Raw genomic sequence first — 144179 nt, forward strand, 5'->3', positions numbered from 1 at the left:
TTGTCATACCCTTTCCTTCTTCTACACCTCTGTCTTCATGGCTTTTGTCCACAAGCTTCTGAACAATGAGATTTTTAAATCCTCCCCTGGGTCACGCCCAAAATTCATCCCATATCATGATGGCCTCGTCCCACTTGGACCTGAACTGCCAGCTGAAGGTTAGTTAGCAGAAATGGCCTGTAACATAATCAGACTCAACCTCCATCCGGTATCCTCCACCATCCCTTTGTCTTCAAGTTTTGCCCATTACCTTTGACCCGCTGAACATCACTGTGTGCCTTGTCAACCTTGAACTTCCCACCATCTTCTTGACCCTGTGACAGTGATAGCTGACATGGGGGTGTTTAAGAGATCCGTGGATAGGTTTATGAATGGAAAGGGTTTGGTTTAGGTTAGAGGGTCATTGCTTTTTAACTGGTCGGCACAACATCGTGGGCCGAAGGGCCTGTTCTGCGCTGTAATGTTCTATGTTCTATGTTCTATGTTCTATGCCTTCTCTTTCCCTTGCCCTTATCCCCTTCACCATTGATATTTCTCACCTGCTTTTGCACCTTTCCCTGTCATCCTTAAAATCTCTTAATTTCAGTTTCTGAGACATTGGATCATCTCTACCTCTGACTGGATCTGCTCAGTCTTAAAGCCCTGTTGCTCATGCAGATATCCCTAACCCAAGCTAATCCCTCACCCCTGAACCTCCCTTCCCCCTCCTGTCCCTCCAAATTGAGCTGCTATTCTCCATCTCCTCTATTCTGTGTTACAGAGTCCAACAAAAACAACTCCAGGTCCAAATGGTTAAACTAAAATGGCTGCAGCACCATTAACAGTGATGAATCTGTGGATTTCATTGCCACAGAGGGCTGTGGAGGCCAAATCATTACCTGTAAATTACAAGTGATTACCTTTAAGACTCGCATTCCAACCATTATCTTGTAAATTGAGTTTGTCTTTAAGACAGAGATAGATAGGTTCTAGATCAATAAGGGGATTAAGGGTTACAGGAAGATGGCAGGAGAATGGGGATGAGAAACATATCAGCCATGATTAAATGGTGGAACAGACTTGATGGGCCAAATGGCGTAATTCTGCCTCTATACCTTATGGTCAAAGAACAAAAAAAATTACAGCACAGAAATAAGCCCTTCAGCCCTCCAAGCCTGCACTGACCATGCTGCCTGACTTAACTAAATCCCCCTTCCTTTCCGGGGACCATATCCCTCCATTCCCATCCTATTCACGTATTTGTCAAGACGCCCCTTAAATGCCCCTTAAAAGTCACTATCATATACGCTTCCACTACCTCCCTCAGCAGAGGTCCAGGCACCCACCACCCTCTGTGTAAAAAACCTGCCTTGTACATCTCTTTTAAACTTTGTCCCTTGCACTTTAAACCTATGCCCCGTAGTAATTGACTTTTCCACCCTGGGAAAAGCTTCTGACTATCCACTCTGTCCATGCCTCTCATAATCTTGTAGACTTCTATCAGGTCGCCCCAAAAGCTCCATTGTTCCAGTGAGAGAGAACAAACCAAGTTTCTCCAACCTTTTCTCATAGCTAATACCCTCCATACCAGGCAACATCCTGGTAAATCTTTTCTGTACCCTCTACAAAGCCTTCAAATCCTTCTGGTAGTGTGGCGACCAGAATTGAACACTATATTCCAAGTGCAGCCTAATTAAGGTTCTATAAAACTGCAACATGACTTGTCAATTTTTAAACTCAATGCCCTGGCCAATGAAGGCAAGCATGCTGTATGCCTTCTTATCTACCTTCTTTACCTACATTGCCACTTTTGGTGACCTATGTACCTGTACACCCAGATCCCTTTTCTTATCAATACTCTTAATGGTTCTGCCATTTACAGTATACTTCCTATTTATATTAGACCTTCCAAAATGTATTACTTTACATTTGTCCGGATTAAACTCCATCTGCCATCTCTCTGCCCCAGTCTGCAACTGATCTATATCCTGCTGTATTGTCTGATTGTCCTCATCACTATCCGCAAATGCACCAACCTTTGTGTCATCTGCAAACTTACTAATCAAACCAGTTACATTTTCTTCCAAATCATTTATATAACAAACAGCAAATGTCCTAGTATTGATCCCTGAGGAACACGATTTGTCACAGCCCTCCATTCAGAAATGCACCCTTCCACTGCTACCCTCTGTCTTCTTTAATCAGCTAGTTCTGTATCCACCTTGCCAGCTCACCTCTGATCCCATGCAACTTCACCTTCTCCACCAGTCTGCCATGAGGCACCTTGTCAAAGGCCTTACTGAAATCCATGTAGACAACATCCACTCCCCTACCCTCATCAATCATCTTCGTCACTTCTTTGAAAAACTCGATCAAGTTAGTGAGACACGACCTCCCCTTCAAAAAAACCATGTTGCCTTTCACTTATTTCCAAGTGGGAATAAATCTTGTCTCAAAAAATCCTGTCCAATAACTTCCCTACCACTGATATCAAGCTCACTGGCCTGTAATGATCTGATTATTCTTGCCACTCTTCTTAAACAAAGGAACAACACTGACTATTCTCCAATCCTCTGGGACCTCCCTGTAGTCATGACGTGTGTAGAAACTGTGTTGATATGTCTGTACCTTTAAAATTGATTACCTGTAAAGACTCGCATTCCAACCATTATCTTGTAAATTGAGTTTGTGTCTTTATATGCCCTGTTTGTGAACACAACTCCTGCTTACCTGATGAAGGGGCCAAATAAACCTGTTGGACTTTAATCTGATGTGAGACTTCTTACTGTACCTCCCTGTAGCCAGTGATGATACAAAGATGTCTCTCAAGGCTCCAGCAATTTCCTTTCTTGCCTGTCTCAGTATTCTGGGGTATATCCCATCAGGTCCTGGGGACTTGTCTACCTTAATGTTTCTGAAGATCTTCAATACCTCCTCCTTTTTGATCTCAACATGACTCAAACTACCTACACATCTTTTCCCAGGTTCATCATCCACAAAGTCCTTCTCTTTGGTGAATAGTGATGCAAAGTATTCATTTAATACTCTGGCTCCATGCATAGATTCCCTCCCCCGTCTTTGAGTGAGCCAACCCTCTCATTGGCTGTCCTCTTGCTCTTTACATATATATAAAAAGCCTTGGGATTTTCCTTAATCCTGCTGGCCAATGTTTTTTCGTGACCCCTTTTAGCCCTCCTTCCTCCTTGCTTAAGTTTCTTTCTACTTTCCTGGAATTCCACACTTGTATTGTGTGTTCCCAGCCTCCTAGGTTTGACAAATGCTTCCTTTTTCTCTTTGACTAGACTCACAACATTTCTCGTTGCCCAAGGTTCCCAAAACTTGCCATACTTATCCTTCATCCTTACAGCAATGTGCCAGGCCCAAATCCTTATCAACTTACACCCAAAAGCCTCTCACATGCCAGATGTTGATTTGCCCTCAAACATCTGTCCCCAATCTACATTCTTCGATTCCTGCCTAATATTGTTTCATTTAGCCTTCCCCCAGTTTAGCACCTTAACTTGAGGACTACACTTATCTTTATCCATCAGTACCTTAAAGCTTCCTGAATTGTGGTCACTATTCCTGAACTGCTCCCATTGTGAAATGCCGAACACCTGGCTGAGCTCATTCCCCAATACCAGGTCCAGTACAGCTCATTCCCTAGTTGGACTATCTACATACTGTTTCAAGATGCTCCTTACAAACTCTGCCCTGTCCACGTCTCTAGTACTAAGTGAGTTCCAGTCAATATAGGGGAAATTAAAATGTCCCACCACAACAACCCTGTTATTTTTGCACCTTGCCAAAATCTGCCTACACATCTGTTCCCCTATCTTCCGCTCGCAGTTGGGTGGCCTATAGTACAGCTGTGATTTCTCCTTAACCAGTACTGTAACTCGTCCATCCCTTTTACATTCCCCTCTATCCCACCTGAAACACCTGTATTCTGGAATGTTAAGCTACCAATCCTGTCCTTCCCTTAACCAAGTTTCTGTAGTGGCAATAACATCATTGTTCCTAGTACTAATCCAAGCTCTAAGTTCATCTGCCTTACCTGTTACACTTCTTGCATTGAAACAAATATGGTCTTATGGTCTTACTAAATGCACATGCTTCCCGTGTGCTGTTGACTTCATCTTGGAGGCAGAACTTAATTTTTAACAAAGATTTTATATAATGAGCATTCATAGGATGCAAATATATTGAAAATAGTAATCTATGTCAGGATGGTGTGAGGCCTGACCTTCCATTGCAGCTCCATCAACTTAATTTCTCCCAGTGACTGCCCAAAACTGAGATTTCACATCAAGAGTAATTAATTCTCACCGCCTGCCACATTTCCCTGTCCTGGAACTCACAATAAATTCCATTCAACTTGACTTGGGATTAGTTTTGCCTTGCCTTGGCAAAGATCTAGCACAAATGCACGTATCCTGCGAACTCCACTAAATATGTATTTACAATCTGGCTGAGATATTAACTGGAATGAGAATTATTTTCATATTCAGACATCAGCATTCCAACCAAAACTTTGGGATTTTACAGATATTTTTCTCATCACTCCTGGGAGTTCTGAATCCCTCTGGGAAATAGTCCCACAGCTGCCAGAAACTGTGTGGTACCTCAGCCAAAGTGGCTGCTCTTTGAGTGAAACCCTCATCTGAGATTATCAGTGGACTATTCAACTCTGGATGGCATCACAGCAAAATCAAATCCAGTTCTCATTTGACAAGTGCAGACCCATTAGTAGGTGCCACAAACTTCAGTCAGAAGCAGTATGTTCCAGTGTATTGATAGATATTATCTGATGTTGTCTCAACACTGTATGGGATTCAGAAAGATTTCACAAGTCTGGTATTCTAAGAGAATTTAGTCAGAAATGTACACACAACAGTGAATGACTGGTTATAGAATATTAAAATGCACAGAAGGGTGGACCAGATGAAGATATAAATATATATTCATAACCATGTTATGTCAGGAAAATGTTAAAACAACTTAAAACTATCTCTGATCACATTTACCTTAAGATGATTACTAATACACTGCCAAAAATGGAAAAGATTAAATTCTCCTGGCATTCCGTTTTCACTAACTTATCTGAATTAAAGGCAGTGTCAAGAATGCTCCTATGCGGAATGCAAAGTATCTTTTGCAGGATCATAAAAAGACATTTCATTTGCGATATTCTATTTTACAGATTTAGCTATCTGTCTCTCTAATAAAATGTTGGGATCTGCCAGACCCTGGTGGGGGTTTCTTCAATGCAATGAAATTTAAAAACATTCTTTATAAATATATTTGTACGTGAAACGGCATACGTTGCTCCACATTCATGGGTGGAGTAGCCATTGTAATTTGTGTTTTGTATCCTTAAGCCATTAAATGTGCCATTGAAAAACGTCTGTTTTGATGACTAATTGCTCTCTGCTAATGCGCACTTACAACAGTGAGAATGTGAGTGCCCAGAAAGATTTGGATAGATTATGTTTGACCAAATATGGCTAATTCTCAAAGAGATTGAAACTGATGTATGACAGTATTTAAATCTTTTGATTGGTATTACAATTGTCGCAGGAAAATCAGCACGATCTCACATCAAACCAAATCCAATTACCCTTTAATTTATTTGAACAATATTGCCGGTGACCAAGCACGCTGCACTGGGGAGATGTTATTTCCGTGTAGAGCTGAATGAAAGCGCCAGCTTTATTATCTATTTATTATCTATTACTGCCGAGTGGGGATAATGGAGAGCTTGCAGAAAGGTTAATTAATGACACGCGTATTCTTACCAAATTCATTCAAGATTAGATTAACATTGAGATCATTTCTGTTTCTATGAACTCTTAATTGAATCAACGGGATCTTTTCGTATGATTTAACATCAGTTTGCATAACTCTTATGATGATTGCATATTAAAAACTGGTGGTGTAGTTTGCCAAACTGAACTGTGCTGTACTTGGTAGAGCAATGAGATGTCTATTTAACACAAATATATTTCTTCCATAAAATGTTTACTCTCATATTTTGGCTATTTATCTCAAATAAGGCAGTTCATTTTAGGATGAAAGCCTGTGGCTTTTTAAGGCTAATTTTACAGTCATACTCTAATGTTTTCCTTTTGTGCAGTCAATCACGTTGATTCTTTGCTTAAATGTCAGGGAATCTTCTAAAGATGAGCAAATCTTAAAGTGCACACATAAATCAAATAAATATAACTTTCAATATCTTGCAGACATCAGGCTGCCGCTAATTATAATTCAGGCTGACGATCTTTTAATGGGGAATAACTCAGACATGCACTTTGAAAGTCACCCAAAGCATAAGTAAGGTGGAAATTTAATTTGTTGAAATTCTGTTCCATTTAAGTCATGTTCTAACAGGAATAAATTTCGCACAAAGGAAACTTGTTACATACAGGACTTCCCTCCCCTGCTCGCCACCACAAAATTCGCATGGGACCAAGTTTTTGTTAAGAGAACTGTTTATTTTGCGTGCTGGAAATTTACATTTCAACAATTCCAATAAACTGATGGTACTAAAAGTGAAACCAAAATTCAACTGTCAGAAATAAGACTTGCTTGCAACTTTCTGAGGGACACTGCATGCAGACTCATAGATTTCTCTAGTGTCAAATGATCTGGTCTGGAAGCAATCATTGGATTCGGTTAACCGTGAAAAAGATGAGTTCAATTTGCTCTTTTCTAGAAATAACTGTATCTTTCCACTCCCTTATAAGGTCATGCATCAGCTTCAACACTAAATAAATTTGTAGGGATAATTTGTAATTGCTGTAAATTAAATTTTATTACTTCTCGATAATCAACTCAGAGGACCAATATTTTATCTATTACTCCTGGTAATATTGGCCAATAAAGAAATTAGTCCAACAACTAATTAGAAATCAGTCTATTAAACTAACATTGTCCATTCTAACTTAGAAATGACAGAGAAGGGAGTGAGTAGAAGTTGTTATGCAGGCAATATGCTATATTTAAAAACAGAGATAACTAACCTTAAATTAAGGTAACTCTGTGTTCTTCCATATTATACATGAAGAGATGAAAGCAAAGTGGTATTGTGGCTAGACCAGTAATTCAGAAATTCAGAGTAACTGAGTTTGAATCCCACCATGGCAAATGGTGGAATTTGAATACAATAAAAATAACAATGACCATAAAAACCATCTGATTCACTCCCTTTAGGGAACAAAATCTACCATCCTCTGGTCTGACCTACATGTGATTCTAAAGCCATTCAGATATAGCTAAACACTACCTACACCACCTCTCTCTTAAGGGCAATTAGAGATGGACAATAAATGCTGGCCTAGCCACATCCCCTGAACAGTTGCATAGTGATCTAGCAATCTGGATTAATGTTTCAAATTCAAAATACAAATAGGGCAGTAATCCAATTGTTTTTTTAATTACTATCACAAATAGGCTTGCAATGAAGTTGCTGATGAAGGGCAGTTAGGAATGAGCAATAAATCCTAGCCTTGCAGAGATGTCCACATCTCATGAATAAATGCATCTCTTGTCCAGTTAGAGTAGGAGAAAACAAACAAGAGAATGGTGTTTATTCAGGAGCTTTTTAAAAAATTTGTTCTGTCACACAGACATTTCGTAATTGCCCCAAGGTGACAGTGATAGAATTATCCTTGAATCACTGTAGTCCCTGCTGCTCTCATGATGGTATGAAGGAATTCCAAATTATTATACATCGGATCACAATCATATTATATATTGATGTGGGGCCTGGACACGATTGTGATTTCCTGATACTGCTAATTTTGTCCTTCGTATTGGCAGAGGTTGAAAGGAAATAGGCTCTACTGATTTGTGGTTTGATGCAAAGTTGCAATGCATTGTGGAGAGTCATAGAGTCATAGAGGTTTACAGCATGGAAACAAGCCCTTGGCCATGATGCCCTTTTTTTTAAACCACTAAGCTAATCCCAGTTGTCTGCATTTGGCCCATATCCCTCTGTACCCATCATGCCCATGTAACTATCTAAATGTTTTTAAAAGACAAAATTGTACCCGCCTCTACTGCTACTTCTGGCAGCTTGTTCCAGACACTTACCACCCTCTGTGTGAAAAAATTGACCCTTTGGACATTTTTGTATCTCTCTCCCCTCACCTTAAACCTATGCCCATGTTGAGCATAATAAAATAGACCAGTTGGACTCAATAACCTACTTCTGAGTTGTAAACTCGTATGTGACTCTATCTAATATGTAATGCCTTGGCTACCGGAGCAAGGCAGATGCTGGATGGTCTGTGATGAATGGTTCATTTCCTGACTCCTTGAAGTTTCTTCACCAATTGCAAAGCTCAACTCAGAAATGTGATAGAATGCTGAAGACTTCCCTGGGTGAATGTCACTGCAACAATGTTGAGGTTGTTCAATGGCAAGGCAAAGCAGTTCATTTAATTTGTACTCTACCAGTGAATATATGATCCTTGAAGAGTATAGGGGGTGTAGGAGTAGAGTTAAGAGAGAAATCAGGAGGGCAAAGAGGGGACACAAGATTTTTTTAGCAGATATGGCATATCTGTACATATTACAGAGAAAGAGATGCTGGAAGTCTTAAAGTGCATCAAGGTAGATAAATCCCCGGCACCTGATGAAGTGTATCCCAGGACATTGTGGGACACTAGGGAGGAAATTGCAGGATCCCTAGCTGAGATATTTGAATCATCAATAATCACGGGTGAGGCGCCTGAAGATTGGACTCTGGCAAATGTTGTGCCTTTGTTTAAAAAGGGCTGCAGGAAAAAGTCTGGGAACTACAGGCCAGTGAGCCTCACATCTGTGGTGGATATGTTGTTGGAAGAATCTACAGGCATTTAGAGATGCAAGGACTGATTAGGGACAGTCAGCATGGCTTTGTGAGTGGAAAATCATATCTCACAAATTTGATTGAGTTTTTTGAAGAGGTAACCAAAAAGGTAGATGAGGGCAGTGCAGTTGATGTTGTCTACATGAACTTTAGCAAGGCCTTTGACAAGGTATCGCGTGGTAGGTTGTTGCATAAGGTTAATTCTCAAGGGAACCAGGGTGAGGTATCTGAATGGATACAAAACTGGCTTCTCGACAGAACCCAGAGGGTGGTTGGAGAGAGTTGTTTTTCAAACTGGAGTTCTGTGACCAGTGGTGTGCCACAGGGATTAGTGCTGGGTCCACTGTTATTTGTCATTTATATTAATGATTTGGATGAGAATATAGGGTGCATGGTTAGTAAGTTTGCAGATGACACCAAGATTGATGGCATAGTGGACAGTGAAGAAAGTTTCTCCAATTGCAACGGGATCTTGATCAATTGGGCCAGTGGGCTGACGAATGGTAGATGGAGTTTAATTTAGACAAATGCGAGGTGATGCATTTTGGTAGATTGAACCAGGGCAGGACTTACTCAGCTAATGGTAGGGGAGAGTTACAGAACAAAGAAATCTAGGGTTACATGTTCATAGTTTCTTGAAAGTGGAGTCACAGGTGGACAGAGTGGTGAAGAATACATTTGGCATGCTTTGTTCCATCAGTCAGAACATTGAATACAGGAGTTGGGACATCTTGTTGAAGTTGTACAAGACATTGGTAAGGCCACACTTGGAATACTGTGTGCAATTCTGGTCACCCTATTATAGAAAAGATATTATTAAATTAGAAAGAGTGCAGAAAAGATTTACTAGGATGCTACCAGGACTTGATGGATTGAGTTATAACGAGAGGCTGGATAGACTCTGGAGCGTACGAGGCTGAGGGGTGATCTTATAGAGATCTATAAAATAATGAAGCATAACTTTTCCCACTATTTTTCGTTCAACCCCATTAACATATTCTTCTATTTCTTTCCCCCTTACGTTCTAATCTAACTTTCCTAAAACCTTTTAAAGTATATTGATTAGTCACAAGTAAGGCTTACATTACACTGCAATGAAGGTACTGTAAAATTCCCCTTTAATTAAAGTTTTTCTATGTTGCACGGTAGCACAGTGGTTAGCACTGCTGCTTCACAGCTCCAGGGGAGCTCCAGGGACCTGGATTTGATTTCCAGCTTGGGCCACTGTGTGTGTGGAGTTTGCACATTCGCCTTGTGTCTGTATGGGTTTTGGCTGGGGGCTCTGATTTCCTCCCAGTCCAAAAATGTGTGGGTTAGGTTGATTGGCCATGCTAAAATTACCCTTGGTGTCCTGAGATGCATAGGTTAGAGGGATTAGTGGGTAAATATGTAGGGATATGGGGGTCGGGCCTGGATGGGATTGTGATTGATGCAGACTCGATGGACCGATTGGCCTCATTCTGTACTGTAGGGATTCCAAGTCATTTGTCTCAATTTTTAACGCGATAGCGAGTTCCACATTCTTACCACTCTTTGGGTAAAAGTTTCTCCTGAATTCCCATCTATTATACAATTAGTTTAGTTAATCTGCTCAAAAATGACCTTTAAGCTGTTGATGATTGGACACTTGGTGATGACTGTGTAATTGAAAGTCAGGGTTTCTCTTGTTCAAGATGGCCATTCCCTTGTACTCATCGGGCATGAGCGCTAGTGATCACTAAATTCTACTGTGGGTTGCTACATTATCAGAAGAGTTCTAACTGGGATAATTACAGAAAAACACATTCCTGACTTTATAAACGACGTCATTGGGCACTTCCTTCAGGAATGTTTGCAGTGAATATCAAATTTTGCAACATAGAACATAGAACATTACAGCGCAGAACAGGCCCTTCGGCCCACGATGTTGCACCGACCAGTTACAAAACAATGACCCACTAACCTAAACAAATCCCTTTTCGTCCATAAACCTATCCACGGATCTCTTAAACGCCCCCAAACTGGGCGCATTTACAACTGCAGCAGGCAGGACATTCCAATCCCTCACCACCCTCTGGGTAAAGAACCTACCCCTGACATCCGTCCTATAACTACCACCCCTTAATTTAAAGCCATGCCCCCTCGTGCTAGATTTCTCCATCAGAGGAAAAAGGCTATTACTATCCACCCTATCTAAACCTCTAATCATCTTATATGTTTCAATAAGATCCCCTCTTAGCCGCCTTCTTTCCAGCGAAAACAACCCCAAATCCCTCAGCCTCTCCTCATAGGACCTCCCCTCCATACCAGGCAACATCCTGGTAAACCTCCTCTGCACCCTCTTCAAAGCCTCCACATCCTTTCTGTAATGTGGGGACCAGAACTGCACACAGTACTCCAAATGCGGCCGCACCAGAGTTGTGTACAGTTGCAACATAACGCTGCGACTCCTAAATTCAATCCCCCTACCAATAAACGCCAAGACACCGTATGCCTTCTTAACAACCTTATCTACTTGATTCCCAACTTTCAGGGATCTATGTACACATACACCTAGATCCCTCTGCTCATCCACACTATTCAAAGTCCTCCCGTTAGCCCTATACTCGACACATCTGTTATTCCTACCAAAGTGAATTACCTCACACTTCTCCGCATTAAACTCCATCCGCCACCTCTCGGCCCAGCTCTGCAACCTGTCTAAATCTTCCTGCAAACTATGACACCCTTCATCACTATCTACCACACCTCCGACTTTGGTGTCATCAGCAAATTTACTAATCCACCCAACTATACCCTCATCCAGATCATTAATAAAAATTACAAACAGCAGTGGCCCCAAAACAGATCCCTGAGGCACACCACTTGTAACCGAACTCCATGATGAATATTCACCATCAACCACCACCCTCTGTCTCCTATCCGCTAGCCAATTCCTGATCCAATTCCCTAGATCACCCCCAATCCCATACATCTGCATTTTCTGCAGAAGCCTACCATGGTGAACCTTATCAAACGCCTTACTAAAATCCATATACACCACGTCCACTGCCTTACCCCCATCCACCTCTTTGGTCACTTTCTCAAAAAACTCAATAAGGTTAGTAAGGCACGACCTACCCGCCACAAAACCATGCTGACTATCTCCAATCAATTCATTACTCTCCAAATAACTATAAATCCTATCCCGAATAATTTTTTCTAAAACCTTGCCCACAACAGAAGTGAAACTCACCGGTCTATAATTCCCAGGGAAGTCTCTGTTCCCCTTCTTAAACAATGGGACAACATTCGCTAACCTCCAATCTTCCGGTACTACACCAGAGGCCAACGACGACCTGAAGATCAGAGCCAGAGGCTCTGCAATCACTTCTCTTGCCTCCCAGAGAATCCTGGGGTAAATCCCATCCGGACCAGGGGACTTATCTATTTTCAGACCCTCCAGAATATCTAGCACATCCTCCTTATCAATTGCAACACTGTCAATTCTACTCCCCTGCAATCCAGTGTCCTCCTCAGCTATATCCATGTCCCCCTGCGTGAACACCGAAGAGAAATATTGGTTCAATGCCTCTCCAATCTCCTCCGGTTCCACACATAACTTCCCTCTGCTGTCTATAACTGGCCCTAATCTTGCCCTAACCAACCTTCTGTTCTTGACATACCTATAGAACGCCTTAGGATTCTCCTTAACCCTATCAGCCAAAGTCTTCTCGTCCTCTTTTAGCCCTTCTTAGCTCACTCTTCAACTCCCTCCTAGCCAATCTAAAGTTTTCTAGTGCACTACCCGAGCCCTCACGTCTCATCCGAACATAAGCCTCCTTTTTCCTCTTAACCAACGAAAAAACTTTTTTGGTGCACCACGGTTTCCTAGCCCTACCAATTCCTCCTTGCCTGACAGGGACATACCTATCACGGACTCGCAGTAGCTGCTCCTTGAAAAAACTCCACATTTCAGACGTTCCCAGTCCCTGTAATCTCCTAGTCCAACCTATGCTTCCTAATTCTCTCCTAATAGCCTCATAATTACCCTTCCCCCAGCTAAAACCACTAGCCCGAGGTTCATGCCTATCCCTTTCCATCACTAAGGTGAACGTAACCGAATTGTGGTCACTATCACCAAAATGCACACCAACTTCCAAGTCTAGCACCTGGTCTGGCTCATTTCCCAGCACCAAATCCAATATAGCCTCACCTCGAGTTGGCCTATCTACATACTGAGTCAAAAAACCTTCCTGCACGCTTTGTACAAAAACTGACCCCTCTAACGAGCTAGAGCTATAACAATTCCAATCAATATTAGTAAAGTTAAAATCCCCCATAACAATTACCCTATTACTTTCACTCCTAACCAGGATCGTCTCCGCAATCCTTTCCTCAACCTCTCTAGAACTTTTAGGAGGTCTATAAAAGACTCCCAACAGGGTGACCTCTCCTCTCCTATTTCTAATCTCCGCCCATACTACCTCAACAGACAAGCATCAATATCTCAGTCTCTCTCAGCACAAAGCCTTTGATGAAAGCCGCTTGAAAATATTAAATGTAAAAAGGGAATTTAGAAACACTCGGGCGGGAACTTAGATAAGCTTCAGCTATCTCCTTCAAATCCATTTAACCACAGAATAGATGATCATTAATTTAAATTAATAATTGGTTAAAATAGTTTGATTCCTTATAGTAAAGAGTCCTAAAAAAAAATTGAGAAGTAAAATTGGTGGTTAACCTCTGAAAAATGAAATTATTTTTGCATTAGAATCTCTGGGGAAGAAATCTTGGAAGAAGTCTAAGAGTAACCTGATTAAAACACCAAGTAAATGGCCATGTACTTTCGAAGATGTTCCAGCTGTACAAGATGCGTGCTGGATCTCATGTTTATACTCATCAATGGGGTTTGTGCTGCAGTTGTGGCAAAATCGCAGGAGCAGCTCTGAGGAAATTCCCAGGTACAGTGAGCCTTTGTATCTTATTCCTGACGGAAGAAGGTGGAAGAGACTATGCCCACCCACCGCGGACATACTCTCTTCTGCCTTCTTCCGTCGGGAAAAAGATACAAAAGTCTGAGGTCATGTACCAACTGACTCAAGAACAGCTTCTTCCCTGCTACCATCAGACTTTTGAATGGACTTACTTTGCACTAAGTTGATCTTTCTCATTTTTAAGAATTGTCTGTAAGTCTGGGTTTGTTTAAATGCCTACATTTGAAATGAGGTTTTACGACCCTAAAGCAAACATTAAAAAATGGCCTAGTAATAGAGTGGCTACAGGAGAACAGAAAACTCTGAATGCTGTTGAAGGAATGTGACCTAGCAGTAAAGAGCTTCCACAGGGGCTGCTGGAACAGGGACGCTGTGTGGATGCAAAATGCAGATCTCAAATTAAAGAATAGCCCAGAAACTAGAGAATGGTTTTGACGAAAGTTCCAGGATGGTTGTAAGGTCAAGGAACAAAGAATCTGGAAGAAAGGTTCTGTTCAGTAATGTTGAAGAGGCAAAGAGAAGTTAAAGACAGGGCTGCATGATGCAAACCTAGGGACCTTGGCTTGGAAGAAGCCAAAGATCCAAGGTGATCCCAAAGGTTGGTGACAGCTTAATACAGCTTCTGAAGCAGTGCTCTGTTGGCACAGCTTGGTATCTGACAGTGCATGAAAGTCAAGGTGAAGCTCAAATGTACGAGATGCTCCAAGACAGAGGAATACCAAAAGGTGGATGAAACCTTGGAAGCGGAACCTAGGTATGTGTGGGGGAGACGATGGTGGGGGGGAGGGGTGGGGAGAGGAGAGAAAATAAGAGAATATCCCAAGGTGTGATCTTCAAGAGCAAACATTGGAAACCCTCATGTAAAAGAGAGTTCCAGTGAGTCATGGTGGCTCAGTGGGACAACTGTCTGCGGGGCAGGGGATTGGGAATTGGTGAGAAATCCGTAGAAGTTTTGGGTGGCATTTGTTACTTGCTTACTGAGTGTGGTATATCTGGCCGCATTTCACTTATTGGTTTACAGGGACTATGTACTTACCGTGAATATTTAGAGTACAAGATAGATTTTGTAATTTTTTATCCTCATGAATCTGTACATATCTATAAAGGAATACTGGTGAAGGAGTATAGTGAATTTGTTTTTATTTAATAAATGTTTTATTTTGTTAATAAATGCTTTATTTTGTTAAAAGTTTATCAGCAGCCTCTGAGATCCATTCAGTAGGTGCCTACCACATTTCTAAACAAAAAAATTAATGTTCAGACCTATCAAGCCAGGTTGGGGGCTCATCTGGGAAATGTCATTATGTGGGAACTCATGGAATTTTTGGTAGGATTATTAAAAAATGAACAGGTGGAGCTGGGTTACTGGACTGGGTTAGAAACTAAGATTTTTCTAAAGATGGTTACTTTTTGTAATCCAGTTAGTATTACATCTTCCAAGGCTCAGTTTACGCAACCGGCAGTTAGAATTACCTGTAGGGGTGGAGAAAGCAGAACTAGTTGAGATAATAGCATGGCACTTGAAATTGGAAGGGAGAACAAAAGGAGAGATCATCATTTAAATGGATAAAACTTGCAGGAAGCTGCAAAGAGAGTTGAGGGTAGTTGTGCACGAAACACAGAAAGCTAGCACACAGATGCAGCAGGTAATCAGGAAGGCAAATGGAATGTTGGCCTTTATTTCAAGGGGTTTGGAGTATAAGAGTAGGAAAGTCTTGCTGTGTTAAGGTACTGGTGAGCCCCCATTTGGAGTACTGTGATCAATTTTGGTCCCCTTATTTAAGGGAGGATTTTATTTTATTTGAGGGAATTCAGAGAAGGTTCACTAGGATGATCCCTGATATGGAGGGATTGCCTTATGAGGAAAGGTTAACCAGGGTGGGACTTCTTATTGCATTTTAGAAGAATGAGAGGTGATCTCATTGAAATATATAGATATCTTGACAGGGCAAATGCTGAGAGGATGTTTCCCCTTACGGCAGAGTCCAGGAGCAGAGGACAGTCTCGGATAAAGAGGCACCAATTTAAGACTGATGAGAAGGAATTTCTTCTCTCAGAGGGTTGAGAATCATTTGAACTCCTTGCTACAGAGAAGCTATGGGAGTAGTGCAATTGTGCATATTTATGGCTTAGATAGATTTTTGATCAGTAATGGAATCAAGGGTTATGGGGATAGGGCAGAAAAGTGGACATGAGGAATGTTTGATCAGCCATAATCCTATTGAATGACAGAGCAGGCTCAAGGGACAGAATGGTCTATTCCTAATCGTATTTCTTGTGATCTTATTTCCAGGGTAAATATCCTGGTAAACCCTGTGTATCTGCCCTAAGTCTCTGCCTTAAGCTCGGGGTTGGAGAAAATGGTGGAGGGACCTGGACCTTGACAATCAATCCATTGCAATTTTACATTTCTCAGCTAATTTTCAGTTAGAGTCAAAATTTCTACAGGGTCCAGACGCAACCAGATTTCAGATCCTGGAAGATTTGGGTCATTGTGTTTTTTGGCAATGACGAGTCTGAAACTTGTGAGACTGCATATTCTGAATTTCCAATTCTATCCAACTGAGCTCAAGAGCTGATGACTGAATTAAACCAAGAAGAATGCGCTTTTTTTTTTACATGAAAGGGGTTTATTGAATTTCTTAATGTATATCCAAGTTTTACAATGCATAATAAATCTCTTGCAGCTGTTCTGAGAGTCACCAACACAGACTGTAAATCGTTGTAGTCCATTCTGCAGAAGTATGTCGTGGATTACATATCTTGAATGGGTATCTTCCATTAAACTAAAATGTCGGAACATGGTGGGAATACCTTCTGAATTTCCATTCATAACCTTGTGGAAGGAGAAAAGTGAAAAATATAATGAATCTTTCAATATAATGCTTTTCTGCAAAAATGTTTTGCTCAGTTTTGTGACTTTTCATTATCAGTCATTATGTAAACCCCAAGATAATTAATTCAGTAAAATCAGAAGTTATCTTCTTTATTCTGTATGACCATGAACCTGCAGGTGTTCCATGTGATGAGAAGTCCATTGATGCTGCACAAGCATGACCAACTGAAGGTGATCCTAAAACTAATAAATGGATTTGGCTATTTTGTTAGCTGGGTTACTAATATCATGTTAAGACTCTCCCAGTCAAGTTGTTGAGAAATCTTTACATGTAGAAGTTCTGTTTGCCCAACGTTGTGCATACTCATTACATAGATGTAGCCACATCTAGATAGTTTAGATGGATAACAGCAGGGTCTTGGCTTCCTTATATGTACTGTTTAGAGTTAATCCAACCAAAAGCATAATGTTTACTAGTACCCAACACTGCTAAATTTCAGATTGCAAGTTTTCTGAGGGGGTATCCGATGCTTCTGGCCACTGAGTTCAGATGTGTGAATGCTCCATAAAGTAGAATTGATGTTTGCTGACATTCCAAAGATACAACACCATACTAATTGTCTTAGTTTCATGCATGAAAAATAGCCATATGGTGATTTCAGTAGGTGATTACCAGCTATATAACTGCACACCAATATAAGCCAGGACTTTCAGAAAGGGAACTGAAAAAAAAGAGGAACTCCCATACGCAACTGAACAATAACTCAACATTGTGGGGTGGAGACAGGGTGATGGTGGGAAGTAGTTAAGGAGAAAATAATTTTGGATCAGTTACACAATCTCAGAGCCTGAAAATTCTAAATAAATTAGTAGAGTTATCCCAATGGCTCCAGTGATTGTTCAGTATGAAGACAATAGAAGGATGCTTGGCAAGTCGCAGCACTTACTTTGATTAATCATCAATATATTCAAATGGCTCAGGTGGTTCAGGCTCTTCCTCCTCTTCCTCAATCTTGGGTCCATGAGCAGCAACAGGTTCCACAAGTTCTTCTGTCTCCTCACTGGTGTCCTTTAGAATTATAATCCCTCCAATTGACAGCTGCAACAATAGATTTTGGCCATATTTATACCGAACAACTGAATTAACTAACTTAAAAAAATGTTAAAAACAAAGCAATGCATATTTCTTCCTGTTGCAAAATTTCAAAGGAGATGAAAGAAGCCCCTACCTCGACTGCTCTCCTGGCTATGGGGATAAAGGGGTATAAGGAAAAGGCAAGGGAAGTGGAGTTAGAATGAGATGGGGATCAGCCATGATCATATAGAATGGCAGAACGGGTTCAAAGGCGTGAATTGCCTACACTTGCTTCTAATTCCTAGGTCTTTTCTCCTCCTGGCCATGACTCTTGCTCTCTCTCTAGAGGAAGTTTTTCCCCTGTTGGTATTCAGAACTATGTATCTGTTAGAAAGTGTGATGCCCTCAGAAGTCTGCTGCACCACTTGTTTGTCAGCCATCGAGTCCTTCTTTGCCAGGACTTTAAGTTGTGGGGTGAACATCTTCTGAAATGTGAGACCTTCAGGTCTCAATATCGAATTCAACAACTTCAGATGGTTAGCTCTACACCTCAACCCCTTTGTTTTCATTTAATTTCATTTTTAAACTGATCTCTACCATTTACTTCTTTATTGTCTTTCTTTACTTTTCTTCCCCGCCCTATTATTCCCCCCATGTTATCCCACTTTCCTTACTTCTTCTTCCCCTTTAGGTCCATTTCACCTCTCTCTCCCACCCATCCCCCCGTATCTTCATCTGTCACAGCTTCCCCTCTGAATTCAGCTTCTCGCCTGTTTGGCCATTTATACCTTTTATTCTCTGTATGGACTGCCATTAGCAGCCTTTCCCCTTGTTTTTGTGGCAATGACTCATTCCCTCACCCTACAGTATAAATACCTCCCACTTTGTGTGCCTTTTGCTTTCACAAAGGATCATCTGGACTCAAAACGTCAGCTTTTTCCTTTTGCAGATGTTGCAGACTGGCTGAGATTTTCCAGCATTTTCTCTTTTGGTTTCAGATTCCAGCATCCGCAGTAATTTGCTTTCATTCTGAAGTGTGCTATCCACTTAGCTCTCAACCATGCTAATGCACCTCAGTGACACCAGCTGCTCTTTGCATTCCAAGATGCAGCACTCGGATTTTTATATTTGGTGACACTTTCTGCACTGGTGGCACTGCCCATTTAGTTATCCAGGATGTAGGTAGTATCTTGGAGTCCCCACATGGAACAGGATGTCCACTTGGTGGGTATGAGCACCCAGCCATGCCTCAAATCATTTATTACTGCACCAAAATTGGAAAATAAGGAAAGACAATAAAATGATAATTAACTCGCTCTGTAACTCTGCCAGGTATTCTTTAAATCCCTGGAACTCTCACTCTGTCATCGTGCTAGTTTTTATTTCTAAAGCTCAATATTCAATGGCACTCACTCGCTCTGTCCTCCCACCTGTAATTATTTAAAAACCCCCCCATTCTCAATGGAATTCTCACTCTGTCTCGCGCCAGTTTATTTCAAATCCCTGATAGCAAATTCTAATTCATGGCCGCAGCCTTTTCTTCCTTCTCCAATTTAAAAGAAAGGTGCAAGTTAAAAGCTTAGAAAAAGAGATGGAGAAGAACACAGTACTAGGGAGAAAACGCCAGAGCTTAGGGCCTAGACAGCTGAAGGTATTGCTGCCAATGGCGGCTTGAAGGAAGTGGGGAGCACAGAAAAAAAGGATAATGTTGGATGAGTGCAGGGTTGCAATAGGAGAGTTTCAGGGCAGTAACTTACACATAAGAAAGGAACTTACAAGGTTACAGAGGTATGTGAAAAAGAGGGTAAGAAGACCAAGTGAAGGAATGGAAATAGTAGCTAGGAAATGGAATTTGTGGCAGAGACTAAAAACAATGAGATCAGTTTTCAAAGGTTTAATTAGAGGAAGTCCTGACTGATAAAAGTTGAATGTCAGTTTCACAACACAGAGGATGATAATTATCTGAAGAAAAATACTTGCAGGACTGAGGAAAAGGCAAGGAAGTGGGAATAGGTGAGTTGCTCTTGCAGCAAGCCAGCACAGACACAATGGGGCAGAATGCTTCCTTAAGTACTGTATTCATTGTAAGATTCAGTAAAGGAGTGGTAGTGAGGAAGAGTTGGGTGTTGGTTACATTCATTTGGAACATGATATTTAAAATCAGGTGATGTTGCCAAGGGTAAGCATGTGGATTTATTTATTATTCGTCACAAGTAGGCTTACATTAATTAACACTGCAATGAAAATCCCATAGTCACCACACTCCAGCTCCTGTTTGGGTACACAGAGAAAATATAGCATGGCCAATGCACCTAACCAACGTGTCTTTCGGACTGTGGGAGGATACTGGATAAAACTCACTCAGACACAGGGAGAATGGGCAGACTCTGCAGATAGTGACCCAAGCCGGGAATCGAACCCAGATCCCTGGAGCTGTGAAGCAGCAGTGCTAACTACTGTGCCGCCAATAAGAAACAGGAGTGAGCCAAGGCTAGATACTTGATGGTGTGGTGGGGTTCAGGGAGTTATAACCAGCAGTCAATGTGATACTGCCCAAAATTATTTTCTACCTCAGATATTCCACCAAAGTTTGTAATTCTAAGGTGATTCTTACATTATTACAATTGTAGAGCAGAGTCAGATTCAAGTTACGTATTTTGCCATTAGCCGTCAGGATTTTTAAAGAGCATTACTTACAGGCTTAAAGGGCTGGTATCTGCACCCTTCTGGCATAACCAGGACTTTAAGCTGTGCGGGCATTACTCGGGCTGGGTTCTCCAATAACTGGTAACTCGGCTCTGGCTCTTTTTTCTTTTCTTTTTCTTTGTCTTCATCCTTTTTCTCAGTCTCTTCCTAAAGACAATAAAAAAGTGAAATTAATACGCAACCACATTTCAATGAACACCAAGTAATAAAGCCCCCATATTTACATAAGTTTATAACATTACTGTTGAGCAAGAATAAACTAATGAAACATTAATAAATCACTCAGCACTATGTGCTCAGTCTGTACTTACAACTTCCATTTTTTCTTCTTCTTTTTCTTTCCCCTTTTCTTTTTCTTTTTCCTTCTCTTTCTTCTTTGCTTTGGCAGTGATTGACAGGACAGCTGTGGAAACCTGAGGGTTTGACAGATTACATATTTTTAGACCTAGCCTAAAATTATAGAATTAGAAAATGGAACAGAAACGCTTAGAGGCTTACAGCATGGAAACAAGCCCTTCAGCCCAACTTGTCCATGCGCCTTTTTTTTAAACCCCTAAGCTAATCCCAATTGCCCACATTTGGCCCATATCCCTCTATACACATGTAACTGTCTAAATGCTTTTTAAAATTGTACCCACCTTGACTACTACCTCTGGCATGTTGTTCCAGACACACCACTCTGTGAAAAAATTGCCCCTCTGGACACTTTTGTATCTCTCCCCTCTCATCTTAAACCTATGCCCCCTAGTTTTAGACTCCTCTACCTTTGGGAAAAGATATTGACTATCAAGCTGATCTGTGCCCCTCATTATTTTGTAGACCTCTACAAAATCACTCCTCAGCCTTCCATGCTCCAGAGAAAAAAGCCCCAGTCTATCCAACCTCTAATTATAACTCAATCCATCAAGTCCTGGTAGCATCCTAGTAAATCTTTTCCGCACTCTTTCTTAGTATCTTTAATAATATCCTTTCTAATAGAGGATGATCAGAACTGTACACAGTATTCCGAGTGCGGCCTTATCAATATCTTGTACAACTTCAACAAGACATCCCAACTTCTGTATTCAGTGTTCTGACTGATCAAACCAAGCATACTGAATGCCTTCTTCATCATTCTGTCCACCTATGACTTCACTTTCAGGGAGCTATGAACATGTACCCCTAGATTTCTTTGTACCCCAACGCCTATCATTAACTGAATAAATCCTGCCCTGGTTCGGAGTACCAAAATGCATCACCTCACATTTATCTAAACTCCATCTGCTATTCATCAGCCCACTGGCCTAATTGATCAAGATCCTGTTGCAATTGGAGATAACTTCCTTCACTGTTCACTATGCCACCAATCTTGGTATCATCTGCAAACTTACTAACCATGGCTCCTAAATTCTCATCCAAATCATTAATATAAATGACAAATAATAGTGGACCCAGCATTTATCCCCGAGGCATACCGCTGGTCACAGGCCTCCAGTTTGAAAAACAACTCTTTATAACCATCTTCTGGCTTCTGTCAAGAAGCCAATTTTGTGCCTATTTAGATAGCTCACCCTGGATCCTGAGAGATTTAACCTTATGCAACAACCTACCATGTGGTACCTTGTCAAAGGCCTTGCTAAAATCCAAGTAGACAACATCAACTGCACTGCCCTCATCTACCTTCTTGGTTACCCCTTCAAAAAACTCAATCAAATTTATGAGACATGATTTTCCACTCACAAAGCCATGCTGACTGTCCCTAATCAGTCCTTACGTCTCTAAATGCCTGTAGATCCTGTCTCTCAAACCACCTTCCAACAACTTACCCCCACAGACGAGGGGCTAATTGGCCTGTAGCTTCCTCTTGGGGAGAGTGATCATTGTATGGTGGAGTTTCTGGTGCAGATGGAGGAGGACAAAGTGGGTTCCCAGACATGCGTCCTTTGTTTGAACATAGGGGAGTACGGTAGGATGAGAGAAGAATTGGCGAATGTGGACTGGGGGAGCGCATTGGAAGGTAGGTCTGCTGAGGAGCAGTGGAGGATCTTTAAGGAGATCTTTCTTGGTGCTCAGCAGAAATTTATTCCGATGGTCAAAAAGGACCGTAGGAGGAGAGGTAATAAGCCGTGGATAACGAAGGAGGTGAAGGAAAGTGTAAAATTAAAAGCGGAGGCGTTTAGAGTAGCTAAGAGTAGTGGGCGAGAAGAGGATCGGGAGAGGTTTAAATGTCAACAAAGATTGACAAAGAAGTTGATAAAGAAGGGTAGGAGAAACTATGAAGCTGGGCTAGCGCTTAATATAAAAAAGGATAGCAAGAGTTTTTATAAATATATAAAAAGGAAGAGGCTGGCTAGGGTGAACGTTGGACCCTTAGAGGATGAGAAGGGGGACTTAGTGGTAGAGGATGGGGAAATGGCTGAGGTCTTGAATAACTTTTTTGTTTCGGTCTTCACGGAGGAGGGCATGAATAATTTGCCAGGTGTTAGAGATGGAAAGGTGGTAGGACTGGAGGGTCTCAATGACATTACTGTTACTAGAGAGGCGGTGCTCGACAGACTGGAGGGACTGATTGTGGACAAGTCCCCAGGACCGGATGGAATGCATCCAAGGGTTCTGAAAGAAATGGCGGAGGTGATAGTGGATGCCTTGGTGGTTATTTTCCAAACGTCGCTGGATTCCGGGGAAGTGCCGGAAGATTGGAAAACGGCTAATGTTACGCCGTTGTTTAAGAAGGGTGCCAGGCAAAAGGCAGGGAATTATAGGCCGGTTAGTTTAACGTCTGTTGTAGGTAAAATGTTAGAATCCGTCATCAAGGAGGAAATAGCGAGGCATCTTGAGAGGAATTACTTGATAGAGCAGACGCAGCACGGTTTCGTTAAGGGGATGTCTGACAAATTTACTGGAGTTCTATGAGGATGTGTCTAGGGCGGTGGATAGAGGAGAGCCGGTGGATGTGGTCTTTCTTGATTTTCAGAAGGCGTTTGACAAGGTACCTCACAAGAGGTTATTGCAGAAGGTCAGGGGACATGGAGTTGGGGGTAGGGTGTTAGCGTGGATAGAGGATTGGTTGTCAAATAGGAGGCAGAGAGTGGGGGTCAATGGGTGCTATTCGGATTGGCGGTTGGTGACTAGTCGAGTGCCCCAGGGGTCGGTGCTGGGGCCTCAGCTATTTACCATTTATACAGATGATCTGGAGGAGGGAACCGAGTGTATGGTGTCGAAATTTGCTGATGACACCAAGATTGGTGGAACGGCAATATAGGGCATTGGTGAGGGCGCAGCTGGAGTACTGTGTACTGTTTTGGGCGCCGTACTTACGCAAGGATATTTTGGCCTTGGAGGGAGTGCAGAGGAGGTTTACTAGGCTGATGCCGGAGTTGAGGGGGTTGAGCTATGAGGAGAGGCTGAATAAACTAGGCTTGTACTCGTTAGAGTTTACAAGAATGAGGGGAGATCTCATTGAGACATATAAGATGATGAATGGGATGGATAGGATAGAGGTGGAGAGACTCTTCCCGCTCAGAAAGGACAGTAGGACTAGGGAGCACAGCCTCAAGATAAAGGGGGGGCGGTTTGGAACGGAGTTGAGGAAGAACTTCTTCACTCAAAGGGTGGTGAATCTCTGGAATTCTCTGCCCGTTGAAGTGGTGGAGGCTGCCTCGCTAAATATTTTTAAGACGCAGGTTGATGGGTTTTTGATAAGAGAGGGGATTAAGGGTTATGGGGAGAGGGTGGGAATGTGGAACTGAGCCACGACATATCAGCCATGATCTTATTGAATGGCGGGGCAGGCTCGAAGGGCTAGATGGCCTACTCCTGCTCCTATTTCTTATGTTCTTAAATTGTAGAAAGAGGAATTCTAGGTTAAAATTCAAGATGACAACAGAAACAGCAGCAGATGACGGGTAACCTATAAACTATCAAATTTATCTATTTCATAACCCAACCCATAAACAAGGTCAAGACTGAATAAGCATCTGTGCACAAATTCATCTGTTGAGTTACTGACATTATAGACAAAGATTTCAGTTCACATTTTCCAAGTTGTTAAAATTCATAATACAAATCAAACTCCGTGAAATTTGGGGGAAAGACATGAATAAAATGCAAGATTTTGATACCTTACGAGACAGGAACAGGAATTACATGAAAAACAATAGTACTTTCAAACCCCATGGTCAAGTTGCTCTACAATCCACTTCTAAATTATACAGTTGGATTACAGAGTTTGTTCTTCCTCTTTATTTGAATAGAATTCCCATGTGAAGCAGACCTTTTCTTTCTCTTTCTCTTTAGGAACCTCCAGAGGAGCTGGGTAGGCAAATGTTGATGGCTTACAATTTGACCGGTACTGGACTTTAGGCATCTGTGAACAAAGAATAACATACACGTGTTCAGAAAGAAATAAACAAGCTATAAAAAAAGGAAAGATAATTCAATACTCTGGAACAACAATTCTTCCAAGTTCATTTGTTTGAAGGAAAGAAAAGGACAAACTTGCATTTACAATAGCACCTTCCTCATGTCTCCACAGCTAATTAAGTATATTTGAAGTGTCATCATTATTGTAATTTAAAAATGACTAGATTATCTATTTTAGGGATTGATTGGGGGAGAATAATGGTCAAGATGCCGGTACAACTTCCCAATTCTTCCTCAAATAATCATGGAATCTTTCAGATCCACTGAGAACACATAAACACCGTCTAGGTTAGCATCATATCCAAACAATGTCACCTCCAACAGGCAGAGCTCCCTCAGTGTCAGCCTAGATTACGTGCTCAAGTTTTGGGGGTGGGACCTGAACCTACAACCTTCTGATTCAGAGGCAAGGGTACTATCGCCAAGTTAAAGCTGACACTAATGGATATTTAACTTTGTTTCTGTACTACCTGCCCTTTATTGTATACCACAATATAATTTAATTTTCTACTCTTAATTATGTAACATTCTGCTAAAACTTTCATTAAGATCTAAAGACTGTAGAGCTTTAATTATCTTCTTTCAGATGGCAGCTGAATTTACAAATTTCAAGGGATAATCTTTGCCTGTTTTAATTTTCATTTAATAATGTGCACTGCATCCATTTTAAAGTTTATTTATTAGCGTCACAAGTAGGCTTACATTAACACTGCAATTAAGTTACTGTGAAAATCCCCTGGTCGCCAGAACTCTGGTGCCTGTTCGGCTACATTCTTTTGTGACTAGAAAGTAACACATGCTGCCAACAGACCATCTTGTTGCCGTTCATCAGTCCTTGTTCCGAATGCTGGCTGAGCTATGAACAATCTTTCTGCAGTCTTTGTAATTTCTAGTCCTTGCTGCCCTCACTGCTTGTTCCCTTCAAAATCCAACCCACACCTCAATGTGGTGAAGGGGCCAACAACTAGAACTGAGGTAAATAAAAGCAAAATGTTGCAGATGCTGGAAATCTGAAATAAAAACAGAAAATGCTGGAAAAACTCAGCCAGTCTGGCAGCATCAATGGAGAGAAGCAGAGTTAACATTTTGAGTCTGTACGACTCTTCTTCAACGTTGAGAGGGGTACGGAATTGCTTGTTGAGGCAATGCCATCAGCGGTTAAATTCTCGACCGAAGTACCACCTGGGGAGTTATGCATGGTGGATAGGTTCAACAGAAACTCCAAAAATAGCTGCCTAACATAGATGGTGAAGACTTGGGCAGCAGCAGGTTCTTATGGCCACTGTCTGCGCAGATGACCACTTTGGTAATGGGAAGGCAGATACCCAGTACAACTGGATAATAGCTTTGTAGCTGCAGGATGGAAATATGAGGGGTCCTTCCATCTTGTTTATCAAAACAGCACAATGGGCAGACTAGCCAATCAAAAAACTCAGTGAGTTGCACTTGTTAATTGATCTGCCACCTCAGCTGCAGAAAACATGACAAAACAGCCATTTTGTGCCTATATAAGCATACCATCTGCCGAATTACTATAGGAGTATGGATCATTGAGGTAGGACCAGAAGAACCATAGGCCTACTTCACCTTCCTTCCAACTGGAATAAAAATATATGAACAAGTACATTATACAGTTTAAGGCATTTCCTCTATCGTATCAGATGGGGTGAAAATAAAAATAGAACTTCTGAACTCGATACTAACCAACAAAATATCATAATTTGACACTGACTAAAAACAAATCCAAAAAGCTGTATGGAGTAACAAGGAGTTAAAAAGAGATCATGTAAAATTAAGTTACCTTGAGATCCTTGTTAAGGCCAATGACTGCAGTTGGAGTGAAGGCCAGGGACAAAAAGTGTGAATGAGGGAACCAGAACCAGAACTGGGTAAACACTAGCACCCCGACCACTGAGGGCATGTGGGTGTGCCCTGTCCGTGACTGGAGTGAAATGGTCATGTTGCGGCCACCTATCAAAAAGGAAAAATAGTGTTAGATACCTATATGATGCCTTCAAATACAATTATCAATTTGAATGGTCTTGAGGATGTAAAGCAAGAATGAAGGTTCATTCGCGTGTGGGCCTTTTCATATTAAAATGTTCAGGTCAGGCATGCAAATTCAGTACAGTTTGTTACAATATATTGATTTCTCAAAATAAAGGCCAAGTTTAATTTATGAAAACATGGTAGAAGGGATTGCTGTTTCTAATTTAGTACCTTAGACATCAAACTAGTTTCGGCAGATCCTGGGCCTTAAAATACAACAATTTTCGCACTCTGTTCTATGCTACCGCTTCTTCATTTCTGGGATATAGTTTTGTATTTTTGAATATTCAGATTGACCATCTTTTCACCCTTTCATAATCACAATGAAGATCATTTGTTTTAACTCAGATGATTTCTATGCTAGTATGAATTCAAATAGATGCACAGAAAACAGACTGATTTTGTTGCTGAAGATAGCACCAACTTTGAATAAGTCAAATGGATCGACCCTTTGTAACTACGCAATTCTAATCTTGTATATCACTGGAATGACTGACTGAGATTGTTTAATGAGTATGCAAGACCTCAAAAACCATCTGAAGCAACTCAAACTGAACCAACATATTATAGTGATACATGCAGTAGCCATTAGCTCTGACCAAATTTCTTTCAAATCTAGAACTCTAAATTTCTATGCATAGGATCAAGGAGTGACAGGACATATGACGAGCACACAATTTTATAAACTATAAACACGAGAACAGGAAATGCAAGCTAGCCTAATGCTGTCAGTCATTGAGGGGATTTATGACACATTTCGGATGTTTAAATGGAAGCAGATTTGCTCTCTCAAATTGATGTAAAAGATCCAGAGGTACTGTTCAAGGAACTAAGGAAATTTCCTTGTATCCCAGCAAACAGTTATTCCTCAGTCAAAACCCAACCAGATTATTTGGTCAAGGTATGTGAGAGCTGACTATGTGCAAATTTGCTGCCGTGCTTCCTACATTGCAACAGTCATTACACTTCTAAATTATTTAGTGGGTTGTAAAGTACTTAATTGGCTGTGAAATATTTTGAGAACCACCACGGTTTGTCAAAGATGCAGAGTAAGGTTTCTTTCATTGTCATGGAAATCTTGCAAAGTTCAGGGGGAAGGGGTTAGGGAGAGGTAGGGGACACATGACTGATGAGAAATATTAGAAAATGATCAAAGCGACCTTGTCAGTGAATGACACAATGGGAATAGAACGTCCACATAAAATGAGAGGACAAGAGGTAGCAGTAAATATGGGTAGAAGATTTCATGTGAGGGAGATTAAGGGAGGAGAAAAGGGCAGAGAAATCAGAGGAAAGAAGGCAAAGTGACAAGACAGTTTCAAATCAGCAAAGATGGGTTATTGCTTAATGCAGAGGCTAAGGGAGGAATATAGCAAGCATATTTTACTGAGAAAATGAGCATTTGAGGAGGATGATAGAGAATGGATGTAAAGGAGAACTGAGAGTTGCAACACAGTGAGAAAGCTTCGGTAAGAGGAAGTGGTGCAGAACTATGGGCAAGTACAGCAATGTCACACAGTTGCAGTATTTCAAATATTGAGTCTATCAGCATAAACTTCAAAACTACACCCGCTAAAGGAGGGGTGTACTTTGGGCAGCAACTTCTGGACTTTAATATTTAACTACGTATTTGCATAATCCCGAAATTGCTGTTAGATTTCCATTAAAAGAGTGAATGCCAGTAACCTGACCATTATTCTCATCTCAAATTCCAGGCCATTTAGGCCACAGTATTTTCAAATAAAATAATTTTAATAAATACACATCCATCAGCAAACAGAGGGTGAATTGCCTGGTTATAGGAGTTTAGCTTTATCAGTAATCATCTACATGGGGCAACACAACAGATGTCATATTAAATAGCTGTAATAGAAAACAGCTGTATAATGAAAAACAGAACAGATGAATGTTCTGCTCACATTTAGTCCGCATCCATTTTCAGGGAAATTGGCTGATTTGTCAAAAATCAATCTGCCAGATAATCTAGTAATTATCAGAGCAACACCCAATTAGCAAGGTTTTATTTTCAAATTATATTAAAATCCTTATATTATTTGATTTATAGGAAACCCAATTAGACTAACATGATAAGAGCACCTGATTACAGCATTCAAAACAACTTTTCCAATGTAAAAAGAACATTCTACTGCAAGTTTAATAGTATGTAGTTAATTCCTCAAAATTACCAATGTGGCAGTGTGTGGCAGGATTTGATGCAAGGCAAGCCTGACAGAACATTGTAACCAAGACCCTAACAATAAGAGATACCTGGAGTTACACCTAACGTATAGGTAGATAGTTATTGTTTGCAGACATCAATTTTAATGGCTGCAAAACATCATTCGAAAGCCCCTCAAAGAGTGATTTTTGTCAACCACCATCAGGTATGATTATACTATGATACATACTGTTCATAAAATAGGAGTTTTCTTTGGAATTAGGTCCCTTCTTTGTAGTTTTGAGAAAAACATTTGGTGCAATTCACCATAGGTGGAGGAGCTATATGTTTACGGGGCGGGGAGTGGGGAGGTTGAAGACATTGCATCATGATTGAGGGAATTAATGTTGTTGCTGTTCAGAGAACCTATTTCCATCTCAGTAAAATAATTATATAATTATTACACATAATAATTATGACAGGGTATCAATGGGGATTGATTTTTTCATAAATAAAGCTTTGTGCAGATACAGAAATTAACTACTAGAATATAATTAAAGAATTTCCAGATATTCTGACTAGGGTAAATTGAAATCTAAGCACAAATGCCAAGAATTACCCCACTGTGACAGACAAACTAATTCGATGAGAAACCTATCTGCCATGATTAAAAATGTGAAAAAAATTAAAGAGAAACCTCTCAGTCCAAAATCTTTTGCTTTCACTGAATATTTTGAATTGCAGAAAAAGGCAAATCAGTAATTATTTCAAACAAGCTGCAGTGCATTTTGAAACAAATTCTTCAGTACAAACTTAAGGGCTCAGTTCATTTGCTCTGCAAACAATATTTAATTGGAATGGGTTTAACATTATACACGAGCTGCAATAATTTGGACCTAATGACACTGAATTGAGATGAAGGAAAAGACAGGAGGAGGAGAAACAGAAAGTGTCCGCTACTGCAGTATTGAGGGATGGAATAAATGTTGGCCAAGTAAGCAATACCCACTTCCCACAAAAATTAATTTTTAAAAAATTATGTGCTGAAGTCTCAGGAATGGAGCTTGACCCCATGACCTTCAGATTCAAGGTTTTGAATGCTACCATTGAGCCACAGCCGACTTTTGGATAAATGCACAAGCACAGGTGGGCAACGTTTAGAAATGAATAGACCAAAGGGAAATGTGAAGCTATGATCAAAAAGTTAACTGTTAATCTTGCCACACACACTATTTGGCCCAAGGCCTGTTGAGTGCTACCAGCACATTTTTTACTTCTGTTTCGTTGTTTCAGCATTTCAAGGTTAGTACATTTTTGTTCATATTCATTTTTGAATATCGTCCTGTAATAAGCACTATATGACAATGCCAGAGAACTAGATTACCAAATTGCTGTGGCAGCAATTGACTGCACCTAATAATGTTAATTCACCTTCTCAAAACATTAATTTTTGAGATTCCTTAAACTAGCTCAAATTATATTTCATAGCTTAAACCGAAGTTTTCACACAAAGACAGTAGACAGAGTTTTGGAACGAGCTACTGACAAAAAGCCGCAAGTGATTTAAATATTACCTGCATCAAGAATGCCCTGAGCTAATATGGCGCCAAACTTGGCCATGACATCATCGTGCTTGTCATTGATAACCTTTGCGTAGAGCTGTCGGAATTGAGTGACCTAATAAAGGAACCACAGAACTGTAAGTCAAAGAGGAATTTGTATATCAAAACAGAATACTCAAATTATAGAAACTTGCACAATTCTGTAGTTTTAATACTTATCAACTAAACTGCTTTGTCCCGTAAAGTATTTTCATGAATGTTATTGGAGCTGCACTGACACATACAAAGAGTATTCCATTGTTCCTCTGACTTGTAGGTGTTGGAGAGGCATTGGGAAGTCAGATAGTGAGCTACAAACTCCAGGATACCAAGTTTCCATCTAACTCTAGCAGCCACAACATTTATGCAGTTGGTCCAGTTGAGTTCCTGGGCAACAACTCTCCCTAGAATACTAATGGTGTGTGACCCATGCTATGTTTAAGCGGAAGTGGTTAGGCTCTCTGTTGTTACATACATATGAATTAGGAGCAGGACCAGGCCATTTACCCCATCAAGCCTGCTCAGCCCTTCAATAAGATCATTGCTTATCTGATTGTGGCCTCAAATCTACTCTTGCATCTTTCTGACAGCCTTTGAATCCTCTATCAGTTAAGAATCTCTCATTGTCTTAAAAACATGACAATACTGGCTTTACAATGCTCTGGGGAAGAGTGTTCTCCAGACGAATTACCATCTGAAAGAAAGAAGAAAAATTCTCCTCATCAGTTATAAATAGGAGACACCTCATTTTTAAGCTATGTCCCCTAGTTCTGACCTCTCCAAGAAAGAGAAACATGTTTTCAGCATTCACTGTCAAGCCCCTTATAAGTTTCAATAAGATCACCTCTTATTCCTCTAAACTGCAACGGATACAGACCCAGCTTCTTGTTGGACCATAGGAGGAGAGGTAATAAGCCGTGGATAACGAAGGAGGTGAAGGAAAGTGTTAAATTAAAAGCAGAGGCATTTAGAGTAGCTAAGAGCAGTGGGCGAGAAGAGGATTGGGAGAGGTTTAAATGTCAACAAAGATTGACAAAGAAGTTGATTAAGAAGGGTAGGAGAAACTATGAAGCTGGGCTAGCGCTTAATATAAAAAAGGATAGCAAGAGTTTTTATAAATATATAAAAAGGAAGAGGCTGGCTAGGGTGAACGTTGGTCCCTTAGAGGATGAGAAGGGGGACTTAGTGGTAGGGGATGGGGATATGGCAGAGGTCTTGAATAACTTTTTTGTTTCGGTCTTCACAGAGGAGGACGTGAATAATTTGCCGGATGTTAGAGATGGAAAGGTGGTAGGACTGGAGGGTCTCGATGACATTACTGTTACTAGAGAGGTGGTGCTCGACAGACTGGAGGGACTGATTGTGGACAAGTCCCCAGGACCGGATGGAATGCATCCGACGGTCCTGAAAGAAATGGCGGAGGTGATAGTGGATGCCTTGGTGGTTATTTTCCAGACGTCGCTGGATTCCGGGGAAGTGCCGGAAGATTGGAAAACGGCTAATGTTACGCCATTGTTTAAGAAGGGTGCCAGGCAAAAGGCAGGGAATTATAGGCCGGTTAGTTTAACGTCTGTTGTAGGTAAAATGTTAGAATCCGTCATCAAGGAGGAAACAGCGAGGCATCTTGAGGGGAACTGCTTGATAGAGCAGACGCAGCATGGTTTCCTTAAAGGGAAGTCGTGTCTGACAAATTTACTGGAGTTCTATGAGGATGTGTCTAGGGCGGTGGATAGGGGAGAGCCGGTGGATGTGGTCTTTCTGGATTTTCAGAAGGCGTTTGACAAGGTACCTCACAAGAGGTTATTACAGAAGGTCAGGGGGCATGGAGTTGGGGGTAGGGTGTTAGTGTGGATAGAGGACTGGTTGTCAAATAGGAGGCAGAGAGTGGGGGTCAATGGGTGCTATTCGGATTGGCGGATGGTGACTAGTGGAGTGCCACAGGGGTCGGTGCTGGGGCCTCAGCTATTTACCATTTACATAGATGATCTGGAGGTGGGAACCGAGTGTAGGGTGTCAAAATTTGCTGATGACACCAAAATTGATGGAAAGGCAAATTGTGCGGAGGGTGGGGAGAGTCTACAGAAGGATCTAGATAGGCTGGGCGAACGGGCCAGGAAATGGCAAATGGAATTTAATGTTGGCAAGTGCGAGGTGGTCCACTTTGGTAGGAATAATGGTAGGAAGGATTATTACTTACGTGGAGAAAAACTGCAGCAGGCGACGGTGCAGAGGGACCTCGGGGTCCTTGTGCATGAGTCGCAAAAACCCAGCTTGCAGGTGCAGCAGGTGGTCAGGAAGGCGAATGGGATGCTGGCCTTCATCGCGAGGGGGATTGAATATTAAAGTAGGGAGGTCTTGCTGCGGCTGTATAGGGCATTGGTGAGGCCGCAGCTGGAGTACTGCGTGCAGTTTTGGGCGCCGTACTTACGCAAGGATATTTTAGCCTTGGAGGGAGTGCAGAGGAGGTTTACTAGGCTGATGCCGGAGTTGAGGGGGTTGAGCTATGAGGAGAGGCTGAATAGATTAGGCTTGTACTCGTTAGAGTTTAGAAGAATGAGGGGAGATCTCATTGAGACGTATAAGATGATGAATGGGATGGATAGGATAGAGGTGGAGAGACTCTTCCTGCTCAGAAAGGATAGGAGGACTAGGGGGCATAGCCTCAAGATAAAGGGGGGGCGGTTTAGAACAGAGTTGAGGAGGAACTTCTTCACTCAAAGGGTGGTGAATCTCTGGAATTCTCTGCCCGTTGAAGTGGTGGAGGCTGCCTCGCTAAATATTTTTAAGACGCGGGTTGATGGGTTTTTGATGAGAGAGGGGATTAAGGGTTATGGGGAGAGGGCGGGAATGTGGAACTGAGCCACGACAGATCAGCCATGATCTTACTGAATGGTGGGACAGGCTCGAAGGGCTAGTTGGCCTACTCCTGCTCCTATTTCTTATGTTCTTATGTTCATCCCACAAATAGAGATTTTTTTGACCACGAGCAGCTGCAGGCAACTTTAAAAGATCTTTTCACTTCCTCTTTTGTGTAAACATTGGTTAGAAACACTGGGGGCACTTGAGAAGAATTTAAGCATGAAGTGAAAGGTAAATAAACAGCTAACTGGAAGCTGAATAGAAAACCATTAAGCTGTCAATCAAATTATAATTAAAAGGGCTGGACTGAAATTGAATGGAAACAAAGGGTTAGAAGGTATTTCAAAGACTCTGAGGAAGATCTTGCGCCCATCTGCAGGATCAGCAGCAGGGGCTCAATATCTGGTATATTGACCCATTGACATGATGCCACATTGGCACGGTTTACAACAGGTCCACCCAGATGTAAATTTGCTGTTGGGATCCCTTCAGGGGTATAAAGATGGATATAGCATCTGGTCTGAGAGATATGGCTAGACTGTGGCTGGACAATGCCCACTGGCACAGATTGGCATGGTGCAGAAAGGGTAGGTGGGTGATGTCAATGATTATGTGGGTCAGGAAACAAGTTGTCCGTTGTTCAGGGGAGGGTGTGCTGGCACCGACTGGGGGAGAGATGCCAACTTGGATCAGTGGGGGATGGGGTACCACTTCTACCTGGAATGGGGAAGGAGAAGTGCCAGCTCTGATCATGATGGAGGCAGAAGATGCCCCCGAGATCCTATGGTAGGCTGAGGGTGGAGGTTTATTCCTGCCCTTTTAACATGCCGCCCAATCTCAGTGCAGCCAGGCTATGTCAGTGTGTTTAGGCCTCATTCTCCCCTTGCTTGACATCAGGAAACTCACCCAGCTGATTTTTTTTTGGAAGAGCATGGTAAGCTCCGGAAAGAAAACAGATCTGTTTTTCTGGAGAAGCACACTATTTTTCTCGCCGAAAACAACACTGCCAAATTCTGGTAAGATCATCCCCTCTGACTCTTCTAAGAAGGCTTAGAGGCTTCACATAAAAGCTGTGTGAATAGAATGGGGCTGAGTGAATAGCTATGCCCCCCCACCCCATGAAAATGACATCTCCTCTTTCAAAGGACTTCAAAGGAATCTGCTCATACCTGGAGTTTCTGAGAGAAAGAAAAATCTTTAATAAAGAATGGAGTATTGCAGTGATTTAAAAGCCCGCCAGGTGACCAGAGAGCATGGAGATTAAAGTGCCCAGGCCACTTCAAAGTTTTCACAGATGACAGGAACGAAGAAATTGAGCAGACAGCTGCCTGAAATCATCAAGCCAGGGGTGATCTTCAGGTCTGCCAGGGCTAGAACAGGCAATGCAGCCATGGGACTCCCCCCAATCCCAGGGGATAATGCTAAGATCAACCCCTTGCCCCTACCCCAAGCCCCACCCAGGACCTTAGAGGATCCTCCCTCTGCAGCCTGGCCACTGGAACTACCTCCTTGACCCCTCTCAAAGTCCAACATGCTAGGTGTGCACACAGGTCATTGCCAGCACCAAAGCCTATTCAGTGGATTTCCCCACTGGGGAGGCAGGTGCATGGAGAGGGGCCACTGAATGGGCTGTCCAGTCCACTAAATTGTATTACAGTTATCCAGTTAGCCTAATTTTTGATCAGGACTGGCAGGCAGTCAGGTGAATCCCAACTGCCTTCACACCCAGCGGGAACCCCGCTTTTTGGCTGACGTCCCATTCAGCATGGCATTAAGATTCCCCTAGCTGCCTGACAGGGCTGGAGACCACCCACCCACCCCCCCGAATCAGATCTTATTGTTTCTTTTGTTCGCTTCTTTTATATTACTTTCCACTCTCTTCAGCTTTTCTTCATCTATTTCATTAGTTGTGAAGCATTTTGGCACATCCCAAGGATGCTGAATTTGCTATGTTAAATAAAAGTTCTTTCATCTTTTCTTTACTGGCTAAGTCTAAGATTGGGAGGTAATGCTACAATTGTATAACCACACCCTCCCCCCATTAGACCAGAGCTGGAGTATTGCATACAGTGCTGGTTATTGCATTAGAAGAACGATGTGATCCCATTAGACAGTGCACAGAGGAAATCTAAGGTTTTTGATGATGAATCTTAGTTATGTAGAAAAATTGGTTAGGCTGGAATTGTCTTTTTGGAACATAGGAGGCTGAGGGGAGGCTTAATTGGGATGTATAAAATTATGAGGAGCAGCGAGGACAAGAAGGAAGTGGTGAAAAGATTAATGGCCACGGCACATTGGTTTAATGTAATTGGTCGAAGGATTAGAGGGCAGTTGAGAATTTCTTTCACTCAGTGAGTGGCATGGGTCTGGAATTATATGCCTGAAAAGGGAGAGAAGAATAAAAACTTCATTGTTTTTAAAATATTTGGAAGGAAGTGACATAACCTGCAGACTATGTAGGTGGGATTAGGCTGGATATTTGACTGGTATAGTTAGAATGGGCTGAATATCTTTTTCTGGATCATAAATCTTCCATGTTCTACCTCTGGCAATGAACGACGATTTGAAGTTTCTAAATCTACTAAATTTGGAAGAGTCCCAAAAAGTTCAACATTAGGCATTTGGGATTTGTGGACACCTGACACATGTCAGTAGGACTCAGACACATGATTCATGATCTCGTTAAGTGTCTTCCTGGGCTCAGTTGTGACTATCTGTATGGAATTTCATGTTCTCCAAGTGCTTTCATAGGTATCATCCGGGTGCTCCGGTTTCCTCCCACGGTCCAAAAATGTGCAGGTTAGGTGGACTGGCTATGTTAAATTGCTGCTTAGTATACAAGGATGCTAAATGCCAGAATTGGCAGGATAGAGCTGGGGCGAGAGTAAGGTGCTTTTTTGTAGAGTTGATTTAGACCAAATGGACTCCTTCTGCACTGTGAGGATTCTATGGTACAGAGAGAGTAAAAATGAAAGGTAAAATCACTAAGATCCAAATGACCATAAGCTGCTCTCCCCTTTGAGAGGGGGAGCTGACTTTTGGGGATTTAACCTGAGGATCATCAAACCTCAGATGAGGGGCAAGTTTGATGAGTAAGGTCATGAATAACCTCAGCCGATCTGGAAATTGCTGTTTTGCGTTGCACCACATCAGAGGGACCTCCCTCTGGACAGAGGGAGTACTGCATTGCCAAAGGTGTCAACCTTTCTGATGTGGGGCAAAAGTCTCCCAAGAAAATTCTAATTGTCACATTTGCATGTGTGATTCAAGCTGGTTTCTTCAGTGGGAGTTTAGAGAAGAATCTCCCACACTCTGTGCACTGCAGAGGCCACCAGTATGAATAAAATTAAATTTCAAGAGGCAAGGCCTATTCCTGTTGGAGAGACTCGAATCAGCACACTGATCGGGTCACTGCGCATGCGCTGATGTCAGTGCCGAAATTGGCGCATGCACAGTGGCCCCACTCAATCACTGGCTGGCCCCACAATCCCAGCAAGCCAGCTCTTCACCACCTCCCCCCCCCCCCCCCCCCCCGCCTTCTCCATGATCCCCGGGCCCAACCTCCTCCTCGTGATCTCTGATGGGCAATGCCAAGGTGTACTCTGGGCACTGGCACTTTGCCCCTTGGGCACAGCTGGCACTGCCAGGGTGCCAATGTCCAGGGGCACACCCTCCCGCCGCCTGACCCCCTGAGGGGCCCCGATTGCCCACCCTTCACTCCGGCAGGGTCATGCCGCTAGTTCTCCAAAAGCAGGGAGCTGGTGTAATCCCCACTGGAGGAGTGAAACACTCCTGTGGGATGAGACCCCCAATCATATTCAAATAATATTAAAATGACCATTTAAATTATTTATGCATCTTCCCGCTGATTTCTGGCGCAGAGCAGAGGCCACTGGAAATCTGGCGCAGGGAGACACAAGCGGGGTGCAAACGCTTGCACAAACCCCACAAGTTGGCCACTGCGGGATTCTCCTGACCTGCTGCACTAAAAAATTGGCACAATAGGATGAGAGAATCACAGCCGTGACATTTAAACTTCAGGTGGATATAAAAAACATCAAACAGGATTATTTTTAAGAGCATGGTATTTCTCCCCAGTGTCCTGGCTAACGTTTATCCCTCAACCAAAATTCAGGAGAATAGATTATTTGGTTATTACCTCATTGTGTACAGTTACATCTCAAAGATAGTAAGCTGTGATGATTTCAACATTACTTCAAAAGTGCTTCATTAGCTTTAAGTGCTTCGATACATCCTGAGGTTGTAAAAGGTACTATTTAAATAACTCTAAAATTTCCTTCCCCGTCCATTATAGAAGTGATTTATTTAATCATTTCACTCAGTTGCTTGTCTCAAACAACTCACGTAGTCAGGAATTTTCTATCAACATATATGATTGGGACATACTTCAATTTACAACACTAAAAGTGGTGCCTATCAAGTGATGCCATTCATGAGAAAATCTTCCCTCATCTTATGTGAAACAAAAATCTTACAACTCTGATTACATTGAAACTCTGAAGAGACAGACTATCAAATGTATGCCGTCATTTTAGCAGGTTCAATAACTATCACCAATATCCATGAAAAGACTTGCTGCTTGGCCCAGAATATGTGCATGCTTTTGGAAATAATGAAATGCTCTCATAATTAGGTTTTAAATTTTCTTAAGTTGCAACTTGCATCAAATGGTTGCAGTCTGACCCAGTCAAAATGCTGTACATTCATTTGAGTACAACATCAAGATATTTCAGTGCAGTACTAAAGAACTTTCATATTGTAGTTTCATTGTAGGAAATGCCATCTTTCAGATCAGACATTGATCAGACACTGTTCAGGTGGACAGACAAGCCCTATGGCACAATTTAAAGTGCAACTGGGGGGCTTTCCTCTCAATCAACAGCATGAAAAATTACCTTATCGTTTATCTCATTTGCCCCTTGTCAGATTGTGAGCATGCTAGCTGTCACTTTTGCCTACATGAAAGATGACTAAACTTCAAAAGTAGTTCACTGGCTGCAAAGCACATCCAAGAGTCCTATGGATTCTGACAATTGTTAGAGAAATGCACGCTCGCTCTTCATTAAGCACACATTACTGAAAAGGTCCATATAGGGATATACAAACCTCATTTTGATCAGAAGAATTAACGAAAACATGAACAAACCGAAGAGGTGAATTGAATAGCATAGTACGGGTAAACACAAATCTTGACAGCTGATCTAATCATTAAAATAAGTTCCAAGACAGAACTATGATATGCAAAGTTAAAACTTACATTTTAAAACATGAAAAACACCAGACATAAATTTTAAAAATGCACAAACGGATGAAGTTTATAATAACAGAACAAACAGTTGTTGCTGACAGACAAGCTTCTGTGGTTTCTGTACAGGATCAATTCAAAGATGGTGCTCACAGCAGTTTACATGACCAGGATTTACTGATTTGTACATGAGAATGTAGTAATGAGGAAGAATGTATTCATGGAGTTATGCAATTCAATTTTGAATTAATATAAAAATTAGTGAAATCCCACTGCAGTTCGTTTACAGTAAATAATGAGGGAAGCCTGTGTTGACCATTTACTTATGCAACCTGCACGTCCATGATCTGAATAGCTTACGAGTGCATGTTTCACATTTAACCTTACCTTCGGACACGTGACTTCTGTCTGTTGGATTAGGAGAAGGGCAGAAGCAATCAGAGCACCCTGGCGAACGTAGTTCACTGGATCATTAGTCATTGGCTCCAAAAGGTTTATGGCATCCTGTAAAGTAGCAGAAGCTGTTACTTAAACAGGACCTGAAAGAAGTAGCCAATGTTCTAGGCAGAAGGCTCTGGAACTTTTAAGTTTGAATAATTTTTGAGCACAGCAGCAGTTACTCAGTATACAATGAGATGAGTGTATCTATATACTTTCAAGGTGGAATGGTGGCTCACAATAAACACCTTAGTAAAGACTTCTAATGGCTTTTAGAGACTAGAATTTACCCATCATAGACATAAGCTAATTTGTGAAGGATACTATAAGTCACCTACTCAATATGTAATGCAACTATTGTAAGATGTGCATGTGGCTTGAAGCATCTTGGAACAATATACTCAATTCTTTAGAGCTGGGGGGAACAGGTTCTATTTTACGTTAGATCTGATTTCTGAGATGAACCAGAGTGGAACAGATAATGAAGACTCCAAGCAAGAGTGAAATCAAACAGAGAAATTGTTTCCATCTAAAAGTCTTGGCTGTAGCATGTTGGGAATTAAATGAGTATGTCAAGCTTTAAATGTGTACATATACAAATCATTGCAGTTTTTGTTTGAGTGACTCAATTAGTAGTACTGCATAAAAGATATTGTCTTGACTTAGTCAAAAGATAAAAAATTAAATCAAAACATTTTTACAAAAAACCAAATAGCAGCAATTTCCACATTAGCTAATTACATCTCTCAAGTGAGAAAAATCAAAGGAATGGGATGGGTGTTAATGAGAAAAATAGAAAAGGAGAAAATGCATGGGGTGGGTCTTTTAAGAATTATTATTGGAATAAAAATACTCATTTCCCTTCAAATGTTTTACAGTCTATGCTAACTACTAAATATTTTACAAAACCACGACTGTACTCAAAATTTCTTCATAAAAAATTATACAGGTGAATGAACCATGCACAATCCACCAAATAAACTTCAGAATATTTAGACCAAAATGGAGATTAAAATCAAGTGAAAATTAATAAATTGAAACAGAAATACATAACTATATTGGAATTTACACATTAAATGATGATTTACTTATTTGCAATGTGCCCAGTGACATATTCCCAGAAATCTGACAGTGTTTCTTCTCTTCAACTATAAATTCAGTGGAAATCCTGGAAACAGTTATTCACACTGTTTGTCTAAGGTTTCTGCTGAAATTATGATTATATCAAGAGAATGCCCACGAAAATGTTACCTCATGAAATCCATTCTACTGAATTTAATAATGTTTTAATTCCCCTTCATCTTCATTGGGAGCTTTTGAAAACACCATTAAAACAAGCAAAAAACTTTTGTGCATCCAGCTGAAAGATGAGGCTCAATATAAAGAAAATCACATACCCTTTACAGAAAAAAAAACACTGTTGATGCACTAATTTAAAAGCCAAAATATACATATTCAGAAAATGTATATGAAAATCTAACTTTCTAGTTATATCACTGTATAAAGAACTTTGCTAATTTTTTTGCTTTCTTGGGGAAATGCCCAAGTTTGTGAATAATAGCAATCCAATAGATATATCCTATTCCCTGTAAATTTTGACAAATTGAGGCTAGTGATTGGAAACATACTTCACACAAGATGATGGATGTGGACGCTGAAGCTCAACCATTACAGGCCCATAATACCATTGCCAGATATTAATCAAAGCAGTATCCTCTGTCCAACCATTCCATGAATACCATTCTTTCCACTATAAAGTTTGGAATAAGGCAGTTTACTGATGATTTCAGAGTTTTCAGACTTATAAGTTGAATAATGAAACAGTGTATATCAGCAAACTGCAGGATTTAATAAACACCCTGAACAGAAACTCTTTCACACTCTGATAGATGTGGCCTGACCTGTTAATTGCAGAACTTTCAGTTTTTATTTCAGATTTCTAAGATCCACAGTATTTTGGCTTTCTATTAGAAAAAGTGTCAGTTGTATGACTAACCACAGTGCATCCTAACCAGATCTGCTTCCATCAAACATAATACTGTAGTGAATGTCATAACAAGAAGAAACACTAGCTTTTACTCGTGTCCAATGTGACATAAAACAATTGCACTTATTTTTCTCTGATCACTCATATGCAGCTGTCCAAACTACAAATCTAATCTCTCAACTTTAACCAACTATGCCTTCTCTAAATGTGACAAATTCCATTATCTTTTCATTACCTCCAATGATTTTAAATCCTACATTTCTCACTACTGCAATAGGTTACTCATTATTGAAAACTGTTTTTCAAGTTGACACCTAATATTCTCTTTGCCTACCTATTGCACTTCAATAAGATTCCATGTTAATTTATATACCCCAATGTTCAAATCTCAAACGGACACGAGACACACTATTTTTCACATCAGGTTATTTTTCCCTCCCCATAGTCCATTTGCAATACTTCCTGTTAAACCAATGTAGTTTCACCCCTATCATTTTCCTGCAGCAAGCATACAATTTGCCTGAGTGTACAAAAATTTATCCATTACTTGGTCACCATGAATATCCACTTTCATTATAACTCTGGACTTTTCCTTGTCACAAGTATTGATCATTAAGAAGCAATTTTTAATATACATTTCTTCAGCAGCCAACTTAATAGGCATACTGAGAGCAACCAAACATCCACTGAGAAGTACTGTTTACCTACTTCAGCTCCAGGCTCTATTTTATGCTTACATCACGGCACAGGGATACAGTACTGAACAAGACGGATGACGATTTTCAACTTGAGGAACTCTTCCCGTAAATTTAAACTTTGATGCTTTTTCTTCAATTTTACCATTCTGGTCATCTCTTCAGTTACACCATGAAGGTTTATCAATGCCCAAATACCACATCTCAATACATATCAAAACCTACTTAGAAAGCATACTAGAAACACGTAGACACATTTTATTAACTTTCTGCCCTTTTCAATCTGTTTCAAAATAAGGTTCAGACACAACTATCACTTCCGCTTACAAAGCATCAATGTCATTCTTGCACCTTCCTATCCAAAAGGATTTACTCAAATATTTTGCACAAGGCATAGCAGATCAGACTTTATAATGTGTCGAGAAGCAGAATGCTCAACCATGTAGAGGTTGTTTCATTTTGAAATACTGCAAATTTCATTTTGAAGAGTTTGGATTGCTGACATTATCCATTCCAAAGACCTGATATGTTCAAATAGTGACTTACCCATTTTTTAATAATCCTTTCATTTCACAGAACCATCAGAACACTTAATAGGCAACTGGAACTCACCTTGTTGCCAGTTCCAGCACAGCATATTCCCAGAGCTAAGGCAGCACCGTATCGAACGTGAGGATTATAGCTTTCAGAAAGCAGAGACACTACACTTGGGCACTGTTCTGGTGTTCTATAAAACAAAACAAACAGTAATTGCTTTCTAATGTTCTGAATGTTCGGATGATCAGATGTTAGGTTCTAAAGCAGCAACAAATACTAATTGCATATCGTACTTCTTGGCAGTTGCCATGAAAGCAAGGACACACAGCAATTAATGTCACGAGAAAGAAATCAAACCCAAATGAAAACTGCTGCTTGTGTATAATAAACGCTATTTTTAAAAGAACCATTGGAGAATAGTGGTTTCATTCAAGGTTGAGCTATTATTCTCTCTCCTGTAAAACTGTTACTAATAGCCTACAGTTTTCTGTGTTAATTCACAATGGTAGATATTACAGAATATTCAGATAAAAATACAACCTGCACTCAATGAATGAGGGATTTTTAATGATACAGATTGCAAGACAGAACATATCAAAATAGATTCAGACCCATCTAAAGAATTGTTTTCAAAGTAAAATCTTCCACATTACCAACATTTAAAGTTGTGTAATGAGTCACAATTTGCTGATTGCAAAGTTATTTCCACACATTTGCATCTCCTGTGTAAATCCCAACCATTAAAACCATGGGACTTGAGAATATACATTTACAACTAAGATGAAACAGGAATCTAACTAAGAATACACTAAAGTAGCACAAAGATCTTAGAAGCGAGTTTCAACAATTTTCCGTATTCAACAGCAATGTTTAGTTGCAAGAGACAAAGATGAAGATTACACAATACTGTGAAAATAGATATCTTAGACATTTACGATATATCAGATTGGCAGCGTGTTCTCAGTATTCACCTGGTTTCCTAGGAATGAATACTAAATATCAATTTTTACCATACAACTTTAAGGAAAGGCTGAAAGAAATAGAATTCCTGAACCAACCTTTACATACATCACAATCCAAGTAGTTTATCACACGTAGGATAAAATACAAGAGCTCCTCCACTGGGGGAAGAAATCAATCTTTTCATCAAATAATAGATTAATTACTATTAGACTAGAGTTTTTCAACATTCTCTCCTAGAAAGAGCTCTTGCTACCTGTGGTCTCTTTCTCTGCAACTTCAAAACAAATACTGCCCAAATCAACATCTTTGAACAGTACAATAGTACTGCAATTCAAAATTGCCAAAATTTGATTTCAATTACTCTACATTTGGGATGTGCATCCAATCTTCTGTCTCCATTTCACCAACTCCTATATTTTAATAAAATCTCAACCTACATGTAACATGGTGGCACAGAGATTAACACTGCTGCCTCACTGTGCCAGGGACCAGAGTTCGATTCCCTGCTTCGGTCACTGTGCAGAGTCTGCAGTTCTCCCCATGTCTGCGTGGGTTTCCTCCCACAGTCCAAAAGACATGCTGCTTAGGTGCACTGGCCATGCCAAATTTTTTCCTAGGGCATCCAAACAGGCACCGGAATGTGGCAACTAGGGGATTTTTACAGTAACTTCATGTAAGCCTACCTGTGACACGAATAAACTTCAACTTTTTAGTGTAAGTATTCAAAATCTAAAATTTAAAAAACAATTTAGACGCATTGTGTGGCTAGGCTTCTTTTCTATGAGGGGGTTAAATACATATCCTTCAATGTTATTGTCCACTTGATCCAAATTGTTTTTTCACTGATATGGCTAAAACCTAAAGCACTTAAATTTATTAAAAACTTGGAACAATTTCATCAAGTGCAGTAAGAACTTGCACAAACTTGCAATCGTAAATATTGCCTTTGCTTTTAATCAGAATTGAAAAAGCAATTAGCAACAAAAGCAAACTTTTGTTTTACTGTCACCATTTGTTAAAAAGGGATCAGTGGAAATATTCATCATGACGAGCAGAAAAAGCCACCTTCCACAACAAAACCTGTTAAAAATGAGAGGGGAAGCAAGTCAGAGCGCGTGTACTAAAGTAATGATGGGCATGCAAGAGCAAAAGAGAGAGACTGAACTTGTGCAGTGTGCAGCTGCCATGGCCAGCGAGTCAAAGAGTGTTTACAAAATTTCTTAAGCTCACTACAATTTATAAAAATATACACTGTACCCTCTCATTAAAGGACATTTGTTGTAAAGAGTAGCCGCATTAGCGGGGTGGAAGTTAATGGAAACATTAATAGATCAACTATCCAGGCAAGCAATTTTTATTTTTGAGGAACAAGAATGGATTCCACACAGTTCTAACTTTATACCATTTCAAACTTATGTCTAACGCTTTTTAAGCTTGGAACTTTTTCCCAGTGTTTTGTTATTCTACTTCAAATACTGTCTAACTTAATTTCATTACAGCACTAGATGTGAGTAAGAGGTCTGAACGTTTCAGGTTATTACTGGCAGTGCACTACTTCTAAATTGTAAAAGACGCACATTATTGAAGGAGCTGAATGAAGCCACAGTGGAAAATAAACTTAGCCGGGGAATTTGTTCCAACAGTTCTTTTACAATATTATAGATATATACTGCAATACATACAGTATACATCAAGTAATATGTCATACATTTGCAGCTTTTGCTTCACTGCAATGAGTCATTTTAGAGTAATACGAACATCAACAAAATAACATGGGGCAATTTCATCAACAAAAGAAGCTCGAGATTTTCCTCGCATTTTACATCTTCATACTACTTTTCAGTCTCTCAAAACAAAGTAGATTGCTAAAATACAACTTTAAGAGCTTAACAGGCCCCACAGCAGAAAGAAAATGCAAGACAAGCTTTTAATTATTGACACTTTGCCTCAGTGTGGAACATATGCTCAAATCTGTATCATCATAGAGCTGCTACAAAGCTTTTGTTGTCTGCTCATTTTTCAAAGTTATATTAAATATTTTATTATTGGTCTGGTCCTACTCCACAGTATAATTCCTACATTCAAATTTCAAATATAGATAAGCAAAAACTGATGTGTAGGAAAAGCAGACAGCATAAAACTCTCCAGAAATGTTGCCTAACTTGCTGAGGGGCTTCCAATATTTTCTATTTTTGTTTCTGTTTTTCCAGCAATTGCAGTTTTTTTTAAATTGCAAAAGGGTAAAAATGATATTACTAAGGTATTTACCCACTGAGGCCTTGAGCATTCAAAAGCTTTCAAAACCATTTATAATCTTAAATGTAAAAGTAAATTTCACAAAAATATTACTTCTTCTGTGGCATTAGAATCAGCACTGCATACATTTTGCCAGTATTCAAAGTTTTTAAAAAAATGACATATCAAGTTCTCACATCGGGAGTATTTCTCAATCCAACTGCAACAGAAATTCAGGGGGTTTCTTCAAAGTCTTCCCCGTAAACAAGGAGATTTACGAGTTACCTCTAGTAAAATCATTCAAGTTATGGCAAAGTTTCAATTTTATCACTCAAGTAAATATTTTTCATAATCAGAAATGATCACTTGACTACTTCAACAAACACAAGACCTGCAGATTTATCATCTCAACTATAGCCATAACATTACAGATAAACATCAGAGTTCAAGGATCAATGCCCTCAAACATCCACCTACAAATACATCCTTTCTAGCTGTATCACAGTTTGGTATGGCTCCTACTCTGACCAAGACCTCAAGAAACTGCAAAGGATTATGAACCAAGTCCAGTCCATCACGCAAACCAGGTTCCCATCCACTGACTTCGTCTACACCTCCCGCTGCCTCGGAAAAGCAACCAACATGATCAAAGATGCCACACACCCCAGACATACTTCCACCTTCTTCTGTCAGGAAAAAAATACAAAAGTCTGAGATCACATATCGACCGACTCAAGAAGCTTCTTCCCTGTTGGTATCAGATATTTGAACAGACCTACCACATATTAAGTTGATCTTTCTCCAAACCCTAGCTATGACCGCAACACTACATTCCGCACCCTCTCCTTTCCTTCTCTATGGACAGTATGTTTTGTCAGTATAGCGTGTAAGAAACAATACTTTTCACTGTATCTAATACATATGACAATAAATCAAATAAATTGGCTTATCGCTATATACCAGCATATCAAAGACACAAATTGAGAATCTTTGAACTGACACCACATTTATCCTTGTATCCATCTCGTAAACAAAAAACATCTTCCTTCGTGAAAATGTGAAAACACAAACATATCTATCAACACGGCAAAGCTGATCTGTTTCACAGTTTATGAAAAAGAGTGAAAACATGTTCAAAGACAGGATTTTTAAAATATATGTCAGGATTAGTAATGGTCGAGTAGTCTGATATGCAAGAATGGCAAGATGTAGGTAGATGTATGGACATTGTTTCTTATCACAAGCTTTTCTAGTCTGTGTTATTTCAGGTTGGAGAATTGAGATGAGGATAGTTACTCTGTCTTGTGAGATGGAAAGACAGAGAGGGAAAAAAAATGATCAGATTGCTCTCTTGCATCGCCTTGTGGCAATCTACAGAGTTGCATTTTCGCAAAAGAATTAAATATCAATGTGAAATTTATATGCAGATGACAAAAGGTGTGCTGCTTCACACATGGCAGATAGTTTCAGTACAACTTTAACATTGCTGTAAAATAATCAAAAGCTCAATCTAGGCATGATTACTCCCACCTTCCTCAATCATTTAATTAAGTCTACTTCTTACTCTGTCATGTCTTCAAAATCTTCCCCAGTAGGTAAATATTTAATCCTGCATTAGCTTAATGTGGGTGATTTCAGAAGCTTCCACCTGGCAATACCTGTGACCTTTTGATTTCAACCTCCTTCTCAATTGAGCACACTCACTCTCTTCAATTCACTGCCCCTTCATTCTCCATATAACTCACTTAACCCTTTCATCTCACATGGCTTTGCTAATCCCATCATGTCAGGAATCATTTTCTTGTATTGCTCTTCAGCCACATCCCTCTTCCACTGTACTTCCTTCTGCACCTGCCTAGGAAAATTTCTCTCAATTCACTTACAACTGCATTTTCAAAATCTCAACTGTCTTATTATTAGCCCTCCATTTATTATGCTTCTGCAGATACCAAGATATTCAATCACATCCTTGCCTCCATCCTTGCTGCCCTAGCTTCCACTAAAAACACAACTCACTATTGCCTGCCCCAATAGGGTTCCCATCTTCACTACTTCATGTTCAATGGATGCTAAGTTGATTGGAAGAGGAAAACTAGTTTAGCTATCCAATGCAAGATCTGGCTAGAATCCAAAACCACTCACTATTCCAGATCGTCTTAGAAAGCAAAGAGACCCCTTGCATTTTTTTCATCACTGCAAACTACCATCTCCTCCAACCCCTCACAACATCAAGTACAAGATGCTCAGTAAGACTGGGACCATTCAATCAGCCTCCTCTGCTGCTTCTCTTCTTCACTTAGCCCAATGAGCCAGGTCTTCTCTAAAGTTTCCTCTTACCTTGGCTCCATCTTTCTCCAGTTTCTCTTCTGTCTTCCCTTATGCCCTTTCAAAGATCATCTCGCCTATAAGCCCCACCTCCTGCTCCCTCAGCCTCATTCCACTAAACTGCTGATCATCCTACATGAACTGATATTGTGAACTGCTATTCCTCCTCGGTTACTGTACCCTTCTCCTTCAAATCTGCTATCACGATTCATCTCCTCAAAAAGAAACTCTTGAGCCCTCTGCCCTTGAAAACTACTACCCCATTTCCAAATGTCCTTTCCTCTTCAATGTCCTTTGTTATATTGATATGTTATATTAACGAAGGGTTGCATTAGAGCCAAACTTTGCATACATTTACAAGCATTATTTGCAGACACATATTATAAATGTGCACCATCTCACATAAACATGCATTCTCATGAAACAGCCAGAATTTCAGTCTATTCATTGTGATAGCCCACCATCTACACACAATTAGTATACAATTAACATCCTTAAACGTATCATCTCACACATCTTTGTCCAAATTTTCTACAACTCCATGATTGAATTACTCCAATCCGGTTTTCTATTTGCAACAGTGCTAAAATGGCTTTTGTCAAACTCAAAATGTGATCTTAAGTGATCGTGACAAAAGTAAGCCACCCCTCCTCACCCGTTCAGATTGGTCTGCAGTCTTTTTTTAACCACTGACCACTCCGGTTTCCAACACATCCCCATCATTCTTTAAGAGTGGGACCGCATTTACCTTGGTTCCATTCCCATCTAATCATAGCCAGAGTATATCTGCAATGGCTCCTCCTTCCACTCAGTTACCTCTGGTTATACGCTCCTCTTTTCTTATCTATGTGGTGCCCTTCAGCAGCATCAACTAGTAACATTGTTACTATTCACAAACTAGGTGTCATATTTGACTCCAAAATGAGATTCTAGCTACATTTCCCTGCCATCACAAAGACTACTTTTTCAATAACATCACTCAACTCTGTCCCTGCCTCAGCTCATGTGCTCCTGAACCTCTCACCCATATCTTTGTTGATGCAATCCTTGTCAGCTTCCCACTTTCTGCTCTGTTAACAGATATCATTCAAAACTACAATTTTTGTTCCAACAGGCACCAAGCCTTGTTCATTCATCACCCCTGTCCTTGGAGATCTAAATAGGCTACCAGTTAAGCAACATCTCCACTTCAAAATTGTCCCTTTCTTCCCCAATTTCTTCATGGTCTCAGTCCACCATATCTCTGCAATCTCCTCCAGCCCACCTCAGATTTCTCTGCTCTATCAATTCTAGCTTTTTGAGAATCCCTGATTTGTATCAATACACCATTAACAGCCATAAATTTATAGCTGTCAAAGCCTAAATCTGGAATTCCCTCCCTAAATCTCCACATTTTTTCTTTCCTTACAATGCTCATTAAACCTATTTCTATGATCAAGCTTTTAGTCATGGAGCCAAAATCCCCAGTCAACAAAGAACAAAGAAAACTACTAGGTCCTTCGTCCTCCAAGCTTGCAGTGACCATGCTGTCCGACTGAACTAAAACACCTTACCCTTCCAGGGACTATATCCCTCCATTCCCATCTTGTTCATGTATTTGTCCAAACGCCCCTTAAAAGTCACTATCGTATCTGCTTCCACTACCTCCCCCAGCAGCGAGTTCCAGGCACCACCACCCTCTATTTAAAAAAATTGCCTCATACTTCTCCTTTAAACCTCGTCCCTCACACCTTAAACCTATGCCCCTAGTAACTGACTCTTCCACCCTGCGATCAAATTTTCTTTGATAATGCTCTTGTGAAGCACTTTGGGACACTACGTTTAAAATGTTCCTGATGTTAAAAACTGTTCAGCCAAATGAACCCTCTTGTACATGGTGCCAACTAAACTGAAACTCCATGTGCATTTGGCCCTCTAAGTAGGTTTATAAGAATTATACCAAAATAGCAATCTGAAAAAAACATATGCATATTATATGATTCACACACCAGATTTTAAAAGTGTGTCATTTTTAGCTCTTCATTTGATTCATTTCAACCATTTCCTTACTATCAACTCACCTGGCTTACTTTCAACATAAACATCAACTGGCAAAACATGCCAACATTTGACTTAATTTCACTCTCAGACTGAATGTGCCCACTATAGTTCTTTATAATAGCAGCAGTGAGATCTCCAAAGAAATTGGCTTTCGATACACTTTTCCTCCATCAACCTTGAGGTGTTCCCCATTACATCAGCATATTGGTAATAGCATCTGCTCTAAAATAACCCACAAGCAGGTAATTTTAAAGCAGGCTACTGTAAGCTTTCTACTGAGCTTAAACAAACCAAGACTGGCATTCATATCAAATGGACTGATGTTTGCAAAATGTATCTATTCTGTTCATCAAATAGTCAACCAGAATGGCAAATAGTACTGGCACGTCATTGATCACTTTAAATATCTTAGATTTTAGAAAGAAAAATTATTTGGGGGAATAGAGATGAAACATTTGTACAATATTTAACAAATACAAATATCTACATGTAGCATATATGCAAATCATCTGCTCAACAGCATCATTTATGCTGCAATAATGACTTACTGAAACCAGATAGCCTTGGATATTTGCAACTCTTCTGCAGCCATTCCACATACTGTAATCATGATGATCTGCAGCACTTTCAGAAACTCTACAGGAGTTTCTGCGTCCTCACAGAAACCATCTTGTGGACAAGACACGTCAAAGGGCTCCTTCTGTGCTGTAAGCCTATTGTTTATTCATTTGTGGGACATGGGTGTCACTGGCAACACCAGCATTTGTTGCCCAACCTAAATGCCCCCTTTTGAAGGTGAACCACCTTCTGAAACTGCTGCAGCCCATGTGGAATAGGCACATCCATCAGGCTGGTAGGGTGAAAGTTCTAGGTTTTTGAATTAGTGACAGTGAAGGAAGAGCAATATAGTTCGAAGTCAGTATAGTCTGCAACTTAGAAGCATCTTTCAAGCGGTGCTGTCAAAGGAAACTTCACAAGCTGCTGCAGTTGTAGATGGTACACACTGCTGACATGGTGTGCCTGCGGTGGAGGGAGTAAACCTTTATAATGACGGATAGGGTGCTGATTAAACAGGTTGTTTTGTCCTTGATGGTGTTGAGCTTCTTGTGTTGTTGGAGCTGCAACCATCCAGCTAGGTGGAGAGTATTCAGTTACACTCCTCGTATATGTGCCTTGTATATGATGGACAGTCTTTGTGAAGTCAGGAAGTCAATTACTTTCTGCAGAATGCCCAGACTTGATCTGCTCTTGTAGCCACAGTATTTATACGGCTAATCCAGTTAAGCTTCTGGTCAATGGTAACCCTCAAGAAGTGAAAGTACAGCTGTTGCATAACTTGTGGAGATGGGTTAGATTCTCTACTTCTATGACTCTGAGAGTAAACAAAGAAATGACTGGTGTTTTAGGAAGAATCACCTCTCATGCAATTTAATCTTTTCCTTGTAAGTCAGACAAAGAAGTCCTCATTTAAGTTCTCACTGAAACTTTTTCGAGTGTTTAGGAGTAAAAGGGTTAAAATCACAAGCAATACAACAAAAGTGACTTCTGATATTTATTTATGCAGGATGGGGAGATTCATCTTCAAGATAGGATCCCAAGATGGATTATAAATTTCTCTAGGAAGAGTACATAAAGAAAATTCCTGGAAAAAGAAATACACTTTCAACTGCAGTCACTCGTGATGTTACTTCTCAGCTCTCTGGCTCTGTTCCTTTAGCAAAAATCCTCATTTATTTTCCTGCATTCAACCATTAGAGGTTAGTAACGTCTGAGAGCAATGCAGAAAAAGAACAGGGCTTCAAGCTTGGAAAAGAAACAGTAACATTCAGTGTGTTTCAGAGAGGCAGGCGGTGGTAATTGCAGCTTTAGTATAGATTTAAAGCACCAGTGCTGAAAAGCTGTGGCACAGAAGCATTGTAGAGAAAAGAATGTAAATGTCCAAGAAAACAACCACAGTATATCAACCTTAAGTACCAAATATTCTCCAGAACAGATATAGAAGCCCAAATAAAAACCACAGGAGAGGTGAAGAAATCCAGTATCAATGAGTGTCAAAGAAAGATATAACGTGGCTTAAGGAGTAAAATGAAAGCAGTGGTCTGGCAGCAATACAGAAAATGGATCAAAACGTATTCAGAGACGACAAAAAAGAGGACAAACGGGGGTCGAGATGATTTCCCGATAAAGCAACCCAGGCAACATCAGTTAAATTGTTGGCTGAATTTACATTAACCTTCTTGAGCAAATCTGAAAAGCATCCGTCCGACTGAGGTAAGAGCAATTCCAGTCCCTGTAACAATATACAGTGAATTTAATTAGAAATCTGCATGACTAAACGGCAACTGTTTGCAGCAGCTGGGAGTATTTGGAAGTAGCTCGTTCGCTGTTCACTTTTAAGAAACCTCTGGTTCTTCGCAAACCTGTTAAAAACTATTTTCCTTATTTTTCAAACAGTATTTATTGTAGAAAGTCATAAAAGGCATTCAGTAAAATAGAAATTTTCAACAAAAGATGCAAGCAGAGGAACTAATATTCTGTCAAGAGGACATGGTAGTCAAAACAAGGGACTAAACATCTCAAAGAATCTGATGTAAAGACATTTAGTCTGGCACAAGTTTGCCAGTATCCTGTGAACTGACTGTTCAGACCATGCTGCCTGCTCCTCAACATTCTTCAAAAGCAACCAGAAGGTCAACTGCCTGTACTCAAAGCCTGATGCCTGTTTCCAATAGTAATGGCACATCAAACCCAGTGGACTCTGTGACCATGTTTACAATCGGCAGAATGCAGGCAACTCCAGTCCAGCCCTTCAACACTTCTGGAACAAATGGAACCTTCTGCCTTACAGAGGAATCCAAGCTCACCAGTCCACTTAGTGACTCTTTTCTAGAAGGGGGTCAAATAAACAATGGACTTCGGTGGGCAGCACTACTGCTGATTTTATTGGTGATCATACCCACTATTGGAGGCAACATACTTGTTATTTTAGCAGTTTCTCTCGAGAAGAAACTCCAAAATGCCACCAACTACTTCCTCATGTCACTTGCAGTAGCAGACATGTTGGTTGGACTCCTGGTGATGCCCATCGCTCTCCTAAACATTCTATTCAGTAAGTTTCATTCAATTTTCTCTAAATAGAACAGCAGTATTTCATGCTTAGTTAAACATTACAAGCAATTCATATAATGCAATCCTCCCCATATGTCACTGCTATTTAATTGAAGTTATTTTGTGTGGGTTAGTTTCAGCTTTATTGAGGAAAAGGTGAAATTAAGCATTCTTCCAATTTAAAATGAAAATGCCTGGGAGTGAAGTCAAAAGTTTTTTTTCTTTGAATTGGACCTGTTGCACATTATTCACTCTTCTCTACCATCACAAGCTTATATGTATATTTTACATTATTTTCTGTATCTTCCTTCTGATCTTCTAAATGATCTCGTGCTCGTTAGCTGTAATTCCCCTGTCCTTACCATGCATCTTGAAAAATTTGTGTTACATCATAGATTAATGATAAACTTGCTTGTTGATAAAAATCAGACTGTGTCATATTTAACATCTATTCGTTAAAAATATTCTTTTGCAATGCCTTCTGAACAATAGCATGATTTGTGCAAAATTTCTGCATTATATCAAGTGTTTACAATTAGGGGCCAAAAGTAGGACTGTTATGAATAAATTGTAACTAAAGCATCTTTAACCAGTATGTGGAAAACTACTACAATGAGTAACTGAGGCAAATAGCAGAGATGCATTTAAGTAGAAGTTAGATAAACATGAGCAGAAAGGAATAGGAGAGCAAGTTAATCAGATTACACGAAGGAGGAGGCTTGTGTGGAGTATAAACACTCAGTGTTGCAAATACTATGTAACTGATTTCACCTCATCAGAATTCCTTTAACAATGAGGTCAATTAAACAAAGTACTAGTTTGTGCAGCAACGTATAAACTGCTACTGCACATAAGCCTATATCAAATATACTGAAAGTTTATGATAATAATATCGAACTTCAGTAACTCAGAAGTTACAAACTTTTCGTTGAATGAGGGGTACCGTCCATAGTCATTGTGCAATTTACTAGATAGAAAGTGTTCTTTGCAACAAGGCAGAAGTAAATAGAATCTGCCTTCCCACTGTGCTTATAAAAACATCTGTATATTACTTTTGCTGAAATCTTTAATATTTATTTTCATTTAAATATAATGTACTTTTAATGAAAAAATGGAATATATGAAACAGTAAATTGAAACGAATATAAATGTTCTTGGTATTTTCATTTTCTAATTGCATGCGAATAAAATGTTAGAAGTTTTAGCAGCTACTGCTATGATTAAGCAAGTTATGTTTAAGTTTTTGAAAATAACATTTTGAAAGAAAATATGCAAAACTAAATTTGAAACACCACTAAATTATTGTTGATTGAAATTCTGCGTAGACTGGGACTATACTCATTGGAATTCAGAAGAATGAGGGGAGATCTTATAGAAACAAAAGATCATTAAGGGAATAGATAAAATAGAAGCAGGGAGGTTGTTTCCACTGGCAGGTGAAACTAAAACTAAGGGCATAGCCTCAAAATAAGGGGGAGCAGATTTAGGACTGAGTTGAGATGGAACTTTTTCACCCAAAGGTTGTGAATCTGTGGAATTCCCTGCCTAGTGAAGTAGTTGACACTACCTCATTGAATGTTTTTAAGGCAAGGATAGATAAAGTTTTGAACAGTAAAGGAATTAAGGGTTACGGTGAGCAGGCAGGCAAGTGTAGCTGAGTTCACGAAAAGATCAGCCATGATCTTATTGAATAGCGGAGCAGGTTCAAGGGGCCAGATGGCCTACTCCCGCTCCTTGTTCTTCTGTTCTTGTGTCCAACCATGCTGCCCCATGGAAATACCGAGTGTAGGGTGTCGAAATTTGCTGATGACACCAAAATTGGTGGAAAGGCAAATTGTGCGGAGGGTGGGGAGAGTCTACAGAAGGATCTAGATAGGCTGGGCGAATGGGCCAGGAAATGGCAAATGGAATTTAATGTTGGCAAGTGTGAGGTGGTCCACTTTGGTAGGAATAATGGTAGGAAGGATTATTACTCACGTGGAGAAAAACTGCAGCAGGCGACGGTGCAGAGGGACCTCGGGGTCCTTGTGCATGAGTCGCAAAAACCCAGCTTGCAGGTGCAGCAGGTGGTCAGGAAGGCGAATGGGATGCTGGCCTTCATCGCGAGGGGGATTGAATATAAAAGTAGGGAGGTCTTGCTGCGGCTGTATAGGGCATTGGTGAGGCCACAGCTGGAGTACTGTGTGCAGTTTTGGGCGCCATACTTACGCAAGGATATTTTAGCCTTGGAGGGAGTGCAGAGGAGGTTTACTAGGCTGATGCCCGAGTTGAGGGGGTTGAGCTATGAGGAGAGGCTGAATAGATTAGGCTTGTACTCGTTAGAGTTTAGAAGAATGAGGGGAGATCTCATTGAGACGTATAAGATGATGAATGGGATGGATAGGATAGAGGTGGAGAGACTCTTCCCGCTCAGAAAGTCAGTAGGACTAGGGGGCACAGCCTCAAGATAAAGGGGGGGGGGGGGGGGGGTTTTTTTAGAACGGAGTTGAGGAGGAACTTCTTCACTCAAAGGGTGGTGAATCTCTGGAATTCTCTGCCCGTTGAAGTGGTGGAGGCTGCCTCGCTAAATATTTTTAAGACGCGGGTTGATAGGTTTTTGATGAGAGAGGGGATTAAGGGTTATGGGGAGAGGGCGGGAATGTGGAACTGAGCCACGACAGATCAGCCATGATCTTATTGAATGGCGGGGCAGGCTCGAAGGGCTAGTTGGCCTACTCCTGCTCCTATTTCTTATGTTCTTATAATACCATGAGAACGAATGAGGTAGCATTGCGCTATCAAAATTAAAGTAATCAGAGGCACTTATGAGAGCATGCTACTTAATAAATAGAATCTAGATGTCAACAGCATAAGTCAATGACTCTAGGATGCATGTTAACAAAGCAGTTTTGCAGTGGGCTCCTGATTTTCCTCCATTATTTAAGACCAATCATAATTTAAAAACATCTTTACACATACAACCTTTTGCCTCTGCTTGTTTTCACGCTGCTCTGGCTTTGTGAAAACCATTCCTTGATATAAACGTGGTTTTCTTTTCGCTGATACCTGAGCTGATATTGCAGAACCATTTTCTGAAGTGGTTCTCAAATAAATATACCATCAGTTCATCTATGCTGGACTGGAATTTGTTAATTTGGAAATCCCACAGTTCCTTGTGAATAGCATAACTAGCACCCACAGAATTGGTTTGGACATTTGAATCAATTCCAATCTCACTCCATCAATAACACTGCTTTTTTTTCCTTATAACCTATATCTTGAAACAATACTAAAAGATAGATTTTTACTCACATTGAAATTCAAACCTGACACACAACAGTACTGTCCTGTACATAGTATTGTAAATTATTGAATAACATTAAAGTTTATTTATTTGTCACAAGTAAGGCTTACATTAACACTGCAATGAAGTTATGGTGAAATTCCCCTAGTCGCCACACTCCAATGCCTGTTCGGGTCAATGCACCTAACCAGCATGTCTTTCAGAATGTGGGAGGAAACCAGAGCACCCGAAGGAAACACACGCGACACAGGGAGAATGTGCAAATTCCACACAGACAGTGACCCAAGCTGGAAATCGAACCCAGGTCCCTGGTGCTGTGAGGCAGCAGTGCTAACTACTGCCACCATGCTGCCCTCAGATTGAACATGAATGTAGAAGTAAAACCAAAGCTATGTATTCAGAAAAGATCAGATACAAGAGAATGTTTTTAAATCTGTGTAGATCACAAATTAAAAATGATTCAATTTAAAACAGGTAGTGCAACATCCTGACCAATGTCACAGTGCTCGACCTTCTTTCATCCACCAAATGTTATAGAACTGCATGTTTTCTTATGCCACACGTCAAGTTAAAATGACTTTTCATCAACATATTTATTCTCCTTATCCAAAAGTATTCTTTCAAAAAAATGATGCAATTGTTTTTAGAAACCATTTGAATTAAATGTGATGCTTACAAATGTGCTCACAAACACAAAAATTGTCAGGCAAATAAGCAAGAGAGTATTTTATCAGAAGGATAGATTACTGTTGGAGCATCAGCAAATTAAGAAACAATGGTATAAGAATGGTTTAACAGATCTTGATTCCCAAAGAAAAAGGCAAGAAACAAATATCAGGTCCAATCTGCTGAGGAAATTGAGGGTGGAGACAGAGGTTTCAGACACAATCTTTTCCTTCTTCATGGATTGTGGCAGTGGTATGAAAGGACTAGAAGGCTGCAGATGTTGCACCCCTATTCAAAAGAAAGGGAATAAGCCCAATAACTAAAGAGCAGTCAGCCTGATATCAATGGTGGAGAAAACTTCTGAAAAACATAAGTTGTGACGACATTAGTTGACAACATTAGTATCTGCTTGGACACTGTCTTTAACTTCCTTAATTAGCCACAAATGATGCATCCTTTGAGTCTTTCTTTCTCATTGGAATATATTTTTACTGAGTGTTATGAAGTATCTCCTAAATGTTTTACGCTGCACCTATACTGACCTACCCTTATTATTTCTTGTCCTGTATTACAGAATTGTAGCTATGTTATTATTTTCAGTCATAGAATAATTATGGCATAAGAATCCATTTGGTAATTCAATTCCATGCTCTCTGTAGAATAAATCAGCCAGTCACATTCACCATCTGTGTAGACGTAGCCCTGCAAATTTATTTCCTACAAGTACTCATCCAATTTCATTTTGAAATCATTGATTATCTCCGCTTCCACCACCCTAATAAGCAATGAGTTCCAGGACATTACCACTCACTGCCTAAAGTTATTCCTCATACCCCTTCTGAATCTCTAATCAAATAATACAATGCTGCATATTGTATTTTTTAAAATATTTAGGCTAGCAGCCTGCTTGATGATTTTCAATGCTGCATGAATTCGGGATTGGCCAGCAAGTTTGGAAAATCTCAGAAACCAGCAAGGCACAACTATCTAAAAAGGGGGGTAACTGAATGAATGAGTGAAATTCATAAGTAATATAAAAACAGACAGTAAAAGTTTCTAGAAATATATAAAGTTGGAAAATAAATCCTGATTCCTGAGAGGGTGAGACTGGGAAATTAAAGGGAAAGAAAGAAACAGCAGATTTTGAACAAATATTCTGTATGTCTTCACAGTAGAAGACACAAATAGTAGAAAGACAGACAGAGAAAGGAGGGAATGTAAAAGAGTCACAATCACAGAGCAAAAGTACTAGGAAAACTCATCGGATGAAAAACTGACAAGTCTCCTGGACAATATGGCCTGCTTTCTAGGGTCTTAAGGGAAGTATGCCTGCAGAGATAGTGGATGCATCCTTTGTCATCTTCAAAAATTTCCTAGTTTCTGGAAAGGTCCCAACAGATTGGAAAACCACAATTTAACAATTCAGGAAAGGAGGGAGACAAAATAGAAAATTACAGGCCAGCCAATCTAATGTTTGTCATTGGGGAACCAGAAGATGTCATGTTTTTGGATCTCCAAAAGACATTCAATAAAGGGCTACATAAAATGTTACTGCACAAGGTAAGAGCTCATGGTGCTGGGGGCAAGAGCTTGGACAGAGATAAAAGCAAATTACTGCAGATGCTGGAAACTGAAACAAAAACAAAAATGCTGGGAAATCTCAGTAGGTCTGACAGCGTCTGTGGAGAGAGAGCAGAGCTAACACTGTGTGTCCCGAAGGCTCTGACAAAGGGTCATCCAGGCTCGAAACGTTGGCTGTGTTCTCTCTCAACAGATGCTGTCAGACCTGCTGAGATTTTGCAGCATTTTCTGTTTTTGAGACGGGATAGAGGATAGGCTAACAAACAGGAAACAGAGACAGAATAATAAGTCATTTTAAGTGAGCAATAGTGAGCGCTGACAAGGATCAATGCTGATTATTTACAATCTATATTCATAGCTTGGATGAAGGAATTGACTGCTATTAAGAAAATTTGCTAATGACACTACCATAAATAGGAAAGCAAGTTGTGGAGAAGTATACAAAGGATGTGGATAGGCTAAGTGAGGGAAAAATAGTCAAGTGCAGTATAATGTAGAAAAACATGACTTTGCCCACTTTGGCAGGAAAAATAGAAAAGCAGATTATTATTTAAATCGAGAGTATATTGTAGCATCCTGTCGTCTGAGGGATTTAAGTGACTTGGCATATGAATCACAAAATGTTAACATGCAGGCATAGCCAATAATCGAGAAGGCAAATGCAATGCTGGAATTTATTGCAATGGGGAAATGAAGTACAGTGTATAGTTTTGGTCTCCTTATTTAAGGAGGGATATACTTGCATCAGTAGCAGTTCAGAAAAGGTTCATTTGACTGATTCCTTGGATGAATGGGTTGTCTTATGAGGAAACGTTAAGCACGTTAGGCCTACATCATTGGATTTTGGAAGAATGAGGGGTTTTATCGAAATATAAAAATCCTAAGTAGGTTTCAAAGGGTAGATGCTGGGAGGTTGTTTCCTCTCATGGGGAAATCTAGAGTTAGGGGTCACAGTCTCAAAATGAGTAAAATTAAATTAAGCTGGGTAAATGGGAAGGAACAGAAAGAAACAAAGTAATATAGGGGAAAGCCTTTTGGTTTCTGAAGAATTGTACTAAATAGAATTCTAGCTCCAAACCAGTAAATGTATTAAATATATTAAAAACAGTTTATGACTATTTTGATATTGCTTTTATCTACCATTATTTCTAGCCTTTAAACTAGTTTCAATCTATGTTTAATGGAAGGAAATTCAACAAAAATATATGACAAGAAACAGGGAGGACAACGGTATAGTGAAAGAGCTGAACAGATTCTAACTAGTTGTAAAAAAAAGAAAATATGGAGGAATTAAATGTTATACAGTCCTATTTTCCATCTGTTTGTTAGAATCAACTGAGGGATTATGTTGCCAAGAATACATGCAGGTTCACCAATGAACGCAAGATGAAATAAAATGTACATAACTTCTGAATCCAACAGAGAAGTTTCCACCAAGTGAAATATTTTTTCAGCCATTTAGCAATAGGCACTTAAAGGGGACAGAAACAGACAGCTTAGTCAGTTAATATTGAGCACACTAGTGAGTCTTGACGAATATTATAAGATGATCAATCTTCATGAGATTATCTGTATAAGAAACTGGATTCTAATGAAGAAGGTCATTAGCTTGCCACAAGTGAAAATACCGCTTCTAACCTGGGAATTTGAATTTTGATGTTACATTTGGGCAGGCCAAACCAAACTTGTAAAGGGATTGGGTCAAAAAAGATTATGTGAAAGATACCTGAAGTAGGGAACTATTTATAGTTGAAGAAGCATAGAACATGTTTTAAAAGACTGGCCCTTTTTGTCTTGTTGCTTTGTCCCCTTGATTGTGACCCTAGTGAAAACATCGCACCATCTACCCTGTCAAGCCCCTTTAAAATCTTATATGTTTGAATAAGATCACCCCTCACTCTTCTAAACTCCAAAGAATACATTTATTTATTAGTATCACAAGTAGGTTTACATTACCACTGCAATGAAGTTATTGTGAAAATCCCCTAGTCGCCACACTCTGGTGCCCGTACAGTAAAGTGAGGGAGAATTTAGCATGGCCAATGTGCCTAACCAGCACATCTTTTGGACTGTGGGAGGAAACCCACACAGACATGGGGAGAACATGCAAACTCCGCACAGGCAGTGACCCTAGCTGGGAATCGAACCAAGGTCCCTTGTGCTGTGAAGCAGCAGTACAAACCACTATGCCACTGTGCCGCCCAGGCCAACACTATTTAATCTCTCTTGATAGGACAATCCTAAATTAGCCTGGTGAATCTCCTTTGGACTGCTTCCAATGCTATTATATCCTTTTTTTAGGCAAGGGGACCAAAACTGCACACAGTATTCCATGTGAGGTCTCACCCTGTACAACTGCAACAAAACCCCTTTATTTTTAAATGCCAGCCCCTTTGCAATAAAGACCAAAATATTGTTTGTCTTTTTAATTACTTATTGGGCCTGCTTGCCAGCTTTCTGTGATTCATGCACTGGGATATCTGGAACACACTGTATTTCACTCACCTGCAATCTCCCTCCATTTACATAATGATCTGCCTTTTGATCCTCCAACCGAAATACCTGACCTCACACTTCCCCACATTAAACTCCATTTGCCAGGTTTTCCCCCAGTCACCAATCTATCTATATTCTGTTGCAGAATCACAATATCCTCATAACAACATGCCCTTTCACCTTTCTTTGTATCATCAGCAAATTTGGAAACCTTACATTCTGTTCCCTCCTACAGGTCATCAATGTAAAGAGTGAACAATTGCAGGCCAAGAACTGATCCACTGACCTGTATCTTAGCTAGTTTACCCAGCTCACCTTTGACAACTCCTTCCTCATACCATTAAAACTGCCCTAATTGTATCTAAACCCCCTCAAATTGTATCTAAAATTCTATCATACTATAGTCAATACCCCCTAGGGGATTCTTTATCATAAGATTCCTTATTAATCCTTCTGCATTACACAAAACCAGATCTGAAATAGTCTGTTCCCAGGTAGCTTCCACAATGTACTGTTCTAAAAAGCAATCCTTGATACACTGCACAAATTCTTCTTCTAAGCTACCCTTGCTGTTTTGGTTTGTCCAAACGTGCAGGTTAAAATCTCACGTGATAATGGCAGTTCCTTTTAAACATGCCCTTGATATTCCCCCATTTATGCACTAATTTCATGAGGTGTCATATTTTGGGGGTCTATAGACTACTCCCACCCTTGTCTTCATTCTCCTGCTATTCATAATTTTAACTTGACCTATTTCTACATAACTATCCACTGCCTTTTTTTTAAAATCAAGGCTCAGTGTTGCTCTGAAACCTTCTTTGATTGACAACACCACCCACCTCTTTTCCCCTTTAGCCTGGTCTTTTGAAACATTAAGCACCCAGTCCTGGTCACCCTGAAACCACGTTTCTGTTAAAGCTAATACATCACATTTAATGTTGCAATTTGTGTTATCAACTCAAAAAAATGTTTTGTGCATTCAAATGAAGAATACTTGACTTTGATTTTTTACAGTTGGTTTGGATTCGCTTTATGTTGCATATTTTTGTTTATGTTTCTTGTCCTGAGCTGTCAACATTATGAGAATCAGGTTCCCATTCACTATCCTGTGCCACCACTCCCTCATATACCCCTGTTTTTTTAAACTTTCTGTTCTTGGAACTCTTCCCCCCTCCTAGTTATTTTGTGCGAGTCCTTGGTGTAATATAATGATCATATGATCTGTCCTTTTCTGCTGACAGTCTGATCATTAACCTGCAATCCTACCTTTAACTTCGACTTCCTAAATTTTCCAAGCAACTGAACCCTCACTCCCATTGTTTAGTTAAAGCCTTCTTTACTTTCCCTTACTGGTCCGAGCATGGTTCAGATGTAGGCCATCCCAACAGCATAGCCTTTTTTTTCCCCTAGTACTGATGCTAATGCCCCACAAACTGATGCTCACTTTTCCCACACCAGTCTTTGAGCCATGTATTCGTCTCTCTAATTTTACATACCCTTTGTCAATTTGCACATAGCTCAGGTAATAATCAAGAGATTATAAACTTGGAGGTTTTGTTCTTTAATTTCATGCCTAACTTCTCAAATTGCCTACACAGAAACTCCTTCCTCATACAACCTATGTCATTGGTGCCTATATGGACCACAGACACTGGATTCTCCCCCTTCTACTGCCACTTCTTTCCCAGATTGAGGATCCACAGTATTAAACATTTGTAGGGACATTGGAATTGCTAGGTGAGAAAGGATCAAGGTCCCATCCATTTTATTTCTTTATCCATGCTGTGAAGCGATGTGAAAGCACAGTCGGCCTTTGAAAGGATAGGGGTCCGATTATTCTAGAAATTTTCTTAGGGAATTTAATGTCAGGGAATACTAACTGGAGAAGCTGGTTATGTTTAGCTTGTAGCTGGTCGTTTTCACATAGTAGTTGAGGTGCTTAAGCAATGAACAACACTGCATGACCGCCATGGGTTGAAATGTGCAGTTCCAGCAAGCTGGGAGCAGTTCAGCAAGGTCCAAAATATTTCGCCTTGGTCTTAATAGATTTGTTGAAAGGAATAGGATGCTATTGGTGTAAAGAAAGATTCAGGAGGTTGGCCATAAGTCAAAGGTCTATTAAATGTCCAAACATCATTCAGAACTTACACGTGACAAAGCATCAACAAGACACGTAGACTGTAAAAACAAATAGGCAGACATTTGTTGATTTTCCTCCCCAATCACCAAGATCCAATTCTGATAAAATAGATCCAGTTTACTCTTAAAGAAAAATGTGCTTGGGAACAAGACTGTAGCACAGTATCAGAAACAGAACACTTCAGTTAACAGATTGTCAACATCTTTTGAGAATGCATCTAAGCAGGTTTGCTTTGCTGAATATTTGAAGAGCAGAACGTTTTTGAAGCTGCTCTCCTGGCTTTGGCAAGAGTTTATTAGTCTTGACTGCTTATGCTTTAAAACCTCAAACCTATTTTAAAAGATTGTGCATTTGTTTCATTAATATTCACATGTTTTGCATCACGTTATGGAAGTTAGCTTATATTGTTTGCCTTTGAATGTAATTACAAAGTAAATACTCACAGCAGGTGCATGATTTGCGAATGTGCGCTTGAGGAAAAAGTACTTTAGGGTATGATGGTTAAATAATCTTTTTCAGAGGATTTCCAAACTATGGTCAATTCTGTAGATCACTTAATGGGAATATTGAGGCATCAGTCATACTCAGACTAAACAAACACAAGATACTGAATTATTTTGCTTTGGTGCATAAACAAAACACACATAGTAAACAGCAGAAATAACTACCTTATTCCAGCTGTAAAGATTATACTTGCTTGTGAGTCCGACTACTCAATAGCAAATCTCCTATCATCCTCCAACACATCCATATCTTCATATGCCAACTTTGTCCAAATAATTAATTGCTTATACATATGGTTATTCTCCTAGCTTTCATTTCATGGGTTGGTGTTGAGCTAATCCTTTACTAGCATTTGTTCTACTTAAAGGTCATTTCCTTTTGTTTTACATATCCATCACTGAAATATTCAAAACAAATGAATCTCATCAAATTTATCATGGATACAATCATGATAGAGTATACCTGCTGCTGAGTTAGTAGCACATGAATCTCACAAGCAAATGTTAACTTGTAATTATTTAACCTGAATTTATAATCTAGTTTTGATACAAGTCATTGTCTGGATTAAGGTTTAAAACTTTGTTGCAATCCATAAATGGTGACCCAATCCTGAATTTGACAACAAGCTAAACTTCACCAGAAGCAGACTACACATGGGATATCTCATCAGGAAAGATTCTATAGGCTAGGACTTTTACTTTTGAAAGGAAAAGCTGAGACATAACTTGATAGATGCCTTTTAGATAACGGAAGGGGTTTTACAGTGGAAAGATAGAGACAATGTTTCCACTTACTTGGGAGTCCAAACTTTGAGGTTATAAATCTGTCACTAATAAATTCAATTGAAAATTTGGAAGGAACTTCTACATCCAAAGAATGGTAAAAGCAGAATGTGCTACCACAAGGAGTAATTGAAATAAATAGTATTGGTGCATTTAAGGGGAAGCTAGATAAGTATGCACAAGAAAGGAATAGAAGGATATGCTGATAGGATTAGATTAATAAGTACGAGGTGAGACTGATGTGGAACATATATGTCACCTCTGACTAAAAGGCCTGTTACTGTGTTGTGCATCTTATGCAATACTTCTACTAGTTTGGAATGATTCAAAGCCAGACCAACCTCTAGGAAAAAATATGTAAAATATTTGATGCACTTTTTTCATCAGACCAATAAACAGATTTTATAGATAATAAACCAGAAGTGTTATTTTTCTAATTATTGTTTTCCAATTTTGCATCTTTCATACACTTGCATGATTACCAAGTACCTCTAAATACCATAGGTATAAAAGCAGACAAAGTGGTATAATAAGGGAGAGGGGGAAAGAACATACCAAGAATACAGGTGGGGCCACACGGGAAGCGGTCTCAAATTTTAACCTTAAATAAACAAATGGAATCATGAATGGAATTCAACATTTTAAAATCATAGTGAGTTCATAGATTTATTTCTTGGGTGCCAAAATTAATTTGATTAAGCTCTTTCCTCTTAATTCTACTTTGCAGTTGGCGATTGTTTAACTGTGAAATGAATCATTCCACACAGGACGTAACTCTTGTAAACAAATCCCTTTTAAAATATTTGAGCAACTTGAAAAATTCCTCATACATCATAGGTATTAAGCAGGCTAAAATTGCAATGCACATTTTCTATATTACAACAGTTGACTACATTTCAAATGTCTCAAGCTGATTTGCTTCACAATATTACATCTTACTTGACTACCAGCTGAGCTTTGTATCCTAAATGTTTACCATCATAGCGAATACCTATTTCTACCTATTAATGTACCAGGTCAATGATTTTTTTCAAAATGTTTTTCCCTACTCCTCAGTTTCTCATCTTTTCTACATCTCTTCCTTCCATCATTGATAGCTCCACCTTTAGATACCTAGGCCACCCTCCAGAATTGCCACGAATCATGTCGTTGTATCCTTAAGACATGGGAGCAGAAGTAAGCCACTCAGTCCATTGAGTTTGCTCTGTCATGCAATGAGATCATGAGTGCTCTGATATGATAAGAAGTCTCTCAACACCAGGTTAAAGTCCAACAAGTTTATTTGATAGTAAACCCACAAGCTTTTGGGGTTTGCCCCTTCGTCAGGCTCACCTCACTATTTAGATGTGTTTTACATAACATAAGAACATAAGAAATAGGAGCAGGAGTAGGCCATCTAGCCCTTCGAGCCTGCCCCGCCATTCAATAAGATCATGGCTGATCTGTCGTGGCTCAGTTCCACATTCCCGCCCTCTCCCCATAACCCTTAATCCCCTCGCTTATCAAAAACCTATCAATCCGCGTCTTAAAAATATTTAGCGAGGCAGCCTCCACCACTTCAACGGGCAGAGAATTCCAGAGATTCACCACCCTTTGAGTGAAGAAGTTCCTCCTCAACTCCGTTCTAAACCGCCCCCCCTTTATCTTGAGGCTGTGCCCCCTAGTCCTACTGTCCTTTCTGAGCGGGAAGAGTCTCTCCACCTCTATCCTATCCATCCCATTCATCATCTTATATGTCTCAATGAGATCTCCCCTCATTCTTCTAAACTCTAACGAGTACAAGCCTAGTTTATTCAGCCTCTCCTCACCTATTTTTATACTCCATTCCCTTTGAAATAGAAGCCAACATTCCATTTGCCTTCCTTATTACCTGTTGAATTTGCATGGTGGCTTTTATAATTTGTGCACAAGGACTCCCAACTCCCATTCTCCAGTCTTTTCAATTTAAATAATATTCAGCTCCTTTATTCTTCCTACCAAAGTGTATAACTTCACATTTTCATACATCATATTCCACCTGCCAACTTTTTGTCCACTCACTTAACCTGTCTATATCCCTCTGTAAACTTTTTGCATCATCCTCGCTACTTGCCTTCCCACCTATTTTTCTGTCATCTGAAAACTTGGCAATAGTACATTCACTTCCCTTGTCTAGGTCATTAGTATATATTATAAATAATTGTGGCCCCAGTACTGATCCCTGTGACACTCCATTCATTATAAGTTGCCATCCTGAAAATGTCCCTCTTATCCTAACTCTGTCTTCTATTCGTTAGCCAATCCCCTATCCATGCTAAAATACCTACCCCAATCATCATGGGCTCTTATTTTATTAAGTAGCCTTTTGTGTGATGCCTTATTGAATGCTTTTGGGAAATCCAAGTATATTACATCGACTGGTTCCCCTTCCTGAGTATTACCCCCTTGACAACTTCTAATAAACTTCCACTTCATGAAGCCATGCTGACTCTGCTTGATTATAATATGCATTTCTAAATGCCCTGCTATTATAATCTTTGCAATGGACTTGAGCATTTTCGCAACGACAGATGTTAAATTGGCCTACAGTTACCCATTTTTTTATTTCCCTCCCCAACAAGGATATTACGTTGCTAGTTCCAATCCTCTGGGACTTTTGCAGAATTGGATGATTTTTGGAAGAATTCTACCAATGCACCCACTATCACTGTAGCTTCCTTAATATCCTAGGATACAGCCCAACAGGCCCAAAGGACTTAACAGCTTTAGCTTCATTAGTTTCCCTAGTACTTTTTCTCAAGTGACAGTTATTGTATTTATTTCCTCTCCCCAATCTCTTTTGCCCCTTGATAATTTAGTATTTTAGAATGTTATTAGTGTCTTCCACCATGAAGACTGACACAAAGTATTTATTTAACTCTGCCATGTCCTGATTTCCCCACTATTTATTCCTGTCTCTCATTCTCACTTTGGCCTTTCTCTCACTTTTTATATATTTAAGGAAGCTCTTACTGTCGGTTTTTATATTACTTGCTAACTTGTCCTCAGTTTATCTTCTCCCTATTGTTATTTTCAGGTCATCTTTTGTTGGTTTACAACGTTACTAATCCCACCGCAAATTTTGTCACATGGCATGTTATTTCTTTCACATTATACATACTTGAACGTCTTTGGTTAACCATAGTTGATTTATTTCCTTCCTAGAATCCTTTTACTTCACTGGAATACATATGTGTTGGGAGTCATGAATGGTTTTCATGAACATCTGCCATTGCTAATCAACTGTCTTTTCTGCTAAACTCAATTCCTTCTAGCCAACTCTGCCCTCATTCCTTTGTAAGTACTCTTATTTAAGTTTCTCACAGTGGTTTATGATCCAAGTTTCTCAGTCTCAAACTGAATGCTAAGTTCTATCATGTTTTGGTCACTGTTTCTTAGGGGAGCTTTCACTGATTGTTTATTAGACCGGCCTCATTACAACCGGTTCTCCTCAAAACTCACCTCTTTGGATCATAGAATAGAAGAAAAATCACTGAAACTCTACAGTACAGAGAGGCCATTCGGCCCATCAAGTCTGCACCGACCACAATCCCACCCAGGCCCCACCCCCACATATTTACTCACTAACCCCTCTAGCCTACGCATCTCAGGGCACTAAGGGCAATTTTAGCATGGCCAATCAACCTAACCTGCACAACTTTGGACTGTGGGAGGAAACCAGAGCACCTGGAGGAAACCCACACAGACACAAGGAGAATGTGCAAACTCCACACAGACAGTGACCCAAGCCAGGAATCGAACCCAGATCCCTAAAGCTGTGAAGCAGCAGTGCTAACCACTGTGCTAACCACTGTGCTACCATGCTGCCTTTGACTAAATTTCTGGTCATCCCACCCAATTACTCCTCCTTTAGATTAGCAATCATTATGCCTGTACAAAACTCCTTGGGATACATTCCAACATCCATTCAAGGAATAAAAAATTTCCAGATTTAGTTCAAAGGCTTGGAAATCAATACTTTTATGAAAATTCAACCATTCTAGAATCATAGAAACCTTACAGTACAGAAAGAGGCCATTCAGCTCATTGAGTCTGCACCGACCACAATCCCACCCTGGCCCTACTCCCATATCCCTACACATTTTACCCACTAATTCCTCTAACCTACACATCTCAGGACACTAAGGGGCAATTTTTTTAGCATGATCAATCAACCTAACCCACACATCTTTGGACTGTGGGAGGAAACCGGAGCACCCGGAGAAAATCCAAGCAGACAGCACCTTGAAAAACTCCACGCAGACACGAGGAGAATATGCAAACTCCACAAAGACAGTGACCAAGCCGGGAATTGAACTTAGGTCCCTGGAGCTGTGAAGCAGCAGTGCTAACCACTGTACTACCGTGCCGCCTAACATAAATAGGCTTGTTGACGACCTTTCAGTAAATCGTTGAAATATTTGCTAGAAACACAGTATTTCCTCTTCATTGCCTTGAGGTACCTGGCAAGCAACAATTGCTTTTTGCCCAAGATGACGTCAGAGCATAGCAACTTACTGCAAGCTATGACCAATATACCTTCTAATTCTTTTACTCTTGTTCTATGCTTACACCCTATGACTGTATCACTACATTCTGCACTCTACAGTATGCTTTGTCTGTATATCGAGAAACAAAACTTCCCTGTATACTAATATGTGCAACATTAATATATCAAATCAAATCATTATCTGACTGAAGCAGCTCAAAAATAAAACTAAAATCTTCCTTTCCTTCTCATAACTACTTCACACAGAGGCTGGTTTTGATCCAGTGCATTAGGAAATACTCATCAACAGAAGTGCTCTATGGATTGAACAACTTTTAAAATCAAGGATAGCATTAATTAACTTTGAAATCTCAAGGGGCAACAAGGTAGATATGATATACAAGACTGGTGACTTAAGCCTAAATAAAAGCGATTACAAGGGTATGAAAACAGAGTTAGCTGAAGTGGACTGGGAACATTGGTTAAAAGATAGGATAGTAAAGAAACAGTGACAGACCTTTTAATGAGGTATTTAACAACTCTCAACAAAGATATTTTATTCAGAAAGAAGGATCATGAAAAGGATGTACTGTGGTTATCTAAGGAAGTTAAGGATGATATCAAATTAAAAGAAAATGCATACAGTACTACCAAGAATAGTGGCAAATCAGAATATTGGGCAAATTTTAGAAAATAGCAAAGAATTACTAAAAAAAAGTTAAATTATGAGAAAGCTAGCTAGAAAAATAAAAACAGACAGTAAGAGTTTTTACAAGTATCAGAAGGTTCACTTGGCTGATCCCCGAGGTGAAGGAGTTGCCTTATGAAGAAAGATTGAGTCTATACTCATTGGAGTTCAAAATAATGAGGTGATCTTTTTGAACCGTACAAGATTCTGAAGCAGCTTGACAAGATGGATGCTGAAAGGGTGTTTCCCTTATGGGGAATCGAGAACTAGGGGCACTTAATGTCGCCCATTTAAAATGGAGTGAGAAAAAGACTCTCAGGATTATTAAACTTTGGAATTCTCTTCATTAGATTATAGTGGAGGCTGGGTCATTTAATATATTCAAGGCTGTGTCAGACAGATTTTTGATAGACATGGGAGTCAGGGGTTATGGAGAGTAGACAGGAGAGTGGAGTTAAGATCACAATCAGATCATCCATCATCTGATGGAAAGGTGGAACAAGCCTGATGGGCCAAATAGCCTACTACTGCTCCTATTTCTTACGATCTTGTAGTATGATAAAACCCAATGCCACAATTCGGGCTAGATGTAGGGTAGAATCTACCCTACAGTTCAGAAGGCTATTTGGCCAATTGAATTTGCACCAACTCTCAACAGAGCAACCATCCAGATCCAATTCCCATAACCCCACAATTTACTCCACTAATCCCTCTAGCTTATACATCTTGGGACACCAAGGGATAATTTAACATGGCCAATCCACCTAACCTGCACATCTTTGGACTGTGGGAGGAAACCCACAGACACAGGGAGAACACGCAAGCTCCAACAATGACAGTCAGCCAAGGACAAAATCAAACTTAGATCCCCAGCGCTGTGAAGCGGCAATACAAACCACTGTGCCACCGTGTTGTTTAACTGTCACTCCACCTAAGCCCTAATAAGAACCGTGTTGAGTGTGAATACACTAAATGGAGAGTGCACCACACTCCAGCAGATTAAGAGAAAACAAAAAAGCAGACTTATGACTTAGGCAATTTCTAGTGGCTCCTGATTTTCTGGAACCATTACTAAGTGAATATTGCCATGCATCTAACTGGATTACTTCAGATATAAAGAAAACTTTAAAAACTAAACAGAACATTTACCTGAACGACATTTCAAAATGTTTCAAAATATTCAAGTTTACAACATGAAAACATGTACTTGTCTTGCAAACCACAATGTGTTAATTTTTAATCAGTCAAAAAGAAAGCATACCAATAAATAACCAAAGTCAGTTTCAAATGATGGAACTCTCATCTACTTGACTTGTAACATCATAAATGGAATATCCCTGAGGAAAAGAAAACCAAATTTCTAGCCAATTCATGCCCAGTCTCTGCTCTTTGTAAAGCTGATTACCATCGATTGGCAGGTCCAAATAAAGGTTAAAGCCAAATGCAATTTAAAACAGGAAGAGGTTTTATAGAAATTACAGCTACATTGTGAGCATCAGTGACATTTTGTACTGTTTAAATGAAATGTAATCTTTAAGAGATTTTGCTATAAAGTTTAACATATGGCAGTTGCAACTGATCTGATTAGGTGCAGAAAGGACATGTAATGAATTACTGGAACCGAAGTATGCTGGTGTTTTTGAAAAGAATGTAATTCAAATCAAAAAATTATGCTAGAAAAAAAACCAACAGCTAGTTTGCAGACTTTTAAATAATCTTCAATATTATTCTGCCTATTAAGTAAAGATCTTTCTTGATTTCAGATTCTGAGTGGCTTCTACCTACCAAGATATGCCCAATTTGGATCTTCCTGGATGTTCTTTTATCCACAGCCTCAATTATGCATCTGTGTGCCATCTCACTAGACCGTTATATTGCTATTAAAAAACCTATTCAGCACAGTCGCTTCAATTCCAGGGCAAAGGTTCTCATTAAGATTACAGTGGTATGGTTGATCTCAATTGGTATGTATAACATTTTATGATTCATACCTTTTAATTTGATTCTCCTGACCATCTTATACCAAATCAAATAAGATAACTCAATAAACCAACTCTATTGAAAATATAAATTATACAATAGAAGGGTAAGATGCTCATTTCAGTGTCTGTGCAGACTTGATGCAACCTCCTTCTGCACTGGAGGGATTCTATGGTTTCCCCTGCCATGGTGGAGTTTTAACCTGGGTCCCTAGAGCATTACCTGGAATCTCTGGATTACTAGTCCAGTGACAATGCCACTAGGCCACCACCTCCCTATTCTTGTGATAATCCTGATCGTTGCAAAACGAAAAGCTTCAACAAAATGTCTTTCTTCAGCAATACTTAAGTTCTGTACTTCGCATGCATATAAGTAGCAGTACAATTCCATTCTTCTGTACTCAGATCCAAAGACATTAGCTTTTGTGCCATTTTGGTGGTCAAGAAGGATCTAATAAGCAGAGCTCGGAGCCAGTACTGGATTTTAAGATTTCATAAATAATAGAATTCTACACTGCTTGTGATCTTATATTAGTGCTTAATCAAAAGTTAGACTGTAACTTGAATGCAACAATTAATAGACAAGTAATAAATCTGAAATGTTTGTTTCTCAGACTAATTATGATAACAATATAGCACTTTAAAAACAAGTTACCTGCAAGCTCCAGAAATATGCAGAGCACAAGAGTTGTTTCAAAGGAATCTGAATGCACAAGAGCAGTATTTTCCATTTTGATGCACTGTGTGCTAAAATTAAATGTTCCAATATAGCCAGATAGTTTCCAAATTGAATGCAGTTGACCAGAAGGTCTTCCCAAGTGGAACCTTTTTTATTTAAAATTGATCTTATTGACCACATTACTAGATTTGACAGTAAAATACCATAAATTGAAAAGCAATTACTGTATTGTTCTTAGTTTATTTTCTCTTCAATGCAGGCATTGCTATTCCCATCCCCATCAAAGGCCTCCAGAATGAAACAAACGTCTTCAAAAATGAAACTTGCATTCTTAAAATCGAAACATTCAAAAATTTTATAATCTTTGGATCAATGGCTGCATTCTTCATTCCCCTCGCCATCATGATAGTTATCAACTTCTTGACAATTCAAGTGCTGAGAAAGAAAGCACAACTGATCAAAGCCAAAGCACCTCAACATTTTAACTGGGCTACTGTCTCAACCGTTTTTCAGCAAGACCTTACACCCACCAAATCTCCCGAGAAAGTAGCTATGCTCAACAGTTCACAAAAGGACAAGACACTTCCCTGCACACTTGAGGATATACCCATCAGAAGACTCTCCACCTTTGGCAAAAAGTCCATGCAAAGCATCAGCAATGAGCAACGAGCCTCCAAGGTTTTAGGAATAGTATTCTTCCTATTTTTGGTGATGTGGTGCCCATTTTTTGTAACAAATGTCACTTCTGCTCTCTGTAAGAGCTGTGATCAGGAACTTCTTGGAACACTGATGGAAGTTTTTGTCTGGGTGGGCTACATCTCCTCAGGCGTCAACCCACTCGTCTACACTCTTTTCAACAAGTCATTTCGTGAGGCATTTAGCCGCTACATGACATGTAAATATATCAGAAATAAGAAAGTTAAAATGCTCAGAAAGTTTTCCAGCCGGATCTCTTTTCGAACTTCAATCAATGAAAACTCCAAATTATTCATGAGATGCAATACAAAACACGGATGTAACCCAATGTACACCAGTCCCCTGCGGCTACGATCCTCTCCTGTCCAAACAACATCAGTAATGTTAGACACATTATTACTCGCTGAAAATGAGGTGGACAAAGCAGAAGAAGCAGTTAGCTATGTGTAAAATAGAAAGTAAATAACTGCAAGAGGAGCCAACGGTTCAGCATTCTATGCAGAGTGAAGTTAAATAGCCTGCAGTACAGAGCTCAATAATGGCTCAAACCATTATTGAAAAACTTTTTAATAACAGTTCATGCATTTGTTATTCATTGTATAGTGATGTGTGATATTTAGCTTTAATAACTGTTCAAAGTACATCCTCCCAAATCCTATGTTACTGATTTTAGATGCCCTCATTCTTTTGGCTTTAACAGCTATTTAAAGTTCCCAATAAAGTCCAACCTAGCATGTCACAGAAAGTCAAATTTGAGTATCTCTAAGTTTGAAATTTCTGAAAAAAAAAACATTTTATATTACATCCTTAAAATAAGCAAAAATGTTTCGGGGGACATGGGGGTTTGCAAAAATGCCAAAGAAGGTTGTAGAAATTCGGAAGTTTGATCAGAGGCAGATTTAAAGAAGATCTTGGACAAAAAGTTGGAAAGACAGAAGTTCAATAAAGGAATTAGCACTTGGACTGAAACTTGAAGTCACAGCCAAAGGTGGTGCAAGTTGGAGAGGGAGACCAGAATTTCAGGTGGGTAAGGGGATCGTATTTAGGGATGGTTAGCAAGATATGGGGGGGCAGGGGGTGGTGGAAGAGGTTGAGGGGGCTATGGAGCAACATAAACACAAGGACAACACATTGGAGCCAGCATAGGACAGCAAATCAACGTACATCAGCAATTAAAAGGAGTGCCAAATGCACAGGCCAGAATACAGGTTATACTTTAGGTTAGCAAATGTTCAGGGGATACAGTTTGGGAGGCCAGCCTGCAGATTGAATCAAGAGATGATGGGAAGAAGGTTTCATCAGCAGATGGACTGAGGGGCAGAAGGAATATTATGGAAATGGAAGTCTGTGTGATGGAACTGATGGACGTTGAATAGGGTACTGAGACTAACTATTTCTCAGCCTGAGACAGTGACATGGAAGAGGTTTTGAATCTGTAGCAAGGCAGAGTTTATCGTAGGAACCAAATCTGAATGCCTGTCTTATCAATGTTTGCTGGAGGAAATTATGGTTCATCTGTTGCCTGACAAGCATTCTGAAAGTAGAGTTAGATACTACCAGCATACAGGTAGAAACTGATGCCACATTTGCAGATAATGGCAACACAGGATGACATATTGAGGAGGAAAAGAAACCACTGCTGGAGATAATCTGGCTATGATCAGTTAGGCAAGAGTTGAACCAAGCAAGGGTACTTCGTCTAAGCTTGGGAACAGCCGCTTGGTACCAGAATATGCCAGTGTGATCGACCACAAAGGCCACAGAAAGGTCATGGAGGACCCCTGGTTTATATGGGGCAGGTGGTGGGAAGCATAGCCAAGCAGTGAGGCCTCAGTTAAGACAGGATGCCAATGAGTTATTCACATCAAGGCCATTGCTCACAGGTGAATGGACATAAGACAGCAGTAACAATTGTTTCAATGGGAATAAAGAATGAGAGAATGCCAAGAGGCAGAGTGTAGCTGTGGGCTTATCATGGGGGATTCATGCCTGGAATAGTGGCAGTAAGAAAGTACAGCAAAAGTGATTCAGATGTATGGATGGAGAGTGGGGCTTGGCAAAGTAGCCTGGAACAGTAAATGAATGGTGGCATGAATGATCTTTTTTTTCCTCCTGCTGCCCAGAGCTAAATAAAAACAAAACAAAACAAAGATAGAAATAACAGCTTTGGATCATAAATGAAAATCAAAATAAGTGGCTGAACACAGAATTCAAATTACATAGGCAAAGATAAGAGACATGCCCTGGTTATCAACAGAGAAATCTCATTTCAGGTGCCTTGTTGCAATCAATAACCCAAATGATTAGAACAAAAGTTGCAATATTTAGTTAAATTACATAAGTCATTATCAAACATTAAAAAAAAATCACCAAGCACTCATAAATTAAGTCTCTCTGAATTCAGTGAGTCAACATGCATCAGTCTGTCCTTGGGTTGCCCTGATTTCTTGATGCAGATTTTTTTTTGCATTCTTGCAATTAAAACCTCATGACGTAACCTCATGATTTCTGTATTAACTTTACTCAACTGCTGATCGAAGTCATTTCTATGGCAGCAGATTGATAAATAAAAAATAGTTGGACAAACCTGTCATGAAAGCAAACCAACCCATTTTTCAGTATTGTCCAGTCTATCATCGGGGACAACAGATATGGGGGTCAGGGGTAAGATTGCGTGAGTGCCAAGAAATCAGCTTCGCACCCAATTTCTTGCCTCTCGCAACCTTACCAGCACCGGATATCCAGTGAAGTCAGCCTCACATCCATCAGTAGATGGGAGTTGCCTGCTTTAGGCCATGGAGGCTGGCTAGGAGAGGCAGGGGCTGAGTCACAGGTCCCTGTTGCTCTCAGTGAAGAAGGACCTGTGCAGGCACAATAGCCCCTCTGCTGTGATCAGCCAGCATTCGAGCAATTTAAGCCTCATCCCATCCCCCTACAGGTGAAAAATGTTTTTTTGAGGTTTTCTCATGCATTCTGCGCATAAGATCACAGAATTCGACTCGCCCAAAAAACAAATCAGAAATTCTCCCATTTGCATGCTTGTCCTCGACTTTAAATTTTTTTTTCAGAAGATCATCCCCTAGATCTGTGTCAAACAGGTATAACTGCAACACTAAATAGGAAAATTTAATTTTCTTGATAAATAAACAGCATTCAAGATTCTTGCCCCAGGTAAGGAGGGAACCTCCATTTTCTTTTGAAACCAATAGAGAAAATGACTATTTCTCGTGTCTTATTGCTCAAATAATCTTTTTGTTCAATTAATCTAAGTTTACATTATTCATACTTTCAAAGGACATACATATTACGAAGTGCTTGCAGTTAGATAGTTTGGGGATCTTGTATTGTTCTTTCTGGACTCCAACTTCATCATTTAACTTTGTAATTTCTACGGTCCATTCAGCCCAAAAGCTTATTGTTTTATATTAAACATTCCAATATGAAAATACTTGGGGCAGACAAGGAAGTGTGTGGTGTTTCATGCTATGTACTCCACTATAGGTGTGGCTCCCAAAGTTTATGTTCAAATATTAATATTGAAACTTCAAACAATTCACAGCATATGGCTGAGAATGTCACAGAACAATTGCCTTGAAGGATATACAGTATGTGTGAATGTAAAGTGAGTGAACACATAATTATTTATAATATTTTTGTTCAAAGAAGGACAAGGCAAATGAAGAGAGAAAATTACTTTAAATACACATATGCTCCTATTCACATACTAACATTCTTTGAAATTGCTCATGATCAGAAAGGTTTATGAATAACAAACGTTGTTTGTCCCCAGACACGAACACATTAATACAAGAGCGAAGTTATGCAGATACTGAAAATCTGAAATAACCCCAAAAAGTACTGGCAGTACCCAACAGGTCTTGTAATAGCTGCGGTGAGAGAGAGAGAGACAGAGGCAAGAGAGAGGCTGAATTAACATTTGGGCATGCTGACACAGTCTCATGAAAGGTCATCAACCTGAAATGTTAACTCTGCTTCTCTCTCCACAGATGCTGTCAGGCAAAATACTTCAGCAATTTTTGGTTTTTACTTAATTAACTTGTTATTACTGGACAGAGCCATTGATTGAGAGCACTAACAAGTCTGAAGATCAGGAAGCATAAAGCATTACTGAGGCTGGGATCTGCAGAGGGAATGTCAGTCAGCAAACTAGAGGGAGAGGAAGAAAAGCCAAGGAGAATGGAAAGCAAACTATCCTTGAAAACTCACAATAAAAGATCCTTTCATGATATTTTTCATGCAAAGAATCAGTAAAAAATGGCTGAGCTAAGATGCACTTTCAAGTAAAAGCTTGCCTAAAAAAGTTTCCCAAGATAGTCTTGTATCAAGTTGTGGAGCAGTAATCAATAAATGGTATTTACCAAAGGAAGATGATGTTCTCAAAAAATCCAAGTAATAGAAAATTTGTTAATTTTGTTTGCTTGTTGCGCACACTTTTACATCTGCGCACTGGAAATCTTTTTGCGTCCATTCGGGGGAATTTGTGTGACAGGCTTGTAAAATCAAAACACAGACACCAAGAATCTGTGTAACAAAGCGCTAGGACACTAGGTCACAATACAGAGAGACGAAGCTCAAGCTGAGTTAGGTACCCAGCAATTTGATCAGGTATAAAAACAAAGTGCTAGATATACCCAGCAGGTCTGGCAACATCTGGGGAGAGAGAAATGGAGTTAAAGTTGAGTCCAATGTGATGCTTTTTCCAGCACTTTGTTTTCTTTTAAATCTGCAGTATCCACAGTCTTTTGCTTTTATTGGTATTCCTGCATGCTTGTTCATTTTTGTAATAGTGCACAAACGGAAGTTGTAGTGACTATCTAAAGTGACTTTCATTATTCTGTGCATTTTACCTACTCTAGAATAAATAACTTTTGAGTGGGATCCAACTTCGTCTCAGGGTTATCTTAGTTTATCTTTGGAAAAATGGAACAAGTACAAATGGCTCTGAAATCCGGTCCAAATCAAAGAGCAACTTTATTTTACCTTCTTAGGATCCATTACTGTACTCAATATCGGTAATGGAAGTGAATTTCTTTCAAGATGGTGATCAGACTTTTTGAGAGAACAATGATCATCCAAGGTCAGTTATCTGAGGAGGATCTGAATGTTAAGATATCCTTTCAGTCCACTGAGGGTGCTCCGCATCATACAGGTCTGTCCATAATCCTTTAGATCCACTGGCGCTCTTCCCCCATTACTTGTTGCTTTCAGCCAACTCTTGACTTAAGACAGTTGGTGTGAGATTCATGTTTTTGCTGACAGAGTCTGGCACATACTTCTATAAACGAAAACTACCTCATTAAATGTTTGTGCTGTTACAGCCTTTTTCGAAGATTTTTTAAACTGAATTTGGAACAAAAATGGAAAGAAATGCTTGTCATGTGATAGCAGTCGATTTGGAAGAACCCAATAATTCAAATTATCTTCTCCTAGACTTAAATCATTTGGGGAAACAAAAATATTTACCTTTCCCAAGAATACATGCTTGACAAACAGTCATTGTTTTTTGTTCTGATAACAAATTAAACCATTGTTCAATAATAGGCATTGCAGAGATGTCGAGAGGCAATTTTATGAGTTCTTACAGAAAATTAGCAGTTAATACTTTAATGCAACATTTACCTGAAATTTCAATCTTTCAGCTTGTTTCAAAGTCGGTTGGAAGAGGTAGATAAATTTACAAAGGTTTGCAGTATGGGGAGGTGGGGGAGACACTTGTACTTGAGCTCAGAAATCACTTATTCACGCAGGTTATAAAACATGTCAAACTATCTATGTTGGAAATGCATAATGTGATAGATAACTCTCCAACTATTCTGGGGAAAGAATATTCAGGGAAGCGTGGAACTCATGGTAAATTATTCAAATGATGATATTAAAATACAACTGAATGCATAAATTTAATATTGTGAAATGTATTTTTTAATACAAAGCCTTATTTTGAGTAATAGAAATCTCAGTTACTCAGAAAAAAACTTTTTAAAACATTTTGAGTGATTTGAATTGGTTAATTTCTGCTCCTCCTCCCTCCCCATGTGTTGGTTTTCACGGAAGATCAGTCAGTACTGAAGCCTATATTAGCTTTGCATTGCTAATTTTCTAACTGCATTAAGCTGTGCATTTCCTACTTCATTTATTCTTACTTGTTGCATATGCCACAGTTAAAGCCTTATATTGGGTATGTGAAAGTAGACTCAGTTACAGCTTAGGAATGTAACCATGATCAAAAGCAAGTCTTTTTCTTCAGTTCATGTTGCAGTCTTACGACTTCATTAGGCACCAGAATGAACTGTACGTATATTGCATAATGTAAATCCAACATTAAATTTCTGCTATGAACCTGAAAAATTTATGTAATTAAATCTCATTCTACACAATAGCCTAGTAAGCCTGTTCTTCAAAAATATTTTTGGGCCAAATCTTTGCATTAAGTGATGAAAGTCAGGGAAAAGCGCATCTCAGAATTTGTCAAAATACTAATGCCCAACAGCAAATACTGTTTTTCACAGCCTTCTCTTTTAAAATGGCAGTGATCGTGAGACCTTGTTCTAAAGGTGAACAATGACCCATACCAGTGTTGGACTATTGACTCTACCTAGTAAACTACTTTAATCTCTTCTGCTATCCTCTATTACTTGTTAAAAAAAACCTGTAAACATTCATAATATTCAGTTACACTATTAGCAGTATTTGATTCCAGCAGGATAGTGAATTTAATCAGCTAGTTTCAATTTAATTGGTTGTAATGTTTTTCTTAAAACAATTTTCTGCTAGAAACAACTATTTGAAAAGCTATATCCACTGAGTTTTACAAGTCCTAATTATTTTAAGAACAGGAACATTTTAGAGACTGGCAGAGAAAAGATACTGCGAGGAAGGAAGAAAGAAAGCAAACAAGGAGAGGGTGCATGAGAAAGAGAGACTGGTACTATGCTTTCCAAAAAATAATAAACAGAACAATGGAATTCAATTCCAACGCACCAGTAAAAATCAATACCATTTTAAAAATGGAACGTGACTTGTTTAAAAACGACATGGCAGCACAGTGGTTAGCATTGTTGCCTTTCCCCAGCTTGAATCACTATCTATGTGGAGTTTGTACATTCTCCCCCGTGTCTGCGTATGTTTCCTCTGAGTGCTCTGGTTTCCTCCCAGTCTGAAAGATGTGTTGGTTAGGTGCGTTGACCAGAATATGGAATATGGCTACTAGCAGAATTTCACAGTAACTTCATTGCAATGTTAGTGTAAGCCTTATTTGTGACTAATAAATAAGCTTTAAAAAACTTTAAAGCAGTTGGGCTCATGTTCCCCTCTCCCTCCAAACATGGAATGAAGATCGCTAGTTTTTTAGAAACATATACTTTCAACTCCATGAGAAAAGGTGCAGAGCAACAATTCCCAACCTTTTCCTTTAGGTGTTGAGACTTCTTACTTAATTTATAGGCATTTGCCTTTGGCATGGTTTTTGAATTTATTCAAGTTACTTTCAGTAGGAATATTGTGGAGGCAGCCATTTATTTTAGATGTCCATCAATACATTTCAATATTCCTCAGTGTACCAGGTTCATAGCCTGAACAGTCGTTCTTTCAGAATTGAAGGGAAAAAATGGTTCATAAAGAGTTTAATTGTGAGAAAATGAATGCCTCTGGAATATTATTGTCACGTAGTCATTTTACACAGTGACTTTGTTAGTCATCATTTTCCACTCAGTGAAAATTTCTTTGGTTTTGGTTGCAGATGAAGGATTTTTTTTTGAGATTTACATAACCTAGTGCCAGACATATTCTTCATAGGAGTCAGCCAGGTGGCAACCATCCCCTGAACCCCAAGCCAATGCTTCTCTTGTGCCAGATGAAAACACCTCAAAGTACTGCACAAAGGCATAATCAAAAAATGAATGCCGAGTCTAAAATGATACTGGTGTGTGGAAAATGGAAAAACAACACCAAAACCTTAGCTTTAAGGAAGGCAAAAGGAGAAAGTAGAGAGGCAGAGAGATTTAGTAAGAGAGTTCCAACATTGACCATGGGATTCTGAAGGCATGACCACACAATGGTAGCGGTTGAGGGCATGCAGTGCTAAGACAATGTCCCAGAGGGTGCAGCTGTGGGGTTAGAGAAAGATTTTCACTATTCCTCAGGATTTTCTCTTCTGTCCTGTTGAACAACCTCTTCAAAAACAGATGGCAACTAGGCTGATGTTAGGAACACCGAAAAACTAAAAGGCATCTCATTGATTAAAGGCATCGCAAAATAATTCTCCAGCTATTACTGCACAATTGGTTGTGGATGGTTTCAAGTCTTCATGTGCAACACATTAAAATAAAATTATAATATAAAAATGTAGTAACAGCATTAAGAACTTTATGCATTTCGTGTCAACTTTAAGTTCTAGATAGTGATTTTCATTTGTATCATTTGCCTTTTGTGTCTGAAACCTTATGTTATCCCCTCTTGATTTATGCAACTGGGAGAATTTCATATTGCAAAATTCATCCTTTAATGAAACTGTTCTGTGACGATTAACTCATTGACCAGGGAAATGTCTATTTTCATAAAGATGAAATTAATTCGGTAATTTCCATTACCAAATGGTAATGACCATTAGGAGGAACTGCCACCCAATGTCAATAGTTCAATAAGATGCAAGATATCACAAGTATATGAAGGAAATGGGGATGGGTAACGGTCTGCCTAAATTGAAATTTAGAAGACGGGGTATACTGAAGTATGCTAGCAAGGGAAGACTGATTTTGCAAAATATAATCTGTTTGACTACTAAAATGAAAGGAAGCATCTCAAGCATAGTCAAGCCAAAGGGATTTCAAAGAGTTTGAAACTTGTTCCATTACATATAGTTCCTTACAGAAGATTAGTGAAACCCTAGTAAACCAAATAAGTTACTTTAATATAGAATTTGAGATCTATAGGCTGATTCTTTTTTCACATTTTGAACATGGAAATGTTCAGTGAACTTCAAGAGGATTCCGTTTTGTACAGCAAGTCTTTTTGGTCAAGGCCACAGGTTTTAAAAGCACCGCTGATATAAAACAAAACAATTCATATTGCTTGGCTTCTTGAGTACTTTCATCGTAAGCAGATGCTGCAATACAAGTAGAACAAGCGAACTGTTAAAAGCTTTTGTCTTGGTTTGTTCTAAAATCCAAGTCACATAAGGAATATTTTCTTCAGTTGTTCTCTCAGAACTTCCCCAATGTAACTTGTAGTAGTCATGTGCTTGAAGATTTTATACTTTTCTGGGTTGAAGTGGGAGATTTAACAATAAACCTCGAATTACAAATAATGATCTCAAACTCCTTCAGTACAGAAACTTGTGATGGCAGAATATATGATGCTTTCTGCCTTAATCCTCTACACTCAAAAATTATTCAAAGACAGCATCAGCTGGCACCTACCCTAGAACACTTGGACATTTATTATTTGGTATTCAGGTGGTCTGGTTATGACGGGATTATGCAATAACACATCAGATCAGACGCCATCACCATACCCTCTAAGGGAATTCAGGCAGACAGGAATGTAAACTATCACTATACAAATTATCACAGCTCATAACTCAAGTTTTGAATTCACAAAGTCTAGCATTGCCAAAATTTAAAGAGATAGATCATCAAAAGGTTCCCTCCTTCAATAAATATAGTTAACCATAAGCAAAAAAATAATTTGACATAGGATTTGGCGCTTCATTAGCAATCAAAAACTTATTATCCAATAACAAAGCAAAGTGGGAGGGGAATAGTGAGGAGGATGCTGAGACGCTTCAGTATAATTTGGACAAATTGAGTGAGTGGGAAAATGTATGGCAGATGTGGTATAATATGCGTAAGTATGTGGTTATCCACTTTGGTTGCAAAAACAGAAAGGCATATTATCTGAATGGCTATAAATTGAGAGAGGGGAAGGTGCAGTAAGACCCGGTTGTCCTCGCACCCCAGTCACTGAAAGTCAGCATACAGCTGCAGCAGACGGTAAAGAAGAGAAATTATATGTTGGCCTTCATAGCAAGAGGATTATTGTACAGGAGCAGGAATGTCTTGTTGCAATTGTACAAGGCCTTGGTGAGGCCACACCTGGATTAGCGTGTGCATTTTTGGTCTCCTTATCTGAGGAAGGATATTCTTGCTATAGAAGAAGTGCAGCAAAGGTTTACTGGGCAGACTAGTCAGGGTATATGCAGGAAGGATGTTCCTGATGGTGCGGGAAATCCAAAGCCAGGGGTCATAGTCTAAGGATATGGGTAAACCTTTTAGGATAGAAACAAGGAGAAATCTTCACACAGAGCGGCAAGCCTGTGGCATTCACTACCACAGAAAGCAGTTGAGGCCAAAATATCGTATTTTTTCAAGAAGGAGTTAAATATAGCTCTTGGGGTGATGGGGATCAAAAGATGTGAGGGGAAAGCGGGATCAGGCTATTGAGTTGGATGCCAAGATCATTATGATCAGCCAAGATCATAATGAATGACAGAGCAGCCTCCTCCTATTTTCTATGTTCTACTCACTGATGTTATCCATTGGGTCATTTTGGGTAGATTCCAAAACATGGCTGATTAAAATTAACATTTGCTGAATTAAACTGAGCCTATTATTTTTACTTGAAGAATAAATATGCAACAATTAACATTCATCAGTAAACAGAGTAAATTCCATCTTTTTTCAGAAACAACATTCAAAATTTCAAAAGCCCAGCTGCAGCTTTTAGCTGCTTTCTAGTTTACTATTAAGCAACTAGTTTAAATATCAAATTGAGATTATAAATGTCCTGGTCACCTTCGAAGTTCCACATCACACCAAAGCTAGCTAGCTTATCACAATGTTAACTTCAAAGTTTGTGTCAAGTCATGTTCACTTTAAATTTGTATTCTTTGAAAAAACAAGTGGCTACCATGTACAGAAAATAATTCATTTCACTTAATGATACTTAAAAGAAGGCAACTCTTTTACATAGCCCTTGGTCAGTCTGTAAGACGGTTTATTCGAGTGAAATGCAAGAACTCTTCCCTCTCCCTTCAGGAGTATTCTTTTCCTCTCCAAATGGTCTAATCAAGACTGGTAGAAGCATACTCCAAAGCAAAACTGAATGCAAGTCATTCAAGATTCTGAATTTGAGCCTCCTGAGTAGGCTGTGCAACATTTTAGAACTATGGTTGTGAAAGAGTCCAACTAAATTCAGGTCTTAAGGACCACTAAACCTTCCAAAACTTAGGCAGTGTCTATGCAGTCCCCTGGGGCTGGGAGGGTCGAGACAAATTTTGGAGATTCCCTCTGCAATAATTGGGTTTTTTTTTGGACTCGAGTGTGACAGATGGGTAGGAAGTCTCTAACAGTAATCGAGTATTATGGTGGTTTGTATCAACTTTGATGGACCCGATTGCCATTTCATGCCTGTTGTTTTTGTAACTTAGTGTCACGCATTTCAGTACTGGAGTAAATTTGCACAACATACCATAAAATATGGAAGTTAATTAATTGTACATTTAACGACAAGAATAGAAGACATAAAAGAACTGAGTGCACTCTGTTCCTCACAATATCAACAATTTTAAAGAACGAATGATTATCTCATTATCGAAATAATGATGAAATTGATACAGAATGATCACAACACTGAGCCCAGACTTACTGCCTCTACTAACTGACCCAGATCACCATTCCAGGTTCTGACGCCAGCACTTCAAAACACAGAGCCAGCATGCTCTGATGAGACAGTAAATATCATGAATGTTTGCTTTCCATTTTTGTCTGAGCAAAAGAAAGTGATTCAGCAGGAGGCAATCAGTTGCCTAAAATGACATCAAGCTTCCAAGTGCTGGAAAATAGAATTGGGTTGAGTAGCTTTTCAGTCAATACAGCCAAGATGGGAAGATTGGCCTCTATCTGTGCCATAAACATTTCTACATTTTCTAGATATCTGAAAGGGAGGAATGCACAGTGATATGTGGAGAAAGCAGGAGATTGGAAGTATTCAAATTGCTCCTTAGGAGAGCCGGCATGAACACAATGAGCCAAATAGCCACCTTCCATGCTGTAATGATTCTATGATTCCCTTCAATTCAAACTAATGATGGAGAATTAAACTTAGTGCAATGTGATGAAATAGTCCATGACAGAATGTCTGGGATGAGAAATAGAAAGATGAATACACAAAAAAGGAATGCCATGATGAATATGCAGAAGCATCTTCACTAAATCAGTGTTTAGGAAATACTTTCTACTAAGGCAACATGAGCGAGGTTAACACAGCTCCCAAAGCACAATATACATCAACCAGCACCACCATCTGGCAGAAGGAGAAATAGTCACAGAATAGCAACACACGATACAAACTTCTGTTATCATTTCAAGCTTCGACACCAAAATATTTCAACAGAACACTATACCTGAATAAAATAAATCCAAGTGACTCTACTGCAGCACGTCTCACATCATCATTGACATCACTAACCTGAAAGAACAAAGAAAACTCCTTTTCAGAACAGAAATAAAAGCCCAAAGGCATCTCCAATGTGCAAGAATTGATTGGAAGTATGGTCAACACCATATATAACACAATTATAGTGAAGCAGTCAGAGTATAATAACTCAATTTAATTCAAGAATATTGGGTGCTCTGCACCACCAGAGTCTTATTATTTAAAATGCAACTCTGTCTCAAGCTATTTTTGTTCTTATCCTCCAAAGTTGAACTTCAGTATATTTTACTCTTCCTGTCCTGGCCCAAAAATTAGACAGCTTGCTGCTCAGATTCTCATCCCCAAACCAGAAAGTTGGGATTTCATGCCTAATTGAACAGACGTGAGCACGTAGGCTAACACAGGTATTGAATGGAGAAATGTTAAAAACTATCGGTAATGCTGTCTTTTAGATGAAATGCAAAAGTTTCAGGGTCAAAATAAGATCAACCACAGATTCTGACATGTGCAAATTGGCTACTTTATTTGCCTTCAGAACTTTGTAGTAAAATAAAAGTAATTCATTGTGAAACATTTGTAGATATCCTAAAGATCTAAGAAGTAAATAGATAAGCAGAAGATCTTCCCCTACATTCTGCTGGGCATTGATCTGAATGCTGAAATCTAGAAATGTGCCACATTGTTCAGCAAACAGGATACTTAATTATAGCAGTACAATGTTGACGAAAGAAATTAACTTCAAATTAATCACACTAAAAACTGCTTTCCACAGAAAAACATTTCGTATTACATGAATGAGTCTAAATGCATATTACACACCTTTAACTCCACTGCACATCAGATCACTTTTTCCATTGTACAAATTTATCAAATCGTTGTTTGAATGAACACAATTAAAACTAAAACTATTTTTGCCAGAAATGGTCAAGTGCTTTCTTCTTGTAAATCATAGAATCCCTACAGTGCCGAAGAGGCTATTCAACTCATTAAATCTGCACCAATTCTGAGTATTTTACCCAGGCCCTCTTTAACACGTCACTGTGACGCCGCACATTTGCCATAGCCAATCCACCTAGCCTACACATCTTTGCACTGTCGAAGGGAACCGGAGCACCCAGAGCAAACTCATGCAGACACACGGAGAGCTTGACATAGACGTAGGCTTTCTGATTTTTTTTTAAAATCAGACTCTTTGTCTACTAAATAGCAAAATATTCTTCCCCATTCAAGCTATCACCATTAAAAATAATTTAAATCACAAATAGCTCCTGTCCGAGGCCAGCATGAAGGTAACACAAATCAACTCGACCAAATGATTAGTGAACAAAAGGTAATGCTCATTGCACGGTCTGGATCAGAAAGTCAAAATTTGATTCTTGGCTTGTGGAGATTTGTGCAGTAATTGGTGTGATATCAGTTGGACTCGAGTCCTCATGCTAAGGCAGGTGGTGGGTTGGGGAGAGGATTTGGCTTCTGATTCTCCTCCAGCGGCTCGTGCTGCCAAGTGCACAGGTGTATAAGTGAGAATAGGATTCAGTTTGGTGGTGAAGCTGTGCACTCAGTGTAGTATTCACGGAAGGCTATGACGCACTGACATTTGCTTTTTCAGATAAGACATTAAACATCTCTGCCTCCTCAGGTAAATGTAAAAGATCCCATGGCACTGTTTCAAATAGGTCAGGAATTTCCCAAGTATGCAAGTTTATTTTATCCTTCAGTTAATCTCACTAAATTTAGATTATCTGGTCCATTACTTCATTGCTGTTTGTGAGATCGTGTTGTGTGAACACTGACTGCATTTCCTACATTACAAGAGTGACTATCCTTCCAAAATATTTCATAGCTGCAAGGAATCTCAAGAGGTCCTGAAAGGCACTATACGCAAATTACTTATATTTTCTAACTGTTTAACTTGCCTAGACTGATATATGGAGCATAGTTAATATGAGGTCACTGTTGCATTTTGTACCCAGACTCTAGTAAGAATCAATATTGTCTTAAGTGGTGAAGAACAATCATCCAACAGGTAACAAAAGAAGTAATACATTACATCATATTTGCTGATTTTAAAATTATAATGCTTTTCTTACAGCAACATGCAGCAGTCTTCTGATCGCTTTATTATTCCCAGAACCACAATATGCCATTGCAACCGTGTACATTCCAGAACGTCTAAGAATTGGGTCCTGTACAGATCACAAGCAACCAGAAAATACATCAGTCATGAAATACATGTATAATTAACGTGAATGTAATAGTGTTTAAAGTTTAAAACGATGAAAACCCAAATTCTTCAGTGAAATTTACAACTGCTCTGACTTTCTGCAGCATTTCCCAATCTTTAGTCATCTGCAATTTTTCCAAATTAGTTCCCAAACAGCAAGTGTAATTTGAAATCACTGAATTAACCTTGCATTGTTCTAAACAGTTGTACTTAGTCTGTAACTATGAGAGAACTGGACACCTTTTGTCATTATCGTCATTATGACTTTTATAAAAACCATTTCCCATACAGTTATTGTTACTAATGAAGTGTACAATGAATGCATAAAACCACAGAACAAATGGGTGAATTCTCTGAATAACTGAAAGAAATTAATTATAACTAAACAATCTGATTTAACTGATTCATTTAGGGTCCATTAAGTATTCATAAAGAAATTTCCTCAAGAGATCAAGTAGAAGAATTAAAGTACACGATAGATCAGTTGGAACTTGAGCTGTGGAAGTGGATTTGGGCGCAACAAGCTGGCTTTGTCCTTTATTTAAGTATTCTTATCAATTGTTTAAAAGGAAAACTAACCACGTTTCACAATATTTGTAGAAAACTCAACATTTTATTTAAAGTCACAATGCAAAATGCTTGACTAGTAATAGTCACCATTAGCAGCACAAACTAATAGTCTTAAGTACATGCACACATGATGATTATCCATTACTGACTTCCAGAACTACTAAAGTACTGTATTAGCCACACTTAAAGCTTCTATTTGAAATGTATAGAAAACAAACGTGACACCACTGTAAATACTATAAAGTATAAGTCTTGACAACTCACTCAATCTCACCAAATAAAACAGAAGAAATACTTTTGGGAGGGGAATTACTAAATTTTATGTTTACCTTATCTCTACAAAGACTCTCAATCAGAGCATCTGCTTCTTCCATTCGGCCATACATCACCATGGCAATGCCTACAGCTAAGCCACGAAGAATCTTTTCATGCTGGGTTTCCTGAGCATAACCCACCATATCCTCAATTGCTTGAGCAGACTTTGATCCTAGCATGACGAGTCCTAGTGCCAGGCCAGCTGCCTCACCTGAAGGGGACAGGAAAATTAATAGTAAAAGAAAAAGTCAGGACAGATATATTGTTACCTGGATAATAAAAATGCGAATTTATTTTTTCTCCCTGAAAGGGGGATAGTAGTTAGCACTACTGCCACACAGCGCCAGGGACCTGGGTTCAATTCCGGCCTTGGGCGACAGTTGCTTGTGTGGAATTTACACACGTGTCTGTGTGGGTTTCCTCTGGATGGTCTGGTTTCCTCCCACAATCCTAAAATGCATGGATTAGCCATGGTAACAATATGGGGCATGAGGTCAGGTACTCAGTCAGAGACAGTCACTGCAGATACGATGGGCCAAATGGCCTCCTTCCACATTGTTGGAATTCTCTGATTCAATGTGGTGAAACCAAATTCAGACCATCAGTGGTGCAGTACAACTGGAATTCAAATGTGCTTTGAAACCTCTGTTCTCAATACTGTGAAACACCAGTGTACCTTTAAGAAATGCAATTTTTAAAAATCATGTTCCGTGTAGTCAAATAGCTTTGCTTTTTTTATTGTTGCAGGCTGTCTGCTAGAAGTCCTTTTATTGCTGCTTCAATGGCTTAAATGGAGCTTTGTTTATTTTTACTCTGGGTCTCAGGTACTTTCTGGGATTTTTTTATGACCTTGAATTTTTAAGGGGAAGAATGACTGACAGGTCAGGTGACAGGAGTTCTTTCATTTTCAGTTTTGAGCTGCTGTTTTAGCTTAGAAGGGGTATGGAAATCAGACTGAAAGCAGCGTTTCTCTTTCTCCCTGGTTTTGGGAATTCTGCTGGTTAGCTGGAAGCAAGGCTTCTTGCCTTCCTGGAATGAAAATTCTGCTGTTGGTGGTTTCGCTAGCTAGTACCTAGAGTCTCCCTGGTTTTTTGGGAAGCTGTTCTAACTCCAAGCTTCTGTGTGTGTACGTGTGCGCGTGTGTGTGTGTAGAAAACTGCAGCATCCAACCAAAGTATTAATTTCCAGCATCGCATGAGCATCCATATTTTGTGTGCTAAACCTTTGGCAAGAGTTTGGTTTACAGGGAAGTTTGTTTGATTGGAACATTTCATATATGTCAAGGGTTATACAATATCATGGTTGTTTTTTTCTTGTTTATAATTGGTAAAAGTTATTGCTAATTTTCTTTCTATACATGTTAACTGTATTCTTAAATAAACTTTGTTTGATAAAAGCTCTCTAGCTCGTCAGTTGAATCATACCTGAAGTGAAGCATCACATGCTCCCCCAGCCAAATTCAAATTGCAAAACTTATGATCCAGGGGACTTCATAACACCCTTGAATTTCTGAACTGAATTCTAACAACTGATAAGATGTTTATCTATATTATCAAGATAGCAAGTTGTAAGTTAAGCCTTGCAATTTATTTGTAAATCAAGAAAACTAGTATTTAGAACCAAATACAAACTCACACAAAGCAGCTGAGTTACAACAAAGCTTAAAGAGGGTCTGTAATCCATTCAAAAATTGAAGTAGGTCATTTGTTGCATATGCATTGTGGAATGTCAACCAATATGTGATATAGTTCAGCAACAAATAGCTTATTATTAATCATGAAGTCAACTCTCATTCTGCATGGCAATGGTTATTGAGATGATTTAATATGTCTCTTTTCTCCAGAGAGGGGAAAGGAGTGGAAAAGGAATTCAAAATCACCAGAATGGAAATTAAGTAGTATTTAGGAGTATGACAGCGTTACAAACACCCCAAATATCTTTTAGCTATTTTACTGGGACAAGATTTCTTGTTTCCATACCAGTAACAGCATCATCCTGGTACAGATTTGTTTTGAGCAGGTCATAGACATCCTGTCGAGCAGTACCCAGTGCAGCCAAACCAAGACCAAGGCACCCGCCATGACGCACAATCTACAGGTGAAATAAAGTGTCAAAATCATCTCTTTTCTAACTTACACTATTTTGCAAACTATACCAGAAACAAAACACTTAAGCCAAAGTTATGACAACAGCTAATTAAAAAAAATGTGAAGTTAACACTAGAAAAGCAGATCCTTTGAAGGACAGGCTCATGTTTTAGCTAAAGACCCATGGCACAAGTTAAAGTTATGCTGTGGTTAGACCAAATTGGTACAACTGTTTAGAAATTTTAGTTCAAGTTCTTTATTGTGGCAAACTGAAGTTGATTTTTCAGATGATATAATATTTGTTTGCTACTATCAATTGGGAATAAAAGAATCAATTCAACCTGTTCAGCAACACAAAAGACAGTTAAAAACAGACACTACTGTTTGCACATATAAAAGCCACTTGTCCTGATAATAACCCATATCTGACCCAGTGCACTTGAATAAATCTAATAGTAATTACTGATGGTACAAAGCTTCCACAATTTGGTGGCTCAGTTAGAATTCTGATCTCAACATCTCCTATTATGCACATTTTATCATTTTTGAATGTATTTAGCACTTACATCGTTGCTTGCATTCTTTAGTTGGTTGAGCAAATATTCTATGATGTCACCACCATGATTTGCATGGATGAGACCAAGGGCATAGAGACCACCTCCCTCCTGATAAGCTGAGCCAGGTGAAGAATCCTTGGGTAAATATGTTGCCATTAACTGCAAGGCCTCTTTTTCATGACCCTAGACAAGGAATAGGATTCCACAGTACAGATTTCAGATAAATATTAGCTGGAAAGCACAAACATACAATGTGCACTTTCATTATTTACCCGATAGCAAATCTTCCTGGGAATATCAAGAGCAGTAACTTAATTAAATAAGTTATACAATGTTCAGATAGAACAACATTGATACACATAACAACATGATTTAGACGGAATAGGGGAGCAAAGACACCTCAATGAGTAGATGCACATGATCAAACATTAAATCATGATAATGCAAGTAATTAAAACTATTAAAAAGGCAAATAGAATCGAGCTGGACTAGTACAAGACTTGAGTCAGGCAACAACTGAAAGACTGCATGCAATATTTGGCAATCCATTATGGGAAGTATGTAAAAGCAATGGAAGAGGTGCAACATCGGTTCACTAGAATGGTACCAAGAATTAGAGGTTGCAATTATAAAGACAGATTTCAGCAACTGGAGATTTTGCCTCTGGAGCTTAAAATCACTGTTTTCAGGAAGGGTGACCAGATTTATCATTCATGATTATGATGGAGTAAGATGCTGTAATGATGGTCTGTTTCCACTAGTTGGTGAAAAACAGAAGCTACCTGGTGTACTGAAACCTATGAACCATTAATAATGTATCTCATGGAACTTGAGCAAATGGGCAAGGAGTTATTTACTGACAACTCGCATTCCCAATTTGGCTTTAAAAAGCATAAATAAACCACGGAATGTACATGTCAAATTCCAAAGCAATTTTGAATTGTACAAACTACCTACCTAGCCCTTTCCACTTGGCAGCTGGCAATTTCCATTAAAATGATAAACCTGGCAATTCATTGGTGTGAATGCTATTTTATCTTCCCTGCCACTTACCCCTCCCCCAAAAGAAAAAAAAGACAATATTCTCCAAAAATTTGACATGATGCAACACGTGAAATGAGGACAACAAAGAAAAACATGAGAAAGAAAAACCAGGGATTAGCCTAATGAATCTGACTTGGCAGAACGCTGTATCTTTGAAATTTATGAATTGAATATTAAATGACATTAGTATTGCACTACAACAACTTACATTTATCTAACACCTTCAATGCTTGAAATTGCACAAGGGTAATTCACAAAGAAAGTAAAATGGATATATATTGCCCAGTGCTTCACCAGATAGACTTCAGAATTTTATTGAAATTACAGACCAGAATAAGTAAATATTTCAGTTGGCAAAATAATTAGCAACAAAAAATGTAGGCTATTGCAATGTAATGTACTATGAATGATACAAATGTAGAAGAATTTAAGGCGGCAAGTACCTACATAGGAAGCAATACATTTTGTAAGATGTAGTTAAGATAGCACATACAGCCAAAGGATAAAAAGAAGAAATACATCTTTACAATCTTTATTGGTAGACAGGGGCACTATTTCAGAACAACATAAGAAATAGAGGCAGGTATAGCCCAATCAGCCCCTTCCAACTTTATGCACCATTCAATGCAATCAAAGCTGATCTTTCACCTCATCTCCATTTTCTTGCCCACTCCCCATGTCCCTTGGTTCCCGAGATACCAGCTCAGCCTTAAATGTACTCACAATAGAGCATCACAACAGTCTAGGAAAGACAATTCTAAAAACTGACACTGAGTGAAGACTTTTATTGTCACCTTAGTCCTAAATTATCACTCCCTTTATCCTGCTGTGCATCCACTGTTCTAGATAGTTCATCCACGGGCAACACTTCTCAGTATCAATGCTGCCAAGCCTTTGTTTCACTGAGATCATTTGTCATTGTTCTAAACTCCAGAGTGCACAGGCTCAAATTTCTCAGTTTCTCATTATAGGACAACCCTCTGATCCCAGGAACCAATTCACACGACAATATTCATCGGTAATGTTTGCAATTTTACTTTTCATTTACAGGTACAGTGTCTCAAATCTGGCTATCCAAAAACCAGAATTGTCCCAAAGGTGGACATTTTTAGAATTTTCCAACCATTAATTTTAATTAAAAAATTTTTAAAGAAAATTATTCCAACAATTCAGCTAGGAATTGCACAGGTGCAGCGTGGCACCATAGTTATGATTTATTTCACCATCTGCTTTGTTGATCACATGTTGATCTATTCCCGTGTCCCAAACGACCCTTAACCCAATCTGACACAGCTTGGCCTGAACTGTCCACAGCTTAAACTTCCCATAACCCGGCAAGATCCGAAATCCAGCACAACCATGGCCTGTTTGGAGACAGTGTACCTGTAATATCTCCTTAGGTGGCTCCACGTCACACTTCATTTTGTAATGCTCTTGTGAACCACCTTGGGACGTTATCATGTTAAAGTGCTATATATAAGTATAAATTATCAACTGCAGCAAAAAAAGTAGGAGAACAAGAGGAATACCAAATGGTCTGGTTAAGATAAAAATGAAAAACAAATAGCTCAGAGCAGAATTTGGGACATCCAGCTCTTCCTCCTTCCTGTGACTGGAACACAATTAGTTACCTTGTGGATAACTCCCAGGCTGGCCGTTGCTGTAAACTTGGCCCAGTTGGTGGCTCTTGCCAACCATTCAAGATTTTCTCTAGAAAACAAAATAATTCAATTGTGAATCTAATTTTTCTCTCACAAACAACTCCTACTTAATCATCACTTCTGCATTATTTGCACCTGTTCCTTCTTCTCTCTAACCTACAGATTACACATCCTAACTGCAGTACCTGGATTGCCACTTTTACCACTTCCTGGCTTGGGTCACCGTCTGTGTGGAGTTTGCACATTCCCCTTGTGTCTGCATGGGTTTCCTCTGGGTGCTCCGGTTTTCTCCCACAGTCCAAAGATGTGGGGGTTAGGTTGATTGGCCATGCTAAAAATTGCCCTTTAGTATCCTGAGAAGCGTAGGTTCGAGGGATTAGCGGGTAAATATGTAGGGATATGGGGGTAGGGCCTGGGTGGGATTGTGGTCAGTGAGACTCGATGGGCCCAATGACCTCTTTCTGCGCTGTAGGGTTTCTATGATTCTATGAAAACAAAAACAAAAGGAGTTCTGACAAAAGGTCATCTGCAATGTTAACTGCTTTTCTCTCTACAGATGCCGCTGAACCTGCTAAGGTTTGCAGCATTTTCTGCTTTTACTTCAAATCTCCTGCATCTGCAATATTTTTGTTTCTTTTGAGTATCAAAAATAAAAAGAACTCTTATCCTGGTGAATTCCCATACACAACAGATAAACAAATGTAGAATAAGTTTTATTCTGGCAGATTTTCACAATTTGTAAGTGACAGCCTATTACAATGCTCAACAAGGTGCCTTCCAAATAACATTCCCACGCACTACTCCTTCCTAGCCTTTATGTTTTTCTACCCCACCCAACAATGCATTAAAAATTTTGCTGCACAAACATCTGTGGGTTGAAGAGAATCTATCTAAATTTCCATTGTCCTGACAAAACTCTTTTGCTTAATCTCATTACCTTATAAATAAACTTGCAGTGCACTTTGATTTACCTGAGAAACTGGTCACTTGTTGTTCCACAATGCATGAAAGAATTGGCAATCACAGTTGCTGTATGACAAACCGAATTTCTGACTGCATCCTAACGAATAGATAAATTTTCATTAGTTACATTCAAAAGTGAACATTCAAATTCGAAAATTAAAGTTAGATTGAGTGTCTTACTTTTGTGTTCTTTAATATCATAAGATCTGTGTTGTTGTTTCGTATTAAAAATTGTAAATGCAATTCAATAGACATTTCACCACTTAATATTTTTATCATTTTTGTGTTCTGATCCTGCAAGGCCTTGGACTCAGCAGTCTGTAAAATAAAACAAGCTTCTGACAATCAAACATTTTTGACAACTTTTAATAACAATGTACAATAAAATCTATAAGATTCCATACATTTAGCACTTATATACATCATAAAGGAAATGTTTAGTTATGTCAATCGCTTTTATAAGTGGTCTGAATATCTTTGATGGGAGTTGGCTGACACTACTCTATATTTACTTTATCAATCGTGCAACCCAGCAATGTAACAAAAGCATCCCTTTGTGATCTGAATTAGTTAATTTTATCCTCTGCAAATGTTTTTCAATCTCCCCAAAGACAGACCAAACAATTGGTAAGAACCAGATTATCAACAAGCACCTTTCTGGAACTAGACTGATTTAATTCATACATACTCGATATATTTGCACAATAACAAAGTATGCTAGCCTGCATTATTGGATCATCTTATATGGCATAAGCAAAATGATTTGCATCCATTCATCTCAGCAAGGCCTCTCTCAGTTTTCCCTTTAGCAAATCTGACTCTTACATGCTGCCTTCATCTCAATTAAAAAAGGAGGTATTTTTAAAAAAGATGCAGACACATATAGGGAACGGAGGAATTTCCAAAACAATGGGTGTGATGTGTTGCTTAATTACTTAGATGAGCTCAATTTTAGTCTGAGGGAGAATCTAGCATCATAAAACACCTTTCATCCTAGTTCTTTTTTAAAAGCATAAATATACTTGACTGAAAAATATTTTTCAAAAAAATCTAATTCTAATTTTCAAATCCTGTCTTTGAAAAAAAGTGAAAATGTCTTGAAACGCAATGCTAAGTGTTTCTCTTTAGAGAAAAAGCATTAGCAAAAAGCCAATGATTCTGTCCTTATCAGACATCACTCAGCAATCTGCTACAAATTAGCATTACAGGGGTTCTCAGACATTCATCTTGCTTGGCCAAATCAAATGGCAGAGCATGATTCTACAGCGGGTGAAAATTTCCAAACCTAAAAAGGGTTGGGGGAAGAACACAATACTTATTGCCTCACCAATTCTGTTGTTTTCACAGATGTTACTGGAGAGTTTCCCAATTTTTCATCCGTCTCCATTGCTTCACTGGAAAGAATTCAAAATTGGTTATCAAAGAGAAATATCAGTTGGCTCACCATTTAAGAAAATCTATTTGAAGTTTAAACCATCTCTCTTCTTGGTTAACTGCATTCTAGTTCAAAGCTAAACTATAAAAGGAAAGTAATAGTTTTGCTATTATACCACTGGGTTTCCGCCATGGACTACATTTGTCTCCCATTTCTATGTACAACTAAGGGCAGAGGAAGTAACATGCTCTGATGCAGTCAACACAGTACAAAGTCTGACAACACCAACCTTTTTACTGTGTTTACCCCAGTCCAACGCCGGCATATCCACTCATGGCAGTCAACACCAACACTACAGTCCATTTTTTAACATTACGGTACTTCCAAATATCAATAAATTACTACTGTACTTCCCATAGAAATGTTAAACTACAAATATCTACTACTACATATCTACAGAAAAATAATGTAATTTGTGTCCAAGTTCTGGCGTGAGTGTCAAACCACTTTTTCTACTTTGGAGGCAAAGAGCAGAATCATAGAATCCTACAGTACAGAAGGTGGCCATTCAGCCTGTCGAGTCTGCATCAACCATAATCCCACCCAGGCCCGATCCCCACAACCCCACGCAATCACCCTAGCTAGACCCCCTAACACTAAGGGGCAATTTAGCATGGCCAATCCACCTAACCTGCACATCTTTGGACTATGGGAGGAAACCGGAGCACCTGGAGGAAACCCACACAGACACAGGGAGAATGTACAAACTCTTCCTTTGATTCCACATGCATAGTAATGACTAAAAGACCATCATGTCATACAGATTGATTTTTCTTTTTGTTAACTTCAGTAAAAAAGGCAGAACCACTGATTTAAAAAATAGCTGACCTGCCTCTATTTCAGGAAACTGCTAAAAATGGAAATTACACTGTTATGAGTACCTTCTCCACACATGCTGCAGAGGTTCAAGAAGGTGCCTCACCACCACATTTGCCCACATCCAGTAAACCCAAGTTAACTGTAAATGAACTAGATGTAACAGTTTAGAAATATTGTTAGCTAAACACTTGTCAAGACAGTGATGTTATATCTAGCCTTTTGAATTTTTTTTGAGTGTATCAATATCTGTGATTTCTTACTGATCAACAATCAGGCATATATTCGCTGCTAAGTAACAATATCTCAACAAGACAATTATGGTTGGAATGCGAGTCTTCACAGGTAATCAAGTCTTAAAGGTAGAGACAATATGAGTAGACAGAGGCTTAAGCAGCGGTTATAGAGATGTGTATTGTCTCCAGCCAGGACAGTTAGTGAGATTTTGCAAGCCCAGGCAAGTCATGGGGATTATAGATAGTGTGACATGAGCCCAAGATCCCAGTTGAGGCTGTCCAGGACCACACAGGACCTTCAACCAATGCAATGCACTAAATACATCCCAAGCCAGGAATTGAACCTGGGTCCCTGGCGCTGTGAGGCAGCAGTGCTAACCAATGTGCTACTATCACGGCCCTTAGTACTGCCGCTAAGTCAAATGTAATCTTTTCACATTTGATAGATTACTACAGAAAAATACACAGAACACACTTCTCGATTTTATTTCCCAACTCAATATAAATATTACAACCTCAAACAGGCACTTGCTATTTACATGCAACGTAGATATTTATACTACTGCAGAATACTGCCACAAAACTCAAAAGACACTGCAAATAGGCATCAAATCCAGAATGTAGATCCTCATTGATTTTCTCAATAATCGAACAGATGACCTTTTCACTACGCACAAAGCCAAATATTGTCTTGTTGAGATTTTGTTACTTAGCAGCTGTTATGTGCCTGATTATTGATCAGTAAGAAATCACAGATGTTGATACACTCAAAAAAATTCAAAAGGCTAAATATAACATCACTGTCTTGACAAGTGTTTAGCTAACAATATTTTTAAACTGTTATATGTAGTTCATTTACTTTTAACTTGGATTTACTGGATGTGAGCAAATTTGGCGGTAAGGCACCTTCTTGAACCACTGCAACTTTTGTGGAGAAGGTACTCGCAACAGCGTAATTTCCATTTTTAGCAGTTTCCTAAAACAGAAGCAGGTCGGCTATTTTTTAAAATCGGTGGTTCTGCCTTTTTTACTGAAGTTAACAAAAAGAAAAATCAATCTGTAGGACATGATGGTCTTTTAGTCATTACTATGCATGTGGAATCAAAGGAGGAATTTCAGAGATTTGTCATGCTTCATGCATATTAACACTTTCTGAACAATTACTGCAAATTTATCAAAACAAAGCCAATAAACAGAAAATTTAATTCTCATCCACTATGACTTTATGAGCAGCATCTTTACCTTTCTTTCTCAGCAGTTGGCACAGTCCCTGTGTTTGTAGAACCTGGTACAACAGCAATGGGAGTGCCTACAGTCTTCAGGTTTTGGATGACGCTAGAGAGGAACTGTTGGCTGGCACTCTCATACAAGTCAAAACAGATCTGATAGGCCATGAGTAAATTATCCTCCTTTACAAGCTTTTCCAAGATATCACTTACAGCCTGGGGGTCATCCAGAAAAATTAGGCACTGTAGAAACAAAATAACAGAAGTTAGATCAGAACTCATTTTGCAACAGCCTACCGCATTCCTGGAATCAACAACAGGCTGAATTTGGGCAACTAGGTGGTAGCACAAATGTGCCACCTGCTATCATTTAAACACTCAAGCTCAGCAGTGGGAAATGGCTTTTCAATTCACAGTCATGATTTTAGGAACGCATATTACTTCACCTAATTGGCAAGTGCTCAAAACAAAAACGTGGGGCAAATTTATTTCTACAATGACTTTAAATTTGCAAATACATATCCTATCTGCACTAAACATTTGCTAGGAAAATCACAGAATCATAGAAACCCTACAGTGCAGAAAGATGCCATCTGGCCCATCGAGTCTGCACCGACTACAATCCCACCCATTCCCTACCCTCATATCCCTACATATTTACCCACTAATCCCTCTAACTTACACATCTCAGAACACTAAGAGGCAATCTTAGCATGGCCAATCAACCTAACCCGCACATCTCTGGACTGTGGGAGGAAATGGAGCACCCAGAGGAAACCCGCGCAGACACAAGGACAATGTGCAAACTCCACACAGACAGGAATCGAACCCAAGTCCCTGGAGCTGTGAAGCAGCAGTGCTAACCACTGCGCTACCGTGCTGCCCTATGTCAGCATACACATCAGAGAGAAAATAACAATAGAGAAACCATCAACTACTGAGTACATTCAATAAGCCCACCACCAAGTGGAAGAAATATGAAATTTGCACAAGAACAATAAGAATGATAATGGAGGACTTTATTTATCGTAGCATAGACTGGGATAGTAGAAAGGCAAAGAAGAGGAAGAGTTTATGAAGTATGTTCAGAACCATTTTTGAGCTATGTTTCAGGTCCAACGAGGAAGGAGACACTGCTAGATCTGGTTCTGGGGAATGATGGGAGTCAAGTGGATCAAGAGTCAGTGGGGCAACATTTAGGGGACAATGATCATAATATCATAAGGTTTAGGTTAGCTATGCAAAAAGCATACCCAAATAAATATAATGGGGAGAGAGATGATATTAATGGGCCAGAATGGATCTGGTTAATACAAATTGAAATCAAAGATTTTGCAGCAAGAACACAATAAATAAGGGCAAGAGTAAACCACGTGATCCTTTGAGCCTGCTCCACTATTCAACGCAACTGTGGTTATTTTAAGCTTCAATGCCATTTTTTCCACCTGCTCCCCATATCTATCGATTCCGAGGCATGAAAAAGCTGGTCATCCCTAAATATATTCAATAATGGATAATCTACAAATGTCTGGTCTGGGGTACAGAATTCCAAAGATTCACAACCCTTTAAGTGAAGGAATTTCTCCTCACCTCAGACCTAAATGACCAGCTCCTTATCCTGACACTGGATACCTGCATGTATTATACACCATATCCAGAAAACAAAATCTTCACATTACACCCCTTCAAAATCCTGTCTGTTTCAATAAGGTTGCTTGTCATTATTTGGAAGTCCAGATAACATAGACCTAATTAACTCAACCTCTCATGGTAAGACAACTCCTCATTCCAGGAACGAATTTAGTAAATTCTTGCTCTACCACCTCCAATGCAAATATATCCTTCCTTAAATATACAGACCAAAACTGCACACAATATTCGAAATGTGGGCTCACTAAAACCTTTTACAACGTTGTACTCTAATCCCCTTGCGATAAAGGCTAATATTCTGTTTGTCTTCCCAACTGCTAGCTGTATCTGCATGTTGACTTTCTGCATTCCTCGGACAAGGATACCCATATTTCTTTGAACAATTTACAAGTTTCACATTATTTTAAAGTTTCTGTTTTTCTATTCTTATGACCAAAATAAATAACTTCACTTTTCTCCACATTATACTTTATAGTCTGATGGGTATTCAAAAAGGCACCAGCAAAGTGAAGACACAGCAAAGCCTGATGGTTAAAAGGGTTAACTTAATCAGCTTAGAGACCGTGGGAGCAGCAAGGAACAAGATGTGCAGCAATGGAACAGGTATAGGAGTTGATTGTTCAATCATTGTCTGTCCAATGATTGTGTCGTGTTCCTGAGAGAATTACAACCCCTGACACAGGGGCAGCATTTGTGACCAAAAAGAGAGTCATTGATTAGTGCCCGTCCTGTGGGTACATTATTGGAAGCATGATCAGTTCCAGCAACATCTGAATAAGAGATTCAGAGACATTGGCAGCAGTAACCTGGGATCAACCAGTGCAGAAGCAGCAGCAAGACCCTGAGTCTGGGTCTCAGAGAGATTGGAACAAAGCCCATCAGGAGGAAATCTAATCAGTTCGCCTCACCAAGGGTAGTATCTTTAAGTCTGTTGTGAGTTTGGTTATTTTGTGATCTTGAGACACCGAGCAGGAATTGTAATTGGATTCCATGTTCATCCGCAAGTGCCCAACTTTGAGAATTTCAGCCAGGTCTGCCCAGTAAAGCTACTCAGCTTTAGCTGGGATGGAGAGGTTCTTTTGTTTGTCAGGTACATGGGGGTGGGGGGAGGGGGGTTGGTGTACATGTAGTGGGAAAGATGATGGGTCAGGAGGAGAAAGAAATAAAAGAGGGGGAAAGGTGTTGGTCAGGTCCCCTGGAGGAATAGGCTGGTGGGTGGGTGCGTGCGTTCTGTTGTATTTTAGGTGTTGGAGAAGCATGGTTGTTGAGGTGGTACATGTTCGGGGGAGGGAGCTGTTAGGTTGGGGGCTTTTATGATATGTCTAGGGGTTGGGGCAGATGTCAAGGTGGTATCTATGTTGGAGAGTGGTTCTGTGAAAAGGGGTTCCCTGGCTGAGGAGGTTTGGGTGCATGTCGCTGAGCAAGTCTCTGAATTGAGGAGGCTTTTTCTGGGGAATATGTCTATAAAGTGTGGTTGAGACTGATTCAATTCACGACTTCAAAACTGAGTTGGATATTTATCTGAAGCAAAATAATTTGCAAATTACAGGGAAACATGAAGGAGAGTCAGCATGGGTAGGATGGGCTAACTGGCTTCCTTCTGTGCTGTATCAATCCTATGATTCTATGAACAAAATGCCGATGTGAATTAACCACCAACTAACAGTGGTCAAGCAGCATGTCAAGAGCCAAATTAGAATATGGCTAGTACATGAGCTTTTCCACTGCTTTTTTTTTAAATCTTATACAGTAAAACAATAGGGTTTTACCATTATAAAGACATAAAAAAGGTGACAGAAATTGGTGCCAAAAGCAAGTAAAGTTTCAACATATACAAGGCTTTTAAGCCAACCTTATAATCAACATTTTTCTGGAGTGATTAGGTGACACAGCAATGTTAATAAAGCATTGGCGGTGGGTGTGGAATTTGTGATTTCTATATACAGAAATCTTTGCGTTTATGACCCAAAATTACAATTAGTCTTCAGGCTCAGGAACCAAACTATAGCAGAGTCTCCAAAATCATGAGCCAAACTGCGATAATATTTTTAGATTGCAGCAAGATTTTGCCAGCAAACTGCAGTAAGTGGACAATAACTACATAATACAAACTATATGCATAGAAATCAATCCCATTCACGAAACAGCAGACATTACTGACAGGGAAATTTCCTAGTCACCATGATCATGGCCAGGACTTGTGTGATTTACTATGTGCTGCTATTTCTCCCCACTGCATCTCTCTTTGCAATCTCTCATTTTCCTTCTCCCTTATCAGTTCTCTGCCTTGCACCTAATTTTGATTGTCCAGGCCAGACAGATTAAAAAAGTAAACATTCTGGGCATCGGGACAGTGCAGAACAGGATAGCTGAGGTAGGGAACAACTAAAGGCTTTACTTGTCTTTAATAGGCAGTATGTCAGCAAGTGGTCTGGTGGAGTCAGAGTGGGGCTACTATAAGAGCGAGCTTCGAGCCTGGACAACGAGCAGAAATCAAAGTATTGCATTTAACTCTGAACACCACACCTAGAAGGGCATGAAAAAGGGTTCAGAGTAGATTCATGAGAATAGTTCCAGGGATGAAGAACTTCAGTTATGTGGATAGATTGGAAAGGCTATGACCATTTTCCTTGGTGAACAGAAAGCAATAGGGAGATGTCATACAGCCACCAGTGGTGAGAAATAAGAAACAACATTGTGACACATTTACATAATTTAGATTCAGTTATAAATGTTGCTAAAAAATATCACTCAACAATCTTACCGTGAAGTAAGGTTTATAGACAGGAAATGTGTCACATACACAAGATTTATAGATATATAGTTAAAATATTACCTGACACACATTAATGAAGTCTGGTTTGTCCAGATTCATATATAGTTTGACCAGAACGCGCAGAACTTCATTTCTGAATTGCTTATTCTGCATCAGTGACATGCACACTTTCACACTGTACGCAAGCATCCCTGAGATATCATTCTGCGAAAATATAATAGAGTTTAATATAGCAGCATCTCTATATGTGGCAGTATAGTTGAAAAAAATTCCGTTTGATAAAGCTTTCCATTTTAACTCATCAGGACAGTCATGAGAATACAATGCAAGGAAATTAATAAATTTATACTGTAGAAGAGTGCACTGCACATACATTGCATCCGTTTCAGCCAAATTAAACAACCATTCACTGGTTCCTTCCTCAGAGTAATGACTTGGCCAGAGTCTATCTGCTTGACTTAAGTGTCAAACAATGCTTGACAATTAGCTGTCAGTCATCATCAACTGATGCATTTTCTGCCAGAGTCCATTTACCAAATAACCAGCACTCACTTCTCATACATTAGAAATTTGTTGATTTCCCTTTCATTCTATTTTTGTGAACGCCCTGATGAGTGCAAAACAAAAACTTGACAAAAAGTCTATTTTATCGGCAATACTCAAGTTCTGTACAACCAAATGACTAAAAGAACTTCCTTAGAATTTATTAAAACAAACTGGTATTGTCAGAAAAATGTAAATGCTTAGAAAATGGCATTCTGTCATCTGTAATTAACAAAATTTGTTGATTAGTTATAAGCAAACTACATCATCAACACGTCATTGCTCGTGTGGCACTACTTTAAAATTTCAACAATATGACTTTACTAAAACTGAAGTTACAGCATTAATTCTACATCAACAATAAAAGCTACTGCAAAATGAATCTTCAAATGCTCTTGGATAAGGGTGGAAAGAAAAAAGCAATAGCCTATATTACATCAGAAATGGCATTATTACAACAAGGAATACTTACAGATTCAAGAATCACTTTTTCAAAGACATCAAGCCGCCTGGTCTCTAGAGCAATGCCAATTGCCTGCTTGTATTTATGGTCATCAAAACAGCGTTGGAACATTTTATTCACAATACCTTCTAATCGAGGGTCGATACTTTTCTCTTCACCATCAGGTAGTTCTCTATTTTCAACTCGTAGCTTTGTATAATGATCAATGCATTTTGCTGCAGTAAAGAAATGGCAATCACATTAAAACACACAAGACTACTCACTGCGATGCCTTAAAACATGAAAGTTGGCAATTACTTCTTGCAGCCAGCCATATTGGTATGCTACAGCAGCAATCAAACTCACCAAAGATTTCCTTCCAACAATTAAATGCTAAAGCTTATGTACCTGGGGAATATTGGTCACTTGGAAACATAAAGTGGAAGAAAAAGATAAAAGCTCAGTGCCGGAATGGATAAGCCTAGTTCAATTTCCTTCACCCATCCAATAACTAAAATAATTTTCTGTACAGCGTTGTCCCACACTCTTATTCACTTCTTCCAGCCTTCCAAATATCTACCAACATTTTTTTGCATACCCACTTAATTGTCATATGCTCAAGTCATGGCTTTAGGTATTACAGTTAATGTCCTCTTCTTTAGCTCAGTATTCATTTTCTTCATGCCTTTCTAACACGCGTTAGGGCATTTTCTTATGGGAAATGTGCAATATAAATATGGTTGTGAATTGCATCCGAGCAATACTGAACTCAACCATGAAAACTTTCCTAATTTACTGCCAAATGGCAATATCACTTAGAAAAATTTTCCCACGGTTAATATAAAACATAATACTAGTTTAATAAAATTCAAGTGTATTACCAGGGCATGCCAGTACAAGATTCATGAAAATGTTAACACATTAACACCTGTAGGTATCATCCTGAGTTCAGTGGGCACCAATGCTTTACCACGTAGAATGCACAACATGCAAATAGGTAATTTGAACTAAGCCACATCCATGAGTAAATAGGCTTATAAATCACATTTAACAGTCTAGTTCCCACAGCCCTTCAACTCACTTCATCCTGAATAATGACATAGATTTTGCCTCAACCACTGACCCTGGAAGTGAATTTCAGCCTCAATTCTTAAATTTTGAACATTTTACATCAGCCAATACAGGAAGCTTGTATAAATATAACCACCATAATGGATGTTGGAAAATAAAAATAACTATTGTAATTTGGTTAGACTCTTTCCAAAGATGAAGACCTTCAAACAGTCAAAGAAAATTTGTAAAGTATGACAACCTATTATCTCAAGGATTTACAAGTGGATACCCTTTGAAAGAATTCATAAGGAGTTAGATGGGAATTAAAGAATGCTAACCTATAATTGTCTCCACATATTCAGACTCATCATTTACATTGAAGAGATCCCCAGCTCCAAGTGCATAGTTCAACGATTCCTCAAAGGCTCCCAAGTGGTAGAAAACTTTAGATGCCACCAAGGCAGCAAACTCCCGACTTCGGAAAGTCTCATCTTCATACAGCTCCTCACTTAAAAGAATCACAGCATCAATATTAAAATCTGTATACTCAAATGATGCATCCTTTATTGTTGTTTCGGTCTTGGCAGAGAACTTTAACTGCATCATTTTCCTGCATTTACAGTGCATCACGCAGCCAGTCTACTTGCAATGTAATGCTTGTTAATCTGCACACATTTTAGCCACTGCTCATGTGTTACTCAGTTACATGATGTGAGAAAGAAAAATTTGCTTCTGGTATCTTGAACTCATAGTATCAACAAATAAAGGTCAATGTCAAAGAGGTTATTTTCTTTTCAATGGTCTCACAACAAATACATGTGACAGCTAATTTTTTGATAAGAGAGGGGATTAAGGGTTATGGGGAGAGGGCGGGAATGTGGAACTGAGCCATGACAGATCAGCCATGATCTTATTGAATGGCGGGGCAGGTTCGAAAGGCCAGATGGCCTACTCCTGCTCCTATTTCTTATATTCTAATGGATGTAGAGAGTTACAAGCAACACAGAAAGCTGGACTACCCAGTCGACAACTAGTGATTTCCAAAATGCAGAGATTTGGAGACAGCATTGAAACAAAAGCTGTATTGTTAAGAAACAAATTAGCTGATGAAATCTGTATTGTCCATCAAACAGCATTACTTCTTAAAATACAGCATAAATTCCTTACATTTTAACCACAGATTCTGAAATTTCAGCCCAGAAGTCATTGACCACCGAGTTCAATTTGTGCAGAGCGAACTCCTAGAACAGAGGAAAAAAAGCATTCATTCAGGGGTGTAGATTTGTCACAAACAAAAACAGAAAATGCTGGAAAATCTCAGCAGGTCTCATAGCATCTGCAGAGAGAGAACGGAGCTAACATTTCAGATATAAATGGTTCTTAATCAGAGCCACCTCCTTCAGTTAAGAGAGCAAAGACAGCTGCAGACTTTATATTAATACCATATGCCCTGAAATTGTGCGATTAACTCAGCCAGTAACCAAAGAAACTTCTCAACATTCGCAAGCAATGAAGAAACTCAACCTAGTAAACACATGGCCTTAACAGTATCCAAACTATATTACAATCCAAATGCCAGCCTAATTTTAACATTCAGAAGGTTTACCAAATCTGTCAGCAGCTCCAAGTTTAATTTTAGTTTATAAAATACATAGACTTCACTCCTGTATTTATATTAATTTCACACTGCAAATGTCTCAAGAACAAGGTGACATTAAAGAGAAATAAATAGTACTGCAGTCAAAGTATTTAACTCTGTTCCCAGATAACACAGCATACCTCAATCCTGATTAATTGTTTCTGTAAGGAAGAAATACTTACCTTGAGTTGTGGTTCTTTTTCATCCAGAAGTGAAATGATTCCAGCTATAAAGTGCAATTAAAAGGAAAATGTTTAGCACAAAATATATCAATCACTCCCAGTAGATCACAAAAAACAAAGAAGAAATTGCTTATGCCAATAATCACTACCAACAGGCTCACAAACTGAGATTCTTCATGCTGGCCAGATTTTATTTCAGGAGACACCAAATAGACAGTTTCAATCTCAACTTCTTCCAGTAGGAGAACCAATTTTCATAAAAGCAACCACAATACAGCACAAAATAAGACTAAAAAAAAGTAACACCACATGTCAAGAATACATACATGAAATAAAATCCACAATTCATTGTTTAACACAGACAAATTACCTGATGCATAACAGTGCAGTGTGTACTCAGAGAGCATTGTCTCTTTACCAGTTTTATCAGGCATGGATTAACTTTGTTCCACAGAAACCCTCATAGTAAGACATAGTAGAGTCCATTTACACCATCATTAGAAAAACTGCCTTCAATAGGATTTGCAGTCAAAAAGATACAGGTAGAAATGCATTTGCATCACGCATGCAGGCAGTGAGCAACTGAGTCACACGTGGAAGAGGGGGCTGAAGGGTGGGTTAGTCAATTTGCTGATGACACCAAGATTGGTGGAGTAGTGGATGAGGTGGAGGGCTCTTGTAGGCTGCAAACAGACATTGATAGGATGCAGAGCTAGGCCGAAAGGAGGCAGATGGAGTTTAACCCTGATAAATGCGAGATGATTCATTTTGGTAGGACAAACTTAAATGCGGATTACAGGGTCAACGGCAGGGTTCTGAGGAACGTGGACGAATAGAGAGATATTGGGGTTCATATCCACAGATCTCTGAAGGTTGCCACTCAAGTGGATAGAGCCATGAAGGCAGCCTATAGTGTGTTAGTGTTTATTAACAGGAGGTTTGAGTTTAAGAGTCATGGGGTTATGCTGCAACTATACAGGACCTTGGTAAGATCACATTTGGAATATTGTACGCAGTTCTGGTCACCTCACTATAAGGAGGATGTAAAAGCATTGGAGGGAGTGCAGAGAAGATTTACCAGGATGCTGCCTGGTTTGGAGGGTAGGCCTTATGAAGAAAGGTTAGGAAGCTGGGGCTTTTCTCTTTAGAGTGGAGGAGGATGATAGGCGACTTAATAGAAGTTTTAAGATGATGAGGAGACAGATAGAGCAGATGTGCAGAGACTATTTCCTCGGGTGGATGTAGCTGTTACTAGGGGGCATAACTATAAGGTTCACGGTGGGAGATATAGGAGGGATGTCCAAAGTAGGTTCTTTACACAGTGTGTGGTTGGGGTGTGGAATGCATTGCCTGCTGTGATAATGGAGTTGGACACTTTAGGAACTTTCAAGTAGTTATTAGATGAGCACATGGAACACACCAGGATGATAGGAAGTGGGATAGCTTGATCTTGGGTTCAGACTTAGCTTGGGGAGGACAGAAGGGCCTGTACTGTTCTATGTTCTATACCAGGAAGGTCCCAGCTATAAACTATTTGGTGCATGCTGTGTTAGCTCATTTCTGCCACAACTGTGGCAAGAGGTTACAATTCACTGTGGCATTCCAGGATTATGGAGAAGGAAGCGAGTCTTGTTTTTTGCTCCCAATCTCTGCAGGACATAATTATATGGATGTCAGATGAAGACAGATGTGATATCCTCAAGATCGAATAGCTTACAGCCATTGGATTTCAAAGTTTGTGGTCAAACAACTCCAACTTGTATGTGGAATCTTGCAATTTCACACTGAACCATTCTCTAGCAAGCATCACTGCCTTTGAAATGTTTGGAGAAAATTGAACAAGCAAGTTATGAAACCATGCACATTTATAATGGAAATTAAACACATAAATCAGAAATGAAAAGATGAGGAGAAAATAATAAAAAATGTATAGAACTTGTTCATCTTCAGCACAAATGAGTTGTGTACCCTATGACCTATCCCTTTTCAAGAATTACCACATAACTGACCATTAAACCACCTTGGTACTGGCAGGTGGCAACAGCAGAATGCAACTAAACCCACCAAAAACAGTAGCTTAGCCGTTCAGAAAAAGGGAAAAAATAATTTCAAAGCTAAAATATTTGAAGAATATTTTTTCATAACCTGAGGGTGACCAAGTTGAACTGAAAGAAACTGGTTCGACAAATATAACACAACATGAACGGTTAGTTTGACATCACATCAAATTAAACTTTTATAACCAGCGAATTACATGTGGCTTTGTTTCCCTTCTTTGTGTGTACAGAACCATACACATAAGTGTTGCAATTAGTTTTCATATTCATTTCACTGTTTAGGAAGTTTTACATATATTATTGGCACGTACAACACTTTGAACTGAACCATAAGAGTAGGCCATTTTGCTTCTTGACCCTGTCCCCGCCACTCAATGAGATAATAGCTGATCTGAAGCCTAACTCTATATACCTGCCTCTGTTCCATATATCCGAAGGCCTTTGGTAAACAAAAATCTATCAATCTGTTTTAATACTAAGTTATCAACTGTAGTTTGCGGACATGAGTTCCAAACTTCTACTGTGCTTTGTGCGAAGAAACATTTCCTAATTTCACTTCTGAAAGATTTGGCTCCAATTTTTAGATAACGCGTCTTGGTCTGACACTTCCCAACAAACAAGACAGGGTAGACAGAGAAATATCTGTTCTCCTTCATACTTTGAGTACTTCCATCAAACTTTCAACCCTCTAAACCCCAGGGAATACAATCAATTTGTTTAAAGACTTCTTGCAAACTAATACCTCAGCTTTGTTGTTATTGCCAGGGGAAGAGTGGGCAAGGAGAGAATGACAGCTGATGGTGGAGTAGGACAGCTTCGCATAACACAAGTCAGAAGGAAAGTTAAAAGAAATGGCAAATTAGTCGGTACACTCTTACCCTTCAGTGATCTCCTGAAGAGCACCTTATGACACAGACTAAAGAGCTGCATGCGTACCATTTGTTCGGAGGCATTCTGATGCCATATTTCCTCAAGTCAGTTGCGGAGAGGTTAGTACAATCTATCATTAAAGGCAGAGTGTAACTAAGTACATGGACAAGTCTGACAGTTCAAAGCCAGAATGGATTTACTTATGAACGATATGATGGACTAACAAAGCTGAATTTTCTGAAGCTGTACTAGTACAATGAATGGGACATGGTCTACGGATTTTATCTGAATGCACTTCAGTCATCGGCGATCCCTCAATTTGAGGGTGTTGTCTACTCTAGGTTGTGTGTTTCTGGAATGGGCCTGCTGTGATTTAGCAGACCAATTAATTCTCAATCCGCAGATCTTTAAGCACTTGGAGTAGGACATCCCATTAGGTAGTGGGATCCAGAGTGCAGGATTTGCTTTTTTTTTTCTCTGCCTCAAAGCATGATGCATTTTGATGGACAGGTTGTCGGCATTCTAAATGATTGGTAGCAAGCTCCTCCTAGTCAACGCCACTGCATTCAAGAAGGGCTTCAAGAGTGTCTTTCAAGCATTTTCTTTACCTTTCCCAGAATGCTGGCCATTTGATAGAGGAACTGACAGGGAAGAGCGTATAGTCATCCCAAATGTCCAGTCCATCCAAGTTTATTTTGCCTGCATAATTACGGGCCTGGCTTCAAGAAAGGCATCAGAGTTCGCTCGATGGTCCTCCCATTGGATGTGGAAGATACAGCAGCGGTATTGCTGATGAGATTTCGCTAACATCCTAATACGTTGCTGAAAGGCACTCCAGGAGCTTGTTGATGACAGATCAGTACACCAAGACTTCAGTTAACTTACGGAGGTCTTTGTTGTCAAACACTCACTCCATAGTGTGAAAAAGATTGAACTGATGCAGTTGATCCAGTGTTGGATTTCTTTGTCAATGGTGGCCATTTGATAGAGGTGGCTGCTAATGTATGGAAAGTGCTCAACATATTTCAGAATCTCAACTTCATTTATAGGTGGTGGAATATTTGACTCACCAGCTGTGGGTTAATATAGGAGTTTTGTTTTGGAAACATTCAAAGACCAGCTTACTTTCTCTTACATAACATTGAAGAGAGAGGCTTATAAATTTGGTGCAGAGCAGGCAAAGATATTGTACACAGCAGATCATGTATATCTTGTACACTTATAGAGGTCAGTTTAGTTTTGGCACAGTCAACAGAGGTTGAAGAACTTTCCATCTAGATGGTATTTAATACTGATATCAGAGGGTAGTTGATCCCTGAGGTAAATAGACACAGTCAGGTAGATTATAAATAATACAACCAACTTTGCCTGACCCCAATTTGGATTCTGAAGGCAATTGTTTCAGATCTCCCACTCAATGAGATTAGCATCATGAAACAATTTCAGAATTATAGTTTCTTGGACATCCAAGTCTTTGAAGCAGAATCCACAGAGCCTCATGATTTACCGACTCAAATCCATTACCTTCGTCAACCTGATCAAAGAGGTCCTGGTGTTTTCCTTGAACTTGTCTGCAACAAAGACCATGTTCCTCTGGAACATCTCATGCCACATTGTCCACAATGGAATCCCAGAGGGGATTTGACAAGGATTGTACAACGGATAGGGTACAAAGAACAGGGATAAAGGACTCGTGCGTTAGCTGGCTGAAATATGGAAGATTACAAAGGGTCATAAACAAACTCTCATCTGCCACAGTTTTGTTCAACATGGAAGATAGGAGGTCACCCATTTTGGATCCAAGTCAAGACAAGAAAATTTTAATTTGGGAACAACTAGGAGAAGCAAAGTATGCCCTGATACACAAAATCATACAGATGAAAAAAAGTAATAATAATAGAATTTCAGCCTTTAACACAATGGGGTTGGAATAAAAATGTTTCAATTGTTAAGGGCCTTCATCAGACCCCAACTGGAGAACTGTTTTCAATTTCAGGCGTCACACATCAGGAAGGATATGTGGGCCATGGTGCAGAATCACCCAGAATGATACTTTGGTTTAGAGTTATGTCATAAAAGAAAATTGCATAAACATGGTTTGATTCCCTCAAGCCTACAGGTTTGAGAAGGGATTGGATAGGTTAGATCTAGAGAAACAATTTCCTCTAATGGGACAATTCAGAACAAGGATGTACAATAATTGCAGCTTCTTTCACCCTGTCACTGCAATCAGACACTGCCTTATTCTGTAGAACTCTAAATCCCTTCATCTTTCCTGTTCACCAGCTTGACTTTTCTTCAAGGCCCTTTTCTTTGACAATCTTTAAATCACTGCTCCCGATCAATCACTGCTCATTCTCCTTATCTTTGAACATTTACTCAGCTAAATGTATGAAATTAATGCAAGCTTCCAATTTTTTACGATGTTACGTTGCAACCTGACTCCCAATCACTCCATCAATATTGAACTATTATTCTGCCCTCTTACTCAGCTCCCTTATTGACTTGTTTCAGGAACAATCAGTGGCAAAGTGTCCCCTCACAGCACCAGGTACCCAGGTTCAAGTCCTGGCTTAGGTCACTATCTGTGCAGAATCTGCACCTTCGCCCTGTGTCTGCATGGGTTTCCTCCAGGTGCTCCTATTTCCTCCCACAGTCAAAAGACGTGTGGTTAGGTGTATTGGCTGTACTAAATTCTCCCTCAGTGTACCCAAACAGGCACTGGAGTGTGGCAACTAGGGGATTTTCACAGTAACTTCACTGTAAGCCTAATTGTGACACTAATAAATAAACTTTAAACTTATTTCTGACATTTCCATAGATTTAACAGGAGTGAAATGACAGTGTATGTGCATTGCCGTGCTCTCTATAACAAAAGCAGTTGATAATTTAATAGTCGCTTGGATTTACTGACTGAATATAATCCCAAAAAGCACCTTATATTCCTGGAGCCACTGTCAACAACACATGCACTTCATTGAAACTGGTTTTAATGGTTTCAGCAACATATAGCAGCACCGTGAGTGCTCAAAGGCTCAACTTGATAGATCTGATTTGATTTCCATGCTCTTCTCAGGTATAGCACAATGGGACAGTAGTTAGCACTGCTGCCTGACAGCGCCAAGAACCCGGGTTCAATTCCTGGCTTGGATCACCGTATGTGTGTGGAGTCTGCACGTTCTCCCCGTATCTGAGTGGGTTTCCTCTGGGCGCTCCGGTTTCCTCCCACGGTCTGAAAGACGTGCTGGTAAGATGCACTGGCCATGCTAAATTCTCCCTCAGTGTACCCCAACAGGCGCCGGAGTGTGGCGACCAGGGGAATTTTCACAGAAACTTGACTGCAGTGTTAATGTAAGCCTACTTCTGACACTAACAGGTAAACAAGTAAATTTCCGGCATTACTGGGAAACCACAGATAATATAATGCCGGCCTGATTGCGGGATGGATGTTGTTGGAAGCGGCCCCGGGAATCAGCAGCCTCTCCCATTGCCAGTGGCCGCTCTCGGGCCTCAATGACTCAGCTTACTCGGTGCCGGGTAACAGCCAGCACAAGGCCCAGAAACGGCACGGTCCAGCTGGGCCAGCGCTGGGGGGGGGGTGGGGGGAAGAAGGGGGTGGTGGGGGAGAGGGTAACCTGAGAGCCTCACGGGGACCGGCGGCGCCGATTAACTCACCGGCTGAGGTGATCATGGTGGAGCCGCGGATGAAGCTGCCTCGCTCGTTCTCCGGATTGGCGGTTCTCCGGTCTCTCGCGCCGGCGCCTCACTGACTCCCTCCGCACAGCCGGGGCCTAGCCTAGCCTGGCTCCGCCCCTCCCTCCCTTCCTTCGTCCACCACCCGCCTGCTTCCCACCACCCCCAATTCACCTCAAAGAAGTGGCTGCTCGTAGTGTTTTTTTTAAAAAATGGCACATTCAAAAGAAATATTATTTTTATTTTTTCACAAAAAAAACAATGGTCCCCTCTTTGCTTTCGTTCTCGCCAAACGTTAGGCATGTTGTTAGCCAGCTGAGCTGCAGTCCCGTTGTCCTCAGGCTGAGGGCAGCAAATGTCAACCAGCAGCAGAGTTTTTAATGTTTATTTATTATTGTCACAAGTAGGCTCACATTAACACTGCAATGAAGTTACTGTGAAAATCCCCTAGTCATCACACTCCGGCACCTGTTTGGGTACACTGAGGGAGAATTTAGCATGGTCAATGCACCTAACCAGCACGTCTTTCAGACTGTGGGAGGAAACTGGAGCAGCCAGTGGAAACCCACGCAGTCACGGGGAGAACATGCAGACTCCGCACAGACAGTCACCCAAGCTGGGAATTGAACCCTGGCGCTGTGAGGCAGCAGCGCTAAACACCGTGCCACCATTCTTTAGAACAGAGGAAACCCAACTCTAAGTGTTTAAAATGTAGAGTGCAATCTATTCCCCTCTGTAGATGGAGCCATAACCAGAGACAATAGATATCTCGTAAGAGGTTTCAAGAGGATCTGAAATGTAACCTTTCACACAGAGGGTGGTGGAGATCTGAAATTTGCCTTCTCAGAGGGTGGTGAAAGAAATCCTCAAATTTTTTTTAAAAATACACAAACGTGCATTTGAAGTTACAAGGCTATAGACTAAGAATCAGAAAGTGGGATTAGACTATAGTTCCTTGTTTGCTGATGCAGACATGATGGGTAGAATAGCCTCCTTCTGTGCTGTGGATTTCTATAATTCTAGATGCAGATTGCTTTGTAGTGGTAACCCTGCAAGTGACCATTATTCACGTGCACTTTTGCAGTGAATATCAGTAGACCATTTGATGAATGGTCTGCTGATATTCACTGAATCTCAATTTATGTTCTTTCGTACACATATTTGCAGCACAAATCACAGGAGGCTAATCAGGAGTGAAAACTCTGTCTGATTCTCCCCACTCAGCACAGCAGTTTACCCCAGCCTGGAACCTTCTTACTTTGCATAGTTCAGCTACTCACTGGTTAAACTTAACGGACCATTTGTGGAGCCTGAAGTTTAAATTTCTAATTGACAAAATAGGCAACAACTCTGTCTGATATAAATCAAATACCTAAATTACATTCACATGACCTATTAGCCTAGCCTATTTAGACTGCAAAGTCAAATTAGTGTCCTCAATGATAATAAAAATAGAAAATGCTGGAAAACTTCAGCAGCACTGGCAGAATCTGCAGAGAGAAACAGTGAGCCTTGGGTCCATGTGAGTGTTACAGCACTTTCAGTTTTTATTTCAAATTTCCAGCCTCTACAGTATTTTTATTTTTCTGTCTCATTCTCCTGCAGCTGGACATTGCATTGCAGAACTGTGAAGAAAAGAATGTTTCATGTCTGAACGAATTGATAAGTTATGTTTATATTTTCACAGCTTGTTCTACCACGAACCAACAGCATCAACAAAGAATTCCGCATTCTTTCATTAGGCAGAGACTTTGTCCATTTTGAGATCAATCGTAGGGAGTAATTGTTTGTCAGTTCCCAGTTTGCACATGTCGTTCTTCTGTTCGATGCAGGGCTCGAACTACCAAGCAGTTGAGGAAATTACTGCATTGTATTCTATCAACATCACCTACAGCAAAAGAGTAGACAGGGATGCCGACTCCAGAGTCGAACTGGCACAGTAGTTAGGATTACTGCCTCACAGCACCAGGAACCTGGGTTAATGGCTGTGTGGAGTTTGCATATTCTCCCTATGTCTATTTGAGTTTCCTCTGGGTGCCCCCACAATCCAAAGATATGTATGTAGGGAGGATTGGGTATGCTAAATTGTGTCCAATGATGTGTATGTTAGGTGGACCATGCATAGGGAATAAAACATTAAAAAGCCTCGTACCACTTGAGCAGCCTGCAGAGAAACCCCTAGCAGAGCTGTAGAGAATACCAAGGAATCATAATGTCCCAAAGCAGAGCATTTCTGTCTTTATAAGAGAATACCGTTGGAAGGAGAATCCATCATGCAAGTTATGGCTACGGTTAAAAAGACAGACAGAGCATTGTGAATTTGGAGGGTTCCTGCAAGATGCTTTGCAGTACCATTTGGTTTTGTGCACTCCACAACAAAATGATACAACAGAAACTACTGATAAAAAAGTTTCAGATTTTAAAAGTGGATTTTGAGATAGCTACTGCTATGGAACTGGTTGCAAATGAAGCAACACAATTGGGTGTCGGTGACTGAGCAGACAAAGTAACCAAAGTACAAAAGAACATGGTGTCAACCATAGAATGCCACCGCTATGTTAAGTCTGGCCACAAGGAATCCCATTGTACTTGTGAAGTACAATGCCACCGGTATGAGTAGGTGGGGTATATTGTCCATAATTGTAGGGTACAACTGAAGAAGGAAAAGGGGAGTTTGAGAGAGATGAACCTGAAGACTAGACACAAGATACACACCACCAGCCAAGAAGGGGACAGGGAATCTGCCAAATCTGCAGAGGAGGAAGAAGAACCCAAATGAACAGAATTTCGACTGAATATATTGAGTTTGAGAAGCCGATAGATTCTGGGCCCTTCCCAAGGTAGAACTACCTTTCCAAAGTAGTTAAAATGGATGTAGAAATGGGGCAGCGGTATTACTGATTCCGGACTCAATATACAGGGACAAGTTGAAAACATTACTGTTGAAGCCTTCCAGAATCACCTTACATATTTACATAGAACAAGTGGTGCCACTGAGAGGATATGTCCTGGTGAAAGTGCAATTGAGGGACCAGTGCGCTGTTATGTGGTCAACCTTGCCATGTTTGGATGCTCCTGGCTGCAGAAATTAAAATTAAACTGGGGCATGGTAAATGGGCTGGTGGATTTGAGAACAAGTTGACAGGATATCCTGGAAAAATATAAGGATGTGTTCAAGGGGACCCTGGTGAGACAAAAGGAATTGAGATTAAAATTCAACTGAATCAGACTTGTTCAACAAGTCTGCAGGCCCAGTGTTCCCCAGCATCATTGATATTTGGTAACAAAGTGAGGACCATTTTTGACCTGATAGGGCCAGAGGAGACGTGAGAAGTGGTAACAAAGAACCAGAAGAGTCAGGTGGCTTGAAAGGAGAGGAAGTCAAGGAGGTTCAGCAAGGGAGAAAGCATGTTGGTGAGGAACTACATGCCGGGTAAGAAATGGTTTTCAACAACAGAGGGAACCAGTGTCACACATTGAACAACGCAGGACAAACAGACCTGAAGGAGAAACATGAATTAGCTGGTGGCCCGCCACAGCAAAGCAGGGAAGTCCTCCCCGTTCCAGAGGAACCAACAAAGTCTAGTGTTCCTGAAGCAGAGAGAGTTCTACCCAGAGAGGAAACATTGACAGAAGCTACTGGAAACAGAGAGGAAGATCAAGAGCTCCAGAAATTCAAAAAAATTCCAAAGGCAAAGAGTCGTTTGTCCAGAGACCGTCATGCTCCAGACAAACTGATTATTTCTACGTAGACATTTAAGTGGACATTGATATTGCTATTCACAGTTCATATTCTTATTTTGTATATAGTTGAGTTTTGTATCTATATGATTGTGTTTAAAAATGTATGTTATATGGGAGGTTTTGAAGTAAGAGGAGAGGCGTGTTCTGAATGTTGGGACATGCCCCTTTCAGAGAACAGGTCCAGTATACTGACTGTGCTAGAGAATAGGTGTGTTAATCCACAGTTCCAGTTAGTTTACTCCCACTTACCTTGTGGTCTTTTATTAGTTATCACAGCTCATACATATTAGTTTTAAATAACAAAGTATGGTTCTCAGAGGGGCTAAGAATTTTAAATACTTTCAGGCAAAGCTTTTCAGTTTTACATATTTCTCTTGAACTGATAGAAACTTCTCTCTTCGATTATTGTCAACAAGTTGTTTGCAAATGAGTTGATTCAAAAATGGTGAGCTGGACGATGTCAGGATTCTCTTCCCATGTTTATAGCAGGTGAATTGGTTTGAATGAACGCACAGACTCGGTTATCATAGGTTAAATCAACTACGAGGACTACAATACCATCATATTCCAGGTTCTTTTGGAATAAGTACTTGTTCAGATAATCCAGACTAGGAACTCTCCCAATCAATACACTGAGGGAAAAAGAAAATATGGAAAATCAAATATTTAATTTGTTTTTTTCTCAGGTCCTAGTACTCTTTAATAAATGTGCAAATGTAGAAAACAGTGGGTTATAAAAATCATTTAAACTTCAGTTTCCATATTCATGCCGTTATTTCCACTAGAGTCAATCTGTAGGTCAGTTTTACAGCCATCAACTGTGGATGGACTCACTGTCAACTGTTGTGAAGTAGCATCAGTCTCAGCCGTCTTGGATATTCCTAAAAAAAAACACAATTTTGAATCTGGCTTTGTAATACTTGCATGTTGTTTATCAGTGTTCTTTTTTCAGTCAATTTGACTTGAGTTAATCAATGAGGAACAGCAGAGGTGAGGAACGAAATAGTTTTCATTATTTTCTCAGATACAACACAAAGCAATGCAGAGTAAAACCCCTTCTATTCTGACTCAGTTTGCTTCAGTTAAATCACAGCCAGACTGGGTAAGAACGGCAGATTTCCTTCCCTAAAGGACATTAATGAACCAGGTAGATTTTTACGACAACCATTTCACGGTCATCGTTAGACTTTTACTGAATTCAAATTACACCATCTATTGTGGTGGGGTTTGAACCCAGATCCCTAGAGCATTACACTGGCTGCCTGGATTACTCGTCCAGTGACAATTCCACTATGCCACCACCAGCTTAGGGTAATTGAACCCCAGTCTCCCGTGTGACACTACACTAACGAAGAATTTGCTGTCACAGAAAACAACCTACACCACAGATTTTTCCATTCCCCACATCAGTCATTCTGCAGGAACTCAGAGTGAGATTGCCAGTTAACAACAATTTTATGCACAGAGCCAACTTTCATGGGGAATTCATTTTAACAGGTGCCTTGTGGTAATCAGAAGGTGAGTATTTAATCCTTCATTCAGGATTTGATTTGAATGTGGATATTCCCCAGAATTCAATGTTATCCTGACCATAGTACATGACACTCTGATCCGTGAAGGGTGAAATTCTAGCTCTGTTTGAAGACAGGGAACAACTCTTTTAATCCACAGCATCACATTATTCCCATTATTTGTTTACATTGACTTTATTTAAATGAAGACTTTAAATAACAGAGCATTCCAGTTCTCCCTCTCACCAATGGCATAATGGAGAACACTTGATCACTTGTGGGTGGCACATTAGTTAGCACTGCTGCCTCACAGCACCAGGAACCTGAGTTTGATTCCTGGCTTGGGCCACAGGCTGTGTGGAGTTTGCACTTTGCACTTTCTCACCACGTCTGCGTGGGTTTCCTCTGAGTGCTCTGTTTCCCTCCCACAATCTGAAAGATGTGCTGGTTAGGTGCATTGACTTGAACAGGCACCGCAGTGCAACAACTAGGGGAATTTCACAGTAATTTAATTGCAGTGTAAGCCTTCCTTGTGAGTAATAAATAAACTAATTGATGATTACAACTCTGGAAGCCTAGTTCTGAAGTTGAATGGTAGCTCAGAGGTCAGCATTAGAAAAACAATCAGATTGTCATTAACTACCATTTTCAGGGAACAGAACTTCTCAATGTCAATTCCAGCTTACGCAAATTGCATTCTACACTGTGTGGCTGACTGAGGGAAATAAACATTTGCCTTGTCGAAAGGCCCACATCTTAAGAAAGAAAAATTAAAAATTCCAATTTTGCTTCCTAGAGTTGTCTAATCTTAACTGGCCAGAACAATTTGATTTATCAACAGGAGAAAATTGCAAAGTTAACATTAAATAATTCACAGCACTAACACTAACACAATGGAGAATACATTCAAAATACATACATTCAAACTTCTATAGATATGAAGACTTAGTTATAACAGCTGGCATTACAACTATAATTCTAACAATTGCTTAGCCTTTGGACATCCATTCATCACGACATTTCTGCAATGACGTATTTACTCAATCTTATCCTTACCTTTGCCGTTTTGATGCCATAATCCCGAATAAAACCATTACCCTGGTCATTATCTCAGCAGATCCCTCATCTCCACTAAACTAATCCAAGTGGCACAGACTTGAATTGATATCACAGTCAAAGGCTTTAGCTATTCCCCACCAGATCTGGCTAGACCACATTATACACCATTAGGTCCTGCTCCCATTTGCTAAAACTGCTCATTCTACCAGGATCATCCTTGAATGCAAAGATAACCCCATACTTCTTTCTTGTAGTACAAACCATACCTTAAACCCCATTTCCATTCAACCTCATGGTCAACAATAAGCGAGAGTTCATGAAATGCTTTGTCACTAAAACTAAGGCGATCCGATCAGTTGCCATGTTCCTCCCTTCTGATCCACTGGGCCAAATCTCTAAAGTGCCCTTTTCTGCATTTGCATCATTCTCTGCTTTCTCTCATACACCCCATTATGTCCTTTGAGTTCATCTTGTCCTCCTGTTCCCTTAACTTTACTGCTGACCAACCACATTCCTTCCTACTTCTCACATTAGCCGATATTGTAAATGGTTCTCTTTCAAATCTGCTATCATTACCCTCTTTCAAACTATGCCTGCACTGCAATTAAAGGTTTCCAACATGAAAATAAATAGTGTTAAAGGAAGACTAGGCTATTGCTTAGCAACCAGGGGCTGCCTTAGGTTAGAAATAACTTTTGAGTTTAGCTTTAAGCTAGACCAAGAAGAAGCCAGACAGAACCTGGAAACTGGAAGAAAGCAAACATCCCAAAAGAACAAGAGAAAGCCCAGGCAACCAGGGAGTTGGGACAAAAAAGTCTCAGGAAATCAATTCCATTAAAGGAACAGAGAACAAAAGGTTGAATAAGTCCTGTTGGGTGAAGTTAAGTTTAAAGTTTTTTTTATTAGCGTCACAAGTAGGCTTACATTAACATTGCAATGAAGTTACTGTGAAAATCTCGCAGTCACCACACTCCTGCGCCTGTTCGGGTACGGAGAATTTAGCATAGCTAACGCATCTAATCATCTTTCAAACTGTGGGAGGAAACTGGAGTACCCAAGGAAACCCATACAGACACAGGGAGAACATGCAAACTCCACACAGACAGTGACCCAAGCCAGAAATTGAACTTGGGTCCCTGGTGCTGTGAGGCAGCTGTATTAATACTATGCCACCGTGTCACCACCAAAAGCAATTAAAAAAATCAGAGAAAGTACTCTTGAGTTAAAGAGACAGCTGCAAGAACCAGATTTAAACCAGATATCAGAGGTATATCAACAGCCTGTGAAGCAATGACTGGATACCTGAGAGATGGTGTGGAAACTTGAATACATGTGGCAATCCAGAGCAGAGGAATACTGGAAGGACAAACTGAAATTCTGGAAGTGGATCCTTGGTGTAAGCGTCGAAGAGAAAGCCTTGTTTGGGAGAAGGTTCTAAAGGTGTGTTTTCTCAGAACAGAGTTTGGAAATATTTATGTGGAAGTCAGGAGATTTCCCGAGTTCCAGGAGACCAGTTGGCTCACAGTGTAACAGGCATCTGGGGGGATTTGATGAGAAATCCACAGAAGCTATCCTGGTTGGCATCAGTGTGTGGTGTGTCTGACCACATTTTGCCTATTGGTTTATATAGACTGTGTATTCACTGAGAACACTAGGATATATTTTGTATCTTCCGTTAATCTTAACAATATGCATACATTTGTGAAGATTTAGGTAGGGTGAAGGAGTATTCTATTTTAGTCAATCTTTTCATTCTTTTGTTATAAGTTAAATTGGAAGTCCTGTGACTCTGTTCATCCACAAAAATGATGGTCTGTTGAGCCAGGGTTTGATTTTGGGACTGGATTACTTCGTGGTAACATCAACTGTGATTCTAACAGTGGGTGGCCATGCGTCAGCAGCCAAGGAATTCCCACCACACTTCTTTTCCCCATTAAACTACTCCTTAAAACCTACTTCTCTGACAAGTTTTTGGTCATTTGCCTACATATTTCTCCATGCGCAGCTCAGTGTCAAGGTGAAGTACTTTGAAACTTTTATTATGTTAAATACTATACAAGTTGTTCTTACTGTATAAATAGTCAATAGTCTTCAAAATGGACTTGATTAAATACTTGGAAGGAGAAAAAAATGCAGGAATATGGGGAAAAGTTAACTCCTTTCATGCTGTAATATTCTATGTTGGAACATGAAGGTTTAGTTCATTTGAAAGGACCAGACAAAGGCAAATTTGTTTAAATTTTGCATCTGCTTTTTTTAAAAAAAAAGACAGCGTCATTTTCGATTTACCTTCTTGTTTTATGCAATTCCGAATATTATTAACTTGTCTATCCTCTATACGTCTTCTGGTATTCCTGAAGAAACAGGGAATTCCAGGAAAACATATTCCTCTTCTCTTTCTTACATCTGAAAGCAAAATAAAAGTTCCTCAGTTTCTTGTTTCACCAAAACAATTTGAAGTAAATTATTGTTCTGGTTTGTATTATTACTTTCTGTTCAAGTAATGCTCATATAAGCAATAGTACCTATCCCCACCATTTCATTACTTATTGATTAAGTAAACCATGCACAAGTCAATTCCTTTCTGTGGATGGTGTAGAGGGGACAAGCATTTAGATGATGGGAAGGGAGTCAAGAATGAATACTTGGGGAACTTCTGAGGTAATAATGTAGAGCTCAGAGGAAAAGCCATTGTAACAATGCGATGGATGTTGTCAGACAGATAAGAGTGGAGCCAAATGTATACTGTCAGAATAAGCTGGACAATAGAGGAAAAGCCCTGGCATGGTGCAATCAATTATCTCAAAGGCTAGAAAGGGTGCAGTGTATCTGACAGCCACAAAAGATATTGTTGGTGTCTTTGACTAGGGGAGTCTTAGGATGTGGAAAACTGGAAAATTGATTGGAGAAATTCAAACGAGATGCTTTGGAGGAAAGACAGGACATAAATGAGGGAAGTGACATGTTCAAGGGCCTTGGAAATTGAAATTAAAGATGAAAGACTTTTAAATTCATTCATGGGTTGTGGGCATTGCTGGATAGGTTAGCTTTTATTTTCCATCCCTAATTGCCCTTGAGAAGGTGGTGGCAAGCAATCTTCTTAACCACTGCAATCCATGTGGTCTAGGTATACATACAGAGTTGTTAGGGTAGGAATTCCAGGATTTTGACTCAATGCTTTAAACCATGAAGAAAAATAGCAGTATAGATAGAAAGCTGATTGAACAGAAAGTGAAGGATCAAGGCAAATGAGTAAAATGAGATATTCAGGGGACCTTTTAACAAAGCTGACATGCCTTTGTATCTGCAAATCAACAATCACTGATTTCTGCCCCACCACATTTTTCATGTTGACAAACATCAAACAGCTCAAATCTGACATGATGCTACGTAGTCTTTACTTCATCCCTCAATGATTTCAAAGTCATTAAAAAGAAACATATTATTCACACACACAGTTCACTCAATACCACTGTCTTTGCCTGTCATTTAATTATTTCCATTCAGAACTCCATAATGTACATGTGCTATTTGTGCCATCTTTGCAGGACAAAAACACTGTAAGCATGGAGGCTGGTATCAAATTAAAGACTAATTTAATCCGGTTTGGTTGACATATGTACATATATAGTCTTGTAGTGTACTGGGTAGCATCCCTGCCTCTAAGCCAGAAACACGTTTCAGCACACATTCCAGGATCTGCTGGCCAAGGAAGGTGCATTCATAATTCCTTGTCAGCCATGTGATGGAAAGGAAATTGGATCCTCTGCCATCATTATTCATAGCTCCTGGCTCAAAGTGCATGTGAAAATGGTTATTACGGATCAGATTGGTACCAACGGCACTGGGGTTCAATTCCTGTTCCGGCTGGAGCGGATTCAGGACTTCCTACTTCTGGAGGAGGTCGTGGTATTGTGGATCAGACCTGCCTTTGCCAGAGAACTCAAGATGATGACATACATACATAAATGGCCAGACAGTGTAATCAAGCTCTTCTCTCAATGAAAAAAGATACACAATTTTTAAGTTCCATACAAATTGTATACATTTCTTGATTTTCATTTATTTACAAATCAAACTTAGCCATTGGCTTCCTATTCTCAAGGAGATATCTCGGCCCAAGTCTGAGGAGAAGCTTCCTCCAACAAAGATTGATTTTGACCTTGAACTTCAATTGAATTTTCCACTTATATCTGTCAGACTGTGACTTGGCTTTGAACTGATTTCAGGCACTTATGAGGGAGTAATTATTGGAATTTTGGTACTCTACTTATTTAAGTTTTTTTAGTGTCACAAGTAGGCTTACAATGATACTGCAATGAAGTTACTATGAAAATCCCATAATCGCTGTACTCTGGCACATGTTCAGATACAGTGAGGGAGAATTTAGCATGACCAGTGCACCTAATCAGCATGTCTTTTGGACTGTGAGATGAAGCTGGAGCATCCAGAGGAAACCCACGCAGACACGGAGAGCATGCAGTCTCTGCACAGACAGTGATCCAAGTTTGGAACAGAATCCAGGTCCCTCGAGCTGTGAGGCAATAGTGCTAACCATGTGCCTCCCATTGCTACCATGTCGCCTATGTATCACAACTAGACTCATTTGATGTTTCCCACCTTCCTTTTTCTCATAAATCTCTAAAGATAAAATTATACATATACGAACCTAACCTTCCCATTACCGCCCATCTTGACTGAATGTGTGCAAGCACTGTGTATTCTTACATAAGAACATAAGAAATAGGAGCAGGAGTAGGCCATCTAGCCCTTCGAGCCTGCCCCGCCATTCAATAAGATCATGGCTGATCTGAAGTGGATCAGTTCTACTTTCCCACTTTCTCCCCATAACCCTTAATTCCCTTGTCTGCCAAAAACCTATCTACCCGTGACTTAAATATATTTAGCGAGGTAGCCTCCACCACTTCGACGGGCAGAGAATTCCAGAGATTCACCACCCTTTGAGTGAAGAAGTTCCTCCTCAACTCCGTTCTAAACTTCACCCCCCCCTTATCTTGAGGCTGTGCCCTCTAGTCCTGCTGTCCTTTCTGAGCAGGAAGAATCTCTCTACCTCTACCCTATCCATCCCTTTCATTATCTTATACGTCTCTATAAGATCCCCCCTCATCCTTCTAAACTCCAACAAGTACAGACCCAATCTATTTAGTCTCTCTTCATAGTCTAACCCCCTCATCTCCGGTATCAGCCTAGTGAATCTCCTCTGCACTCCCTCCAAGGCCAAAATATCCTTGCGCAAATGCGGCGACCAAAACTGCACACAGTACTCCAGCTGCGGCCTCACCAGTACCCTGTTGCAGCACGACCTCCCTGCTTTTATATTCAATCCCCCTCGCTATGAAGGCCAGCATCCCATTCGCCTTCCTGACCACCTGCTGCACCTGCAGGCTGGGTTTTTGCGACTCATGCACAAGGACCCCCAGGTCCCTCTGCACCGTAGCATGCTGCAGCTTTTCGCCCTTTAAATAGTACTCCCTCCTACTATTATTTCTGCCAAAGTGGATAACCTCACACTTGCTAACATTGTACTCCATCTGCCAAGTCCTTGCCCACTCGCTCAGCCTATCCAGATCTCTCTGCAGACTTTCCACACCCTCCGCACAATTTGCTTTTCCACTCATCTTTGTGTCATCAGCAAATTTCGACACAACTCTTCCTGGTAGCCATTTCAACCACTTGTTATCATTGGAACCTTCTGGTTCAATTTCAGATTTCTTTATCTCACTCTATCCCCATCATGGCTCTCTTTCTGCCTTGATTTTCTTTTTCTTCAACAGACTGTGTTAAATGTAGCCTCATCAATGAAAACCTTGCTCTAGAAGGTCTTCTAAGCAATCCACTGGTGTTCGGCCTGTAATAACGTGACGGATGTTACAATAAACAAAGATTTCACCAGTTTGTGAGGCAATGACAAACCAATGTTTCTTTCAATTTGCCTCAAAAGTTTTTTTTAACAAAAGCATGCTGAACAAATTGTGCTATGTGCTATGCTACTCTAATTGCAGCAGGATGATATGGTAGAACTCCAGAGTGTTTTAGCCTGTCTGGTCAATTAACAATCATTTGTTCAGCATGAAACATGCTCTGTGAAAGGCTGAGTGCTGCTGGGGAGGGAGGGCACTGAGGAAAGGGAGCGTATGGACTGGCAGTTTGAATGTACTCCCTCAGGGGAACAGCTGCTTCTCAGCTGAGAGGCAGCTGTGGACCTGTTTAAAAAAAAATCAGTGGAAAAACTGTGCCAAGAGAGGCTAGGCAGCACAATCATACACAGATCTCAATTCCTCAACACATATTTGTTAATTTTACTTGAGCCTAGAATTTTATTGCACCCTGGATCAAAGTTGTAACTAAAATGCAAAGGCCATCCTGCCAATTGGCCCTTCTGCCAACCATAAAAACAGAAAGATAACGTAAAATCCCAGTCAATTGTAGTTTGATTAATCTAAATTGGCTTCTTGATTGTTGGCTGATGGGTTTCCGACTCACACATATGCCCATCGGCTGAAATATTGCACGAAGACACAATGACTTTGGGACACGTGCCCAAACATTACACATAAAATTCTGGTCAAAGACGATACTTCACATTCTGAGGATGATTTCCCTCACTGGCAGTTAGCGTGTGTGAGGCAAGTGTAATTGGTCTCTCCTCGCAATCATCCAACATCAGAAATCACAGTGGCTACTCTTTTTGGAAAGGCATCACCCGCTAACTTAAATTATTTGGACATGTCATAATTTACAAGCACTGGGTCGTCTACCAGTTGACTATTACACAACTTGAACATTTTGTCACATTCCTGTTCAATTCCATGCAACTTCCTTCCTCAAGAGTTCATTCAATGGATGCAGCAAAGTTGCCAAATTTGGCATGAATTTACCGTAGTGATTCATGAAGCCCAAAAAGAATCTGTGTTCAGGTATTCTGCTAGTTTGGTGATTTTCTCATACTTGAACTTTACTGTTGACAGGATGTAAACCATCTTCATCTACCTGTGACAAAATAGTCTTGAAACATTTCATATTTGTGTGCCTTCACTCCTTACTTTTCAGAATGTTGGAATACCTATATCAGTCTGTCATCATGGGAGCCGGGATAAGTACTTTATTCAAATTGCACGCTACTTCCTGAATTGCTTGCAAAATTTGGAAAATTCCAGGAGTTTAAGAAATACAAAATGGCAAACTATGAAACTGAAATAGACCCACGTGTGTTTAATAGTCAAATACAATTTAGACTCATCGTCTAACTCAAGTTGCAGATGGGCATTTGTCAGATCTAACTCTGAATAACATTTGGCCTCCTAACATCACTGTGAACAGATCCTCCACGTATGGCAAAGTATCCTGCAGAATGCATTCCAATACTTTACAGTTGCCTTGTAATCACCACATATTCATGTCATAGAGGTTTACAGCATGGAAACAGGTCCTTCAGCCCAACATATCCATGCTGCCCTTTTTTTTAAACCATTAAGCTAGTCCCAATTGCCTGTGTTTGGCCCATATCCCTCTATACCCATCTTGTCCATGTAACTATTTAAATGCTTTTTAAAAATCAAAATTGTACTTGCTTCTACTACTGCTTCTGGCAGCTCAGTCCAGACACTCACCACCCTCTGTGTGAAAAAAGTAGCCCTCTCAACCCTTTTGTACTTCTCCCCTCTCACCTTAAACCTATGCCCTGCAGTTTTAGACTTTGGGAAAAGATATTGACTATCTAGCTGATCTATGCCCCTCATTATTTTATAGACCTCTAAAAGATCAGTATAGATATTCATTATATAGATATTCAATATATATGATATTCATACAATACCATCTGACCTTGGTACTCCCACTACAATGGGAGTAGTCCAATTACTCTGTCCTACATTAGAAAATGTTCAGCCTCAAGTTTTTTTCAGTTTGTTACGATCCTAGTTACCATCGGACAGTCAGGTTCCAGAATGGAACCCTGGCTCAATAAATTGTCACTTTTTTTTAGAAACCTGAATGAAGAGAGTCACAGGACTATTGATTAATTTTTAACAAGAGAATAAAACATTTATTAAACATGAAAAGATTAACTGTAATACACTACTCCTTCACCCCATCTATATCATTACAGCTGTACACAGACTTATCAAGATTACCCAGTTACCAAAACAGATCTATACGTCAGTGTTCTCAGTAAGTACACAGTCTATTCAAATCAATAGGCAAGTGTGGTCAGACACACAGAGTACTTCCGCTCAAGCACATTTGTGGTTACAGATGTCTGACCTGCTGAGTATTTTTGCTTTTATTTCAGATTTCCAGCATCCAGCTCTTCCAAATCTAATTATTTGATGTTTGAACACAGTTTACAAAATTCTTCTGTCTAGGGATTGACTGGGGTGGTCTTCTGACTGGAGCGGCATAGTGGTTAGCATGGCTGCCTCACAGCGCCAGGGACCCAGGTTCAATTCCCGGCTTTTGTGACTGTGTGGAGTTTGCATGTTCTCCCGTGTCTGCGTGCGTTTCCTTCGGGTGCTCTGGTTTCCTCCCACTGTTCAAATTACATACTGGTTAGGCACACTGGCCATGCTAAATTTTCCCTCAACCCAAACAGGTGCTGGAGTGTGGTGACTTTTTCATAGTATTTTCATAGTAATTGTACTGGTGTTCATATTACAACTACTTGTGACACTAACTACTTGTGACAGCCTCAAGATAAAGGGGGGGCGGTTCAGAACGGAGTTGAGGAGGAACTTCTTCACTCAAAGGGTGGTGAATCTCTGGAATTCTCTGCCCGTTGAAGTGGTGGAGGCTGCCTCGCTAAATATTTTTAAGAAGCGGGTTGATGGGTTTTTGATAAGAGAGGGGATTAAGGGTTATGGGGAGAGGGCGGGAAAGTGGAACTGAGCCACGACAGATCAGCCATGATCTTATTGAATGGCGGGGCAGGCTCGAAGGGCCAGATGGCCTACTCCTGCTCCTATTTCTTATTTCTTATGTTCTTAATAAATTAAAGTTTAGACTGGAACTGTACGAGAAACACAGTTCAGGAGGTGGTACCCATTTGATGAAAAGGTCAATAACATTAGTGTTGTCCTTTTCCAATCCTTTACCACAGAGTCATAGATTGTGTTTTTATATTAGTTGGATGGTGTTACGTGGATATGGAGAAAGGGAGGAAAAGAGGGAAATTTTCAACAATTCATCAAACCTTTGCCATCATTGATTGCAAATGCAATAAATATACAAGAAGAGTTCCTGGCTGATCATAAATTCTGATAATCCACATGGAATCCCAGATTAATTTAGTTCCATTAGGTGCATTTCTTCACTCAAAGGGTGGTGAATCTGTGGAATTCTCTGCCCGTTGAAGTGGTGGAGGCTGCCTCGCTAAATATTTTTAAGAAGCGGGTTGATGGGTTCTTGATAAGAGAGGGGATTAAGGGTTACGGGGAGAGGGCGGGAAAGTGGAACTGAGCCACAACAGATCAGCCATGATCTTATTGAATGGCGGGGCAGGCTCGAAGGGCTAGATGGCCTACTCCTGCTCCTATTTCTTATGTTCTTATGTTCTTATTGACCAAATATTAATGATTAATTGTCAGTAAGCAAGAAAGTCAAATCTGGAGGAGTCCAATGTTTACATGTGCAGTTTATTCTGAATATTTTTGTTTGTTGTACATTTTCTGTATTTGTACTGCAGTCCAATATCACTGACCAACTGACCAATGAACCCATTCACAAAACCACTTCCTTCTGCATTTTTAAAGTGAATATTTAGGAGCTCAGAAGCTACTGAAACAGCACAGGGATATAAATGCTGCAACCCAGGATCTTCAGTTACAAAAGATTAAAAACATTTACCTGATTCAGTGTCCTAGATTACAATTACTGAATACTGTTTGCTGTTTTTTCACGGATTTGTTTCTAAGAGTTATTGCCTTTGCTAGTTTTTTCTATTTCATAACGCGTGGGCATCACTGGCATGGCCAGCATTTGCTGCTCATCCCAAATTACGTAGAAACATACAAATTAAGTGTAGGCTACTCAGCCCCTCGATTCTGCTCTTTCATTCAATAAGATTATGGCTGATCTGATTGTGACCTCAACTACAGATTCCTATCTACCCCGATAACCTTATAGCCCCTTGCTTATCAAGGATCTATCCACCTCTATCTTAAAATACTCAAAGACTCTACTTGCTTCCACTGCTGTTTGAAGAAGAGATATCCAAAGACTCACTGCTGTTAGAGAGAAAAAGGTCTCCTCACCCAGGTCTTAAATGGGCATCCTCTTATTTTTAAAACAGTGGCCCCTAGTCTAGATTCTCCCACAAGAGGAAACATCTTCTCCACATCGATCCTGTCATGACCTCTCAAGATCTTGCATATTTCAATCAAGTTGCCTCTTACTCTTTTAAACTCCAGCAGATACAAAGTAGCTGTATGGGAAAAAGGTTGTAACTCAGAGGCAGGGCATTCACAAGAGAAGCTGGGACACATTTATGCAAAAGGTAGTAAGAAGTTGCAGAACTTCCCTCAGAAAAAGCAGTGGATGATAGCTGAAATAATCACTTTAAATTTAACTGATAAATTTTTACCAGCCAAGGGTATTATGGAACTCTAATCAGCTCAGTCTTAAACCTATGATCGATCACAAATACAGTGATATCCCTTTCACACTTCTTTCAGAGACACACCATCTAAGCCTGCAAGATAAACCCCTGGCTCATGGAATTGTAAATCAGAGATCTGTGACCAATGAAAAAGTTGCTGTTAATCAATATTAGCATCCTCTGGTTAACAACCTAAAATAAGGCATATTCTGGTAATCAGGGCACTTCCAGCTGTCCACCTGGATAGTATCCTGCATAGAACTACGCCTTGCACAGACAGGTGTTGCAATGGTACGCCTGTGACAACAATGAAACCTCTCCAATTATACGATAAACAGGAAAAGTTCAGCAAAATACATAATGCTGAAAATACGCATCAGATCAGGCAAGACACCAGAGAGAGGTTTGAATGCAGATGTGGAACCCAGAATTTTCCAGGTACCTTCAAGGGGAGGGGGAATTGAATTAGACATAACTCTGTGACGATTCCCTAAACTGGCTGGCAACTTTAAAAAAGATGAATTCTCCAAATAACAAAATAATTGATGACCAATCCCCATTCGCCACATCTTCAAGAGCTCCCTTTGTTCTGTCCCCTTTATTCTGTTGAACAGAAACTGGTCTTTTAACTCCAGCAATTTTGCTTGCTTCTCCATGGCAGTGGCTTTTGTTTCTGACTGCCTGTATCTCAGCAGCAGTGTTTTCTCTGTTCTGTACATTTGTGAGAGAGCTGCTGAAACTGTCATTCCACAACTTAATTTGAGTTTCTCTCCCCATGGCAACCAAAGATCATACGTGTGCACTTCTTAGAACCACGGTGTTTACCAGGAATTCACCAGAACCCTTTATCAGAAGTTTCTGTGTTACTTCAAGTTAAAGAGGACATTATTTTAAAAATATTGGTTTTGTAAAGCTCAGCATTCATAATCTTCTTGAATAAGATTCTCTCTAGTTAGGGTTGTCAATTGTGATTAAATGTATTCCTGGAGACTTCACCACATGACTTGCTCTGGCCATTCGTTGATCAACCCCTCCATTCTTGTGACAGACACATTGCCTTCCTACGCCAATTGGAAAGCAAAGTGAATGATGCTGGACTCAGCCCAACACCCTTTTCCTCTCTCCCATTCTCAATATTCTTAAATTTGGTAAAGAAAAATGTTCAAAGAAAATAACAAAATCCTAGAAACTGACTTTCAATTCCTGGAGACTCCAGGTCAATCCTGGAAGATTATCAATCCGATCTCTAGTTCCTACATAGACGTTGTAAAATTACTGGCTCCTATTGCCATTCCTGACTTCTGTTCTCTCCACAGGTGCTGCCCAACCTAATGAATGTTTCCAGCAATTTTTGGTTTTTGTTTCCATCTCCATTACACAGCGGACTGAATGTTCCCACACGTCTGGGACCCCATGTCAGGATCATCTGTAGTTCCCAAGACTGAGCATGTCCACAGCACACCGAACTGTGTGTGAGTGCCAGTGATCAGGGAGGTCCAACAGGCAGAGATGAGCAGCCTGGAGCTCCATAGGGAGAGATAAGCGCTGCTAGAAATGCAGGAGACCTGGAGGTACCTTAACATGGAAGGTGCTCGAAGGGTTTCCACTCTAGTGTTAAAAAGGATCACAAACTGCTGCAAGCACATTTATATTGGAGAGTTAACCCCCTCCATAAGAATGCAAAGAGCTGCTCCTGAACACACTGAGCATTGCAACCTACTGATACCGCCAGCCACGGCTCACCTTAGCACTGCCAGCCACACCTCACCCCAACACCATCAACCATAAAGTGTCTATAGTGATTTAAGCACTTGCTGTATCTCTCCTGTGCAGACTATTCATTTGGAGACCTTGATGGTTCCATTGAGGGTTTTGGTCAATGTCTGCAATGATAATACCTGTGATCATCCCAGCATTGTCAACCATGGCTCACCCTGATATCGCCAGCTCCCAGTGACAGGCTGCCTGACTCCCAGGCAGTGGGAGGAGTGGGGGGGTATTGTTCTTGATCTAGATCTTAATTGGTTTCAATCCCTCCAAAGAATGGGCTGCTGGCACTTGTAATTGCCTATCCCTGGTCCAGAGGAAGGATCACAATGGAGAGTTGTCCCAATGGGGCTTTCCACACAACTTTTATGTCCACTGCTCTTCCAAACCCAGGGAGAGTGAAGCCCCTTGATTAAAAATAAGGTAGTCTTTGGAGTTAACTCTGTGAGTTTTGCTTCAAGCATTACGTGGGCACGTTTTTTAAAAAAATTAAACCTAAAACTTAATTGCACAGAGGAGGATTTAACAGATATTCTGAAACTAAAAGATTACGAATGGACGACGAGTGAATAATAATTAGCCAGCCAGTAAAGGTAGTATTCTGACAATGTGTTGGCTGAAAAAATCTTTTGATGCCCCCTTCATTCTGCTAGTGCAGAGCTTTCAAAACTGGGGCTGTGATGAGGTTATCAGAAAAGGGCACAGAAGATGAGCGGTTTCAGAGTTCAAAGATTTTATTCACCGGGCTATTGCTTAAGATACAAAGCAAAATAAATAGCACAGCAGCAATGTTGAATTTAAATAAATTAACTGACTAAATTTGGCAGATACATAATTTTCAAATTGATAATTCATATTTGCCTCAGGTGAGTAGGATAGGTCTGTAGGTTAGGATCTCAGCACTCATTTGGAGTTAGGATTTAGTCCCGAGGAATGATAATGAGTCCTGGGGGAGGCTCACGAAGGACGACCAGAATTATTATCATTGCAGAGATTGACCAAAACCCACATGGAACCATTAAGGTTTTCAAACTAATTGTCTGCACAGGAGAGGTACAGTGAGGGCTTGGGTTACCATAAGAAATAGGAGCAGAATAAGGCCACTCGGTCCATCAAATCTGCTCCGCCATTAAATCATGGCTGATATTTTTCTCATCCACATTCTCCTGTCTTTTCCCCATAACCCCTGATCCTCTTATTAATCAAGAACCTATCTAACTCTGTCTTAAAGACACTCCATGATCTGGCCTCCACAGCTGTCTGTGGCAAAGAGTTCCACAGATTCACAACTCTCTGGCTGAAGAAATTCCTCCTCATCTCTGTTTTAAAGGATCTCTTTAACCTGAGAATGTGTCCCCTGTCCTACAGACTCTTCTGGAAGAGGAGACAATCCATTGCACTTCAGCTCTCTCATCTACAGTCTATCAAGGCAGCATTGCTTGGTACTGAGGTACAATCATGTGGAGGGTTATTGTTTATATAGAATTTGTTGTCAAGGCTGGTTTAAATATGTTGATAATCCAGTTGATTAGAAAATTAAGTGCATGAACTAAATGTCTAATCAGCATTTTTCAATTCCAATGTTATTTCTTTATTTCACTTGTTATTGTCACAAGTAGGCTTACATTAACACTGCAATGAAGTCACTGTGAAAATCCCTTGATCACCACACTCTGCTATCTGTTCAGAGAATTTGGCATGGCCAATGCACCTAATCAGCACGTCTTTTGGGCTTTGGGAGGAAACCAGAGCAGCCAGAGGAGACCAGGCAGATATGTGGAGAACATGAAAGCTCCACACAGTGGACCAAATCGGACCTAGGTCTCTGGCGATGTGAGGCAGCAATACTAACCACTGTGCCACCGTGCCGCCCATTGCTAATTGCGGATTATAGAAGACCTGAAATATTTTGTATGTTCGCCATGATTGTGTACGCTCCAGTGTAACGAGTCAGAGTACACACCTTATTTTGTTGCAATAAGATCCTGGAGCCCATGTGCAAAGTCTGTGTTCCTTTACGGTTTGCTCAATCTGACTGAGATACACAGTCACTTGTTCTATTCACATATGTAGAGGGTGTCATGCTGCCGAGATGACCCTCGGACAGCAACTTACTTTGTAAAACCTCCATGGACAATCAATGGATGAGTCCATAAGAAAAAAAGTGAAATACTGCGGATGCTGGAATCTGAAACAAAAGAAGAAAATGCTGGAAAATCTTGGCAGGTCTGACAGCATTTGTGGAGAGAGATGGAGTCTGGATCCAGGCTCAAAAATGTTAGCTCTATTCTCTCTCCACAGTTGCTGTCAGATCTGCTGAGGTTTTCCAACATTTTCTATTTTAGCTAGGGACAAGTCCTGTCTATTAATTCACCTAGAGCAAATTCTGGCACGCGTGCCAGGGCCATAAATCTAAGAAGAGGGCAGTCAAACAAAAAGGGTTGGAATTACGAATTTCTTTTCTGCTGCCTCCTTTTGAACATGTTGTTTTGAACATGTTAAATATTCCATTAAAAATGTGGATAAGTGGCTTAGATTGCTATCCCTAGCAAGACAACTTAATTAATAAACTGCACCAAATGGTTGGGGGGCGGCGGAATAAATATGCACCAAAAATAAAGATACATTACAATTCCTTTCCAAAGTGCAGGCATCCTATAATGTCTTTCCTTAGGTGGGAGATACCTGTTGTGACGCTCGAAACAGCTCGGAGGACAACACAAATGGTCTTTTTCAGATCTGTCATAGAGTCTGGCTGGTTGGCTATGAAGGGGAGAGCCTGCACGCACTCCCCGGGGTGCCGGTGGAAGATTGCCCGCAGATAGTACTCTATGAGGCGGACAGCCACGCCGAGCTCCCCGGTGACAGTGTCAGCGTGGACCACCCCAATAAGAGCGGGCAGGTCCTTCCAGGAGCTGGACCTGTGCCGAACATCCTTCAGCAGCTCCCGGATCACGAGGTCGTTCTGCTTGTTACAGATGAAATCCTGGTGGAAGAGGAAGAGAATGAGCCGGGCTTTGATCTGCCTCTGCTCCTTGCTGCCGTTCACCGTGTAGGTCACCTTGCCGGGAGGCTCCAACAAGCTCTCAAACTCCCGCTCGCTGTCGGGCTCGGACTCCTTGCACTGGGGCTCCATCACTTGCTGCCCGCTGCCCGTGTCGGAGAGCTTACTGTGAACTTTCCCAGGACATGGAAACAAGTTATTAACAAATTGAAACATCAGATCCCGGCTCTCGCACACTTCTCCGATCAGGAAGATGTTTTCTTTGCCTCCTATGGCTTTGACCAGTTGTTGGAATTCCCTGTCGGTCCAGTCTGGGTCCAGCTCTGCTCCCCCTCCCTCCATCCTCACTCCCTCCATCCTCACTCAGCCCCCTCAGCAAAAAGCCACTCAACCCCAGGGAGCTCCGCCTCTTCGAATGCCAATCTGCGGGGCATTGACCAATCACATACTCCAACACCAAAAGGGGTGGTGCCACCACTCTGTGATTTCACAATCAGTGGGAAAGACTCACCTTTCTCACACACACCGAGTATGGGCAGAACAAGGGAACCTCTCTGAGCAATAGACTATAAACACTGGCTGTGATCCCAATACCATGAGAATTCATACAACTGCAACCCCTCTCTGGGAAGAAGACACCTTTTCACATACAATCTAGAAATTCTCGGTTGAGGTAAACAGCTTAGAGGTAAGAAGTTTCTTCACCCAGAGGTTGGTGAATGTGTGGCATTCATTACCACAGAAAGGAGTTGAGGTCAAAACTTTGTCTGATCTCAAGAAGAAATTACGTATAGCTCTTGGGGCTAAAGACATCACAGGCTATGGGCGAAGGCGGATTTTGAATTTGATGATCAGCCACAATCAAAATGAATGGCAGAGCAGGATTGAAGGGCTGAATGGCCTACTCCTGCTTCTAGTTTCAATGTTTTCAAAAGGAAACTAAATGAGTGCAAGAGAGAAAAAGGGCACAGTTTATTGAGAGGTCGAGATTAGGTAGAAGAAATCACTTTTGTGAATTCTAAATAGCAGCTTCCATGCTGCTTATAGCATATGATTCTTGACACCAACAATGCATGTGGTTGTAGTGTTAAATGAGGTCCGATTTTTATCTTTCAGTAAAGCAGGTCATGCCCACTTCACTGTTGCAGAGGACCTCAGTCAAACTGATGGAGGCTGAATTCTTTATTCATTTTTGGAACATGGGCATCTCTGGCTAGGCCAGCATATGTTGCCCATCCTTAGTTTCCTGAGGGCACTTGAGAGTCAACCACATTGCTGTGGCTCTGGAGTCACAAGTAGGCCAGATCAGGTAAGGTTGGCAGATTTCCTTCCCGAAAGGACGTTAGGGAACCAGATGGGTTTTTCCAACAATCGACAATGGTTTCATGGTCATCAGTTGATTCTAAATTCCAGATTTTGTTTTGATTGAATTCAAATTCCGCCATCTGCCATGGCGGGATTCAAATCCAGGTCCCCAGAACATTAGCCGAGTTTCTGGATTAATAGTCTGGCAATAATACCATTAGGCCATGGCCTCCCCCCCCGAAATGGGCTTATCCCAATAGTCACTTGGGCTTTCAGGCAGGCTCAGGATAACACAAGGTGGTCAGAGATCCACAGAGAGACTTTAGGATCTAGCTCTATCCAAATATGAGATTAGACAGAAACACTCCATGCTAATCAGCATCTTTGATGTCATTGGTAGCCCAGTTCCTGGATAGCACTGATATCGGAGTGGACATACCGCCAGTTCATCGTGGTGACTAATATCTTCAGGAGATCCATCCACTCCACTTCCAGCTTGAATCTGGTTACCTTGACAGTAAGGGCTTGTCTCCTTTTCAGCCATGCACTGAAAAAGCTGAACAATGGCAACTGGGAGGTTTCCAGCTCAATGAGGGAGTCCCTGGAATAATCCAATTTCCAAGATTTTCCAATAAAACGCAGACAGTTAGAAAATAAACCCCTCTTCAAGATGGATTAGAAAATCAGGTGGTGCAGCAACTACAAGGAAAGTATCACGAAACTCCAGCAATTTTGCAGATTCTCTGTAGTTGTGATAATCTAATCTGATTTGAGCCCTGATATATCACCACCAAAGTACTAGTTTGAGCACTTACTTCCCTGAGATCAGGAGAAGACATTTGACATGCTGCCCTGGACCTCAGAGGATGCCTGATTTAGAAATTTACCCGAGCTGAAGATAAAATCACCACTTCTCTTTGGTGGATAGGACTGACTTGAACGCTTGCATACTGGAATAGATTTCGCCATAAACCAGTTTACTTTAATACTGCCTCACTCCCCTGAATTTATTACCAGGAATCAAACACGAAACTCCAGCAATTGATTCTCTGTAGTTGTGTTTGATTCCTGGTAATAAATTCAGGGGAGTGAGGCAGTATTAAAGTAAACTGGTTTATGGCGAAATCTATTCCAGTATGCAAGCATTCGAGTCAGTCCTATCCACCAAAGAGAAGTGGTGATTTTATCTTCAGCTCGGGTAAGTTTCTAAATCAGGCATCCTCTGAGGTCCAGGGCAGCATGTCAAATGTCTTCTCCTGATCTCAGGGAAGTAGGTGCTCAAACTAGTACTTTGGTGGTGATATATCAGGGCTCAAATCAGATTAGAGTCATTAAACTGTAGCAATACAGAGCAGAGATTTGATTCCAGATATCTGCTGATTTTTCTATGAAACAGTTTTCTCTTTTTATTTCAAATTTGCAGAAATTGTGGCATATTTTGCGTGGAAGTTCGGATGAGGATTGGCTCGAGTTCATGATTAGTAAGGATATATTTAATTTAGATAGGGAAGTGGGGATGGCAGCAAAATGGCAAATTTACCAAATACCACTCAAACAAACGAAGAAAAAACTTCCTCCAATCTGCCTGTGATAGATGTATCTGATGATAACATAAGAACATAAGAAATAGGAGCAGGAGTAGGCCATCTAGCCCTTCGAGCCTGCCCCGCCATTCAATAAGATCATGGCTGATCTGAAGTGGATCAGTTCCACGTTCCCGCTTTCTCCCCATAACCCTTAATTCCCTTGTCTATCAGAAATCTATCTACCCGTGACTTAAATATATTCAGCGAGGTAGCCTCCACCACTTCAACGGGCAGAGAATTCCAGAGATTCACCAACCTTTGAATGAAGAAGTTCCTCCTCAACTCTGATCTAAACTGACCCCCCTTATTTTGAGGCTGTGCCCTCTAGTCCTGCTATCCTTTCTAAACGGGAAGAATCTCTCTACCTCTACCCTAGCTATCCCTTCATTATCTTACAAGTCTCTATAAGACCCCCACTCAGCCTTCTAAACTCCAACGAGTACAGACCCAGTCTATTCAGTCTCTCTTCATAGGCTAACCCCCTCATCTCCGGTATCAGCCTAGTGAACCTTCTCTGCACTCCCTCCAGGGCCAATATATCCTTCCGCAAGTGCAGCGACCAAAACTGCACACAGTACTCCAGCTGTGGCCTCACCAGTGCTCTGTACAGTTGCAGCAAGACCTCCCTACTTTTATATTCTATCCCCCTCGCTATAAAGGCCAACGTTCCATTCGCCTTCTTGATCACCTGCTGCACCTGAAGACTGGGTTTTTGCGATTTGTGCACAAGGACCCCCAGGTCTCTCTGCACTGTAGCATGCTGCAGCTTTTCGCCCTTTAAATAATAACCCCTCCTACTGTTATTTCTACCGAAGTGGATAACCTCACATTTGCTAACAGTATACTCCATCTGCCAAGTCCTCGCCTACTCACTCAGCCTATTCAGATCTCTCTGCAGACTTTCCGTGCCTTCCACGCAATTTGCTTTTCCACTCATCTTTGTGTCATAACAATATGGACAGGAGTGATGAGCGCACAGTCCTTGCAGAAAGTCCATATTCCAGCAACTAATATTTTAAAAAATAGCACGTGTCATTTAAAACTTTCCCGCCAAGTGCTATCCACACATCATCCTCTGCCCACTCACCATTCTGAAAGGAACATTCACTCTGTGACTCCCTGGTTCACTCTTCCATCACCTGTCCTTCTCTTGGTGGGCATAGCAGATGCAGCGTCAGCTCACTTATCTGCCCCTACAACACCATTGGGAGGCCCAAACATTCTTCCTGTGTGAAACAGCAATCTATATGTACTTCCTTCAACCCATATATGCTGTATTCTCTGCTTGCAGTGTGGTCTACTCTACACTGGGGAGGCCAAATGCAGATTAAGCAGCTGTTGATCCTCTGAATTCCTTCTTCTAGGAGCTGAACCTGTCCCTGGCTGGGGCATAAACAAAGAGATAAGTGTTGTATAAAAATCAGGAACAGAATGACTTCCTAGAATAATTTTAATTGTCTGATGGAGTCTGAAAGGAATTTCCAGAGTTTATTTTCTCTGTTTACTTTAGGTCTATAATCTCCTATAGACATTAGGTCTATAATATCCAATTCTTCCAGGATATCACATGTTTTCAGTTGGGGTGTATATAAGGTATTGCTGTTTTGTGGGGTGGGCTAGATGGACCTGTGAGGGTCTTTTCCTCTTCATAACTGTACTTTACTTGGTTTTGTGTTCAAGCCATGAGCTGTCAGTCACTTACCATTTCAAATCACTCTTCATTTGGAATGCAACACTGTTCCAGGCAACCTGAGTGTAAGCTTGAGGGACAGCGTCTCCTCTGTCTATTTGGCACTTTCTTGTGTACTGTATTTACCATTAACTTCACAAAGTTCAAACCTTCATTTTCTCATTGGCAGTCAATGCTAGCACTACAGGATGAATATGTCCATACGTACAGGGATGGGAATAAGAATTGGGATGGCATTTAATGTGGGACCAAAATTGCACCACCCTCCACCCAACCCCTCCATGGAACACTGGTCTGGGGTGGTCCATATCCTTGGCTTTGATCAGCTTTACCAGATATATGGGTCCTGGGAAGGACCCATATATCTTACTTTCAAATCTACAAGTTGCAGTTCACCTGTGTGGGGTCGAGGATCCCAGGCTGATGGTTCCACTGCAACCTGTCATTCAAAGTCTTGGGCCGATTGTCCAGCAATTACACTTCCCGTTACTTTTTTTTTAGGCTGTTGCAATACCCCTTAAAGCACCTCTGGATGCCCCTCTCCCTCCCCTCAACCTAAGGGATGTTCATTGCTGTGTTAATGTAAGCCTCCTTGTGACACTCATAAATAAACTAAAACTCTCCCTCCTCCATTGTTCTCCTGCTTCTCTTCCTTACCCAAACCCCTGTTCCTCACCTGTGGGCATGCCAGAAGCAGGGCTGGGTGAGGAATGGGGGCCAGCCGTAATTAAAACTACATCCAATAATAAAAAAATCAAAGCATTAAGAAACATTTACTTGTCTTTGAGCTAAGGCCTCAAGGTGTTGTGTTCAGATGACGATATTAAAATGGCTGCAAAAGGAACTGACTGCTAGTCTCCACAAACATGGCCATTGGATCCATGCTGCAACCAGCACAGCAAGTCCCCATTGTAGCTTCCAACTAAGGTCAGGTGGTCCTCCTTCATCGAGTCAGTAGCAAATGCCTCCACTTTTCTGTTGACTGCAATATCCAGGTGTAAGACTATGCTCTTGTGAAGCTGTGTAGAAGGGGCCAATTTCAAGGAGTCTGTTCTACAAAATTGAGTTCCTGCCAATCACAAGGTAAAGATTAAAAAACAATAGTGACAGCATTGAAGTGCAAATTCTTGATTTTGGTTGCCACTGCTTCTTCAAAACAGCAGCAAGTTGTTTTAATCTTCTTTCTCTGAAAAAGCAATTAAGATTTTTAGAATGGAATGAATTCATTCAGAAGCACTACGTAATGGTCATTAGGAACAAGTCCATTCACGTCAGTTCAGGCTTGATTACGTATATCACATTTGACATTTTGAGAGGTGATCTTATTGAAATGTACAAGATTGTGAAGGGCTTGGTAGAATAGATGCTGAAAGATTATTTCTGCTGGCTAGGAATCTTAAACATGGGAACACAGTCTCAGGATAAGAGGACCATCATGTAGGACTGAGATGAAATGAAATTACTTCAAAGGGTTCTGAATCTTTGGAATGGTCTAACCCCCGAGGATTGTGGATGCTCCATTTTTAAATTACAAACAGAGAGAGATTTTTGGACTCAGGGAATCAAGGGATTATGGAGAGCATGGTGGGAAGCCCAATCAGCCACGATAATATTAAATGGCCGAGAAGATTCAGTGGGTCATATGGCCTAGTCCTGCTTCTATTTCTTGTATTATTAACCCCACCAACTAGCAGTAAACTAATTGCAATGTCATCTGCCAAATACATCCCCATTACAACTGGATCACATTTTATTCTTCTCCAATAAGAATCTGACACAGGCACATCTTCAAATACGCAGACAATTCACTCAACAGTTAAGATATATTCATCATGACAGGTTTAAAATCTACCTTTAGCTGAAAATTGTTTTATTTCCAATTAGAATCAATTTGTCTTTTTCCTCCCAGTCTGCTCTGATGGAATTACAGGGAATGTTCCAATGGTACATCATCTCATATCTGTTGTGCATCAGGACATTAACTTGCACAATGGCACAGTGGTTAGCACTGCTGCCTCACTGTGCCAGGGATCCAGGTTCAATTCCCGGGTTCAGTCACTGCCTTTGTGGAGTCTGCACGTTCTCCCTGTGTCTGCGAGGATTTCCTCTGGGTGCTCCAGTTTCCTCCCATAGTCTGAAAGATGTGTTGGTTAGGTGTATTAACCATTCTAAATTCTCCCTCAGTGTATCCAAACAGGCGCTGGCATGTGGCAACTTGGAAATTTTCACAGTACCTTCACTGCAGTGTTAATGTAAGGCTACTTGTGATACTTTGTCCCATCCAAATAGCTACTCAAATACATTGACTTTTAACAAGGATGCAAAAAAAAAGTCTTGAATTTGGCCTGTACAACTAAGCAAAAGTAAGAGAAAGTATGAACCTAAAACCTAAAATATCACAATAAATTCTTACTGTGGTCTAACATGCGCTTCTTTCAAAAATTTCATGCAAATATATCAAAACTATAGTCTACAGAAATCATAAGGTGGCTTACCAATACACTGTAACCAAACAGGTTATAAGTGTGTGTGCCTATGGAATTGGAGACTGATTCTGGTCACATCAAAAGTGGCTGAAGTAAGGTAGAGGTTGAGAGAGAATTCCAGAGCTTAGCATCTAAATATGGCCACAGTAAGAAAACAACAAGTCTAAGAAAGAAACTGAAATAGCTGGCGAAGATAAAACCATTATATATGCTCATGAATGTGATACAATAACTTTTACTTCCATTTCAGGGGGTTCTCGTTTTAAGAGCTTAGTACCCCAAATCAAAAGCATATAATAGAACTAATTGCATAGAATTATTTTTAACCTAACATAAAGATTACATTTTCAATTTCAAATTAAAGTGGTATGTCATGCTTATATAAGGCAAACTGCAGTTAAATATTTATAGCTTTTAAATCTTAGCACTTCACTGTTCACACGTACCATCCTATAATGGTAGAAAGAAGCCTTTGTCTATAATTGGCATTAGGTCAAGATTGTCTGTGATTTCCCAGCCATATGCTGGCAAAGACCCAGGCTGGCAAAGTAAAGTTTTTAGAGGAAAATTTGTATGGATCACACGATTCCAATCTGTAAAAGTCCTCTCCTTTAAAGTGGCAGATGAAACACTGCTTCTGACCGTATTGCAATGCTTCTGATTATCAAACCTGTCAGGCTCAAATTATCTGTGTTCAATACCATATAACTTGCACTTTTATAGTACTCTGAACTTAGAAAACATCTCCAGATACAGAAGAGAGCTGGAATAGTGTGTCCAATTCTGTGGATCACATTTTTAAAAAGATGTCAAGGCAGTGAAGAAGGTGCAGAGATTTATGTATTTATATAGATATTACAGCACAGAAACACCAGCATTATATTCTGCTCAAGTCTTGTCTCACTTCCCTCGTCCAATGGCTTTTCTCATCTCCATGGTATACCTATCTTAATTGTATCCAAACTGTCTGTAACAACTACTCCTGATGGTAGCAAGTTACACTTTCCACGCCACTCTCCGCGTGAATTTCTTCTGAACTTGCATTTGGATTTCTTGGTGACTGTCTTGTATTGACAGCTTTTAGTTCTGCTCCTCTCTCCACCCCATCCCCCCAACTTCTGCATCTACTCTATAAAAATTTTTGAAACTAGAACTCAAAAAGTGAGGTGAGAGTGACTATCCTCGACATCAAGAGAGCATTTGACTGAGTCTGGTATTAGGGAGTCTTAGCAGAACTGAAGTCAATGAGAATCAGGAAGGGAAGCTCTCTGCTAGTTGGAGTCATACTTATCACAAAGGAAAATTGTTGTGGTTGTTGGAGATCAATCATCACAGTCCCGGGACAACACTGCAGGTGTTTCTCAAAGTAGTATCTTAGGTCCAAACATTTTCAGCTGTTTCATCAAATGACGTTCCATCCATCAGAAGGTCATAAGTGGGGATGTTCACTGATGATTGCACAATTGCGGGTTGATGGGTTTTTGATAGGAGAGGGGATTAAGGGTTATGGGGAGAGGGCGGGAAAGTGGAACTGAGCAGCGACAGATCAGCCATGATCTTATTGAATGGCGGGGCAGGCTCGAAGGGCTGGATGGCCTACTCCTGCTCCTATTTCTTATGTTCTTATGTTCACAACTTCTCAGATACTGAAGTAGTCTGTGTCCTTATGCAGAAGGACTTCAACTACATTCAAGCTTGGGTTGATAAGGACTAAGTTATATTCCCATCATACGAGTACCAGGCAATGACCATCTCTAAGAAGACAGAATCCAACCACCTTTCCTTAATATTCTATGACATTACCAACACTGAATCTCCTATTTTCAACATCCTGAGGTGTTACCATTGACCTGAAACT

The 144179-nt window shown here is 40.0% G+C and overlaps 3 protein-coding genes across 4 annotated transcripts; 1 reads left to right on the top strand and 2 right to left on the bottom strand.

Moving 5' to 3' along the window:
- Positions 1 to 16402: 16402 nt before the first annotated feature.
- Positions 16403 to 113653, bottom strand: psmd1 (proteasome 26S subunit, non-ATPase 1). The gene is made up of 25 exons (XM_080185764.1): positions 113540 to 113653; positions 106938 to 106981; positions 106284 to 106357; positions 105455 to 105624; positions 104094 to 104299; positions 103139 to 103282; positions 98669 to 98895; positions 96267 to 96333; positions 95120 to 95257; positions 94948 to 95036; positions 93947 to 94025; positions 91281 to 91454; positions 90607 to 90718; positions 88642 to 88838; positions 87609 to 87704; positions 85487 to 85551; positions 42472 to 42586; positions 39127 to 39243; positions 30588 to 30690; positions 26608 to 26777; positions 24658 to 24750; positions 20717 to 20818; positions 20397 to 20552; positions 17572 to 17723; positions 16403 to 16624 (listed from the first exon to the last, which is right to left on the bottom strand). The coding sequence occupies exons 1-24, from the start codon at positions 113553 to 113555 to the stop codon at positions 17577 to 17579; spliced, it is 2901 nt and encodes a 966-aa protein (XP_080041890.1). The 5' UTR covers positions 113556 to 113653; the 3' UTR covers positions 16403 to 16624; positions 17572 to 17576.
- On the top strand, positions 52609 to 73518 carry htr2b (5-hydroxytryptamine (serotonin) receptor 2B, G protein-coupled). Its single transcript, XM_080186473.1, has 3 exons — positions 52609 to 53068; positions 71478 to 71678; positions 72632 to 73518. The coding sequence occupies exons 1-3, from the start codon at positions 52609 to 52611 to the stop codon at positions 73516 to 73518; spliced, it is 1548 nt and encodes a 515-aa protein (XP_080042599.1).
- A 4335-nt stretch (positions 113654 to 117988) lies between the features above and the next one.
- On the bottom strand, positions 117989 to 135631 carry LOC145341499 (uncharacterized protein C2orf72 homolog). 2 transcript variants are annotated; one of them, XM_080186474.1, is made up of 3 exons: positions 134936 to 135631; positions 122161 to 122277; positions 117989 to 118182 (listed from the first exon to the last, which is right to left on the bottom strand). In XM_080186474.1, exons 1-3 carry the CDS (start codon positions 135609 to 135611, stop codon positions 118046 to 118048), a joined length of 930 nt encoding a protein of 309 aa, XP_080042600.1. In that variant the 5' UTR covers positions 135612 to 135631; the 3' UTR covers positions 117989 to 118045. The 2 variants fall into 2 exon arrangements, with proteins under 2 accessions (XP_080042600.1, XP_080042601.1); XM_080186475.1 differs by lacking the exon at positions 122161 to 122277.
- Positions 135632 to 144179: the final 8548 nt, after the last annotated feature.

This window comes from Carcharhinus amblyrhynchos, chromosome 3, assembly GCF_965287045.1.
Source record: "Carcharhinus amblyrhynchos chromosome 3, sCarAmb.v2.hapA, whole genome shotgun sequence".
NCBI lineage: Eukaryota > Metazoa > Chordata > Chondrichthyes > Carcharhiniformes > Carcharhinidae > Carcharhinus > Carcharhinus amblyrhynchos.

What these genes read in the sequence shown, in the direction of transcription:
- htr2b (XM_080186473.1), top strand. Translation starts at nt 52,609, where the DNA reads ATGCTGCCTGCTCCTCAACATTCTTCAAAAGCAACCAGAAGGTCAACT. An exon ending in TCTCCTAAACATTCTATTCA is followed by an intron (nt 53,069 to 71,477) that starts GTAAGTTTCATT and finishes TCTTGATTTCAG; the next exon opens with ATTCTGAGTGGCTTCTACCT. An exon ending in GGTATGGTTGATCTCAATTG is followed by an intron (nt 71,679 to 72,631) that starts GTATGTATAACA and finishes TCTTCAATGCAG; the next exon opens with GCATTGCTATTCCCATCCCC.
- psmd1 (XM_080185764.1), bottom strand. An exon ending in CCAGGATGATGCTGTTACTG is followed by an intron (nt 88,839 to 90,606) that starts GTATGGAAACAA and finishes TGTCCCCTTCAG; the next exon opens with GTGAGGCAGCTGGCCTGGCA. An exon ending in GATACCAGCCCTTTAAGCCT is followed by an intron (nt 17,724 to 20,396) that starts GTAAGTAATGCT and finishes CTATTGTTGCAG; the next exon opens with CTGTCAATTGGAGGGATTAT.
- LOC145341499 (XM_080186474.1), bottom strand. Translation starts at nt 135,611, where the DNA reads ATGGAGGGAGTGAGGATGGAGGGAGGGGGAGCAGAGCTGGACCCAGAC. An exon ending in TGTTTCGAGCGTCACAACAG is followed by an intron (nt 122,278 to 134,935) that starts GTATCTCCCACC and finishes TTTTGCTTTCAG; the next exon opens with ATGTAAGAAAGAGAAGAGGA. An exon ending in GAATTGCATAAAACAAGAAG is followed by an intron (nt 118,183 to 122,160) that starts GTAAATCGAAAA and finishes GTTTTTTTTTAG; the next exon opens with GAATATCCAAGACGGCTGAG.